The sequence below is a fragment of the Archocentrus centrarchus genome, chromosome 8 (assembly GCF_007364275.1).
Source record: "Archocentrus centrarchus isolate MPI-CPG fArcCen1 chromosome 8, fArcCen1, whole genome shotgun sequence".
In the NCBI taxonomy this organism is placed as follows: Eukaryota; Metazoa; Chordata; class Actinopteri; order Cichliformes; family Cichlidae; genus Archocentrus; species Archocentrus centrarchus.
Genome location: NC_044353.1, coordinates 20,749,184 through 20,893,362, shown reverse-complemented (window position 1 = coordinate 20,893,362; position 144,179 = coordinate 20,749,184). Strand labels below are relative to the sequence as shown.

Here is a 144,179-nt window from a genome sequence, read left to right as displayed (position 1 = left end):
ACTGAATTGAAAATATCTGATATTATTCAGCTGAACTTTGGCTTCATTATTAGCACGACCTAATGGAAAAAAAAACAATCCACTTTCTACACTCTTCAGACAAGAACACAATATAGCGTCTGATGTTTTCTCACACATGTGGTTGACCCCGCTGTTCACGGGATAAAACGAGACCCTAAAGGACAGGACCGGCTCAAGTCCAAGTTACAGAAATCGTCTTCCCACATCTGAGCCTTCTGCCAATGAATAAGGCTTTGTCTGCAGACGAATGAGATCCATATCTCCCATTTGGCATTACTCATGTCATCACTAATCAGAAGCAGATGAGTAGACAAGCTGTTCTTTGCACTATGTGCGTGTGTGCATGCATGAATGTGTGGTTGGCTGTGTAGAGCTTAAATGGATTTTATTGAGGAGGTTAAAAACATAGTTTATGGAGATATCTGAACATGCTGATGTAAACCATGCACTCTGGTCAGTATTGTGTTTTATGACCACAGTCAGCAAATTATTCACACTGCGTGGCTTCTGCATGTCATCATTTCTATTCAGAATGACACAGGCTAAAATTTAAATTCATGTTTTGAGAAATACAGACTTACAGTTAGTTTATTTAAGATATTTCCTGTGTGCATACATTAAGTGGCACACCAGCCCCATATATGAGTAAGTGAGTCAGAATAAAATGTAAGGAGGTGATAAAGAGAGAGGTTGGGAACCCTAGGCAGGTCATACCTGATGCACTTGGAAAGAAGTGATGGTTTCTGATCCCATCCAATGCAAATAGCTGGAGCTAAACAGCAACACCGAGAACCTGGAAGAAAGATAATCATCTGCCACCCAAAGGTCAAATAAAGAACCTCAAAGCATTTTATCATGGGAAACTAATAGGAATGGATTGAGAGCACATGCTGCACAGAAATGAGTTTTCAGTCTGCTCTATAAATGATTTAATAGTTAAACTGTAACATGATACAAAAGTTACCCTTTGCATAATGTTATTATTAGCAACACCCAATATGTCAGTGATTTATTCTTTAAAAATGAAAACTCAAGACATGAGGAAGTAAAATGGGACAGTTTCAACAGTCAAGGTTTTATGTTTCATCAAGTCCAATAATAACATAGAAAATACAATAGATTAGACCCCAGAGAAGTGTTCAAGGGAAAAATCCAGCAAAAATAAATTTATTAGAGGAATTCATTTATTAGGTCCAAAGGGATATATTAACAAATTTGGGAGAGGCTGCAAAACACACTGCCTCAAAAGCAACCTGATTTGAGCTCCAGTGTTCAAGTTAAAAATTAGTCAAACACCTGACAGCGTACAGTGAATTGGTCAGAAGTCACTGTGTTGCTTCAGGGCAAGTAGTGAGACAGATGCTGGGAGAGACATGAAGTTTAAATAAGGACTGAACCATTGAAGGGCATGTTACCTAATCACTGCCACTGCTAAACAATTTGCTGAGCCGTCAGGTGACATATATTATAAAGTGCATTTCTGATTAAGTTCTGACACTAAGTATATATGTGTTCTGTAGAGTGAGTGACAAAATGTTTTGAGCATGTGGCCAACCTTGAGCTCCAAAGCTAAACGTAGATGGTTTCCTAACAGCGGAGCTTTTTAAAAGCAACTTTTTGATGTTTCTCGAACCATGCTGTTCCCAAACTTCTAATGGCCACATTCATTCTGTACAAAGGATCTCTGTTCGCTCTGGCCTCTCTCAGTATCCCTTTGTGAACTAAGTCGGCAAGTCCTCCTGACTGGAATGCCTATTCTTGGAGGTAAAATGCACAAAGATATATGCACAAAGACACATGCATATTTTCCCACATATTTGTCAGACATCCTCACTTAAACATAACTGAAAGCCAAAGACAGGTAGCTGTAATTCTGAAAATGGGAGAATATGTCTTATTAATTTGCAGGCTGTAGCTCCCATTGCCATTCACAGCTCCTAACTTTCAATGGTTATGTAAGTTGCATGAACGCAAACTGAAGAACATTCAGCTCAATGAAGAGATGGAGACAGAGAGAGCTTGAGGAGGAGGCAATATCTGAGAGAATGACAGTAGATACAGAAGTAGGGAGAGGAGGTGAAAAAAGAGTGAGAGCTTGGGAGCTTCAGACACCCTCTTCACCAGTAGAGACTGTATGAGGGGGATGAATGTAATCCTTTGTACTGGGCAGACTGTGGGCTCCAATGTATGTGTGTGTGAAAAAGAAAGAGAGACCTAGGCGGCCCAAACTCAGGGCCTACAGATGTCTGGAGCTGCGCCGCTCACCCCCGGCCTCCACAGGCAGCAAGCAGCTGTTGTCAGAGAGAGACAGGCCGCCCCGGAGAGACTGGGAGGGGGCCAATGGGCAGAAAACAAGAAAGAGCCTCTTTCACTGCCTGGTATGTCCTTCTGGATCCCTACACAATGTATCCTTTGAGGACCCAGAAGAATAACATTTAGATTTAAAGTTTTCTCATCCTGGGAAGTTTGGGTCAGCTCGCTCAGTCCTCTCGCTCTATAAACTGTCGAAGGGTTGATGCTGATGTTAGGCTTGGTGCTGTCAGTCGACCTAGGAACTCAAGCAGATAAAGTTAGCCTGTCCTCGGAAACATTTCAAGCACCCCTGACTAATACGGTCAAGGAAATGTCAAACGTGGCCTGAAGAATTATGGAGAATTATAAAGGAGCACAGAGAACCGCTCTACTTGTCATGGCAAATGTTATTAAATTAACTTCTTTGCCTCAAAGTGACCTCAGTGGCTTACAGACAGCACAGTGTCGCTAGTGCTAAACCAGTCAAACACATTCAAGTGCTGACCAGTCACAGAGTTTCACACACTAACTCCCAGCAGGTGTTTATGAAATGTACTCGGAGCACCTGCAGAGTCAAGGGAACTGAGTGACTCTGTGTTTCCAAAACTTAAGCAAGCACAACAACTCACTCACTGTAGTACAGAATGTGCCTTCGCAGTTCTGAAGGTTTGCACTAGAAATGCTTATTAAAATAATTAAGAAAGTAATATCTTAAGAGAATCCAGTTCTGATAAATATTTTTATGCCAACCGCATGCAAATAAAACAAAATTTGGTTCTTCATCAAAAGCCAATAAGTCAACAATTTGAGTTGTACAGAGGGTGCCTTCACCCCCATTGATCTCAAATCAAACATGGTCATATGTTCTATGGTATTGGAAGGGCTTGCAGTCACTTGACTCTTAGAAAGGAATAATATTAAACAGGTGCTTGAAGCTTTCTTCATCCATATTGATGTGATAGTATCACACAGTTGATGCAGATGTCAGCTGCTCACCCATGATGCAAATCTCCTGTTCCACCACATCCCAAAGGTGCTCTAATGGATTGAGATCTGATGACTGTGGAGGCCATTTGAGTTCAATGTACATGTTCAAAACAACAGTTTAAGATGATTTGTGCTTTGGGACATGGTGCATTGTCCTGCTGGAAGCATCCATCAGTGGTCATAAAGGGATGACATGGTCAGCAAAAACACTCAGACTGTGCTATTCAAATGGTGCTAAATTGATACAAAGGGGTCCAAAGGATGCCAGTAAATATCCCCCAGAGCACTACACGGTTTCCACCAGCCTGAACAGACTCGATGGATCCATACTTTCACATTGTTTACATCAAATTCTGACCCCACTATCCAAATGTCGCAGCAGAAATCGAGACTCATCAGACTAGGCAATGTTTTTCCAATCTTCTGTTGTCCAATTTTGGTGAACCATGCAAATTGTAGCCTTATTTTCCTTTTTTTAGCTGACAGGAGTGGCACAACATGTTGTGCATTCAGAGATGCTTTTCTGCATATCTTGGTTGTAATGAGTGGTTATCTGAGCTATTGTTGTCTTCCCATCAGCTGGAAGCAGTCTGGCCATTTCCCTGTGAACTCTAGCATTGACAACAGCTTGTTAGCTAGAGTGTATCTGTGATACACTATATTGCCAAAAGTATTTGCTTGTCTGCCTTCATGCACATATGAATGTGAGTGACATCCCATTCTTGATCCATAGGGTTTAATATGATGTTGGCCCACCCTTTGCGGCTATAACAGCTTCAACTCTTCTGGGAGACCTTCCACAAAGTTTAGGAGTGTGTTTATGGAATTTTTTGACCATTCTTCCAGAAGCACATTTCTGAGGTCAGACACTGATTTTGGAAGAGAAGGCCTGGCTCACAGTCTCAACTCTAATTCATCCCAAAGTTGTTCTGTTGGGTTGAGGTCAGGACTCTGTGCAGGCCAGTCAAGTTCTTCCACACTAAATTCACTCACCCATGTCTTAATGGTCCTTGCTTTGTGCACAGTCATGTTGGAACAGGAAGGGGCCATCCCTAAACTGCTCCCACAAAGTTGGGACCACGAAATTCTCCAAAATGTCTTGTATGCTGAAGCATTAAGAGTTCCTTTCACTGGAAGTAAAGAGTTGAGCCCGAGTCCTGATATGATTGACTCTCCAGAGAGGTGGCGACCTTTGCACATTATGCACCTCAGCATCCACTGACATCCTCTGTCATTTTACATGGTCTGCCACTTTGTGGCTGAATTGCTGTTGTTCCCAATTGCTTCCACTTTGTTATACCACTAACAGCTGACTGTGGAATATTTAGTAGAAAGGATATTTTACAACTGGACTTGTTGCACACGTGGCATCCTATCAGAGTACCACACCAGAATTCAAAGAGCTCCCGAGAGGGACCCATTTTTAACAAATGTTTGTGGAAACAGTCTGTATGCCTAGGTGCTTGGTTTTATACACATGTGGCCATTGAATTGATTGGAACACCTGAATTCAATGGTTTGGATGGGTAAGTGAATAGTTTTGGCAATATGGGGTATATCTGTAATGCATGGCTGGTCAAAGCGGACAAGCTGTAATAAGAAAACACAGGGTGGTATAATAGATCATACAAAGAGGAATACAGTACCAAGACAAATATGGAGGGAGAGCTGAGAGTCAGAAAATTTCTTGCCATATATGTCCAGGCCTGACCAAACAATTGGCATGCTGAGGCAGGAGTTGGGCTCCAAGGATTGAGTGAATCCCGATGACTAGGTTTGGCTGTAAAGGAGATAAAACTAATAAAGACTATCTGACAGAAATTCAGAAAGTGGGATATGAATCTTAAACTCAGGATTAACTGATCCAAATCTTTGGCCAAATCTGGCCATTATAAACCCTGAATATTATGAGTATGAACGATTAAAGCTGGGTGAAAAAACAACCAAAAAACAATGTTCCTATTGTCTAAGGTTGTGAAAGCTTGATGCTTTGCAAGAAAATTGTGTCCCTGCCACTATCCTACCTTGTCTGAGAGTAGAATGAGATCATCCTCACTTCAGAGGGATTAGGTCCTTTCAAACCTGCTCTAAACCAGAGAGCAGTTCTTTTGTAATTTGTCCGGAGGTTATTCTGTATTCTAAAGTGCAGAATTTGTTGTGTTTGTAAATCTGGGATGCAGTTTATTCAATTTAAAATCTGAATTCATCTCATTAGTCCTTGCACACTGGATGCATTTGTTACCACTTCTGTGTATGTATACACTTCTTTGTATGTATGGTAACAAATGAGTCTCAAACAACAAAAATACCAAATGTCCAATAGTTGCTTTGTGGTGTACTACACTACTGATTATATGAAGATTTATGTCTCTATGGTGTAACCTTAAGAAAATGCAATTTCCACGGTGTGTGTGTGTGTGTGTGTGTGTGTGTGTGTGTGTGTGTGTGTGTGTGTGTGTGTGTGTGTGTGTGTGTGTGTGTGTGTGTGTGTACAAAGAAGTTTTATGACTCAGACTATAACTGAGTCACTTTTTGGTCAAATTTCAGGAAACAGGGCAGGCTGAATAATACAGACCACAAGTCAAATAATGCAATAATAAATATATATATGATTTTACTACAATGTTAACTTGAAGTTTAGTTGTAAATAGTCATCAAAATAATATAAAGTTTAATTGTTGAGCTACTTCACATTCTTACTCCATATTTGATCTCCAAAAATCTAGCATGCAATCATTTCAATTTCTATTTTGACAGTATTTGTCAAAGTAATATGCAATATTTATGGTATCAGATACAGTAAGTGTAATAATAGAGTAATTACAGGATAAAATCATGTAAATATCATAATTAATAGGAATATTGGTAAATTCCACCTCTCAGGTGGTGATCAAATATTCCACACGCAACCCCATCACTGTACATATATTACTTGCTTGCAATCATCAATACAGAAGAATAGAATTTGTTTATAAAAACAATAACATAATAAAATTCACTTTCATTCATTTTTCACTTCACTTAAAATTTAAAGCTAAATAACATGTGTTTAATAAATTTAATTTGTTACAATTTTTACAAGTCCAAAAACTGCAGACAGCAGTAATTAAAAGATAAATTCGGCTTTGACTAAAAAAAAAATCTTATATCATAGAGAATAACACACATAAGACAGACATGATGGAGGGAAGAGGAGGAAGAGACTAGGAGCAAGAAACTCTGGAAAATGTTTGAAAGAGACAGCAGGAGACAGTGAAACATGGAATACTGGAATAACGCAACCACAAATAGGCTCACAAATAGAAGGAATGTATAAACATACAGTCTAGTTTCTTGGGAAAGTCTGGCTGTCCCATGAATGAATTGTTTGTTTGTCTGCCATTAAAACAATGTGGGGAGCAACACACAAATGTAATAATTAGAGCTTCCCATTAGCTTAAGTTCTGATCACATCTGTATTGAATGAGTCACTTGATGCATTTCTTCTACTGACCTTAAAAGTAAAGAGAAGAAGAGAAATCAGCAAAGACCGATGGTTGATCTAATTTGAGAAAATAAAACATAAGTTCTTTGTCACCTTCTGCCTCCAAAGCCCTCTGACCAGGGCTGGCAGCAGAGTCTGGGGTTCAGGACAACTGCCGAAACCTGCTGGCCATGTGCAACTATGTGTTCACTTCTAAAATTGGTTAGTTTAAGGGTGAAAGCAAGTATGCGTGTTAAACTAATGTTCCCATTAGGACTCAAATAAGATGGAATGAAGAATGTAGACGAAAGGAGGTGCAGGGAGGGAGGTGGAGACAAGGGAAAGGGACCCCTATGGGCTTACCAAACAGCCCAGGAATGCAGTGGTAAAAAATGAGTTGGGCTCTCTGGCACAAGATGGTCCGTGTGACTGGGTTTAGATGATGGCTGTGACAAAGACTCCTTTCTTACTGACTTTAATAAGTACAATGCACCGTGGAGCCACAAACAAGCAACCGCTTGTTGTAGAAAATATGGATACACCCCAACATGGCAATACACCCACGCACATACATGAGAAACTTTAATAGAGTTTAATCTCTTCTATAAGGACAGCTGACACTGCCTTTACAATGCAAAGGGTTGGGTGTGCCTATGCGTGTGTGTGCGTGAGTCACCACCTCTTAAAAACCTCTGAGAAGTGGCTGAATAGGCCCAACATATTTATAATTAAAGCAAACTTCCACATGAAAAAACAGCAAACAGAAACCCATCAATAAAGCTCACCACAATATCATGTCATGTGAGAGTCTATAGCCCATTTCAAATCTTTCCACCACTCTCAGCAACTTTTTCACATCAATCATTTTAAAAGAGAAATATCTGCTTTCCCTGTGAGTGGACTTATATGCTGGCTGTAGAGGCTGACACAGTCAAGGAAATGCATATTGTTCATTCGCATTTATGAATGCTGTCCCATGTTTATCAGCGAAATCATCTGACTGAAAACAAGCATGTAAACAAGTTCAGAGCACTATTTTTTAACAAAATAAGCACCAGAAGTCCTTTGGCTCATTATTGCAAGTGCTGCACAGAAAAGCCCTGCAAAGAATGCAAAATAAAGTAAAATAGAAGCAGAGCAGAACTAGTGCGTTCTTAATCAGCTACCCCATCTTTAAAAAAAAAAAAAAAAAAAAAAATCAAATTGGCCATATCATGTATGGATGGTATGAGGATGTATGACATTTGACAGTAAAGTCACTTTCCCGAGCAAGTACGAGAGCATTCTTTAATAGAACTTCCTCAGTTTTGTGCTCACCATTCATCACCATTACAGCAAATGTGTTTGTGTAAATGTTTTTGCAGGCATGTGTTGTTCCGTCTAGAATCCCTGACTTTAAAAAAAAGGCATTTTAGAACGGCATCCATGCATTTTTGGTCTCTGTACTGACTTTTGTAGTTAGTGTGACACAGTGGAAAAGACAGGTTTTCTCATCACTTAATACCTGAGAATAAGATTCAATTTGTTGTTTGTCAAATGACAGAAGGAACACAAAACGCTCATAATGCTAAAAGTAAATGAACTTGATTTGGCACTGAGCAAAAATGAGGGCTACACACTCAAATACACAAAATGTGCTTTTCTGTTAAAAGTTTGGCTGGTATGTGCACACAAATTAATGCAACCATAAACTTTGTCCTAGCGCAGGCACCACCACTACATCACCATCACCATACAGTATATAACCCCATTCCCTGGCTTCTCTTCTCACATGTGGACAGCTGTTTCACCCTCTCAGTTGTTCTATACACTTCCACTCACCACCCTGCATTACACACTCCTTACATATGTGTGAAAAAAAATTCCCAGCCAACCAAATGTTATTCCACATTGTTTTTAAAACGAAAGATTTGAAACCCAGCTGCTGGGCACCTAATGCATTTGGGAACAAACCTGCTATAGGGGGGGCTAAAGTTTTGTATTTTTAACCAGGCCTACTCCCTAATACATCCCATCTGGACTGGGAATAAAATAATACAATTCACGACTTTTAAAGTTCCCACCTGGATCCATTACAGCTGATTCTAGTGGGATATGGCTTTGAGAAGTTTTGAGGTTTCTTATTTGGGAACTATGAACGTGCTGTTATCTTTGCACCAGCGCTCAGCAGAGGACTCGCGCTTTTGAACATGTTGAAACCTCGGCCACTCCAATGAGATCCTTATTCTACTGACAGTTTGTGAAGATTTACTCCCACAGTGTTTCTAAAAGTGCTGCTCTGTGTGTCTTCATGAAAAGGCCAAGACTGGTGTTTTTGAGTTCTGTATTACAAAAGCAAAAAATGCAATGAAATTAAGATGGAGGATGGATATAGAGAAACTGGTTTTATCATCAACATTATAAGTCATACTACTCCTATCTTTATCTTTCTTGCTATTAACACTGCAAAAGTAAAAAAAATGGTATGTGCATGTAAGACTTTGCTACAGTGGAAAAATACCTTTGTAATGCATTTTTTTAGTGCTGACGCACTTGAGAAAAAAAAACACATTTTTCTTTTTACTTTCCACTTAATAAAGAAAGATCAAATGTTTGCTTGAGTTGTTCCTTGGCCAGAGATGAGCCATTTTCCATCTCCTCCTGATCAGTTTTCACTCCTACTACCAGTTCAGGTGTTACTCTCAACAATAGTCATCTTGTCCAAGCTGTCACCCTTCACATTCCTAAACCGGTGTAATCCCAGCTCCACTACATCATAGTGTTACCACATGTGACAAATATCTCCAGCAGACACAGTGCAGCCTTTGTTTCTCTGATGTTTAGATATTCTTCTTAAAAACACAGGATAGCCAAGACTGGACACAGATGCTGGTGAACTACAGAGGCTGGGATTCATTAGGTATTTGAATCCAAGGCAGGTGTAGGGCTTTGACACTGACACCCAACATCTGCTGGGCACAGCAGACTATAACTTCATCATGTTCAGTCAAAACATTTCAAGTCGATGAATGAATTTCATCCTTTATCCAGTGACTGAATCACATATAGGGTGTGTTTTATCTGAAATCTGCCCACGGACACAGCTGCTAAAGGGAAAGTGCTGAAAATCACTCTGACAAAGAAAGATTTAAATCACGTGGATAGGAGGCACCGCATTTCAAGTAAATACACAGTCAAGTTAGGAAGTTAGGTTAGGTGTATTCTCTGCTCAGAAAATGTGCATCCTCAGGCCATCCAGTAGGTGGCATTGCCACACAGCAGAGAGGGAGTAACTGGTGTCTACTCTTCATCCACAATACAGTCATCTCTCTTTAGAGTCTCCATCTCTCTCTCAGACAGTGCTCCAATCATTTTTTCAGATGTGTCATCAGAGACACCGTGTACTTGTACTGTGCTAAATTACTCCCAAATGTGTGATCTGTGGATCCTCCTATCAGCATCCTGTAACATCTTAAACACAGAACACAAAAATGTGAAGAGTTCATTAATTTTTACATGTTTGTTATTAAGATACTACCTCTTAAGCTCTTCTTAAATTACAGATACTAACCTTATAGTCATTGTTAGTTATTAGTTCCATTTCTAATCTCATCATCTTCTGCAGTAACATGCTCCACCTCTGCACTGAATCCAAAGATGTCTGGTAAAACAGCACCACCACCGCCAGAGGCCATCTGTGCCTTTTTGTAACATACTCGCTTGCCAGGCATTAAATCACCAAATTGCGCTACAAGTTTGTCACTGCATATTTGTTCAGTTCCTCCTTGAAGACAAAATGTAACCAAAAAAAAAAGTGGGAAGAATGTCTAAATACTAGAACCTTGAGTCTCATTTCAGTGCATAAAAAGAAGTTAAGACAAAAATCCACTGCAGGCTCAGGTAGTGTGAGTGATCATCTCGCATTCAGAGGGTTTCACCAGATCAGAAGGAGAACACAAGCATCCAGCTAGCCCTGCAAAGACATCCTACACTTCTTTGATTTGATAACAGACTTAAAAAAAAAGAGACAGGGACCAATTTGCTCATAGTCTTCTAAATCTTTTTAGAATAGGCTGTGAGTTCTGCGAGAGTCCCCAGATGGAACAAATCTCCTGGAGAGATCTATAGTGCTCTAAAAGCTGTCTGCCAGAAAAAAAAAAAAACCCTGCTGAAATGGAACTGAAAAGTGTTACTTGTAAATCTTTTACTCTAAGAATCAATACTACTATATATCTAGCTGTATCTGGTGCTTATCATGAGTTACTCCAGCTGAAAGTGGCAGTATTTAGGAGACATTTGTTCTATCTGTCTCTTGCTGTAACTATTTATTTGCTGGCTTATCAATAGCCCGATGGCACCAGATGGTCATAAATAGGTGCAGATAGTGTTGTTGATGTGTTGTCCTCCTAATCACACACCTCTGCATGCGCAGCCAAGACACACCGACGGCCCATCGTTTCTGTCATCACCAAAGTGCACTCCACAGCACAAGTGTGAAATGTCTGGAAGGCAACACTGAAGAACACCTCGTAGATGTGGAGAAGTCTGCAGGGAGTCCTTGTGCTTTCACTTAGTCTGATTGCATATGGTAATCTATGTGGGGGGGCTGTGTATACTAAGACATTGTTGATTCACGTTTTACACTGAACAGTCCCAACTGAAAGGAATACTGCATTTTTAACAAGCTGTAACTGATGTAGGTTTGAGCCTTTGCATTCCTCTGACAATTGATCCAAGTACCCACCAGCCAAAACCACCATCTGTGTTTCCCCATTTAATTCCTTTTTTTTCTCTCCCCATTTGTTTCATTGATTTCAACAATAAAGCCAGGAACACAAGGGAGCTATGTTGGTTTGTGAGGTCAGTTCTGTCAAAGTACCTCACAATTCTTCCCCCACAATCCATTTTGTCAACTTCATTTTTCCAACTCTTCGGTTGGTTCATTGAATCACACGGTTCACACATGTATCAGTAATTTTAAAGCAGGCACATGTTGTGCTTCTGTGTGGAGTCTGCATCTTTCTATTTTCAAGCATGTTTTGGAAAAGACTGCATGGATATTATTTTTTGCAAATGTGATTGATTGGATTTGTTTATAGACATGCGTTAGCAAAATGTAACCTTGGCTATCTATCTATTTAAAATGCATTTTTAATCTAGTGCAACCCAAAAGTTGACATCCAGTTTTGGTGAAATATCTACAAAGTGATTGCAGACTGCAATGAAATTTGGCCTCCTCAGGGTTAATTAAGTACTTTGCAAATCCACTAACTTTTTTTTTCTAGAACACTCTTTAGTTGCTTAAAATAAAATGCTTAAAATGCATTGAAAGACACATAAAATGTTTCTAAATAATTTAAATGTGGGGAGTCGTGATGGTTAAAGATACAGAAACAATTGCTGGGAAATCATGCAAAGATTTAAAACTGCAGAGACACGTCAGCCATCCTCTGTAAAAAGATGGTGAGGAGAAAAGATTTAGGTTTTTTTCAGTGACCTGAGGGGGACTTTAAACTGTTTTGCACCATGAGGGACAGACATGAGTGACACTGGGATATTGTGATTGGTATTTCATTTTTAATAACCTGCCTTTGTACAGCCTCAGTGCTACCTGTCATTTGAGTTCATATGTAATTGCTAAGCTGTCATATACCAACAAACAGCATAGATTGTCATGGGCATAGCTGGAAGTCATAGTCTTTCATTTTGTCTCCTATAATTGAATACTCTGAGTTCATTAAAACCCATCTGGATGAGCATAAAGTCCCACTGGAATGCTCCTGAAGGAAATTCATTTGTTTTTATCAAGACTGAAAGACTTACAGCAAAACTAAATGTGACAAGGATGAGCCTGAGTTCATCCAATTTATACAAAATGTGTTACAAGCTGGCTGCAGAGAAAGTGTGAAAAAGTGCTTAAAGGTTTCACTAATGTAGCAATAGACAGTAAAAGAATGTGAGTGGAGAACAAATAGAAACTTTAAAAAATAGAAAATAAAATAATGACCAGTAATGTGTTTCTTACTAATGTTGTAATTTTAGTTTGTGTAGGTTCTCAGTAATCCAGTCTTATGGGCTTGAAAAAAAGAAGGCAATTGGACTTCTTTAAGTTTGTGAAGACATTTCACCTCTCATCCAAGAGGCTTCTTTAGTTCACCAAGTAGGAAGAAACAGAATGATAAATGGAACAACACTGTCACCCCTTGTGTAGCAGGTTTGCCGGAGAAATTCAGGAGAATTTTCTCCAAGCATGACTTCTCAGTGCACTTCAGACCTAGCAATGCCCTTAGACAAAAACTGGTTCATCCCAAGGACAAAAATCCACAAAACAAGCTAAACAACATACTGAATGCTGTGCAGTGCAGTGAGGAGGGCTCGTACCTCTACACTGGAGAAACCAAAGAACCACTCCACAAATGCATGACGCAACAAAGAACAGCCCTCTTGACAATTCAAGACTCAGCTGTACACCTGCATTTAAAAGACGAAGGACACTTTTTTTGAGGATGCCAGTGTTCATATTTTGTGTTCAGAAGACAGGTGGTTTAGAAGAGGAGTTAAGGAGGCCATCTATGTCTGTCCACTGTGAGCAACCATCATTGTACTGAGGTGGTGGCTCATATACTGTACAATGCAGTCTTGAGATCCTTTCCAAAGTGCTTCAACCGCCACTCACACCTTGCCTCAGGTGGCCTCAATGGGTTGCATGATACGGTGGGGCAAGGTCTCACAGTGGATTAATCGCTTGTCTCTGGTTTCACCCTTAACCCCCGGTGATGGTAATGACCCATGACTTTTTTCACACCTTGGGTCATGTGATGACTCATGATCAATAGTGGGTCACCGACCCACAGGACCATCTCCAAAGTGGACAACCCTGACTGGGGGTTAAATACCTGGGACTCTCCACTATTTGTTTTTAGAACTGAAGAACTTAAAGAAGTCCAGATGCCTTCTTTTTTCAGGCACCACCTAAGGACCAACTTTATTCAATTTATCACTGTATACTAATAAAATTTGCAGGTATTAAGACAATGAATTAAAACATAGCATAAAGTTTGCGGTGGAATTTCCCTGTGAAAAAGTTTATAGTTTGGTGGATTACTTCTCCACAGGAAACCTAATCTCTGCCACAAGTCCCATCAACAAACACAAATCAAGCACAGAAAATAAACTCAGCTCCCTTTCACATCTCCTGCCCACATGCTTCAACACCAAGTAATTATCAGTAAAGGTGGCAAACAAACAGTATAACACGAGTAGGTGAAGATCACTGACTGGATGCTCTGGAGAGCAATGGACCAGATGACGATGTGATGAGGTTTCTTAAGGGGTAACATCCCCTTCAGTGAATTTGTAAAATATTTTGAGGTAGTTTACTGTTTAATTTCAAACACAGGGTTGGATCAGAAATGGCCTATAAGACTATTCCAACAGTAAAAGGAAAGAGTTTCAAATGTAGGGAATTGGAAAACAATATTTATAATATCTACAGCTGTGCCTCGAGTGGCATTTGGTCCATTGTGGTTGTCGGATATGATGAATTCCCTGTATTGATTAGATTTTCCTCAAGTAGCCTGTTGCTTTACCTGGTGTTTGCCAATAAAGTGTCAGCTCTGTGAAGATCATTTTGACTCTGCTTCAGGCAATAAAATTCAGCCAAGAATTATTAGACTGTGGAACTAAATCCAGTCATGCGAGAGGGAAGCACCCAAACAAATCAACAACCACTGTGACAAGGTGTGTGTCTGGGTGCTTCTCTGGTGATTGTGATTATCTCAGACTGCCATTCGCCAGTGGCTCATTTCACTCTTTGCACCTATAGTACAGTACAAATGTCCTGAGCCACCTTTCATTTCTTTATATTTTGCCAGGAAAATGGAAAATAGGTGCAGGAATTTATTGAAATATGCGCAAACATACAATATCCATCACTCCATAAGGCCTGCAGCCACTGAGTACAGTTTTGGTGTAATTTGGCATACCTCAACTTTTTCTCCCTGTTTCCCTTCTTTAAGAATGACTTCTTAACAGCCACCCTTCCACTGAGACCATTTTTGAAGGTGGACAGCAATGTGTAGTTACATTTCCAGGGAGGAGCAAGTCACACATGATAGGATACAGCATCAGGTTTTGGAAGAGTCTGTGGGTACAATGTAGGCCGCTATGGTGTGGCATTAACACAGAAGTATGAATTCCTTGTAAGTGCCTTACAATGCTGCTGGCATCAGTTTTGCAGCTAGCATAAACTTTTTCAATATAAGAAAATTTCAAAATGCCATCTTCATATTTTTTCACTGAAATATGAGCTGTAAACATTGTTTAATATTTTACACAGTGGCCAAAACCTATGTTGGAGATAGGGGTGTCAAAAACATTACAGTGGGAATCAAAGTGGTGGGCAGGCCAGCTGGCCAATATTTCCATTCATATACCAACACTACTAGAAGCTAGCTGATGAATTCAAATGAAGAGTGAGGATGTGAAAAATCAGCATTAAAATTAATAGGTGGAGTAATGAGGGCTGTTCAGACTAACTAAAGGCCTCAGGTCACAGGAGGACTTTAACCATTCCTGTTACTTACTGATGTATTAACTGTGTGTGAGTAATGTGTCAAGACAAAGCAACACAAAGAAGTCAGCACAGGGCAAAATATGATTGTTCACCAGTAGCAAGATAAGCATTTTTGACCTTGACCTTAAAATATTTTTATTATTTCCATTAAGTCAGCAATCAGTCAGTTCTGCTTGGACTAAAGACCTGGATGGCTGCAAGGGCTTAGTAAACAAAAACTTAATTACTCCAATGCTAGAAGGGAACGCCTAATGAGAAAATAAAGATCACTGTTTGTTGTAGCATATAAACTCAATGTGCTTCATATAAATAAATTTAGAGCCAGCAGTTAACCCAACATGCATGTTAATTATTATGAAACAATTTTTTAAAATAAATTATCGGTGTAAAGTAAATTCTTAAAAGACTAATTTAGTGTAAACACATTTATGCTGGTTTATACACTGGTTTATAGTTCCTTTCACTGGAACTAAGGGGCAGAGTCCAGCTCCTGAAAAACAACCCCGCACCATAATACCCCCTCCACCAAACTTTATACTCGGCACAATGCAGTCACACAAGTACCGTTCTCTTGGGAACCGCCAAACCCAGACTCGCCCATTAGATTGCCAGACTTACAAATGGGACTCATCACTCCAGAGAACACGTCTCCACTGCTCTAGAGTCCAGTGGTGGCATGCTTTACACCAGTGCATCTGTTGCTTTGGAATGCACTTGGTGATGCAAGGCTTGGCTGCAGCTGCTTGCACATAGAAACTCATTCCATGAAGCTTTCTACACGCTGTTCTTGAGCTAATCTGAAGGCCACGTGAAGCTTGGAGGTCTGTCGCGATTGACTCTCAAGAGAGTTGGTGACCTCTGCACACTATGCCCCTCAGCATCTGCTGACCCCATTCTGTCATTTTATGTGGCATACTACTTTGTGGCTGAGTTGCTGTCGTTCCCAATTGCTTCCAGTTTGTTATGATACCACTAACAGTTGACCATGGAATATTTAGTAGCAATTTTCCAACTGGACTTGTTGCACAGGTGGCATCCTATCACAGTACTATGGTGGAATTCACTGAGCTCCTGAGAGTGACCCATTCCTTCACAAATGTTTGTAGAAGCACTCTGCATACCAAGGTGCTTGGTTTTATACAACTGTGGCCACAGAAATAATTGGAACACCTGAATTCGATGTCTTTGATGGGTGAGTGCCTTTGGCAATATAGTGTACATTGAATGAAATATAAGAAAATTTGAATGTTTGGCACAGCACAAGGTGAACAGCTTTGCCTCAAAGCAGATCATCATCCGTTGTTTGGAAATTATTCAGATTTAGTGCAAGTGATGTTAACCAAGACAAAATCATATGCAAAGAGTGAGAAAAACAATGTAATGGCTGCTAACGTGAATCATCCAACACTAGCTCAGACATCCATAAAAAAGAGCCTGTGCAGCTAGCTCTGCAACACATCCATGCAGCTCAAAAATCACCAACATAATCACATTCCATCTGGCTAAAAGATGTGCATGCATTAAACACGGAGAGTAACAAATGTTTCAGGAAAATGCTCAGCGTGCTTATATTTGTCCAGAGCTTCCGCTGTATGCAAAATATTGCTGAGGAAAAAGAGAGGGATCGTGCAGTTGTAGATGACTCTGCTATAAATTTTAACATCCATCATGCAGGTACAATAAATGGACTGAAAAATCACATATTATCTGTCTGCTAAGATTAATTTATAAAGATTAATTAGCACAATGCATGAATGTAGCACAATGAATAAGTGAAAGCAGTCCCCTGTTGATTTCACTCTGTGTTTGGTGCATCTTTTTTCTTCTTCTACGTCTTCTTCAAATTCAGGTGAATAATAAGGACCAATTTTATTTTGATGCAAAGATTTGTATAGATGTGATGGTGTGAAAACAGTGGTCTGTTTAAATGACAGTGTAATAAAAGCATTTTTATCACTAAAATCAATGAATGATCATGACAAATAACCATCATTTCAGTCATACTCATGTAACCCTACAATACAATATGTACCATAGCCCATTTACTGTATCACAAATTCAGGTTCACTGGAGGTATTTTAAAGAGTTCTTCTGCAGTTCATCTAAAAAAAAATGTAGGTATCAATACAATATCATAATTTTACTTTTCCCTTGTAAGAATTAAGCTGTTATTCTTCATCAAGTATATTAAATTTCACAAACCAGAAATTGCTAAATTATTGAACGTATGGACTCCAAATGTGAGTCACTCTTGAAAAATATTGATTCTTCTCTACTCTCTGATGATGGCTCAGCTTGCTGTCAAGCTGTCTTTCAGTTTGGGTGACTGTGAAGGAATACAGTGTGAGAACTGCGGCTGAGGATTTATTGGCCATAAAGGAAGACTGACAGATGGATCACTGAGACTGGTTATGAAACCAGGGGCTGCACTACAATTAACTCTGAAGGACCTACCAAGCATTTTCATTTTCCCCTCTGCAGAGTTCTGTCCTTAAGCTTTAGGTATGTACAGTGCTGCCATCTACAGAGCATACTGATTACAATTATTAAATGAGTAACATTATAGATCAGGGGTGGCCAACTCCAGGCCTCGAGAGCCGGTGTCCTGCAAGTTTTAGATGTGTCCCTGATCCAACACACCTGAATCAAGTTTGTTGGATCAGGGACACATCTAAAACCTGCAGGACACTGGCTCTCGAGGCCTGGAGTTGAAGAGCCCTGTTATAGATATACATCATTTTGGGGGCAGTAATCCATGTGTAAGGACACACACTGACAGATATCTGTGCTGCGAGGACAATAAAGGTAGATTAGGTAGATCTGTCTGTAGGATATCATTCAACAATTTAATGACAATCCTCCTGAGGGCAAAGTAGATATCAAAGGATATTACCAGGAAATTGCAGACCAATATCAAGCCTATTTCATTTTTAATCTTTCATCAACTGATGCTGACACCTCTTCCCCCTGCTGACACCTGTTGAAAACACAACTGAGGTGGATTCTCTGTGCAACCTTTGTATAATTAAGGGGTAACAGATATTACAAATTAAATAATACCACAAAGAGCTAAAACTGATTTGTAAGACATGTTCTAAAGTGGCAAATGTATTCCAACTGGCAAGTTTTACATTAGCAATATTTTCAGCCCAGATTAGAATATGCCAGTGTGAACATCTGTCACATGGAAAATCAAGTTTTCACTGGGTGAAATCCTGTGAAAAAGTAAGTATACTGCATGATTCGGTAGCCTGTTGAACCACCTTTAGCAGCAATAAGTCAAAGTAATCATTTTCTGTATCATAAGTCATGGTGAAGGAATTTTGGCCCAGTCTTCTTTATGACATTGCATCAGGTTATTGAGGTTTGTAGGTATTTGTTTATACAGCTCTCTTAAGGTCCTGAGCGTTTCAATCGGGCTGAGCTCTGGACTTTGACTGGGCCATTGCAACACTCTGATTCTTTTTTTTTCAGCTATTCTGTTAGAGATTTGCTGCTGTGTTTGGGATCATTGTCCTCCCGCATGACCCAATTTCAGTCCAGCTTTAGCTATCAGACAGAGGGCTTCACACTTGACTTTAGAATATTTTGGTAAACAGAGGAGTTCATGTTCAACTCAGTGACTGCAAGGTGTCCTGAACCTTTGGCAGCAAAACAAGTACAATCATTACTCATCCACCAACATGCATGATAGCTGTATGAGGTGTTTGAGCTGATATGCTGTGTTTGGTTTTTGCCAAACATGGTGTCGTGCATTATGCCCAAACATCTCCACATCTGCAAAGCTAACGCATGCTGTCATGATCCTTTTTACTTGCAACCCTTCCAAACAAGTCATACTTGTTCAGCTTTTTTTCCACATCCATTCTTGGAAAGACTGCAGTATTGTGTTTGCATGCATCTGAATGCTCCAGAGCAGCAAACTGCCAAAAGTGTTGTTTTTATAGAGGTTCTGTTTATAGTTTCTTGTATCCTTAATTTCCCAGTGGCTTTAGAGTTTAGTTCTCCTTGTGTTTTCCCTTAGCATGCCTCCCTGTTGTCTAGGGAGGAATTACAGAGTCTGATCCCCAAAGGTAGAAATGACTTTCTGTGGAGCATCTGGGTTGTAACAGCCTCTACCTGAAGGTGCTCCTGCGTATGTTCAGAACATCATGGATTGGGTGGGAGGCATTGTCCAAGATGGCCTGCAATTTAGATATTTTCCTCTCCAATACCAAAGTCAGAGTCCATTTCAATCCCCACAACATCACTGGCCTTACAGATCGGTTTGTTTATCATGTTGCATCCGCTACCTTCAACCTGCTGTCCCAGCACACGAAAAAGATAGCACTGGCCACCACAGACTCGTAGAACATTCCTCAGTATCATCCTGCAGATGTTGTATGACTTCAGCCTCCTCAGAAAGTAGAGGCAGTTTTGGCCCTTCCTGTACAGCTTCAGAGTTCTTAGTTCAGTCTAGTTTGTTTGTTTTAAGAACCCCCAGGTAGTTATAGTCCTCTATACTCCACCGGGACCCCCTGGATAGAAACAGAGGTTACGCGTGTCTTAGTCCTCCTCAGATTCACCACTAGCTCCTTTGTCTCTGTCACATTAGGCTCTAGATGGTGCTGTTCACACCATGTGACAAATTTGTCCACTTAACCTGTACTCTCCTCCTCAGAGTCATCAGAAAAAAAAAATTACACATTTCTGTGTTTTTGTATTCAAAGTCCGTAATCAGTAATGCCAAATCATGTCAGATCTGCACGTTTTGTTGCACTTCACTGGCATCTAGACAACATTTTGTAATCAATGTGATCACAGCCTGATTCATCACATATTACTGGGCAACAAACATGATCATTTGAGTCAAGAGAGAAAAGAAGAGCTCATCATGATTCTGCATAATGGCGATCACCTTTCTTTTTTCTTTTTTTTTTAAATGTCTCATAAAGTCTTTCTACCACCAGAGAAAAATATACTTGTTGAGAAACTACAGCTGTGAGAGGAGATAAAATGGATATATTTTGAAGTGCTTTTCATATTTGCAGCAGTAAAACTTTATAGCATCACATAGCCCATAAAAATGATCTAACAGGAGGAGCTTTAATACAATGGAAATGGAGAAACGGATGTATAAAATACCATTTTAATCATCTAAATAAGTACAGTAAATCCTTGACATTACTGAGAGATCATTAATCTTGCACACCATTCATGCAGATATTAGGGAACAGTATGTGAAGCAGAAGCTCTACTGTAGCTATTGACAGTGATTTAAGTTGTACTTGCCAGCTGATATATCAGTTGAGCCTGGATCCTTGCATATGCCTGCATCATTTGTTTGAGATAGGAATTGTGAACCATGAGTCAGCTGAACTGGTAACCCTTGAAACTGCAACAGGGGAAAAAGAAAAAAAAAAAAAAAAAAACTTGTTGCTATATACCTGTCAAATTGATCTACAAAATGAATAAGCAACTAAATCAATAAAAATAAAAGAGAGTTTTATTACAGTAACAAAAGAAATCCAAGAGGTACAATGCTATCAGTGCAACGTTTACAATGCCTTATCAACTTGAACATCACAGCCTGTTCTTACAACCTTAGCCAAGATCATGTCTGTGTTCTCAGATTGGTTTCTCATATATTGATTGTGCTGGACACAGCTGACTGGAAGCTCTAATGAAAGCCAAATCTCCCCAAGCCTGCCATCTACCCTGACAAGAAACACACTGTTAACTACCAACCTTTCAGACACAGAAAATAAGAAAATGTCCCCACTTCCCTTGCAAACAAACTTTTCAGTCTATTGCTCGCTCACCACAAAGTTAGACTGAGCTAATGACAACTGCTCTGATTTGGGGAAATGTCCTTATGTTCTTTGATCTTAGATGTGTGCACATTGGTGCTGCAGTCCAGTGCTGTAGCCAAACAGACAGTAATTACTGGCAAGTATAAAGCCAACAGGAGACCTTACAGAGGTGAAGATTTTTCTGCTAATATCAGTGCACAATAATGCGTGCTGCCTACATGTATTAGTGTTGTAATAAACTAGACTAATGAGCAAGTTCCCACAATGTGGCATATTTTGGAACTTCCATAATAGCACAAGATAATTTACTCCATAAGTTTACTATATATTTTTGTTTGATGACCAGAATGTGATGTGTGATTATGAGATGTAAACATTATCACTGAACTCAAGAAAAAAAAGGCAAACATTCTGAGGACTATACACCCACCTGCTATGAAGCTTCAGTATGCTGTTTACATTTCAGTTCAGTGTGAATGTAATATTGATGATCCACTAGAGTCTCTTTTAACTGTCCAAACCTTATCAGAATGACATTTTGAGCAGCATCTGTTGACAGTAATAGCTCCCAAAGTGTGATGAGAAATGCTTTCACTGACATTTTTTTTAAGTTTCTCTCTCTGAAGTTTTCCTTTTAATCAAATTCAGCCATGCCTGGTGTCTCTCTGCAAATGGATATATATCACAATGGTAAATAAAAACAGTGTATTAATATAAATAAGTTCTGAGGGAAAGTTTAAGTAAATTTTTTTAAATTAGGATTTGTATATGAATAAGACAGGAACACCAAATGTAAAATTTGCCTGTTTGATAAGTGTCTATTGATTGCAAAGACCTCTACATTATACCTGAAGGAGCACCAGCAAAATAAGAAGCCCCACATCACTGTTGGCAAAGTAAATGAGACCAATGGGTTGAGTCAGGTAATGCTGCCACGCTCAGAAAAGTTAGCAAGCCAGAGATGGATGCAGCCTCAGGTAGTGAAAGTTAAAGCCATGTGTAAGTGCTTCAAACCTGCATTTTTCTAAAGCTGCATCCACACATTGTCTTGCATCACATGCCGACCTCCAGTTGCCTAGGTAACCCTCTAACGTAATTAACTACCTTGCCATGTGTCATTCACCAGTATCCCATGCTCTCATTAGTTGCCGCTTCAATCGCTCATCTTGAAGTTGAGAAAAATTTATCTTGGAAACCACCCGTTTTACATCACCAGCATTTATTTTTCTTTTATTTCCCCCCTGTAGTCATTTGAAGTTGCTAAATGTCTTTGAGTTTCTATGGTCTCTGGTCACCAGGTTGCTGCGAGTCACTCCCTGTGTGGATGCAGCTAAATGGCCGACACAAGGTGTCTTCTCTTGTTGCAAAAAAGAAGTCCGGCTGCATAGAAGTGCATGTAAAAAAAAAAACAAAAAAAACCTGCAGTAATCTTGTAATGTCACAAGTTACTTTTAAACATGAAATTGCATATTCACTTAAGTGCTCCACAGATGTTTAGCAGCCCAGAGTGCAGCAATAAATGCCAGAACAAGCCCAAACCATTTACAGACGACCCATTTGAGATCTAATGCTTTAAATCTTTCTCAACAGGTATGGTCTTTATAACCCCTCTGGCTACCATTTTCAATTAAATTAGGCCCAAGGCATTCAGGGATATTGTATTTGCTCATGCAGAGCACTGCATGAAAAATATGTTCATAAAATATATCATTTATCAGGTCATTAAAATGATGGTAATGAGGATTGAAATGATCTCTATTGACTACCCATTTGTGTCTGGAAGTTCACTTCACTTATGAGAAAAGCAGTAAATTTCACATAAAAAGCTAAAAATGAAATCAACATTTAAAAAAAAGAAAAGAAAAACTAATTCATGTTAGGCTGAAGACTCATCTGTGAATCGTTATGGCTGTGCAGGAAGCCTAATGTCATTTTCATCTGCTTTCCTTCTGAATGTTCAAAAACAGGTTTATCATTGGTTGCTGTGTGCAAAACATCACTCAACAAATAACAACAAATCCAGAGTCCTGAAAAAGTAAAACGATCAAAATATACGCAACTATGTATATGTTCTGCATATTCTTGCCCCGTGTCAGCTGAGCTCCCGACCCCACCACACCCTGAACTGGATAAGAAAATGGACCAAAACTGAAAGTCTTAGACCACATAAGCAAAATAGTTGTTGTCTGCACTTCTGCTACCTGCAGTGGGATGTCATATATGAGGCAGAATGCAATATCTCAATTGAACGTGGACTGTAAAATGTGCAGTTTTGCATGATCAACTTGTACTTATTTTATTTAAACTGTTAACTTTTGAAACTGTTAATTTCCAATTAATTCAAATTAAAATATCATGTTTTTCCCCCAGGCTTCTTCTGAAATTAATAAATATGAATTCCCCTCTCTTGAGCACTTGTTATGAAGAGCTAAATGAATACCAGTTGAGAATTCACTCAGCATGCAATATTAATATTCAAAGAAACAAATTTAACCCTATTAGCAGATTTCCTGTCATTTATGTCTCTACAGCTGCACTCTTAATTAATCTCACTGTCACTAGATTGTGTTTGCACTTCAATAGCTGCTGCCATTAGTCTTCCAGGTTGTTTGAAGAACTCATCAAACTAAAAAAAAAAAAGCAAATCTGTCTGTAATAACTTTCCTCAAGCCCTAGTGTGAAGCTTCACCTTGTTGGGACAGCCATAATGCGGTATGAGGTAAAAATATTTGTGTGTGTGTGTGTGTGTGTGTGTGTGTGTGTGTGTGTGTGTGTGTGTGTGTGTGTGTGTGCGTATGTTTATAATACCTTGTGGGGACAATTTTCCTGACATATACTACGTTGTGGGGACCAATTGCTCCTTGTGGGGACTGGAACCTTGTCCCCACAAGGGGAAACCCTGTTTTTGGGTCAGGGGTCAGAGTTAGGGCTAAGGTATGAATTGAGTTTAGGTTAGGGTTAGGTATGTGATGGTTAGGGTTAGGAAAAGGGTAAAGGTAAGGTTTAGGCTGTAGAAATGAATGGAAGTCAATGGAAATTCCCCACAAAGATAGCAAAACACACTTGTGTGTGTGTGTGTGTGTGTGTGTGTGTGTGTGTGTGTGTGTGTGTGTGTGTGTGGTGTGTGTGTGTGTGTGTGTGTGTGTGTGTGTGTGTGTGTGTGTGTTGTAAAACAAAAACTCCACAGGATGGTTTTAACATTGCACAAATTTCTGGACAAAATCTGGACTTCTGGCTGGATTAATGATCCTATAAACTAAACCTATTTCTTTTACTTATCAAAATTCACACAAACACAAATGTAACACACACACACACACACAAATATAAATAGGACAGGGCAGTGAGACTTTTCTCCCATCAGGGGCAACCTAATTGATGATAACTAAGCTGTCATGCCACCAAAGAGGTCACTCACAGAATTCTTTATTCTACAAATAAAAGGGAAAGTAGAATCTGCCTGCAGTCTCGTTCCAGGCTGTGGGTGAGTCTAAAATTACCAAGGATTTTATCATGTTTCATTTTAAAACTAATACTTGAAAACAGTTATACTTAGCGTGGATGTGCTATCCTGCTCCAGGTAATTTTGTAAAATGTCACTTGCCTATTGATATTCATAAACTTGCCAAGTATCTTGTCTCTGCACACAAATTCAAGTCAATTTAAGACATATGCTGTTTTTTTTTTTTCTTCCACTGAGAGGTGGAAGCGTGCCTCTTTTCTTTTCAGCCCCATCTCAGCAGGTCATTGGGTTAATACAAAACCTCAAGTGTTTTTGGATGCTTGATTAATGCTACAATTCAGGGTCAGCATGGTTGCTCATGGAGAATAAATGTATAGATTTACTGCTGTTGCTTTTAAGAGGAAGTTGGGGTCAGTTATGATGGAAGGTCATATAGTAAGAGCTATCATAAATGTAATGAGAAATCAAGTCAAATTAGTTTCAAAGTCAGAAAAATCATGTGGGATGGCTTCATGGTGAGATACAATCCTGCAAATGTGCTTCTTGTATGGGCGTCATCTTCCTACAACATCTATAACTCAATGCGTTATACACTGGCGAGTTGTAATGGTGTTGCAGTGCATGTATTTTTCATTTACACTAAATATTGTACTTTGAAATATAGCTGTTTGTAAGTTGACTTTTTTTCCTTTATGGAGTTTGCATGTTCTCCCCGTCTCTGCGTGGGTTCTCTTCAGGTACTTCAGCTGCCTCCTACAGTCCAAAGACAGGCAGTCAGTGGGGTTAGGTTAATTGGTGATTCTAAAATTATCCATAGGTGTGAACCCTGTCCAGGCTGTACCTTGAGTCGTGCCCTGTGTTAGCTGGGGTAGGCACCTTCATAGTGTTTCTCTGTTCCCTGTGTGGTACTCCTGTGTCTGTGCTCCTCTGTGTGTTTGTCTCCCCGTGTTCTTGAGTGCTGGTGTTTGTTATCCCTTCTGTGTCAAGTCTTCGTTGTTTGTTTCAGGTGTCTGTGTCTTCCCGGTACAGTTGTTTCCCCATCTTGTGTCAGCCTAGGTGTTGTATTTGGGTTCTGTTTAGTCATGTTGGGATTCCCTCTGCGTGCCAGTCTCCTTATGTGTCAAGTCTGCATGTACCACGTTTGTTACTTCCTGTTTTATTTGACAGTCCTGAGTCTCGTTAGTGTCATTCTGTTCACCTGTTTGTCCCAGCTCTTTCTACTCACCCCTCGTTCCCTGTGTATTTATTGTCTCAGTTTTCCCCTGGTCAGATGTCAGAGTCTTGTTGTCTTTTGTGGCTGTGTTTTGGTTTCCATGTTCTCCAGTGTTTTTGTATTCCTTCAGTTTCCTCCCAGTTTAGGTTTCCTTTTAGTTTGTGTTCTTCTTTTGGTTCATGTATTTATTTTTTTCAGCCAAAATAAAGGCTCACTTGTTTCTTACCTCCGCCTGCTCCTGCATCCTGCTTTTGGGTCCTCCCTTCCTCAACAAGCCCCATGGCCTGCTTCCACGCACCGTGACGGTAGAGTCTGACCAGCATGGACCCAAGGATGTACCAGTCTGCACCGTGGAGAATGAGGTTGAGTGCTCCCAGCTTCTGGCCCTCTCTAACAGGCTGGTGGAAACCATTCACGAGAAGGCTTGGGGTGTGGCTATCTCAGCATTTGATAACATCTTATCCCAGAAGCCTCATCTCCTTCAATCACTGATCATATCTACAACACACACTTTCAAATTTCACGCATTTAAAGGACTGCTTGAGTCACGGAATCAGCATCTAATTCTCTCTCCTGGATCAGACTCAGCTTCTCCGAATCAGCAGCCATGGCATAAGGACATTAATTCCTCCACTGAACAGACTTCTCCATTGTTGGACTTATATCCCCTGGTCTCACTTCCTGCCTCATCACAGCTTCGGCCGCCTGAGGGCCAGCTGCCTGATCCTTCATCCTACACATCACCAGCCTCCCTGCTGGCAGAGATGTGGGCTCAGGACGAGAAACCTGCATTCCCCGCTTTCGTCACCCCCTCTTCCAGGAGGAAGTGGGGCTCACGTCGCCAACACTCCCCACTTCAGCCAGTATCAGCTTCCTACCCCTTGTCTGTCAACTCTGGGCTACCTAAGACTTTCTCTACTCATGCTGCCCCAGAGACTGCTAACGCCTCACAGCCTGCAGACTGCTAACGCCTCTCCCTCATCACTCGTCAGAGCCTGCCGCAGCCCCTCACCTTCGTCACTCGTCAGAGCCCACCGCAGCCCCTCACCAGTCTTTAAAGTCCCTAGTGTCATCATTATGGCAGCCCTCAGGGCTTCCACCAGAGCAACCTGCATCTTTACCTAAACTACCACCAGAATCACCTGCACCTGCTTCATCCTCACCTGCAGCCCCAGAGGCTTTCAAGACGGCTGTGAATCCTGCTCAGCAGCCTCAGTCGTCAGAGGTGACGGCTGTGCGCCCTGCTCAGTACCCCCAGCCTGCACGTCCCGAGCCAGAGTGTCCCACTCAGCCAAGTATCCTGAGCCTTCCAAGCGTCCCGCTCAGCCCGAGAATCCCAAGTCTTCCACCAGCCAAGGCTCTGGACAGTCTCCACCACATGCCACGCGGCCGCCTGCCCGAGGTCATCCGTCTCCACCACATACCACGCAGCCGCCTGCCCAAGGTCATCCATCGCCGCCGCTGCTGGTCCCGCGGTCTGCCTCCAGTGTTCCTATGTCATCACCGCTGGGGTGGCAGGCAGCTCCCAGACCATCTCTGCCTTCGTTGCCGGTCCCCTGGTCATCCCCTTGGACTCCCTTATCTCTATCACTGGCCATCTGTTCGGCCCTCTGAGTTACCTTCTCTATCTTCTGTCTTCTTTTCCGTCTCTGTTCTCTCTCTCCCAACGTCTCGCCCCGTGGCCTGGATGACCACCTGAACTGTGCCGCCTCCCATGTGGCTTTCCTCCAACTGTTTTGGCTCCTGTTCTGCCTCATCCTGTTTTCGTTTGCTTTGGACTGTTTTTTCCAGCCTTGTGCTGCCGCCTTTTGTTTCGTTTTTGATTTGTTTTTTTGGACTGTGTCGCCTTTTTGGGTTTTTTTTTTTTTCCACCACTGAGTACAACCAGTCTACAAAGGTGGAGATACTAGCAGCTGGTGATGTGCGACCCAAATGTAAAAAAAAAAAAAAAAACACACCACCGAGTGTCACTGTAGGACTCGCTAGTTGTGCTCCATATAACACGAGGAGCAAACTTTACTTTAAATTCCCAGGGAAAACTCTACCAAGGCTACTGTTGTGTTTCCATTTGACTTTTGCTGTGGCACTGGATACATTGCTGTGTGGAAAAGGCCGTTCATTTAATTACATTTATAAATGCTGCTGCCTGCAAGCTGTGAGAATCGTATTTTTTTTTTTCAATATCATCAGAAATATCATTATTGCAAATTTTCTTCAAATATCGTGACACAATTTTGAGGCTATATCACTCACCACCGATGTCCACGAGGCCAACTGCTTTGAAAAAAGGGTCTGTAACTGGAACCAAATAGACAACACTTTTAAAGTATCACTTGAAGATATTAGAACCAGTATTACTTCTATATTTGATTAGGCTCCGCATGTTTGTAAATACTGCCTTCAGTAACTGCAGTCTTAACAGTGCCTTGCAAAGACGCACATAATTGGACTGATATGGTTTACCGCCATACCGACTGCTTTTACCCAAAACTGTCTCTTAATCAATTTAAACAAAGACACCTGCCAATGCCAGTTGCACGTGTATCAAAAGCCAATTCGATTTTACAAAATAAAATGGGGAAAATGAAATTGCACTGAGTATAAAGTATAAAATATCTACAAATTGAAAACAGATTTACCAGACACAAGAAGAAACAACACTAATAGTATACTGCAGCTCCTGTTGTTTCATATCACAGCTCTCTGTCTCACGAGCCACTCATCTCAACATGCTAGCCCTCGTCCCTGTAAGCCTTTAACAAAGTCCTTGAAAACTCCCTACTCTGGCAACAATTGCTCACCGAACACTGAAAACCTTCACCACAACAACTCCCTAGGCAATAAAGCCTTTTCAATTCCACCTTCCAATTCCAACAGTGGGGGATGAACCTATGCCTGCTGTGACATCTGCAACCCCTCAGAATTCCAACATAAATTCTCCTTGTATCTGTCTTGCTGTGAACACTATATCCTACGCACAGTGTGCACTCTGGGGTTCCTCTGATAAGATACATATCCTGGTGATTTTGTCAGTTTTATTTTTGTTTGTCGAGCCAGATGGCTTTGTAGTGGCAGAAGTCATCTTAATGTCACAGATGCAAGCATCTGAATTCAATCAGATTCAAACTTCAGGATGGGTGGTTTCTGAACTGCTTGGATCCTTTAATCTTTATGTTCATCATTTCTACACTTTAAGTTGGGGAAAATGAGAAGGCTGGGTCGAGATGCGCATTTTAGCTTGGTACACTAAGTCCTAAATTGCACCCACTATGATTAAGTGGTTCACAGCAGGATGGGGTTTCCGATGAATATTCCAGTTCGACACATGAGCCCTTTTTTAAAAGCAGACAACAGACGAGGAGTGTGCACACTGGTGTTCCAACACAATGTGATTTATAAATGCATTTTTGATGATGAAAACCTAAGAGCATTACATCCCCGTGGCTACTGTCATACAGCATTTCGGATACTCAAATGAGGATTAGCTTGAAAATGAGTTGGGAGCAGTAACTTTGAAATAGATTAAAGAAGCAAGAATATAAATGGTTGCATGCAATAGCATTGCACAAATTATCCAGGCTTTGATATGAATCTGCTGCCTATTCATCATGGCAGAAATCAGGAACAATCCGTCTGAGCTGATTTTGCTGCTCAGGTTTAATATAATCCATATATAGTTAGAGTGGAGCAATCATAAAAGAGATTAAATCGAAGATATGGAACACACAGAAACAAGTTAAAGTGACCTCTATTGTAATCCAGAAAAACATATTAGCATGAAACACGGGACTTCAGTGAGCTTCTATTGCAGACTGACAACATTAATTTCAAGCCTGGAATGCAGCATGAGTATTTATCATGCTGTCCCATTCTTTGACACAATAAAAAAAAAGAACAATGACCAAGCATGCCATATCCTGCTCCTTAAGCTGAATAAGTGTGCTTAAGAATGTGCATTAGCGTGTGATAGACACTCCTGACAGACATCAGTACACAATGTACCAACATCTTCAGCGCCGTGGAAGGCCTAATAAATGCAACAGTCATGTCTGTTGTTTTCTTCTCTCAATTTATGCTAGTTAAGACGTATCCATTCCCATTCAGCTCCCCTCAACAGAGGCGGGTCAGACCACAAACCTGACACCTACAGCTGTGTGAACATAAACACTGAGCGCTCGATTTTTCCTCTTACTTGGGTAATGTGACTTGAAGCGATTTTTACTGTGTAGCATTTGGTGTGAAAAGAGTGGGCAGACTATTCTCTTGAGGACTCCTTTCAAAAGTGCGAGCAGGAATGCTCTCACTGTTGTGATATACATCCCCCGTTTCCCGTGTTTATTTGTCACTATTCACTGCTCACATTCATAAAGCCGTTAGTCACATACAACATGAAGCAATTCATATTTATCCGTTCTGTGGCTCTGTAGTGTAGTGATTTACACATTCACCTAACAAGCAAAAAGATCCCTGGTTAGATTCCTGGGGGAGACACCAATCCCTGTGGGGTTGGGTAAGGAAGAGCATCCAGCATAAAAACCTGCCAAATCAATCACACGGATCCCTCGTGAATAAGGGAGCAGCGGAAAGTAGCTATCTATCATACTTATAATTTTATATGAAAATAAACAGCACTATAAATATTAAATCCTATTAGTGACAATGCCAAACAGTGTACTGTTTGTAATCTGTTTTGTTTTAATATAATTTTTGGTTGTTATTATTTCATTACTAAATCATTTATAAATCTCCTCCTCAGTTACACAGCCTGAAACCCATGGCAGGTTCCAATAACAACAATGCTCACGGTTTGTTCAATATTAACATTCATTAAGAGGCAGGCAATGAAACAGGGTTTGTTTCTGCAGCCGGAGGCAACTAAGCTTTCCATCTCTGTCACTGCATCGCTGGTTGTGTATAGCAACACACTGCTGCTGCCACAGGAAAGCAGCGTTCTCACTTTCTACTGCTCCCTGTCTCGGTTTGCCACTTGTAGTGTTTTTCCTTACACAGCCATCTGTCCCTGGTCTGTATGTTTTGTGTTCTGGGTTTCTGAACAAACACTGTGCAGGGCTGACTGATACAGAATTCAAACATCAATCCATAAAAAAAACCCACAGGGCCCTATGTACATAAACAAATATTACCTCTCCTACTGGTAGAACACTTACAAATAAATGTGTGAGTAAATAAATAAATGCATTCAGTCTGTTTGGGGGCTGTTTACTGATAGAGGCTTTTTACTAGGCTACATCATTGTGCCAATAAAAAACAGTATTGTGGCAACAGTCGTACTTCAATTCTCAGTCTTTTAAAAAAATTAATGATGTTAGAAAAAGTTTTTAAAAACACACAAAAAGGGGAAAACACCAAAAAGATTTTTCAAGAGAATCTAATTTCCTTTTCTTTCTGCTTTTGTGGAGCAAGAACAGTTCTGCCAAGTTTGAGTAAAGCAAAATAAAACAAACATAAAATTATCATCTAGTAATACAAGGGCCTGAAAGCGTCGGACAGTTTTTGATATAACTAATTCCTTAACCGCTCTCACACAGTCAGCATACAGCTGTGCCATGTCCCTCCGGCAAAATCAGTATCAAAGAGTCTGATAGAGTATCCATGTGCGAAACCATCTCTTCAAAGGCATATTAAAAAAAAGGTAACCGCTATTATATAATGATGACTTATGACTTGAAAAACAAAGTTGCACACACTCACACAACCAGGAATTGATGCAGAAAATGTACATTTTCATATCATAATCTGAGGATTTGCCTATGTGTTTGAAAAACTCAAAGCAGTTTCATTTAAGCAGGACTGACATGCACATTCATGGCACTCGGTGTAATCCCTGCAGGGCAACAGGCTGCAGACTGTAAGCCAAGAATGACTCATCTCACACAGACAGAGATGGAAAAAAGAACCTCATGAAGCAGGTTAATTTTCACCTACCTTATTAAACTGGATGTCCAAACAAGCCTTGTGTTGTGGTGACCACCACCTTCTGCACTACCCTCCTCCTACCGCGATCTGTTGAGCAATTATACATGTTTCTCGCACATTTAATGCATTGGAAATGGATGTGCACTATGCTCCCAAAAGGATGACACTAACAAATCATTATGACCTTCTGGAATTGCTGCCATGTTCAACAGCTAAAGAACCACCTAATAGTTATGCAGTGGGATAAAGCACTGATAAAACATGACCCTGGAACAACTGTTAAATAAATTGAATGAATAAATGAAAGGGAAATGCGCAATATCAAATGAAATGCTGGGGATTCAGCAAAGAAGAAAATCTAGTTTAGCTGCAGCAGCAGAAGCCTTGGTTTTATTATGTCTCCTCCAGCTGTTATCATGACTGCACCATGGGGCCACAGTGGCTGAAGAACTGCAGCAAGGCTTAGATTCAGTAGGTTTTATAATTGAGCACACTGTGGAACTCAAACTCAAGTTTCTTAGATTTTTTTTTCATACTGTGCGACTTGGAATAAACTCATAAGACTACTGAAAGCTCTCTTCAATGCTCAAAAAAAATGAACAGTTTGAAAACACATCAGATCTCAATAGAAAAATAATCATGCTTGATATCTGTACTGATATGGACTGAGAAATGCGTTAGGAATGAAAGGATGCTACATTGTTTGATGGAAATGAAAATTATCAACCTACAGAGGGCTGAATTCAAAGACACCCAAAAAATCCTAGTGAAAAAATGATGCGGCAGGCTAGTCCGTTTAGCCAAAATTTCATTGCAGCAACTCAAAATGGTACTCAGTAGTTTGTTTGGACCCCACATGCTCGAACCAGAAAACGTCGGGGAGTGCTACAAATGAGACAACGAGGGGTGTCCTGAGGGCTCTCCTCCCAGATCTGGACCAGGGCATCACAACACTTCTGGGCAGTCTGAGGTGCAACCTGGCAGTGTCAAGTGGACCAAAACATGATGTCCCAGAGGTGTTTTATTGGTATTTAAGTCAGGCACGCGTAGGGGCTAGTCATCCTGTCCCTCCTTGCACAAAGGAGCAGATACTAGTCCTGCTGATGGGTTAAGGACCTTCTACGCCCCTCCTGGAGTAACTGCCTGTCTTTTGAAATCTCCTCCATGCTCTTGATACTGTGCTGGGAGACAGAAGTGTGTAACCTCTGTAGGATGTTTGTGCTGTTGTTGGTCCATCAGCCAGCCAAGGAGAAGAACAAAGTTATAGCATACAAAGAGCTGTAGTGAAACCAAGTTGTAAAGACTATGAAAAGTGTGCACTGCACAAAAAAAACAAACAAACAGAAAGCCAAGTTCTTGTTGGAAAAATGGTCAGCTTGGGGCACAAATTGGGTTTTGCAAACCAGTGGATGATGCCACATTGACTACACACGTGTTAAGTCAAGTCTATGGTAACTATCACTCATTGAGAAAAAGGTCTGGAGAATTCACAGCAAACTAGTGGGTATCATATGTTCTCCATCCTGCACATTGCTGCATACAAAATGGAGTACTTCCAGTAGTGTGAAGACGGCTTTTCTGTACAACAAGAAAGCACAACATCCTGACTTTATTATCCTGACACTGTCTGGAATTCATGTATGAAATCTGCATTGGACAGTTGAAGGTTTCCACTAGGTTGTTGCCTTTTTCTTTTCTTTCTTCTTCTTTTTTTTTTTCTACCAGTCTGCAGTGGCCAGTATTGTCTTTTCTGTGCTTTGCCAGGGAGGTGGCCTTGGGCCTTATGATGCCAATAAGCTTATGAGGAAGGCCAGCTCTGTGGAGAAAATGGAACTAGGCAGTATGGAGGCAGTGATAGAGAAAGGGGATGAATGGAAATCTGAAAGCTCTTATGGACAACCCCTCTTATCCTCTGCCAATGTGAGAATGCTCAGGAGCACAGTCACACACACATGCTTGAAGGATCTTTCATGCCATCAGCCATCAGACTCCACAATGTCAGAGCACAGAACATCCAACCCCAACTGACTGAGACTCAAACACATGGTATCTATAGTATTATCCATATAGTAGATGAATAACTGCACATGTATACAAATGAAGTTCTATCACATAAACATACAGAGCTCTATTTTATTATTTTGTTTGTGAATCCTTATGGTCCTATTTTGTTACTGTATACTACAGCATCTCAAAAAGACACTACATCAGTGCATTGTTGCATGGAAGCAATCAGCTTGTGGCCCTGCTGACGTATTATCAAAGCTCAGGTTACTTTGATAGCTGCCTTCAGCTCATCTGTATTCTTGGGGGTATTTTTCATTTTCCTCTTAACACTACACCATAGATTCTCTGTGGGGTTTAGGCCAGGCAAGTTGGCCAGCCCAATCAAGCATAGTATGCAAGCATAACATGGTCAACAAACCATTGTAGCAGTCGTTTTGGCAGCATAGGCAGGTGCTAAGTCCTTCTAGAAAAGGAAATTGATCAATTCATTAAGCTTGTCAGCAGATGGAATCATCAATAAATCTCATGGTAGATGGCCGTGTTGGACTTGATGGAACATAACGTGCCAACTGGCATCAACACCAGCAGATGAGATGGCACCCCAAATCACACCGATTGCAGTAACTTCACTCTGGATTTCAAATGCTTTCTGTGCCGCTCCACTCTTCCTCCAGACTCTTCCAGACCTTGATTTTGAAATGCAAAATTTAAAGGACTTTGGACCACTGAGCAACAATCCTATTGAATCAGTTCTGACATCATCTCTGGTTCAGGAGTGGTTTCTTATTAGGAATGTAGCCCCTTTCCTGAAAACATCTGTGTGTGGTGGTTCTTGATGCTCTGACACCAACCTCAATCCAATTCTTGTGAAGCTTTTATTACTTTTATTACCACGATATTTAGGTGGGTTGAATGTGTCAAAGTAACATCTACATGAATGTAAAGCCCAAAAGAATCCCAGTGTTCTGTTTAAATGCTTGACCTTCCCCAGTCTGAAAGCTAATATACTAAATGCAAGACAGTACCCATTGATGACAGTATTCATCAAAATCAAACCCACACACACACATTTACATGTCCTTAGAAGGAAAATAATTAAATTCCTCTTGGCTTCAACAAAATATTTATAAGCTCTATCAGTCAGTATTTTTAACACTGTCATTCGTTGCTGTTTCTTATTTGGGTCTACAGTTATTCAACTGCTCTTCAACACAAAGGTCTAATCAGCCAATCACATGGCAGCAACTCAGTGCATTCAGACATGTAGACATGATCAAGACAACCTGCTGAAGTTCAAGCCAAGCATCAGAAAAAGGAAGAAAGGTTGCTAGTGCTGGTTGGTCTGAGTATTTCAGAAACTGCTGATCTACTGGGATTTTCCCACACAACCAATTATGGGGTGTGGCCTGTAAAAGAGAAAATATTCCAACTGATAGGAAGGCAACAGTTACTCAAAATAACCCCTTGTTACAGCCAAGGTATGCAGAAAAGCATCTCTGAATGCACAACATGTTGAAATTGGAAGTAGATAGACTACAGCAGCTAAAGAACACACCGGGTGTCACTCCAGTCAGATAACAACAGAAAGCAGAGACTACAGTTTGCACAGTCTCATCTAAATTGGACAACAGAAGATTGGAAAACCATTGCCTGGTCTGATGAGTCATGATTTTTGCTGCACATTTATGACCACAATGTACCAGGCAATTCTGAAGGAAAAAAGGTATCCAACCCAGTCCTAGCAAGTATAACTAATAAAGTGGTCGGGGAGAGTAGATGATACAGTCCCAGCCATTTCATTTTAAAAAGACAACAACACCTCACATGTTTTTTTAACAGCAGTCAAATGGATTCTCTAATAAAATTGGGGAAAACTGCAAATGACAGCATAATAGCTAATTGTCAATTTATATGAACACTATGTGAAATTAAGATTTATTTTTTCCTGAGGTTGGACTGAAATATCATGCATTTTACAACATCAGCAGTCTGGTATTTTCTTATAAATATTTAGCCTCATTAATATTTAGCTCTCATCTCCCATATAGCTGAGAAGAAAGAGCAGAGCTGCTGCAATTGCTTGAAATTGTTTTATTCTCCTAAACTCTCAGGGCAATTAAAAAAACGAAAAAAATGTACTAGGAATTATATGACTTCATTTTGGCCCATCAACAATATGGCACACAATACAAAAATTACTAAAGCAGAACTGGCCAAATAAAGGCAAACCCCTCACACACTGAACTTGGTAAAGAGTTTAAAGGTATCAGTAGCACAGTGATTTTGCTGCGTGTAGTGTACTTTTCTATATTGACTGTACACTGAAAAAGTTGCATTTAATTGTCTATTTTAGATGCAGAAGAATGGGACACATAGAATTGTAATTGCAGTTTTTCATCCCTTAAAGGAAGCTCTGCACACCACATAATGTGCTGTTAGGAATCAATGAAGTTGCAGATATAAAATGACAGCTAAAATAAAAACAAAGCCACAGCTGAAATCCAGAGGCTTTTTTTTTTATCTGCAATAAGTACTGATCCCACGATTATAATTTTAAAGTGGGGAAGCCAGACACTATGCAGTCAAGCCACAGACATGCAACAAAGGCAGTCGCTGCCACTGACAGCTTACTCAGACAGAACCTACCTGAGAAATCTTATCCAACACCTGTCCCCCTCTATGAGCTACTTTATCTCTCATCTCTGGACTCTGAAAAGAAGAGTGAAAACCAATTGGTTTCATAAGATTAGAAAGTAGCACAGGATGACCAAGCACTCCACCTCTCAGCTTTCACCCTCACATGCAACTGTGAAGCAGATAAGTGTCTGTTCCCTTGAGGAAAATAAAATAAAAAAAAAAAAAAAAAAAAAAAAAAAGATTTATTAGAAGACTGCAAGATTGATTCAAAACTGTTAACTGGCTTTTTATAGTTGGAAGTCTCAAAAAAAAACCTGCAAAAGTGCAATGATTTTTTTGTATAGCACTTCTAACAGTATAATTGTTCAATTTTTCTAAAAAAATTAAAAAAAAATAAATAAAAAGACAACATGAGTCAGATAAAGTCACAGCTGTAAAGTGCATAAAATAATCACTGAAGTCTGGTTTGAGAGGTGGAGAGAAACAATTCCAAGGACCCTTGAAAGGAAAACAAAATACTGAGAACATGAAAAGAAAATTTGTCTATAGGCTAGCCTTCAGTACTCTCAGTTTGATGAATCCAACCCTCAAGATGGAATCCTAACCACATACACTCAAGGTCACTCTATTAGGTACACCTATTCAACAGCTTGTTGATGCAACTATCGGTTGATCTCATGGCAGCAATTCAGTGCATTTAGATATGTAGACATGGTCAAAACAACCTGCTGAATTTCAAACCACACACATACACACATGCACACACAAAAATGCTCATGCCCTTCAAAGAAAAATAATTCACAAAATCAAGTGAAGACTCTTCTTGGGTTCAACCAAATCTTTATATTAATAGAAGATTGGAAAAGTGTTGCCTGGTCTGATTAAGGTCAATTTCTGCTGCCACATTCTGATGGTAGGGTCCAAATTGGTTGTAAACAACATGATGAAAGCATGGATCGATCCAACTAAACATCATCAGTGCTGTTGCTGACCATCCTTTTATGACCACAGTGATAATGCACTATGTCACAAAGCTCAAACCATCTGAAACAGGTTTTGTGAACATGACAATAAGTTCACTGTATTCAAATCTAAATTATAAAATTTTAGACATTAGAGAAAATTATTTATAACCATCTCAAAGACTTACCTTCATGCACTGCTGATATTTGTTTAGACTCTCTCGCTCCAATTGGTCTTTCAGAGTTAACCTCAATAGTTACTTCCTCCAAACCATCAACGTGTTCATTAGATCCCATTCCTACTAGACTGTTCAAAGAAGTCCTTCCATGTACCACAGGCCTTCAAGGTGGCAGTAATTAAACCATTACTTAAAAAGCCATCACTTGATCCAGCTGTCTTGTAAAGAAGGATGGTCCAAAATACCTTCAACCAGAATCCAGACTCTCATTGGAAGCTATAGGGAGCGTTTATTTCTGCAAAAGAAGGACCTACTAAATATTGATGTAATTTTTCTGTTGGGGTGCCCAAACTTATGCATCTGCCTAAGTTTGTTTAAATAATTATTGCATACTTTCTGTAAATCCTATAAACTTCTTTTCACTTCTCAAATATCACTGTGTTCATCTGCTATATGATATAATTAACTGAAATTGCTGATCCGAACAAACACTGAATTAAAAAGGAAAACCGTGAAAATTATCAGGGTTGCCCAAACTTTTAAATATCACTGTAATCATAGGCCAATCTCCAACGTTCCTTTTCCTCACAAAAAATCTTGAAAGAGTATTTTTAAAACAGCTAACTGATCATCTGCAGAGGAACGGTTTATTTGAAGAGTTTCAGTCAGGTTCCAGAATTCATCACAGTACAGGAACAGCATTAGTGAAGGTTACAAATGATCTTTTCATGGCCTGTGACAGTGGACTCATCTCTGTGCTTGTCCTGTTGGATCTCAGTGCAGCTTTGACACTGTTGACCATAACATTTTATTACAGAGATTAGAGCATGCCATAGATATTAAAGGTACTGCGCTGCAGTGGTTTGAATCATATTTATCTAATAGACTCCAATTTGTTCATGTAAATGGGGAGTCTTCTTCACACATACTTCACACACCGGTTCTGTGCCAGGACCAATTTTATTTACATTATACATGCTTCCCTTAGGCATGCAGACGATACCCAGCTTTATCTATCCATGAAGCCAGATGACACACATCACTTAGTTAAACTGCAGGAATGGCCTTTATGTCTTTAAGACATTTAAGAATTTCCTACTTCTAAATTCAGATAAAAACTGTAGTTCTTGTGCTTGTCCCCACAAATCTTAGAAACATGGTGTCTAACCGGATATTTACTCTGGATGGCATTACTTTGGCCCTTCAGTCACACTGTGAGAAATTTTGGAGTCATTTTTGACCAAGATTTGTCCTTCAATGCACATATTAAACAAATATGTAGGACTGCTTTTAGCATTTGAGCAACATTTCTAAAATTAGAAACATCCTTTCTCAGACTGATGCTGAAAAGCGAATTCATGCATTTATTACTTCTAGGATGGACTATTGTAATTCATTATTATCAAGCTGTGCTAAAAGCTCCCTGAAAAGCCTTCAGCTGATCCAAAATGCTGCAGCTAGAGTACTGACAGGGACTAGAAAGAGAGAGAGCACATTTTTCCCATATTAGTTTCTCTTCATTGGCTCCCTGTTAAATCTAGAATAGAATTTAAAATTCTTTTTCTCACATACAAGGTCTTGAATAATCAGGCCCCATCTTATCTCAAAGATCTTACAGTACCATATTACCCAAACAGAGCACTTCTCTCTCAGACTGCTGGCTTACTTGTGGTTCCTAGGATACTTAAGAGTAGAACAGGAGGCAGAGCCTTCAGCTTTCTGCCCCTCGTCTGTGGAACCAGCTCCCAGTTTGGATTCAGGAGACAGACACCATCTCTATTTTCAAGATTAGGCTTAATCCTTATTATATTATTAATCTCTGGCTCTCTTCCACAGCATGTCTTTTGTCCTGTCTCCCTCCCCTCGGCCCCAGCTGGTCATGGCAGATGACTGTCCCTCCCTAAGCCTGGTTTTGCTGGAGATTTCTTCCTGTTAAAAGGGAGTTTTTCCTTCCCACTGTCGCCAAATGCTTGCTCATAGGGGGTAGTTTTGACGGTTTTCTGTATAATTAATGTAGGCTCTTTACCTCACAATATAAAGCGCCTTGAAGTGACTGTTTGTTGTGATTTGGCGCTATATAAATAAAATTCATTTCAATTGAACTCAGCTCAGCTCAGCTCAGCTCAGCTCAACTGAACTGAACTGAACTGAACTGAACTGAACTGAACTGAACTGAACTGAACTGAAATGAGCTCCACAGTCACCAGATCTCAATCCTGTAAAGGACCTTTTGGAATGTGGTGGAATAGGAGATTCACATCATGGATAGTTTGCAGCCAACAAACCTACAGCAACTGCATGATGTTAGTATGTCCACACTGACCAAAATCTCTGAGGAATCTTTCCAGGACCTTGTTAATTCGATATCACAAAGAATTAAGGGTAAAACTCTCCATTACTGCTGCCATTCCCTAAAGCAATCGATCTAGTGAAAGCAGTGTATCAACACCCCTTCATCCAAATCAATGATATTCGGTATCGACAGTCTCACAGGGTGTTGACTGAACAATATGACTATGGAGAAGATTACCCTACACAATAACCAATAGTTACAAATAATAGCTCTAGATGTTTTAGTCTCTATTATGTTAATCATAAGGCACACTTCATTTTGTTTGCTCCTCGTGTGCAAATGGATAAGATGAAAGTGGTATGCTACCTGCAGCTCTTAAAAAAGTAATTAAAGAGAATTCTGGATTGAACCTGAGAGCACTAAGAATCCAGTGGCACAATCTGCAGCAAAGATAATCAATCACACTTACCAGCTCTGAAACAAACAGCTCTTTAGTTCCCCTGCAGTAACAGGAAAGGGACCAGTAGCTGGTCTGTGTGCCAGATAACAGGCTTTGACAAGGCTCTAAGTGCACAGTTACAGCCACATCAGGAACTGACCAGATGTCAGCTGTGCTGTATACAAACAGCTGAGATAGGACAATGGCTGTGTGGGCAACACTCAGCTCTCTTTACTGGGCAAATGTGGCAGTAATGTCAAGTGTTTCTGTTATTACATAGTGTGATTAATTACAAAAAAAAAAAGGTGTTCTATTCTGTATTGTAGAAAAAAATAAATAAATAAAGCTTTTGGCATATTTGATTTAAATCCACCTCACATCTGAGGTTTAAACCATACTACGACATACGTATTGTACTTAATACCACTTGGGTGGTGTCATCTTAACTAACTATTTCAATCACAAACAATTATATATGAATTATACATGAGGAATTACTAACTAATTAATTTGGATTTTACATGGTGTTTTGCTAAATGTCATTGGTACATCTATTATGAGAAATGGCTGGCACTTGTAACCATCTGTCAAGCGCAGTCATTTGCACTGCCTTTTAAGTGATTCCTAATCATCCAGTCATTTTGTGGAGGGCATCAACCCAGACTGTTTATTCCCAGCTTGTTTATAACCTGCAGCTTCCTGCTACAAACATGAACAGTCCAGTGGCGCCATGCCTGCAAAATAAAAGAGAACTCTGACAGCAAAGTAGAAAACACAGAAGGATGAATATCAATAAGATGTTTATGCTAGTTTTAAATAACCATCACATGTTATGCAAGCAGAAAATACTGAACATCTGTTATCTGTCTTCAAGGATACTCTTTAACAAATGAATATGCTTCCAAGACTTCCAAGGTCAACAATGGACTTTCATGCTCAGATCAGACTATTGTGTCCTAACGGGTGTGTTTCAAGGGCATTTCTGTATTTCTTAATGTTCACTTTTTAATAGACTAACTGAAAAAAAACTTCAGACAGATCGTTATCTTTCAGAATCACCTGGTGACTACGACTGTGTCTCATAGGAGTTAAGAGTTTGTCACAGCAGCCAGAATCATTTTCTGTAAATAAATGGCAATGTGTTAAGACTGCAGATAGAACAGGCAGTACAAACGTGGCAAGGCATACGGTTTAGAGTGCCCTGGACTTAGAGAATACTTGTTTCTGATTGGTTTGCAAATACACTTAAAAAGTACAACACCTTAAACTCAATCATCTGAATCAACAATCAGTGTGAGGATTTAAGAATGAAAACATTCGTGCTTACATTACTATAGTGACATGAACACTGTCGGTCACTTTTAGTTAATATGAAAAAAATACACTATGTCCATACTTCGCAGAATGGGGCAAGTTAGTCTATATCTTAGTCAATCAAACAGTCATTAGTTTGATAAATAATTCATGCAATTTGCGTTGTTCCATACACCTTTAGGTTTTGGACTGTGGGTCAGGCACGTCACACTCAGTCATTTTTATCTGATGCTTTAAAAATCAATTAAACAAGACTATGATTTATAAATATGATATCTTATGCAACACAATTGATTTCACTATTATCATTGGCAATTTCAGTTTTTAGCAATAGCATGGAAAGTCCACATGTACAGTATTTGTGCAAAAGTCTTAAGCCACCCCGCATTTCTTTATATTTTGCTCCCATGGAGCTAGACTTTCTTGTACTTTTTAAAATGGTCTTAATCATTACTTATCCAGTATTTCTGAAGGTCTTCCAAAGTTTTTCTTTAGATATGGACTTCTTTTTCACTCATTTCCTTGTCCCTGACCATTTTCAGAGAAAATTTTTTTTTTGTTAAGCCACTTAAGAGCTATTAGCCAAAAACCTGGCATATTTCAACACAGTAGTTTGGACACGTGCAGAACAAGCGAAGAAGTAGCAGTCCTAAAAAATGATCCACAGCAGAAGAACAGAAGAATAGTATCTGAAAGTCATCCATCCATCCTCTTCCATTTAGGGTCGCGGGGGGCTGGAGCCTATTCTAGCTGTCATAGTGTGAGAGGCAGGGGACAACTCTGTACAGGTTGCCAGCCTGTCACAGAACTAACACAGAGAGACAGACAGCCATTCACACTTCACCTATGGGCAATTTAGGATCACCAATTAACCTAACCCCGCTAACTGCATGTTTTTGGACTGTGGGAGGAAACTGAAGTACCCAGAGAAAACCCACTCAGACACGGGGAGAACAGAAAGACCCCTGGCCAAGGTGGATTCAAACTCAGGCCTTCTTGCTGTGATGCAACAGTGTTAACCAGCGTGCCACCGTGCTGCCCTTTGAAAGTCATGCTCTTGAGAAATTGAGGGAAAAAACTGACACAGGGCCTGAGAGATGCATTTGGCCCTTCAGTTGATCCATCTAGTGTTCACTGAAGCCTCATCAGAAATGGTCTCAGTGGAAAGGTGTCAAAAAAACACTCTTAAGGAATGAAAACAGGGAAAACATTTTATTTCTATAGTGACAAATCATAACAAACCATCACCTCAAGGCACTTTATATAGTAAGGTAAAGATCCTGCAATAATACAGAGAAAACCCAACAATCAAAACGGCCAACTATGAGCAAGAAGTTGGCAACAATGGGAAGAAAAAGCTCCCTTTTAACAGGACGAAACCTCCGGTTGAACCAGGCTCAGGGAGGGGCAGCCATCTACCATGACAGGGTGAGGGGGTAAGGGAAGGGAGACAGGACAAAAGACATGCTGTGGAAGAGAGCCAGAGATTAATAATAACTAATGATTAAATGCAGAGTGGTGTGTAAACACACAGAGAGTGAAAAGAGGTGAGTGAAAAAAAAATACTCACCCATCACAGATTTAATTGTCTGAATAAATCTGAAAATGGGAAAAAGTTTGTTTGAATCCATTTAAGAGCCTAATTTCTTTTATGTTTGCGAACCTATTACATAAACATGTACCAAAACACCTGTTTCACTTTTGTCACTCGTGGTATTGTCATTACATAATTGCCAAAAGCAGAAGTAGTATTCATTAAATATTTTACCGCTGCCTCGGGCTTCTAATTGCTTGTCAATTCAGCATGGTATGATGTATAATCAATGCTTTCAATTGAGGGCCTGAGCCAGAGAGGTGCTTTATCATGCCTCAGTAATTAGAAAGCAAATAAAGACCTGAGCCACCCAGCAAAGCCAAGTCGTGATTTCATTCTGCTCATGGTTGCACAATGCTATTATGTACTGCCATGCAATTTTCACCTAGAGAATATTTATAATGAGCACTAATACCTAAAGGCTTTTTTTGGTCATCAGAAAGTCTTTTTAGTTTTTTCTTCAGTTGTCATAACATCCCAAGACACTTGTCTGGCACCAAAGTTTAAATGAGAACACAATTCTGCCTAAAATATCAATGTTAAAATAACATGCCAACATTAATAGATCACTTTAATTTAACTATAGTGCATTTTACACAAAACCAAGTTAATGAGTCATTGATTGTTTCTTGTGGCAAGGTACCCACTAATAAATTACAGTTTAAATTCCCCCGTGACCTTTTCCTTTTCCTTCTATGTCTTTATTCTGGACGGTCAAGATGTGCTTGTTTCCTGGCTTTCATTTCAAAAAATAGCCTAATATGCAATCAATAATGGCTTAATGGGTTCATGTGAATTTTAAATGCAGGACTAGCAGACAAGCATTGACAATGCAGTGCACAAAGTGCTACATTTTCCCCCAAACTAGTATTTATGTAAAGCAAAGTATGCTTTTAAGTCATTAATGCACAGCCTAAATTAGAAAAGCGTGATTCAAAGGTTGCACTTCCTTAATTTAGAAAAAAGCAAGGCAGACACAGTGGATTTAGTCCAGTTTGAAACCTGATGTGGTCTGATTTTTTTCCAGATTGGTCGTTGATTCATGTGTCATGAGCAATACAAGTAGTGTTAAGACAGAAAGTGCAGGTCTGTCAACTTACTGATCACGGCTTTTGTGGCAGAAATCCCTCCTTCATCCATTTCCAGAGAAACCTAAGTTGCACCTTGATATTATGCTATCATATTGAATAATTCCCCAACATTTTCCTGCCAGCCTGTTACTTACAGGGTATCATTTGCTTTTCTTTTGACCTCTTGCAGACTAGTTACCAGCTGCTGTGAAGGGTTTAAAAACACAACTGACAAAGAAAATGCTTAACAATTTGTTCTCCCAAGCCACTTATAAGCTTTGATAAAAGTGTTACACTCTCTCTCTCTCTCTCACACACACACACACACACACACACACACACACACACAGACACTCAACATGGTCATTTAGAAAAAAAAAAACTTAGCACATTACAAATTTCTCTTTAACCACTTCACACCAAGTCAAGATTGCATTTACATAAAGACTATAAAGTAATACTACAATACTATTTTCAAATGTGTTCTACCTGTGCTGAAGATTGGACCCCACTCATAGCAGCATAATGTGATGGACGGGTGGCTTGTGTACTGTCATCCACATGTTGAGGAAGAAATGATTGGGACACTGGATTTGGGTTTGTCACCCTTCCATCATCATGCAGAGCAGCTCGAGAAAATCGGAAAATCCAACTGCTGGGTATCAGAGGTGTGGAGTGAAGCATGCTGCAGCCACCACAACTACATCGTGCATCGTTGAGATTTCTGCACATATATTGCGTTTATCATATAGAGAAAACAAGATTAAAGTAGCTCTCTGTTAGATTTCTATTTGATTTCTATTCTATTTGACATCTCCGTGATCACTACTGCCTCTGAAGGCTGAAAGCTGAACTAAGCGTGAAATGCGGCCATTGACTTGAAGTGCACCTTTTTGGTTACAAGTGATATTTTCCTTAGTGGATGAGAAGCCCCTCTCCACTCAAAACTTGCTGCTTTTCTTGACTGTTTGATTTTCACTGTGCAGATTACAGTTTCTGACATATGCGTGTTGCACTGTAAAGTTTAGGTTCATTCAGGTGATTCTTTGTTTGCCAAGGGGTTGTCACATGGATGAATCCGCATGTTTGATCTGGCACAAATCTTATGCCAGATACGGTATCTGGTATCTGAGATGCCCTTTCCTGACGCAACCCTCCCGTTTATCCGGGCTTGAGCCGCAGGTGTCCTGCCATTTGTGTCGCCGCTTGGTTTCGAATCAGAGATCTTTCGCGTGTTAAACTATTGTAAATGTGTGGTGTCAAATGTTTCAATTGAAGGTAAGCTTCTTTGAGTTTGTAGCTTTCCTTTGACAGTAAACCGTGTGGCAGTCAATCCTGAGTTTAAGAAAGTCAGTTTTGACATATTTTACCCAATTCTTAAAAAAAAAAAAAAAACCGCTTTGCACGTCAGTGCGCTAATGTAATTTTGGAAATCTGATAAATAGACTTGTCACGCGACGATATTTTTTTCAAAGTTAACTAATAATTGAACGAGTTTGTTTGAACTGACTACCTCTACCTCTTGGTGTCAACTTTATTGTCACTTCCCGAAGCTCTCCTGCCCACGGCGGTGCAGGGCTTTCGCCACGAGAGTTGCTAAATGAAAACACGCTCCATGCAGATCAGCTCCATCTTATGCGGGATTGGCTATCTGCATCACTGGAGACGGCCTCTCTCTTCGTTCAGAGGTGAGCCTCTTCAGCACCTCCCCGGCGCTGCATCTCTGCGTCCTTAAACATCCCCGCGCCCTCCTGCTGGAGACAGTTACTGCGCGCGTCACACCACGAGCGCATCGGCGCTTTTCTCTTTTTCTCCTGTTGTGTAATACACAATGCATTATGGAATTGTTAAAGAGAAATTTTGCATCACCCAGAGGTTTTCCATCTCGATGCCTATGAGACAAACTTGAGGAATATCTGAAGATGAACCTGCCGCGGACACTGAAACATTTAAATCCACACAGAAGCGGCGCGTTCTGTGAGCACTGAAAATAAGCCCAGGTAAGACAATAACCACCAAGAGCAACTGCCAGGGGATGATGTGAATAAAAATGTACATTAATAAAGGAGGAGTTAAGTTTCCAGATTGATGAATTAAATACGGGAATTTAAAAAATGGCTCGCCAATTTATCGTAGGCTGTGGCAATTTTGTTAACTATTTACACAGGCGAGATTTCACAACACATAACCAAACAAAATCCTCTCCTGTTTGTGTACAGAGTTTCCTAATATTGTTAATGAGTGACTTAACCTCACTCTTGTATGAATATCTTGTCTTCAGCTGAAAATCCACGTTCTAAAGGGCTTTGGCCAATGAAGGAGAAACACACCAGCCACTTTATTATTAAAAATACTATTTTCGCCATTTGTTCTAGGAGCAAACTGCATTTTTCACTTCTCTCTGTCTGTGCTGGCCGCATATTATTAAAGAGAGAGAGCAAGAGAGAATACCTGTTGCTCAGCTTGCACAGTACCTCAAACACAGCATTTTCTTCCTTTATCTTTCACAGTGGTTACAAAATGCACCAAACACCAGCAGTGTTTAGTTAGTTATGTGTGATTTATTTTTCACCTCCATAAGTGTTTCAGGCATTGTGTTAATCGTGTCTGTGTTCAGCCTCTGTGGGAATAATTACACATTATCTTGTTTATTCTTTGCAAGGCAATGGGAACATGCTTTTTTTCTGTTTCCAAGTGGTAGATTATGCAACACCATAAGCCAGCTGAATCAGATAAAGGACGTTTAGTTATCACTGAGTTCAAATATCCGTTTTATTAACATTCGGCCACTGGTTTACCAAATACAAGACTGCAGGCAGAGTCCGGCCTTTCCTGCTGCTATGGAGAAAATGATGCACTGGCATAATAAAACCTCTTGTCTTTTTGGCACCAGACTAAGTTGTCAGACCACGTTTGCCTCCTGTGTATTGGCAGTGAGAAGAGCTTCAGTCTGACTGCAATAAGGCTATTGGCAGTACAGTGATTCCTCCATTCAATTACTTAGGCTGAGATAAATTTACATCCATGCCTTCCCCCTAATAAATTTGGAGGGGGGTGTCAACAAAGAATCCAATGTAGCTTGTCACAGCTGATCATTTTTGCAGCATGTGAAATGAAAGAATTTCCCCCGGGAGAGCTAATGGCTGCAGGGTGTGTGGAGTGATTTCCCTGAGCAGCAGTAATACTGACCAAATAAACACGCAAAGAAGATGTAACCTCAGGGAGAAAGCACTGTCTAAGCTTCTGTGTGAGAACATATTCCTCTGCAGACATGTTGTTAGTCATGTTCGTTCTCAAGTGAGATAATCAAGATGTAAGATTTTGGCCATATTTGTGACAAGGGGGTTAAATAAGAGTTAAAAGGGCTGAAACTGTATTGCTTTATCATGCACACACATGTGAGTGGCTATTATGTGCAAAATGCCATATAATAGCCACTCATGTCATCCATCAGCCAGTGGATCAATGACTGTGTTTTCTGCTAATCAGACCATAATTGCCAGGACTGAAAAAATACAATAAAGCATTTCATACTTTTGCTGACAGCTTCTCTTGTGCCCAGGTGGGATGTCATAATCAGTGAGAGACCCAGAGACTGAGGTGTCATGGACACGGGGATCATCCCATCCTCTCCTCCGAACCTGTCAGAGCACCTCATGTGTGACAGCTTCATGCAGGGCAATGAGTCTATCCCGCAAGGGAACTCTACAGACAGCAGCTTCAACAGAACCAGCACAGTGGTCATCACCTGCATGTACTTTCTGGTTTGTGCTGTGGGACTCTGTGGAAACGCCCTCGTCATCTACGTCATTCTGCGCTACGCCAAGATGAAGACGGTTACCAACATCTACATCCTCAACTTGGCAGTTGCTGATGTACTCTTCATGCTTGGCCTGCCGTTCATTGCCATCCAGTTGGCGCTGGTCCACTGGCCATTCGGGCCTGTGCTTTGCAGGGTCGTGATGACCGTTGACTCTCTGAACCAGTTCACTTCTATCTTCTGCCTAATGGTCATGAGCATTGACCGCTACTTGGCTGTAGTGCATCCCATTAAATCCACAAAGTGGAGGAAGCCACGCATGGCCAAGACTATCAATCTAGCAGTATGGGGGGTGTCGCTGATGGTTAATCTGCCCATTGTTATCTACAGTGGCGTAATTACAAAGCATGATGGCTGCTTCTGCACCATTGTGTGGCCTGAACCTCAAGAGGCTTACTACACCGCATTCATGTTCTACACATTCATCCTGGGCTTCTTCCTGCCCCTCATGGTCATCTGCCTTTGCTACTTGTGCATCATCATCAAGGTGAAGTCCTCGGGCATCCGTGTGGGCTCTTCCAAGAGGAAGCGTTCAGAAAGGAAAGTCACCCGGATGGTGTCCATCGTGGTGGCAGTGTTTGTTTTCTGCTGGCTGCCGTTCTACGTTTTCAATGTCACATCAGTGACGGGCACCATCAGCACCACCCCCATCCTGAGAAGTATCTTTGCGTTTGTGGTGGTTCTAGGATATGCCAATAGCTGCGCTAACCCCATCCTTTATGCCTTCTTATCAGAGAACTTCAAGAAGAGTTTCCAAAATGTTCTGTGTCTTAAAAATGTGGGAGGGCTGGACGAAGTTGACCGAAGTGATAGCCGGCAGGACAAATCTCGCATGATGAATGACCCCACGGAGACACAGAGTACTCTGCTTAATGGGGACCTGCAAACAAGCATCTGAGAGGAAGAAAACTCATGTACACAAAGAAGCCAATAGCTGACTCACGGAAACAGTCATCACTTATCAATCTCTCTAAGGTCGCATCAGGAAGAACATTAGTAAATATTAAACCTATTGAGAACCAACACAAAGTAAAAAAAAACAAAGGCACGCCAAACTGCAGTGTTCCTCCTGATGGGTTATCAGGGTCTAAGCAAATCCATTAAAATATAATTACACAAATTTATAATTGTTTTCTTTAGGCTGTGAATGAAATGGAAATTTTATCTTCTCGGTCACGAGTGTATTAACTCTGAAGTAACTAAACAGACACCAACACCCAATTGCAGATGTACCCAATTTGCCAGTGTAGTAGAGACACGTGGTTATGTACAAAGTTTACAGCAGAGAGCCAAGTGTACACATTTTTGTATTGAGTGAAAACTACAACAGAACGGTGTGTTCAGATATTGTGTAACTGCAGGTTATTTGTTTGTTTCTAGTGAGTTTTTTGACAGCAAATAAAATAGAAACAGTGTTAAAAAAAAGTCTCACACACACACACACACACATATATATATATATATATAAATAATACTCTATTTCAGACATAGAACTTAATATCACTGCTGTTGTGTGTCATGTTCTGTAATATAGTTATTTATTTTTTCTAATTTTTGTGAGTGATTTTACTTGCAAGACAAATGTATGAAATGTGAATGTTGAGTAGTAAATATTTAGTCCTGTGTCTCCTTCTCCTTGCATTACTCTGTGTACATGTATAATTTAGATCCTATTAAAGGGTACTGGCTTGGCAATATATCAAGCAAGCCTCTAACCAAAATGCTGCTAAGATGTATAGACATTTTGTAGAATTGTAGGACCATGGTGTATCATTAGTAATATTACCTGCCTGTCATCACTGCTTATTATATAATGATGCATATCATATAGGAATGTTGGACAGCTGGTTCTAAATTTTTAAGAATGAGTCCAGAATCGTGACTCGTTTTCTGTTTATTCTTCTTTTTTTTGTTTTCTTTTTTTTGTTTGTTTGTTTTCTTAAAGCATGAAACCTGTCCAGATCATTTCTTATTTATGGTTATTTTGCTCCATTTTTTTTTTCTATCCACCCATTTCCCAGGAGCTGCAGTATTTATCAAAAGATATAGATCACTTATAGATCAGTTTTCCTGTGTCTGGAGGCTGAGCTTGTCCCCTACACTTCCACATCACAATTATTAGTTAACACTTTGCATCCTTTGACTCTGAACCATCCTCCTCTGTGGCATCTTGGGGCTACATTTCAAGTGTGGTTTGCAACACTGCCTGCCTGCGTGATGTGAATTTGTGAAGGGCTAGAACACTTATCCTAAAGAGGCTGTGGTGTTCCTTTTTAAATCATCACTGTGCTGCTTCAAGAGTCCACAGTTCATTCTGACAGTCTGTGACTAACTCTTTGTTCCTATAGTCAGATTACTATCTTTGTGGCTTATGAAACATTTATACTAGAAGCGGAGGTTTCCTCAAACACATCAAATCTAATCTAATCTAATCTAGTAACAGATTTTAATTCATAAAGAGTTGTGACTGCCCGTGTGTTGATGTGAACACCTCAGCTAGAAGTCTCTAGCAAACATGAGGTAAAATATGTGTTACTACTGGTGTAAGCATGCTGTGTTGAATTTGTACTTCTTTGTGTGTGTTTACATGATATGCAGAAGTGTGCGCGCACACACACACACACACACACACATACACACTTAGTCACACCAGATCCATAACTAACCAAATTCTATATCCAACCTCTCTCTCTCTCTCTCTCTGCAGTATTGCTAAATATGTTTATCGGAGCGTAACTTCTTATTAGTATTGAAAGACATGGCGCTCCTCTAGTGTCCTATATTTCTATAGCAACAGTGACCAGTTGGAGTTGGTCGCATAGAAACATTTATAGTATGACAATAATAGAGAGATGGATCCAGGAATAAATTATGACCAGATGTCGCTCAGATGACTGAGCTACAAACTCAAACATCTTCATAACATATAAAAGTGTATAATTTGTATGTAGTAGTTCGTGGTACAAAATGTAAGCCAGAGCAAAACAAACACCTTGCATTAAGTATCATGGTAGCAGATATTAACAGAAAACTGTGTTACTGTTGTTAATTAATAATTTTTTTTTTTTTTTTTTGTGGGGGGGGTCTGTATTTTGGATTATGTATGTTCCGTTGTCTAATGAGATAAGATTGTGTATAGTTGTGTTGAAAACTGAATAAAGAATACATGCAGTATTGTGAAGCTGACCTCTTTCACCTGTTTTGACATGAATGAGCAGGTACACACGTTTATGAAGACCGTGCCACGGGTGTACAGAGGTGAGGCTAAAGGGGAAATCTGATTGGACCCCTATGTTGCCCACCCCAAAAAACATGTTGTCATGTCATTACAATCATTGGTGGAAATTAAAGAGGAGGGGGTGCCCCCCAGTGCTGACAAAAACAGCACAGTCATCATCAGCGCATCACATTAAATATATGACTATGCAATGTTAAATATTACATGCAATGAAAGCTATTAGTTTAAATATGGAATGAAACAGTACATTATTCATTTTGAAAGATGGACTCGCTCCCGTGGACCTCACAGCGGCTTAATCCCCTACAGTACTTTGCAAACTGTACAAAGAATGTGTGAGAGGTCTACCACCCAGTAAAATTAAATATATTTGCTATTTTATTAACCTCTTTATCTCACTGTATTGTAATTTAATATTGTTACAAGGCACCTACAGCATGTTTCCTAATGTGCGCTTATGGAGATGGGTGATCTGTGCACATTATAACTCAATGAATTCTCAACCAATTTTACAACTGGTTCTTCCCTGTGCCACCCACTTAAAAAAAAAAAAAAGAAAGAAGAAGAAACAAATCCTGGAAACACCCCTGAGGATGTGAAATATTAAATTAAAAGCCAATTCACTTAAAAGTCTTTTAATTGGTGGGAAGTTATGTTCACATCAAATTATGTTTGGAATCTCCACTTTACATTTTTACCACAAAAAAAATAATTGTGTCATTGCAAATCATAAATATGGAACAAGTTTGAGTCACGTCATAATAAATCAGATGTTAATGAATTCTCGTCTTCTGCTCACCATAAAAATTGCAGCATAATAGTGTGAAAACACATTTTAATATAAAGCTCTTGTCCTGAAAGGATATAACCACAACTTATCTACTGTTTCAGTCTGGAATGTGGTTAAATGCCCATGATCAGACTTTGTGTGTTGTGCTTCTCAATGTAACCACAAGGTGGCGACATAATCATATGCCTAACCACATCTGGCATATTTGCAGTTGTGTTTCACGGTGTTCAGTCTCTAAGTCTTGACAAACTGAGGCTCTTATTTCTTTTCTGGTCATTCCCTGTTCTACCATAAGAGTGCCTTGATGGTAGATCAGAAACTGTACAGCAAATAATTTTAAACAACAGTTACCTAGTCGATGCGGCTCAGATGCACTACAGCGCTTCACTTCTGAAAATATATTTTAATGTGTAAAGAAGAAGAAAAAAAAAAAAAAAAAAAGACAGCATATCCATATTCCAGTTTTGTTCTGAGTTTAATCACTGAAACGAATGAAGCTCTCCTCTTCCTTTTCGTTTCAGCTGTGTCCCTGAATGTCCTTTGGGTGGCCTCAACTGCTCCAAGACAGAACAAAACCACAGTGTGACCATTTCAGAAGTCTTCAATTTCACTCTTCAGAAATTCTTCATCGCCTACGAGCTGAGGTTACGCAGAAGACCCAAAGATATGCATGTTGGTTTTCAACAGAGCAGCTAAACAAACAGGGGGTTGTGTTTTTTTTCCTTTATGTGGCATTACATCGTGATTGGTTAGGGCCCTCATATTATTTTATTTTTTTTTACATGAGTTATTTTCAATCTGGTATTGTTTTATACACACGATCAGTGACCACGAGACCCTGACATGTATGTGCATTATCTAAAGTCTGAGTTGACAAATGATTTAATAGAATACTAGGTTTGCAGAGGCAAGACATACTGTAAGCCAAACTGGTCTACACCATCCACAGTTGCCATGGAGAAGATTAATACTGATGGATGCAGAGCCAGGCTGTGGTCGCACAAGGCCCATATATGTGCAATGTGTTTAATCCACTATAAATCTCAAAATAGCCGTCCCACCCCAAAATACAGAACAAAAATCATGATGGGCAACAAGCCTTGAGCCATTACTAAGGGCAATTTTTCACATATAAGATCATGAGAGCCCAATCGCATGCAGTGCTGTTAACTGGGCTTCCTTTTTTTTCTCTTTTTTTTTTTTTTCTTGCACAGAACATTCAAGGTGTTCAACTAGAGGAGAACACATCAGCCTCACATATTATAGGACCTGATCTGAAGGTATGTGTATTGAGTCTTCTCTTTAGAATGTCATACAGTACAAAATCCAAAGCTCACATTCAACATACACACGCTCTAAACAGCAAAGGTGAGCCAATTAATCATCACCATCATTATACCAACAATTCCACAAGAATGAAAGCATAATACGTCAAAAACATTTCCAGTACCAGGACAGCAAGGAACATATGACTGTACTGAAAATAATAATTAAAAAAAAAAAAAAGACACAGAAAAGAAAACGAGTAAACAAAAACTCAACGAGTTGCTAAAAAAATAGATATTCCCTGCCCTCAACCAGACTTAAAAAAAATAATAATGAAACAATCAACACAGTAAATAATGAAACATGAGAACACTCAGGTCCAAATGTGTTTAGTTTCCATGGCAGCGCTTCCCCAGCTACTGGCAAAGGCAGCGTCTCTAAGCTCTCCCATTATTTCTTTGCCCATAAAAAATAGATGTATACTAGATTCATACAGTATTTCATAACTAAATTCACAAATGATAAGAATCATAACCATAACTTTAAAAATGTTCTTGCAAAGTTCATAATACGCTGATTTATATATATATAATTTTTTTTTAAATTTTTTTTTTTTTGCATTCAGTCCTATATGCATATGACAACATACTGTCCTCCATCATGACTAAGTTAAATGCTTGGTCAGCTGAAATGAGAGCACCATGGGAGAGAAATGAAGGGGGGGTGGGGTTGGGTTGGGGGGGTCAGAATACTGTAAGAAATATCCAGATATGCCCAATCGACGTGACAGTCAGTCACGCTCAGACTCTGCCCCTGCAGCAGGAAGGGGAAGGGAGAGAGAATGAGGGGGTGTGGGGCCTCTTCCCTCTGCCCAAGCCTGGAACTGGCGACTCGTCCTTCTCTCCTCTTTATTCAGTTTTGTCAAGTAGATGCCAAGAAGTAGCTCAGTGCTTATTTTATTTTCTTTTGAAAGGATGTGTGATTTTACACGTCTTTTTTGTTGTTTGTTTTTGTCCTCCAGAGCTGGAGGAGCAGACTGGTAGTCAAAAGATTTCAGGTAGCTTTGTGTGTTTCATCCTGTCTCCAGTCCCTCGACTCTCTCATTAAAAGCAAAGTGGTTCTTCATGGTCATTGGTCACAAAGACTACTCATATTCAAGGAACTGTTTATGGTAGAATAAGAGATACCTAGAGGCAAAAGGAAAAAAAAAAAAAGAATTAATTACGGTATCAAACTTGCATACCTTGGCAGCATTTGTGATTTCTTTTGGCCATTTTTCAGAGAATATGAATGATAAACACAAAAGCTTTTCCTTCACTCAGGGTTTGTGGTTGAGTGAAGCATTTCCTATCAAATAATTGTGTTTGCCTTTTTTTAAAATCACAATGTCAACAGAAACTATCCAAATGACCCTGATCAAAAGTTTACAAACATTAGTTATTAAAACCGTGCATTGCCTCTTTTGCTCAGGTGGTAAAGCTGCCCATTCTTCTTGGCAAAATGCCTCCAAGTTCCTATAAAGTCTTGTATGAACTACAGGTTTGAGATCTCCCCAAAGTGTCTCAATGATATTGAGGTCAGCAGACTTCTTTCTGCTGCAGCCAATGCCAGTGGATGTTTGTCACGCTGGAACGTCCAAATGCTTCAGCTTCCGGGGTGATGAGTGCAAATTTTCCTCCAGTATTTTCTGATAACATGCTGCATTCATCTTGCCATCAATTTTGACCAAGTTCCCTGCGCCTGTGTACTGTAGCTCACACATCCCCAAAACATCAGCAATCCACCTCCGTTTCTCACAGCAGGGGTGGTGTACTTTTCATCATAGGCTTTGTTGACACCTCTCCAAATGTAGCATTTGTGGTTGGGGCCAAAAGCCCACACCAAATAATTTTGTTCCAGACGTTTTGAGACATGTCCCAGTGCAGTTTGGAATATTATAAGCGGGCCCAGTAACGGCTTTCTTCTGGCGACTCAACCAAGCAACCCATTTTTCTTCAAGTGCCTCCTTATTGTGCATTTTGAAACAGACGCAGAGAATCCTGTATGTCAGCTGAAGTTATTTGTGGATTTTTCTTTGGATCACAAACAATTTTCCAGGCAGTTGTGGCTGAATTTTTTTTTTTTGCTGGTCTACTTGACCATTGGCTTGGTTTCAACAGAATCCCTCATTTTCCACATCGTAACAGAGTCTGAATGCTGCTGATTGGCATTCTCAAATCCTTGGATATCTTTTTATATCCTTGTCCTATTTTATCAAGTTCAACTATTTTCTCCTGCAGCCCCTTTGATAATTCTTTGGCTTTCCCCGTGAAACACGCAAGGGTCTCTCAGGAGCCCAGAAACTCGCTGACTTTTTTACACACACACACACACACACACACACAAATTATAAGCAAACAGATCACAAATGAGGATGGTTACCTATAGTAGCCATTTAAACCCCTGTGTGTCAACTTGTGTGTGTGTTATCACGCCAAAACCTCTAAGGGTATGTAAACTTTTGATAAGGGTCATTTGAGTAGTTTGTTTTCATTATGATCTACAAAGATTGAACACACGATTGTTGGATAATAAATGGCTTCACCCAACCTCCAACCATGAGTGAAAAAAGTTTTTGTGTTATTGTTCTTATTCTCTGAAAAATGGCCAAAATAAAGAAAAGAAAAGCTCAAATTCTGCCAGGGTGTGTAAACTTTGGAGCACAACCGTATGTAGCATTAATGTTTTGTTTGGACTTTTACCCTTCACTATCGAGTACATCCTTAATGCTGGCCTTGGTGATTATGGCATCATCACATTTGAACCACTGATCCTTGTGCTGGCGGATGAAGCTGGTGTAGTGGCCACTCTCTAATGTGCCTTGGTGGTTGACCACCGCAAACAAGGAATACCTGAAAATAAGAGAAAATGAAGCGTATGAATGAATTTTTATCCAAGAAAGTCCCATTATCCCCAAATACATGAGCGCTTCTAGTTCCAAACCCTGCACATTACACTTTAAGATAATCTTTCACACTATGGCGATATTAACAAAAAACATTTTCAATGTTTCCTTCTACTTTACCACAAGCTCTAAGTTTTAACAATACAGTATATTCCCAATAAATGTCCTGGAAAATTAATGCTGTTGTAGCTGCAATGGATGAAGAAAACTAAGCAGCTTTTAATAGGCTTCAAATTGATTTAATTAGGGGAAGTCACAGCTGGATGGTTCAGGATTGTTCAGGTCATTAGCATGTGTTATCGTGTTAGAGCTGAAATTTCTTCTGTGATGTCAGTCAGCAATGCTGCACAACTGCTGAGAATTTAGTGTTAATAATCAGTTTGCTGTATATACATATTCCAAGGTACTCACTTATTGTCATTGTTTAATACATCAACCGACTGTTGATACTGCCCGTTCATTCTGCTCTCTTTACTGTAGAAAACAGAGAAAACGTCATGTAAAAAAAATAAAAAAATTGAAGCAAGTGTAAACTAGCACAAAAATCCACTAGGTGGCAGAATAACACAATCAATGAAAGCACGTGGGTTCTCTGCCTGTACCACTAATGATTTTTCAGTCTATGAGAGCAGCAGAGCTGAATGGATGCAACATTCAGGGGTGGGGCAAGACTGCTGCTGCTGCTGCTGCTGCATGCTCTAGTGACATCAATATATATTACTAGGGATTATTTACATAAAGATTTTTGGCAGATGCATCTACATATGTAAGCGTGTCATAAGTACACCGGTAAACTTTTAAATGGAATAAACATTTTTTTTTCCATTTGGATGCTTGCTATACAATATTTACTGTAATATATGGAGTTAAAAAAAATAAGCTTAGGGCTTGATCTGTAGTAAAAATACAACACGTGGAGTTCTGCGATCATCTCACCTGGATGCCATGAAGGGCGTCATGTCCAGCTCTAGAGGGAAGGAAACATAGGTGGTAATCTTCCTCCGCAGTTTAGCAGAGTGCTCAAACCGCTGGAGAGAACCAGAGAGGGTTGATGAGAGGGCAGATGGGAGAGAGATGGGGTGGGGGGCAAGAGAAGCAGGGGGATGGGGAAACAAACATATTTAGAACTAACTGTCATCATCATTACAACAAACAAAAAACAACATGTGTGAAATGTGTGTTTTCCTCCCCGGCTGTCAAATATTTACATATTCATAACAAGAGAGGCTCAGATTTATTTAAGACAATATCCTCGTGGCCTGTTTCTATGAATACCATAAATACCTTATAGGCCTCCAGTATTGCAATAAATAAAAAATGAAGAATGGGGGGCTGTATGAGTCATTAAAATCATACGTGTCCTGGGACACTGATATGAAGGCAACAACAGCTAAATCAAATTATGAGCACACCTACGCACGCACATGTGCCAGCCAGCTAAGGGCGACATAATTTGAACCTTGCTGACATCAGCTGCAAGGCTGCATACACACAGACCAAAATGAAATAACATACTAAAGCTACTGAAATATAGACTAAGTACACATAATTAAGAAAACAGCAGCACAATTCATATGTGTGAAGAATAAAAAGAGGTTCAAGAGCAAATGTATATGTTTTTCTTCTGGCCTGTAGTGCAATATACGCCAACTACAGGAAGCATGGAGCTAGACAACCTCATAGTTTGGCATTAATATTTACATCTTGTCATGAGCAAGGACAGATGCAAGATTCCCTATGTGCAGCCATAAAGCTGCTAAAGCTGTATTCTGATAGAAAGAAAGATGTAACTGCTCACAATGTTTGTGATTTTAAGAGGACGAGACTTCAGCACCACAAGGCAAGTGCTATTTAGTTAGTGCAATTATATTCAGAGCAAGCAGGCATCTAACCAACGCATGCACACATTTGATTTTAGGGTGAACTTTCCTTTTAAGCCACATGACACGGCTCTTTTTACTATTTTGGAGTGGTGACAAAATTAGACGTGCAAATGCTAGATCCTCAGATTAGCTTTAAATAATCAAACTGTCAGACAGTAACGAGTGATAATTGGCAGCACGAGTGACTCACTTTGAGATGGAAACAGGCTACGATGGGAAGCTTCTTCATTGTCAGCTGTTTGGTGGACTCCTGGTAACTATGGCAACCACCACATTTGATTTTGGCACTGCTTCCTAGATGCTCGGGTCGCGTAAACCTGCAGAGTGAAGAATGCAATAAAAAGAGGGGAGAGGTGATGTGTTAAAACAAGAGGCCAGAAAATGGATTTGGAATGGAGGTCTGAAATGTGAGAAAAGAGGGAGAAAGATTTCTGTGTGGAAAGCTTATGTTAGATATCATCTGAATATGCATGACACCACACCTGATCTCAGTCTCACTGGAAGAATATAAAGATCTGTATAATATGCCTGCCTGCAGGGTTTTGCTGCAGACCCTGCGTGTCAGTTTGCCTAACGCAAAAGCCCATGTGGTGTTGCCAACGCCTCTATCACCATGGCAATAGCATCAACCAGCTCTGTACCTTTAAGAGACTTGCTGCAGCAACTAGAGATGTGTGAGGAGCTGCAGTTTAAAAAAAAAAAAAAGTCAGAAGGAGAGGAGGTGAGAAAAAGAGAGGAGGAGGATGAGACAAATGTAAGAGGTAGAGAGTGAGGGCACAAGGGAGAGGAATGAAATAAGATAAGGAGAAGAGGAAAACAAATTGAAAAAATGAGGAGGCAGTAGAGGAGATATGAGAGGTCACACTCTCTCTGTCAACCTGGTGATGGGAGATGATGAAATCCAAGGATAACAGGGTTGTTGTGCGTGAGTAGACACCATATGCAACCTCTCTTACAAATGGGGGAATTCATTTTCTACCAGTGCTGAAAGAACATAGGTGAACTGGCAAGACCACAGATGACTACAGCTACTTGTAGCCCAATAAGCTTGTAGCATCTAACCAGTAGAATTTTTTTTTTTCCTGTTTGGCAAGAAGCTCCGTTTAGCACTACAACATACAAATAATACAATTTTTGGTAGTGTAGAAACATGGAAAACGCAAACAGAGATGAATCGGCAACCTGCCTGCAGTTAAGGCCTTTCTGACACATACACAAGTATTTTTGAAACTGAGTTTTTCTTCCTTGACTCTCAAAAAGAAAAAATTGTCCACACAAGCAGTGCTTTAAAAAAAACGACATCTTCATTTACATGAAAATGCAAAAAACATATTTCAAGTGCTTTTAAAATGCCTGCATAATCAGCAGGCAATGATATAACCCTAATACCAACACCATGCTGCCAGACAAAAGCTCTGCCACTGTGATGTCATAAGCACCTTGAGGCGACTGTTGTGATTTGGCGCTATATAAATAAAACTGAAATGGATTGAATAATTCAAAAGATCAACTTTTCCCTGTTTACACATTAACAGAGTATCTGCACCATAGACAGATTTTTTCCATAGGCCTGTTTTCAGTGAATTTATGCCGTTTTTCAAAAGGTCAAAATGCTGCAGTAAAAAAAAAAAAAAAAAAAAAACTCCCCTGTACACCTCGACCCAGCCTTAAAATAAATGACTATGTACCTGCGCAAGCAGTCTGTGAGTGTGGTGGATCCTGACAGGTGGCTTTCGCCATTAACTGTGCTGCCATCCCCTCCAGGGCTGAGGGGCCAAAATGGCGTGGATGAGCCAGGAAGGTCCAGACTGATGTCCCAGAATGGATCTATCGTTGTGGAAACCCCACTACAGAAGGAAAAAAAAAAGAAGGAAGTCCAGTTATGATGTTTGACTAATAGTGTGGTTTTGTGTAGTTTTATGTCACTTGACAGGATGATGACATAGATGGTAACGCACAAAATGAAATTCACACAGCCCCTTTAGATTCTGATCATGTTTTTGTTTAAGCCTGCTGGAAGACTGAATGTGTGCGTGTGCATAATATCCACATAGCTGTTCCAGGTCCATTTGCAATTCAATGACGTGTTACATCAGAGAAAATTGGCTTTGCATAAGGAATTTGTATTATTACAGCCCAATAAGCGTGATGGACTGCAGCCTGGGCAAAATGGAGGCCTCAGGTGCAAAATGCACAGAGTGTACATAAATATATATGCACAGGGACGGGCTGCCAAAAATTATCACTGTTAATTAGATGAGTCATGGTTTTGTAATACCCAGAGAAACCAGTGGGTGGCTAGCAAGGCAAGTAGACATGCACTTACGGTGATAGGAGTTCAGCTCTGCTATAATATGGCACCATTATGGCACTACTTTACTTTGAAAACCTTTGCTGATGCATTTTGTTGCTTAAGAGTTTTCCCATTATAGTCAAAAAGTTATTTTAGTGGTTATGAAGGGGCTTGATTCACTGTCACAATGATGCACCATCATCAGTAGCTCTGCATCAGCAGTCTCCACTTTCACTGTAGACGCAGGTAATATCACAGCAAACTGGGCTGGGCTTGCCTGCTAGTCTGGGTGAGGTGCTTTCCAGTTCAGTGCAGCGTGCTAGTGTTAATATGACAGGACAGCTCTAGGGGGAAGGCAGGCAATGCTTGGGTTGTGCTGCTGTCTAGACAACTTCCATTAAAGCAACTCTGCAGGGACTGGGCCTTTGAATAAGAGTGCAAAAACCAATGGTTCCTCCACTACTGGAGGATGAATATGTGGAGGATGGATGAATGAGTAAATGTAGGGGGGACAGGAGTGATGTTCCTTCAAGATGAATGCTTTGTGTTTAAGCAAATTTTCCTTTGCATTATTACAGTGTTTTTAACTGACACACACACACACACACACACACACACACACACACTTACTTACTGGCACACTTGACAGGTAACATCTGATTGCAGGCCCCCGGTGAAGATTTGGTCAATGATGCAGTTACAGTGGTTTGGATTGTTGGCCTTCTTGCCGTTGTCATCTGTTAGAGAACAAAAATAAATATATAAAAAGTCTAAAAGTCTCACTTCACAACTCTCTGGATTCTCTGTAGCCAATCAAGGTGACCCAACCTGTCATTGCACTGCAGCAGGGCCTATTGACATTCCTTACACTGCTTGCTTGCTGTCCGTTTGGCACATTGTAAGTCTCCTTCAGTATGTTTCCAGTGAAATAGGGCACTGTGCTCTGTCAGTAAATTTTAGGTATATTTCACTATGCCAGATCAGAGACAGTAGGTGGCTCTGTCTCCTAACACTCCTCTCAGTCTCAGCTGACACTGCTCTTAGCTGTTTACTCATTTCAGTCAAACTGGAAATAAAATATTAACTGAAACATTTTCAAATACAAACAAATAAATAAACAAACCCATTAAACATATTTTGTGCACGCACAACTTAGTATCAAGCTTGACCCTAAAAGCTTTGAGGATAACAAGTAAAGCTTACTGATAGTGTCTCCTTTGCAGTGCCTATGCAGTACGTCCAATGCTGCAATGAGGAACTCGTGGGCATCTTGCTGCTCATAGCCTGCGAGGTGGCGTGCATGAGTCCACACCAGGTGCAGCAGCCGGAATGGAATGTGGGGCGAGCGGTGGCCCGAGTAGAACTGGGAGAAGGGATAAAAGATGGGACAGGTGGTGGGGGGTGAAGAAGAAAGGTGGTTAGCCTATTTTTCCAGGTGTTACCAGGTGTGTTATTTTATCCACTTTATTCCAGTCTCTTCTGGCTGTTTTGTAAGCACTTCAATCTACAGGTCTTGTCAGATATGAATGAATTCTAACACATGTCACAAAACAGAACCAGCTCTGATGACAGCACATCCACAGAGAGGGGAAGTGCAAGGCACAACACAGACAAGTCAAAGTGGATGGGTGGGAAAAAAAAGGGGAGAGTTTGGAGCAAAAACATCCATCTGTTGTGTGTTGCAAAGTCTCTTGGTTGCCACTGGAATTGGAGTGAATGAAAACCCAGGGCAGGGTCAAAAGATATCGATAAGAAAGTGACAACGCAAGCACTGGCAGGGTGCAAACAGTGCAATGAAGTTCCAGCGAGAGCTCATTAATGCCAGAGAAAGATCTTATTTCTCAACACGCAGATAATGCGCACACCTCGCTTTCTTCTCCTCAGTTTTCTCTGAAGTCTGATTGAGTGGTGAAAGGGAAAGACAAAAGAAAAATGCCGCTCTGACATCTCTTTTTGAATCTTACAGACTATTCTGCTTTTTGGCAGTCTGAAGGTGGCTGACAAACGAATTACGCGACAAGAAGAAGACAAGAAGGGGGGGGGAGAGGAAGAGGAGCGAGTCGATGATCAAAGCGGGCCGCACCTCCCCTTTTCGAATCTAAAAAGCTGCCTGAGAGTGTGCAGGTGCCTGCAGAGTCAGAAGACAACTTTTGATGAAGATATGGGGGGGAGTTGGATGTAAGCAATGAAATTAGACCTAGGCACAAAAAAAAAAGAAAAAAGAAAAAAAAGAGGAAAGATAACTGTGCATCTGCAAGGAATTGTTTCAATGTAAGATCCTGAATTTTCTGTCTCAGTAACACTTGAAAACTAAATCAATGCCTGTATGCCTGAGCAGCAGAGGTGAGCGATAAACTCCTTCATGTGCAATGTAGCTGAACAGCTCAGCCAACTGAGACAGGGCAGACATGTCTGTGTGTTGTGGAGGTGGGGGCTGATGATTCAACTCGTTATATATTATAACACCACTTGCCAACTGTGTGCCTATATAGACTGGAAATGAGAGGATGTAAGAAGAAAGTGAGACAGTGTGGGAGCAGAGTAGGCACTCATTATGTAAGACTCTGGGTTGATGAGTTTATTAGACATAAAATGCCAATTTTCTGTAGCAAAAAAAAACAAAACAAAAAAACAAACAAAAAAAAAAAAAGGCTGTGCAATATAAATCTCGCTGGCTGATCAGGTTCAATAAAGGTGTATAATTACTGCATTCTGCTCATCCATTTGTATGTGGCTCTGTACATTTCCTTTCAGGCAGGATTTCGTCCCTCCTCTCTGCCGCCCTCTTTGGACTTGACAAAAGAGCACAAGAGTGACTCAGCCTTTTATGGCAGAGAAAACATTCTGTATTGTAATGTTATTTTTTTTTTTTTTTTTTTTTTTAAACTCTCAAATTATAGCTGTGTAAACCAAAGATTTTCAAACATTCTTATTTTGCCATTTACCAAACCTATGGAACTTATGGAAGTTTACACGTCAACTGTGCATCATACCTCCTGAAAGAGCTGCGACATCTCACACACCAGACAGGAGTTTGATTGCATCTCGCACTTGTGTCTGTCAGAGAGAAAGAAGTCTCGCAGCAGTGGTGTGTGTGTTAGGGCCTGAACAATGCAGTTCATGAAGCACGTGTTGCCCAGGTTTATTAGCCCTCGTAAACCTGTGGAATAAGAGAAGAGTGAGAACAATATGGCGGTGAAGGTTAAACATGGCAGTGACTCATATTCACTCTGTTGGATTTCTCAGTCCTCTGTGACAGTAACAGCCTTGAAATATCTTTGGCATTTTTGATAAAACAAGTATCTGAAACAACCATCTTGGCACAATGAAATTATACTTATATACTATATTATAATTGCATTTTATAGGCCACAATTTGGAAAAATATTTGATAGTCGCAGCACTGGTTGATATACAGTGAATTCAAAAGATATTCAGCCTTTTTTTTTTTTCAGCAAACTCTTGATTACATTTTGTGTCAACAAAACACTGCATCAATTTACATTCAGTAACCCAGGATGAAAAATGTAAAACTTTTATTTCCGTACTTTGTAGAAGCCCGTTCAGCAACAGCTTCTAGACTTCTGGAGTATGTCAGTACTAGCAATGCAGCCTATGTTTGGGCACCTGTCCCATTACTTCTGCCAGATTTTCTCAGACTTATTCAGACTGGATGGGAAGCGTGTAGCAGCTCCTATTTACGGTTCTCTTTGCTGATTTTCTCTGAGTTTTAAGTACGAGTTTTGGCTCAACCTTGCCAGATAATTATCCAAACCCCAATCCAGCACTGTCTTAGCTGTTAGCTTTGGGTCATCGTTATGACCCAAATGGTGACACTGTTCACATTCATCTCTCACTAAATTGCAATAGGTTTCCCTGGCCCTGCGATTGAGAACTAATCCCATAGCATGATCCTACTACCACCATGCTTCGCCACAGGCCAGGAGATGAGCAGTGCTTGGTGTTCACTAGGAGTTCTTCCCAAAAAGTCAAATCTTTGCCTCAGCATCTTTGGAGAATTCAGTGACCTGTCATGTGTCTTTTACTCAACAGCGACATATGTGAGTGATGGTTTTCTCTACAGATGGCTTTTGAAGCTGAGACATATCAAACCACTATGCTACTGGAAACACTCGTAGTCTAGAAATCTTAGAAATGGCTTGATGCCTTTAGCCTGATCTGAGGCTTAACACAATTTCATCACAGAGCTCTAGTGAGTTAATTGGATTTCATGCTTTTTGCAATGGCACTTAATGCGAATTGCAATACCTTCTAGACACATGTCTAAAGGACAACTAAAGCAAACAAATGCACCTTGTCAGAATATGAAGTTAAGTAAAGAGTGTGAACACTTCTATACATTAAATGTACTGAGTTAAATTTGGTTATTAAGTATAGATTGATGGATAACAGGCTGGTTCATTTATTTAAACATAATAAAGCATATAGGACATGAAGGAAAGACACATCCAATTACACATGGGTATTAGGAATGAAAGCCACCAACACTTTGTGATCAATCTTGGTGTGGCTGAAAAGTTAATATGGTGTTGGGTCAGGCCTGCCAGCAACACTATGTGTAACTTGGATGTGTTCCCAAAGCTTTGAATTAATTAATTTAGAGTGTAAAATGATGGCGAGAAGAACAGGTGAGCCACAGCTATGTTTTGGCTCTAATCCAATTGACCAAGGTTTGGTTCTCGATAAGAGCGCTCAGTGAGAGCCTAAATGCTTTAGACTGGTCCTGGCGGGCACACACACATAAAAGCACTGTCCACTGCCCAGTCAGGGTGACCAAACAAGTTGTTTGAAGGTATAAGAGAGGGAAGGCTGGTTGGAGACAAGGCAGAAAGAAGGGTAAATTACTACATGTACAAAATTAGAGAACAGGAGGGGGGAAAGCATGGCACCAGATAACTGGGAAAACAGAACAAAGAGTAGAGATAGACACAGTCTGATGTGGTGTGCATATATCTGAGAGGGAACACTGTGTCCTGGCTCTCCCAGTGCACTGCCTGTGGGGCTGCCCAGTCTGGTTGACCTTGAGTATTACACTGAAATGCATGACTGACTCCAAGTACACTTGCAACATATGCACATGTAAACACATACACACAGAGCCATGGAGAAAACCCCCAGCAATCACAACTGTCAAGAGAAGAAAAGCTAAACAGAGCAGTCCATTGCCCACCTATGGTGCAGTTTGTAGTGATTTTCCTTCGCTTTGGATTGTGTCGTAATAACTCTAGCTCCCTCTTGGTTGGCTCCCATGTTGTGTATTTCTCCCCTATGCCTGTGGACAGAAAGAAACGCAAATGTGACGGCACAGAGATTATCAGGCTGGTTTACTTTAAAAAGGCTGCATTCATTTGTGACAGAAAACAGAATGCTATACCTTGCAATTTCCATGCTTTCCTCTGCTCCTCTTTGGCAATCTGCTCCATGTCTTTGTCGTAAATGTAGTCTTGACATACAAAACAATATATTCCACCGTATAATAAGTCTATTGCTAGAAGCAGAAAGGAGGGGGAAAGAGAGTGAGAAGGAGACTGCAGTATAATTCCAGGTAGATTTTTCTAGTACAGTAATTCACACAGGTTTAGTATTATTATTATTTTTATTTTTTTTTTTTTTTACAGTCTAATACCCCTGGTGAAACCAGCATCCATTGTTACCATCTCATTGCTTCTACTGAAAAATTAGAAATGTGAGGCAGGCAGTGATGAAATAGGTGTATTTGTCTACCACCCCCACTTGTGCTTCCCATTAACACAACCCACCTTCTACCATTTTCAAACTCCACAGCAACAATATTTCAGCTCTGTTGCTGTGACAACCTATTTTTAGCTTAACCGGACATCTTTCTGTTTTTGGCACTACACACAATAAGAAGGTGAGCAAACGCATCGTGTAGAAAATCTAACTGGTGTGTATGTGCTGTTGAGTGTTTTGCAAGGGCATGAAAAATAAGATGGTAAAATAAATTTAGGAATAGGACGCTCCTCTGCGTACAACAGCACCCAGATAATGAAGAAAAATGAGAACAATACAAGAGGCAGAGAGAGGAGGAAGACAAAGACTACAAGTCCTGCACAAGGCATGAGAAGTGTTTTAGCAGTTGTGCTAAAATGAGTAAAGAACAAGAGCAAAATAATGAGAGGATGAATACGCAGAGAAAAGAGGTAGCCAGAAAAAAGTGGACAAAGAAGGCATGAGAATAGTCCTGTGAGTGATCCTGTTAGGAACAGGAAGTGAAAATGATGGGAAAGGTGCCCTGAGAAGGGAGGTTGACATCTAGCAGAAGAGCAGACAGGGGAGTTTGGATTAATTTGATTAGAGGTAGAGAGGAACAGAGTGCCAATGTCAGGGAGGCACCTGTGGAAAGCTCAAAGCTAATTAAGACTGTAGCCCAGCGCACGGGGCGGCGTGTGTGTGTAACCAAACTATTGAAATGGATTAAATCAATTAAAGCTATTAAGATATGAACAAAGCTATTTTATTGTCCCCTTTGTTTCTACATTCAGTTGTCATCATCAGAATGATATCAAAATCTTGCTCATTAATACATTTGTCTTAAATTTATTCCTTTGTCTTATTTAGCATAATTAGCATGTAATGTCGAAGCTAGAGGTTTTTGGTAGCAGAAGATTAGCAAAGTCTACCATTCCTTTGCTGCAACAAGAAGCAGACTCTGGTAGATTACGTATGAATAGCTTAGCTCCCACAAGAACTGTAATGTGATGCGGTGAGAGTGAGGGTTGGTGCCTTGGCTGCTCAGTTGGCTGAGTTCAAAATCTATTTTGCCACTGGTATTGAGAATAACCAAATGGGGTTGACTAAAAATGTTGTGCCTTTAATGTAAAGACTGACATGATATTTTTTTTAAGTAACATACCACAAAATACCATAATATACCCTAAAAATATGCTGTCTAAATCATCATTGGGGTAAATACTTCTTGAATTTATTTCTGAAACAGTAGAAGTGGCTTACCTAGATTGTGTCTCTTGTTTTTTGCGTGTTCGTGGATGTGTTTCTTTGTAAAACAGCCGAAAAAAACACAGTAGAGACAAGAGTGGAGTCGGTTCAGGTGGGCGCCACACATGTGACAGATACACGACTTGGCCTAGAGAAAAAGAACAAAGAGAGGACAGGGGACAAAAGGGGTTGAGATCAAGGCAGGAGAGGACAACTCCATATTATGAGAAACTGCTCTGCAGCAGGACAGATGCAGATGTGATCTCTTTGAGTTCTGCGTCAAAGTCAGTCAGACAAACAATTCTGAGGACACAAAGCTTGAAGGGACCTGACATAAGGACAGACTAAAGACTGCTGGGCCTGTTGACAAATCAAAAACAGTGACAAATTAATTTCATAATGAATCTCTCTCTCTTAAACACATGCAGGCCATTAAGGGCATCAATGCTCGATAGACACACCAGAGGATGCAGAATATATGTGGTTAACACTAACAGCAGTAGGTGCCTGTTGCCAATGATGTCACGCTTTAGAAGGCATAGCATAACTGGCAAACATGCAAAAACCTCTTCTTAAAAGGTATCAATGTAAAATAATCAGTGAGTATAAAGCTAAAAGACTAAAGAGCATGAGTGGCACAAGTATATGGATCAAATGACACAATGAGCACAACACAGTGCTGAACCTGCAGCTTCACTGCATGAATAATGTTATGAACCATGGAGCAGGACAGAACTGCTCTGCAAAGAAGTGGAATTGACATGCAGGTCAAGCATTTAAACGGGTGATAAGTCAACATGTACAGCATGACAATAAATACAGCATTTTAAATGTGACTAAAGTCAGTGTTTTGTCTGAATATTGTTTTGTTTTTTTTAAGAAATGTAAGGGACACAACAGCAGAAAGTTGATCACACGCCTGTTCTGAGAGGGAGGAATTGAATAAGGGAGGGAGGGGAAAGAAAGCAATCTAATCAAAGCCTTTCAGTGTGCAGACCTGATGCAATGAGTCACCCACTTAGAGGGAAGATAGGGCAAAAAAAAAAAAGCTGTGAAGTAGGTGAAGATACAGAAAAAGTACCGACTGGACAGCTTTTGGGCGCGGTGTGTGAAACCAATCTCACCCTTCTTCTTTATAACTAGCTCCATGGACATAAACTCTGCATTGTCTGCCTATTGCTAACTTTAAGTTGGGCTACAACAGTGTAATCTGACACGGTCTGAAAAACATTAATGCTCACTGTGCTGCAGAAATTTAAAAAAAAAAAAACAGGTTGCCAGCCAGTTCTGCTTTCTTCTTCCTGGACAACACAAATGGAACAGCATTACTACACAACTATCAAAGATACTACTTAGGAATAATAACACAATCATTATCCCAAAAATAACTATCTTGCAGGTTATTCAACAAATATGGTCAAAATTTTAAATATGTTCTAGGATGAAATTTTGTAGTTCCCACAACAAAGGCAGCATATTTTCTAATATGGTTAAAGTGGACAGTTCAATTAGGCTTCTACTTGAATATTAGTCTTAGCTATATGTAACAAACTATTACAGCTGCAAGCAACCACACTGTTCAGCAGGGTCAGTCACCATGATCTCATCAAGTATGGTTATAAAAACTCATAAGACAAAATGCATTTTTTGCAGTGCCCCATAGAGGTGAAATGCAATGCTTTTGTGCTTCCTTAAAAATTAGGTTTCAGTCGTTGTGAGGTTTAGATCTCACTTCCTGTTATTAAGTTGCTGTGACAAATACTTAAGAAAATCAAACATTGATATAATCATTTTTGGAGCTCCTCTGTAACAATTTTAGAGAAGAATGGAGAAAGCATACCTGCTTTTTTCACAAAATGCAATATGGTGAAGACACCTCAGGTCTGTTCCCCCAATTACCGCTAACAATAGGCACAGACCTGCAAATTCAGCAACTCATCTTAAAAGAGACTTTAAATATTTATTCCAACAGAATGGCCGTCATAACTCCCAAAACCCTAAAAGTCCCTGTTAGTAGATGATTTTACAATTGATCAAATTTTGCCTTATAGAAACATGGTTGCAGCAGGAAGAATACGTTAGTTTAAATGAATCAATTACACTAACTGCCAGAATCCTCCAAGCACAGGCCGAGGAGGAGGAGCAGCAGCAATCTTTTAATCTAGCTTATCAATGAACCAAAAACCTATACAGAATTATAATTCATTAACCTTGTGCATCCTAACTGGAAAACACAAAAACATGTTTTATTTGTTGTTACAGCCCTTATTCAAATTATCTAACCAACTTTTTATCTGATTTAGTGCTCATTTCATATAAAATATATATAGTGGCTGATTCTGACAGCCTCAACACTGCATTTAATTTATTATTAGATTCAAGTGGCTTTTCTCAAAATTAAATGAGCCCATTCATCATTTTAATCACTCTCTATCTTGCCCTGATACAACAACCGAACATTTAGCAAACCTTTTGTCTGACCATTTCTTCATTTAATTTTACAATAATGGTCTACACAGCACTGGAAAAAAAAAATTCAGAACACTAGATGTCTTTCTGAAAGTGATATACAAAATTTAAAGAAGTGGTTCCTGCTTTGTTAGCTTCTTCAATGTCATGTACCAACACAGTGTAGAGCAACTTCATTATGCTGATATAGGCTCAGACTGCTGTAGGCCTCTTTCCACTCTGCATGTACCACTACAGCACATCATTAAATTTTTGTCTTTTCTCTCCTGTAGTCTGTGTTTTGTCCCGTCTCCCTATACTCTCTTCTTTTATCTTTCCCCTCAAACCCCAATTGGTGGCAGCAGATGGCCGCCCCTCCCTGAACCTGGTTCTTCTAAAGGTTTCTTCGTGTTAAAAGGGAGTTTTTCATTCTCACCGTTACAAAGTGCTTGCTCACAGGGGGTCATTAGATTGGGTTTTCCCCAATACTGTAGAGTCTTTACAGTTTAACACACCTTGAAGTGACTGTTGTTATGATTTAGCATAAATAAACGTGAATTGAATTGATTTGAACTTTGAACTATTAGACAGACCACACTACAGTGCTGAGGAGGAGAATCTGAAGACTCCTAATGCATGTTCAAAGTTTAAGAACATTTGTACCAACAGTTCTAAACTGTGATAGTGAAAAACAAAAAGTGGTGACCATGAAGAGACAGTTGAAACAAAGTTACTCACAATAATAACTATCAAAATATGCTGGCCATGAAAACAAAGGTATCTCAATAAAGAATGTGTGTGATCCTCAAAGCCTTCTCCAGCACATCCTAAAGATTCTCAATGGGGTTGAGGCGTCGACTCTGAGACGCCCATGTGAAAATGATGTTTTGTGCTCCGTGAACCCCCTCTTTCACAATTTGAGCACAATGAATCCTGGTATTGGAATCCTGGAACATGCCCGTGGTATCAAGGATTAAAAAAAAAAAAATTACTGATGGAAACTCCTGGTCATTCAATATATTCAGGTAGGGCATTTCTAGGGCACATAACATTGCTGAATCTAGGCCTCCAATCCAATGGAAGGCTTTTACTTAAAGGGGACATTTCATGCAAAATCCACTTTTTTTCCCTATTACTTTTTTTTTTGTCTATTACGTCACAGTATTTGCTGTGGAACTCTAAACAAGGTCACAGACTTCTGGCTAACCAATTTTGTGAATCTGCCATTTTTTTTTCTCGCAGCGATTTTGTAGTCCAAGTTCAGTTATGCCAAATTTGCAAGAAGACAAGTCAAAATGTTCGGTTGTTGGGTGTATTAACCCACACGATTACTTACACCGCCGCCCCCCCCCCCCCCCCCCCCCCCCCCGGCATCAGCGCCTCTTCAAAGTGCCTGTTTCTCTGCTACTAGATAATCATATCGCTGCTATCAAACTACAAAAATGGCCGATCGGGTTGGAGTGGAATGCTCTGCAACCTGGAGGGGGCGCAGGGCGTGAAATGTCTCATTCACATTTAAAAAGACCACACCAAAAGGAGCTGCTCTAAGACGCACTGCAGTTCTACTTTATATAGATCACAAGTGAATGACTTATATATGAAAAGTAAGGATTTAAAAGCATATGTTCCTTTTAAGCTTCAGTGTATGTAAAACTGATGAGAAAAAAACCCCTGAAGGTGTAACGGTCTATTCACTGTGGCATCAGGGTGTGAGTGCATTATCATTACTTTTCAGTTGTAAAAAGTTCCAGTTCAATTACCTGAAGCATCATCTTCTTTTTCAACACAGGCTAGTTACATTCACTTTAACCTGGCTTAATAAATGCCACCATGAGTACTTCCAATTTGTCAGCTTGATGTTTTAATAAAAAATATTGATATTTGGCAACGGTGTAATGATAATTTTTTCTATACTTTGTCCCTTTAGTGCATATCCAGATTTGATTCTTGGTTCCCAATACAGCTCTATTTGCATCATTTGTCTTGTCAGCTACCTGTAATAGATTAAAAAAAATTAAACATCCCGCTTAGATATGTCAACAATAACACAAATGCTGCTGCTCAGTTGCCTCGTGGGATAGGCCACAACTTTTAGCAGGGAAAAAAAAAAAAAAAAAAGGTTGGATTTAGACCTGAATCTTTGCAGAAATGGTTTATCAGTGGGAGTGGGCAGAAATGGTCACAAATTCTGTAGGAGCTGGTAGGTGCAAGATATAAAAATAGCATGCGTATGCAAAACTCTGCTGTTAGAACAGAAAGTAGTAGTAATTCAATATTCACTCTTTTATTTGATGTGCATCAAGACATGCTAGTGAGAGTGTGATACCCCAGATGTGTACAGTACCATACGGTGACACAGATAGGCCGCACAAGTCCCAGACAGGTCTGTGTTTTGGATAAGCATTAGTAGGCATGGGCTAGATTGTGATGACACTGCAGCGGAGGGGATATTCAGGGTCGCAGAAACTAAGCTCTGTTTTTATTCAAATTGGTCTGTGAGGCAGCCAGCTCTGAATGTGTTGGGGAGAAAGGACAGCACCAAAGAAAAGCCTGTTATAGAAGGATAAATGGGGAGTGATTGATACAAGGAAACAAATTGCTTATGTCACTTAAACCATTAAGACTAACATCTACAGTAAACTCTAAACTTTTAAGGTTAGAGCTTGACATAAAAAGAGGAAACAAGATCCATCACCAATAGGGATATCCTCCCACCATTAATGAAAATATAAAATAAATTTAGAAGCCTGGATAAAGCCACATTTCATAACAGAATAACCTTCAGCAGGCATATTATCACTTTATTCAGAACCATTCTGCCCTAATTTGGAGGTCCTGCTCTAAACTTTTCTCCAAATATTTTTAATCACCCCTGGTTAGTAAAGACATAATACATATGCCAGATGTATTTGCAATATTAACAATACTCATTAAATCAAAACTTAAGTTTGCTGTAAGTATTTTTACAAATACTTTTTGGTAACCACATCCTAGAAGAGACAAAAAAAAAAAAAAGTTCCATGGTAAACAAATTAGAGAAATTACATACTGCACTCTAGTACAAGGATGTATACTATATAATGTCTTTCTATTTATATAATCTATAACAATGATCCAGATATAATGCATACTTACAAGGTATTCACATCATATTATACAGGAATATTACTACATAATGCACCCATACTACATATTCTGTTGAAACAATGCATTATGTATAACATCAGTATAATCATAACGCTACTATGTACAAAACATAATGCAACCATGCTGTTTATATTTGGGCAATATTGCTAAGCAGTAGGTATGGCTTTAAGTAATCTTAAGTCATCCCTGTCCAACATGATAGACAATGCTCAGCCAATGAGAAGTTGGCATCACAGGCTCATCAATAAGGTTGCAGCCTAGAACTGATGTTACTGTAAACAGACTGGCTCTATACCTAGAAATTTGGGATTCCCCAGTTTCTCACTATCAAGCTACTGTCAGCTGTTCAGTGACATAAGTCAGTTGCTAGACATGAGGAATCCCCACTTTCTCTATTTTAGTCAATAATGGTCAAGTAGGTATAGCCAATCCCCACTTGCCTGGATTAGGCTAAGCCAATCCAGGCATGAGAAAAATGCAGCATATCATTAGCATATATTATCACAGCATCAGCAGCCTGAAATCTTCCATGCTCTTTACTCTCCACTTCAGATAAATACAGCCAAAGTGTACAAAGGGTATGAATATAATGTTGCACATCTTTGAAGACTAAAGAACACAAATGCCAGATTTCACGGCTCAACTCCTTTTGGAACCTATAAACTGGAAAGGTAAAACCTCATAGCCCGGATGGACCCTAGGATGATATGACATCAATATCCTTCCACTTTATATTGGGAAGGAGGATTTTAAAAAAAAAAAAAAAAAAAAAAAAAAAAAGGGCACAGAAGTGGTAAAAGGGATAGGGTGATGCAGCACTTATGGTTTTAGAGTCCACATGAAGCCCTAAATGCACCAGTAAGAAAACAGTTACTGTACTTAATTAATATTAAAACCATGTTTTTAATTGTCTCTCCAAACCCATTTCACCAGCAGTGATGTTAATCCTTCACTGCACCACAGAACCAAAAACAAGAAACCCTGCTAATGCCACGCCTTACCCTCCTCCTCACCCTCCCCTACCTCAATACCCCTTTATTGGGCAGAAAATCTATCCCTGCTCTTTCCCTCTCACAATGGTTCACAGACCCTCTACTCCTTACTGTCAGCAGTCCTGCATCTCTGTCTGCGCCTGGGGCTTTTAATGTTCTATTAGATCAGCTATTGATCAGCCGCTGGCTCAGATGACTGGAACAAGTGTCGGGCAGGTAGCAAGCTCATGTTCATGCTGCGCTAGGCTGCATCTCCCACCTGGGACGCGCTCTCTTTGAGGCCAGTGAGGCTACGCTCTGTGCGAAGGGAAATGATGCACCAAGGTACTGATTTATAGAAGAGCAGATTCAGAAAGGCACTGGCTAAATAAATAGATCTCCAATGCATTACTAGCACAGACAAAAGATGGCATAAAGCTTTGTAGAGTCCACTAAGGCTGTGAGTGGCTGCCAGCAAAAAATGACTATGGTACAACAACTATGATTCCTCCAGTGTTCTAGATCTTGCTGCATACGCATGAGTCTAAAAGTGCCATCAATGCTTCACACTTACTCTAAGCATTTAGGTTAATGCATTCAGTTATTCAAACGTAGCCAGTAATGTGATGAGCTGTAACAGGAGGAGAGAGAATGATGACAACAATTATGATGTGGACAAAGGTCTGGCTCAACGGAGAACCCTTCTGCTGCTGTAAAGAGAGGAGCGGGGAGGGGAGGGGCAACTAAGTCAATACAGACTAGAGTGCAAAGCTGTATGAGAACAGTGACTCACCATGCTGCCTAGCACTCATGAGCCTGGGCATGCTTCAACACACGCGCACGCATACATTAACCATGACTGACATTAATAGTGCATACTATAAATATGCCTGAAAACACACGCAACATACACAGACATTGTTAGACATTTGCTGTGAGTCGTCGGACACAAATACGTGCATAAACACAGTCCTCTTTGAGTCTATATTTAACGGGAACAAGTCGGGGGAGACTGTGGAAGGAACCTGATGGTGATACTCCAGAACCGTGCTGCTGCTGACTGACCTCATGGGGCTGCTGCCTGACACTGTCTTGGCAGGATGATTTTTTAACCCCCGCCCACCCCTAATCTTCAGATGACAATGCCTGGGCTGCAACATGCACTTTCAGTAAGCTGCCCTAGAGATACACGGCATGAATCTATATTTTTTCACATCCGCTCATTGCATCGTCTGTTGAAAGTGATATGAATGCTGTCTTGGCGTGAGAATGTATTCCCACCTCATACATATGAATCTGAGTTGTAGGAGACATAAGAGACAACGTGTGTAGCTTAGCCTCATACTGTCACATATAGTGGTATAAGGACATTAAAGCTAAACCCTAAGCCCCAGTGTATGGAATCTACTTTCTCCAGGAATACAAACACACACATACACAAAAAAAACCCTGAATAAATGAAATGTATGAAGGAGAACTCTATACTGAGGATTTGTGCAGATTGTGTAGGCCTGTATAACATGTATAACATCTACATAGTGAATATGTGAAACTAATTAATATCACTCAGTTAGGGAGTGACCAGCTGTATTCTCTATTCTTTTAATCTTTTATTTCAGACATTAAAAGGATGGAGGAGAAAACAGGCAGCAGAATACAAAAGTGAAAGATGAAATATGGCATTTAATTAGTAATCCTATATTCAGAGATTGACTACTGGAATATGCATATACTTGGAAACCAGCCATATTCCTTTTAAAGGTCATTGCGAACCAATGCAAAAAGCTCCATCATACAACAGCAGCAAGCCAACATCAATTCAGTTCACCTATGAAAAATAATAATTGATGAACGAGTATGTTAACCTGCACAGATGTTTTACTGTCCAGGTTAACAAAGGGCTGCATAATTACTGCAGCTATTAGATGTCCACAGCCTGCTCCACCAAAATAAGGCACTTAATCAGAAATGGAAGGGGGGGGGGGGGGGGGGGGGGGGCTGCAATGCTCACAACAGGTTTTGAATGGCTCCCTTGGACTCAACATCAAATCACATGTTTATTTCATCCTTATCCCCTCAGCACCAATCAGCATCTACAGAGCACCACTGAACAGAGCCACAGCTTTTTTGAAAGTGAAATTACATCCAGCAGACCCAAATAACTATCATCCATGGGTCTGAAGCCACTGTCTTTTTCACAAGGACAGAGATTGTTTTCTAGACATTGCATCTATTCCCAAGAAAAGCTGTCACTTGGGTGAAAGGTTTTAACTATAGGGAATAACCAAGTGTCTACACAAAAAGAGATTGATTACCTCTTGGTTATGGGTTTGGTCAGCCGCTGGAGAGTGACTGACAGCTCATTAGCCAGATGGTGGTACTAAGGGAGGGCTGGACAGCAGCCTCATTGGCTGGCTTATGCCACAAGCAGCATGCTTTGTGGCAGTGATGCCTTTCCAAAGCCTGCTGGACAGTCAAATGAGAAGTGAAGCTGAAGGGAGGGCAATGAAAAGAAACAGTCTGTGGGAGGGAATGATGCAAGAGGGAATCAAAGTGAAGCTGTTGGGTAAGGAGGGGCTGAGAACAGAGCTGGATGCAGCTTAAAGGGAGATGAACTCGATCAAATCGCAAAGTCATGCTCTTTTTCACTCACGCAGACTCCCATATTTGAAGGTAAGGGTATAAGAATCAATGAGGCCATTGTAAAAGATAAAACCACTAGAAGCAAGCTTTTTATTTGTAAACCCTGTGTTTTTATTTCATTTTTCCCCACTCGTCTCCGTTGTTTATCTAACAGTAAACTTCCATGCAAGATCTCACCCATATCCTTGACCATCAACTTTACATATGTGGCTACTGTTTGTCAATATTGCATCTGCTTACTTAAAATTGCTTCCAAGTGGAAGACTGTTAAAGTTTCTCCTTTGATACACCAAGAAAGAAACCTACCACAGAGTACAGTACAAAGACGTTCACAGAGTCTGTTACAGCACCCTCAGGATGTGGAGTATATATGAGGCTAGATTCTCTATGACAAACAGCATGTGAAAGGGGCACCACAAGGTGACACACCAGGTACATGATTACTCTGGGAGGAGTTTACAGACCATTTGTTTAATCTGACTCACTGAGCCACAGCCATGGTGACTGACAGACTGAAACCCACATAAGAAGAAACCAAGGAGTGACAGAGAGCATAGAGACATGGAAAAACAGGCCTGGACCAGGGCCAGAAACCAACATCTGACATCACCAAAGCCACAGAGTGTTCCCTGCAAGCCAAATAGTTGAGAAAAAAAAGCTAGGATAGGAACAGGAGAAAAACAGAAGATAGACGCTAGGTTATAAATTTGCCAGGATCCAAGAATTCAGATGTAAACCTCTCTAAATAGGAAGTAATATTTAGAGAAATAATAATTCAACCCTTCTTTTTAATTCTAATAAATACAGTCCATTCCAGATTTTCTTGTAATTTAAGCAGTCTTGAAAATAGGTCTCTGGTTTTTCACGCCTTGTACCTGACCATTTTCAGAGGAATGCTGAACCACTTAGCACTGACCTATGGATCATTCAAGCATTTAAAAAAACAAAACAAAAAAGAAACAGTCAGCCACCAGTGCTCCCCCTCAGCCTCCTGGCAGTAGTCTTTAGGTGGCACAAATCCCTGGAAGTACAAGTTTTAGAATGCATAATTACCACTTCTCCATAGATCTTAATGGGGTGCATACAGGGTTCTAGCCAGCAGTTGATTGCCCAGCACGGCACTGGTCTGAGAATTTGACCAGTTCACTATCACCACAATTAGTTGTCCAAAAGGGGTGTGTGTGTGTGTGTGTGTGTGTGTGTGTGTGTGGCGGGGGGGGGGGGGGGGGGGGGGGGGGATGAACCAGTGCTGTGGGGGGATTCAAAACCTTAGTACAACCTAGGTCACATTGTTCTCAAGTTATCGTGTTCACAAAGTTAACACTTGGCCACACACCCGGGTGATGACAATACCCCATCAGCCTTTTCAGGCTGAGAGGTAAAAAGGCACCTTATTCAAGGGATGAACCAGTGCTGTGTCTACACATAAGACAACTTAGAGACAAAGACCCAGTTTTAAATTGTGTCTTTAGGCACGTAGTTACTAGTGGCCTGTCACAATAGCACATAATTTATTCCCATTTCTTTAGTTGAATCTGACAAATGTCAAATTATAACAGTCTGACAGGCATAAAAAGCATTTCTGTACAAACAAGGTAATTCCAAAAGAGCTATTACCCAAAAACTTGGCATATCTCGGAATGGTGTGCAGTTTGTCCTTAAAAATTTGAAAAAACATAAGTGGAGGACAAATAAAAATTAACAAGCCTAAAAAACTATCTACAGCAGGTATAAGAAAGTCATGTCCATAAGAAATAGGAAAAAAGAAAAAAGAATCAAGTGAAGACCTGACAGAGGACCTGAGCGATCCATCTAGCCCTTCAGTTGATCCATCTTTTAACCAAAGCCTCATCAGACATGATCTCAGTGGAAGGGTAGCAGTCACAAAGTCATTCTTAAGGAAGGGAAACCATGTGAAAAGGCCAAATTACACAAAAGATCTTATGGCGTGCTTAATCCAAATTTAACATTTTTGGTTCAAATTGTCATCAATATGAATGGAGGTGGTCAGGAGCAGTGATGGTATAGTTACCTTGAAAAAGTAATGTGATTACTGATCACTCCTTTAAAAAGTAACTTAGTTACTTTACTGATTACTTAGTTTTAGAAGTAACAGTTAGATTACAAGTTACATAATTAGTTACATTAAACAGTTGTGTCAAAAAGTGATCATCTGTATTACCACTATAAGCAAAAACATTACACATAAAAGCACACAAATATCGGAATCACTTTATGGCAGAGGATCACTTTTTCACACAACACCGGCAACACCCCTGCCGCCTCAACATAAAAATGACAACCGCAAAATGAGGGCGAGTCAACCATGTTTAAGGGCGGCATTTCCTCTGCTACATACTGTCCGACCAACTTCTTCAACTCTGCCCCACTTACTGGTTTTGTACTGAAGTCCAGCTTTTGCTGCATTAGCTGCAGCTCTGCTTTGCACCACCTGGTGGGACTAGCTATAAGTTTGACTGTGCCGTGCTGCAACTCCAAATGTTTCTTCAAATCTGACATAGCATTTTTGAAGCTAGATAGCACTTTGTCGCCAGCACAGAATGCACAACTAACCTTGATACTGTCAACTTTAACTGACACAAACTCAAAATAGTGTCTGTATTTCCAGCTAGAAAATGCGTATCTCTCTCCTGCCTCCATTGTTTACATTTGTGTCGCTGTGTGGTATTATTGTCCTCATGCTGAAAACGTGACTTAATTGTCACATCGACCAGATGTCACTCCCTGAGACACAAGAAGAAAGAAAAAATATATCTTTTTACTAAGGAAAATGACAAAAATAGTAACGCACAGTGACTTGGATTAGAGTAACGCGTTACTGAGAGGTCAGTGAGTGTCAACAGCTACCTGTAAAACATTGCAGAGATTCTTTCATGGTTTGGTCCTGCATTTCAGCCAGTGGTGTTGGGGATCTTGTCAAATATGATAGAATTATGAACGGTAAGATTTTGATCCACCATGCAATACCATCTAGAAAGCATCTGATTGGCAACAGCTTAATCCCAACGATCACCAAACACACTTCCAATACAGTAAAAGCATACCTGGATAGGAAAACACACAGTGGAACACTATCAGTCAAGGATTGGCCTCCCCATAGTCCAGACCTCAACATTAATGAAGCAGTGTAGGATCATCTTGATAGAACAGAACAAAAAGGCAGCCAACATGCAAAGAAGAGTCTTGAATATCCTTTAAAAAGTCTGAAAACTACTTAAAGAAATTACAAGAAAGCTGCCTTAGAGAGTTTAAGCTGTGTGGAAGAATAAGATGGTCATACCAAATATTAACTTTCTCTTTAGAAATGTCTTTGCCGTATATACTGCATTTCCATGTATGGTTGCAGATGTTTCAATAAATCACAGCAACTATTTTCCATTTTCCTAGCAAAATACAAAGCAATGAAGGCTGATTCAAGATTTTTGCACAGTACTCTACACCAATAAAGTTGCTAAAATATGAATAATACATGAAGTATTTATAACAAACTTAATAGAATAGACTTTAAAAGAACCACAGCTGAATAGGGTTTACTAATAAAATAAAAGTAAAAAAAAAAAAAAAAAATCAAGGTAAAGCAGGAAGCAGCAGAGTGGGCGTGGGTGCAGAGGAGGAACAAGCATGATAAAAAGAGACTGTAGGAATAGATCCTGGCGCTACAAACGTATGCTGATGAGTCAAGGAGCAGGCTTGTGATGTGATGGAGGCAGATCTGACAAAGAGATCTGCTCATGGCACAGATTTCAGGCGCTCTCTGGGATGGGCCGTGCCTCGGTGATTTTGTGCATTTGTGCACGCCAAATGAAAGATGAGGAAGGAGAGATGGGCACCATAAATGTGTCATCCTTGAAAATATATCCATTTTCTGACATTTTCAGCAGCATCTAGAAAATGATTTCTCTCTCATCTTCCCTCATCAAAAACAGAAAGGCATTAAGGGGGGTTTGGACTTATGGGAAAGGTAGCGGAAGGCTGGGGGAGTTGGGGGGGGGGGGGGGGGGGGGGGTCTGTTATGGTTTCTCTGATCATATATGATTTATCAAAATAGAAAATACAAGTTGAGTGCAGTCAGTTCTCTAATCATTACCCTTTAATCAAAGTAACAGCACAATCTTCAAAGTAGTTATGGCTGTAAAATTCTGCCAACCCCAACCCACCCTGCTTTCATCTCACCCTGTATCCACTCAACCTAGGGTAATAGCTCATGTTTAACTGTAGTGCACAGTGTGTGGAGTATTTTAGTAGTCCATTGGAAGAAATAAGAGTCTACCTTCCTGGATTAAGCTATGTCAAGATGAATAAGCATGCACTTCATGAATAATCACAGTACCCCTTACAACCATGGCCATTCACAAACTATAAATTATGAATTTGACTAAACCAGTGGCCTCAATCGAATGAGAAAAAAAAAAAAATTCAGCTGTTTAAAGTGAGGACACTTTTCTGCCAGCAGGCTGCTCTGACATCCTTCTGTTCAAGTCCACTTAAATGGAAATCTGACCGAACAACAACTGCAATTAAATGCCAGAAAACTGCAGAGAAAAAAGGCATGTGTTAAGTCCCGCATGGCCTACCCACAGAATCACTCACAGAATTTAAAGCGTACAAGCTTAGCATATCAAAAACAGAAGGGATCTGCAAAACAGAAGGCAAAGCAAATCAAAGCAATGATTTCTCCTTTGCAAACCTCTGGCTACCTGGTATGGCTGATGAAGACCTTTCCACTAACCAGCATCTAGGTTCTTGGCCAGGACTAAATATAATGAAGCACACACTTATTCATCTGGAATTAACACCCTGAAGACAAACAACAACTGCATACGTGTTTATACTTGTCATCTCACTTCGTGAGGCTTCTTCAATACACTCCTTTATTTGTATTTAATTGTTTTCTCAATGGACCATTTGTGTTCCAATTATGAAATGATTTAGAGATCATTTGTGATTGTGCAGAGAAGGCAGTTACTACATTTTTAGAACAAAATGACACCAAGCCTCAGGCCCGATGGAGCCTATGAAAATAAAGTTAAATCTCTAGTTTATGGTTAATATTTGAATTGCGTGTCAGTAGCAAAATGCAGAGCATCACACAGTAGATAAAAGTAATATTTTATGTTCAATCCAGATAAATAGGGAATTTGTTCTAGAAGCAAAATGCAAAATGCAAAAAAAAAAAAAAAAAAAGATCACGCTAAGGTCCACAAAATTACATGCACAAGATCCCAAGTCACACTGGGTCAGTGTGTCTTTCCTGCAACGTCCCATCCCTGGTGTGCTTTCTGCTATGTTTTACCAGTGTCGGTTTATGCATTCAGAACAGGCCACAGAGCAGACGCATTGCCCGGGAATTGATATTGGCTTAGGGTATAGAGGATGACAGCTCACAAGAAGGCTGCTGAGGACAGTCTCATCCAAAAGAAGATGGGAAAATGCAATATAAGATTACAAGATTACAAGGCACTTCTAAAACCAAGGCACTCTCATCTTTCCTGAAGGTGCCTCTTAATTTACAGTGCTTTCCACTGGTGTAAACTGAATATGCAGAAGGTGCTGCGCTGATAAGCTTTTATCTAATGAAGAATTATAACATTCATAGCATACCTCAATGGCAATGTCATCTAATCAAACCATTTTGATGCAATATGTATTCAACATAAAGTCAAAATACTATCATCTCCTGTTAGCAACATCTTAAAAACAAACACAAGTGTCTCACCTCACGAAAATAAATTACTTTTGCACCACTGAAGCAGCACAACACTGCCTCAGCTAGAAGCTAAAGAGGCTCAGTGAGAAATTGTAAGGCACAAATATATCCACGTTATACTAAACAATATAAGTTGACTTCAGTCAATGTCATCTAGCCTTCTTCCCTTTATTAGTCACAGTGGATCATCATTATTACAAACATTAGAATATTAGGCAACTATTGCACATAACACAAAGCTAAAACAATGGCATTTGTGAGCAAATCTGATTTTAATCCTGTCTGTCAAACAATTCCTTCTAGATCCCTGAAATGAAATAGCATGGCCACTTTGTATGTATAAAATCTCAATACAGGTGCATTCTGAAAACACAGAAACTTACGCTTCTCTTTTTACCTACTTTTCAGCATTATGTAAACATACTATTTCAATATAAGATTCAGCCACATAACATAGTCATATGGCATCAATGCAAAACAGTAATCTATTCTTGAGCACTTAAACAGCTAGCGGGTTTTGGGCCTGGAGGACTGTTATTTATGCTCCATACTACCAAGTGTGGATGGTGTGGGATTGGTGGGAAAAATAGTCAAAGAAACTTCACTATGCCTCTGATAAATTGCTGCTGTGTCTCTACATGAAAGACATGAAAAGATTTGTCAGAGGTAAATCTTACATGAAAAGTGGTGGTTGCTGCTGATTCACTGAGTGTGGAAGGCATTATCTGGCAACAAAGACTGTCCTGTGGAGTTGACAAGAATGTTGCTGAGACAGAGAGCTGCAAAACAGATACTGAACGCCTCCTTCCCAAAGTACAAAACAAACCAGAATTGCCACAGCTTAAACACAACAATAGGTGTTTAGGCATAACACTGCATATTACTGAGACGTGAGCAACACCTATGACAAGCCATGCTCTTATGAATGACTGAGCTCCTATTAACTGCATTTTTGTCAGCAGTGTGCCAAAGAAACCAGATGAATAAAATGCTTCTTAAAAAGCATTACACTGTGGTATACATTTTGTTTTTATAATTCTGCTTTCTTGGATGGGTGTAAAAAAAAATAAAATAAGGAAGACAGGGTGAGTGCTGTGTTTAAACTAAAGCATGTCACTCCAAGACTGTATAGGCAAAAGGGGTTATTGACCATTTAGCACTGTTTGCTCTGACATGCCGACAATGTAACTGAACTATGCTTTTGGCTATGTGCTCATGGCACACCCTCCTCACAAGGCAATATTCTGGCTGTAACAGTCCATGACAACAGATACAAGGATGGGGCCGATTCCTCCTGCTACATTGGTTTACATCCAATATTCTGTCCAGTAAATGAAGAGGCACTGAAGCGGGTGGGTGAGCAGGAGGAGAGAAAGCAAGCCAGCTCTTGATCTGAACTACCTGCATTATGTCAGCGAAGAGGGGGGGAGGAGGGGGGTCAACTCACAGCTCTGCCTATCCTACATAACTGTGGATTACCTATTTTATCACAACCACATTAAAAAAAATGTATCACGACATGCAGAAGCACATGTTGTTTATAAGCAAGGAAGCAAGAAAACAATCAAACTGTTGCTAACCCAAAGTAAAAACAAAGCTACGCTCTTCAATGTGGAAATAGTAGCACAAAATCTAACAAAAAAAAAAAACAGCTGAAAAAAGAAAAAAAAAAAGGAAGCGAAAAAGTGGGAAAATGAGAAAAGCTGCAGCACGGTACTGTGATGACATCAGTGTAGAGAGATACTCGGAGCTGTGTAGGCCGAGCAGGTGTGGGATGAGCCCAAAAAGAAACTGGCAATAAAGCAATCAGCGGAAACCCCAAAGAGCGGAATGACCAGGGCAGAGGGAAAAAAACTGACCTAGGAAGCCCAAGAGAAACCCGCAAACAATGTGAGGACCCAGTGTGAAGAGACACAATGGGTCCCATTTGGTGTGGTCACGTTAACCCGTAGCCACAACTCCAAAAACAAAAGAAAGAAAAATCCAAGTTTAGACATCCAGCAAACCGCTCAGCTAACAGCCGACTGGCTCAATTTATCAGTTTCACTTATTAAAGACAGATGAAGTGTTTCGGTTAATTCTGCTAAGGATCCTACAGTATCCGCAGTTCACCAGGCAGAGTCCTGCTAGCTAACTTACCGGTGGCTAACCGTAGTACTGGCAACATTTACTGCTGCAAGGAGTTTCAGTAAGACCCTAATTTTTTCAGTGATTGTGCTTCGTGTGGGACACCATTTGCACTCCAGTTCTTTGTCTGTCTGTGCCACATAAAAAATTATTTCACTTATTTATTAGGCTAGCGTTGCAGTTCCTGTGTTTTTTTGTTTTGTTTTGCTTTTTTGTTTTTTTACCTTGCGTCTCCTGGTCTCAGCAGTACCACTCCAAACAAAGCACTGGTATATGACTCGAAGATTTTGTTTCCAATTATCCACCTTATAACCGTTCACATGGGAGCACCCGGCCGGACTCATGACAGACAAAACATTCAGTATGGGTTTTTAGGTGACAATGAAAAGTCTCCTGGATTATTCACTTAGCTAGGCTAGCTAGCACGAACTGTCTGTCCAGAAATGGTTTCCGTTTGGAAATGGGACAATCGATGTAGTATCCAAAAATGCTCCTCGGGCATCTGACAAACACGGTCTCTGATTAACTAGCTCTAAGTCTTTTCATGTAGTCATCTAACAGAATTATCACTTCACTAAAATTTCTGTTCCCCTTGCTGTTTTGACAGTTGGCTTTTCGTTTAGCTCCACTTCCACTCTCACGATTAGTTAGCTTTCTTTCTCTAGTTAGCCTGCTAACACTCAACTACAGCTTCACAATGCCCGCCCAGCATGCACTATGATTTGCCACAAAAACATCTACGTCACTACGTTCGTTTCGGCGCTCGTTGGGTGTGCTTGATTTTTAACCCAGCGTGTTCTGTGTTCCACTAAATTCGTCGATGACGCTGCCTTGACGCAAACGCCTCCCATCCAGGATAACCTGGAGTATATAACCGTTCTAAATTTTACAAGAACGTTGTTCTGAATGGCGCTAACTACATCCTTGGGTGCAAGGGGTTTGTTGTTGCTGAAATAAGCAATATTAATAATAACAGCCTTGTTGTCGCTCCCCTGTATTATCTCAGCCACTGTTAAAGACTATTCTATTAAATAGATGCCCTCTTTCTTATGTATTCTCTCTGTATTCACGTAAACGTTTCAGTTTATTATTGCATTTTAGTTGAGTGTCTAATAGTGTAAACTAATATTTTTTTCTTTGAACATGAGCAAAAATCCTCAACACATATGTGAAGGTATATTCCTAATTAAACGTGTAACCCTTTTAAATTAATCAATTAAAGCCTACCACCTAGTGGATACATTGTATATAGGTGGTATAAAGCACACAAAAAACTTCAAAATATTTCTGTTGAGATGACTGACATGGAGGTAAGACAGTTAGGGGTAAAATATTTATGGCAGAGGGCTCAAGACTGCAAAGGTAATGTTTAAATATAGCATTTTAACTTAGAATGAAAATGGCACACTTTATCTCAGCATTTAAAGCCCTGACTCAATAAGAAGACCCTATACTTGAACATTTCATAAGGCTTGTATGGAAACCTCACTTGAATGCAGTGTTTAATTATAAGGTAAGTTCAAGCAACCAACAGGACTTGTTGCTAACATCCTGGTCAACAACCACCCCCAGAGGCACCACAAGACCTTCTCATGTGTTAGTCATACAATTAGGCAGGTGGCTTAGTGGATAGTCCTTGTGATTTATGATCTTGTAATACTCGTGCTGGATTTAGGAAAGGTGGTGGAGAAAGTTGTGAATGGGTATATCTGCACCTGAATTGATGGCAACCCAGATCAAGCAGCTGGTCTCAGTACAGCTCTACTCCATCACACTAATTACTACTTTTATATATTATGAACCAAAGACCAAATTCCAGCTGTCTGGGTCTGGGTTGCATGATTTATATTCATGATTTAGTTGTTAAAATTTATGAGAGGGTAGAGAAAAGAACAGAACAGACCGTTTTTGTGTAATAAATAAATAAAATGTTACTTCCTTTAGTTTTTCACTTGGAGGCAGTGTTGGTCAGTTTCTCACAATGAAACTCATAAGTATGGATTTCACCCTTGCATCCATTTTCTTCTGCTTATCCTTTTCAGGGTCACGGGGTGGGGGGCTGGAGCCTATCCCACCTGCCATAGGGCAAGAGGCAGGGTACGCCCTGTACAGGTCGCCAACCTGTCACAGGGCTAACAGAGAGACAGACAACCATTCACACTCACATTCACACCTATGGGCAATTTAGACTCACCAATTAACCTAACCCCACAAACTGCATGTCTCTGGACTGTGGGAGGACATGGGAGTACCTGGAGAAAACCCATGCAGACATGGGGAGAACATGCAAACTCCACACACTAATTTAATTTATCTTCTTTTTAAGACAGTCCATCTCAGAGAAGTCTGTTCAAGCCTCTAGCTTGCCATTGCACACCGTGCTTGCCCCATCACTTACAGTATTCACCTCTTAATTTCTTTTTTCAGTAAGATTAACTAAACCAGAGTTCAAAGTTTGACAATAAGCATGTAATGAAGGAAAACATGACACTATTCATGAGCCAAAGGAAATCTAATATTGAGGTGAACACCCCCGAGACTGTGCATCACTTTTTGGTGAACAGCAAAGAAACTGACACAGCAGACCTGTTTTAAGCTTGTTCAGATTATCCCGTTTATCATGAACTAAATGAAGAAAAATGTGTTACTGTCTAATACTGGGACAGGCGTTGGGCCTATTGGTGATTTTGGTTGATATATAACAAGCTCCTACAAACAAGCAAAGGTATCACATGTTCATACTTCAGTGTTATTTCCTTGAAGTCAAGTTAGTGTTTACTTACACTGTAAGAAATCTTGTCATCGTCTCAAAAATATATATTATGTTGTATTACTAACTATTACTAACTAAGTAGAAAAACATTTACTCTTGATGATGATGATGATGATGATGATGATGATGATGATCATTATTATTATTATTACTATTGGCTCCATAGTGTAGATATAGATCCCTTTGGGGTTGTGTCTGGAAGGACATCCAGTGTAAAAATCTGCCAAATCAAGCATGCAGATTGTGGTGAGCCCTTGAGAATAAGTTTTCCAGGTATGCAGAATTAAGTGAAAATATAAGGTGAATAGTATAAATCATATTAGTGTACTATTCACATTTATGACATTTACCAGTATAAGTCATCACATTCAATAAGTTCAGCTTTGATTTTGAAAACAGTCATAGCCTTTTTCCTGCAGTGCCCAGCTGATTTAATTTAACAGGCAATAACTATACTGTTTGTTCAAACCTTGCATGAGCCCTTAGTAGCAATAATACCATCTGTGATGCAATTATGAAAACCAGAGAGGTCTGTTAAGAACCAAGAGGTCATCAATGCTTCATGGAACTGAGCTTCAGAGTTTTCTTGGAAGTAAGAGACAATGAGTATGAACTTTTTCTGGTTATAATCAAGCCATTACACAACCTGTTCTGAGTAAAATGAATGGAGGAATCAATTAACAGTTGCACTGACTTATTCTATTATTTGCTTTAATTGGCGTATAGAATTTCATCTTTTGGATAAACAAATAGTTACGAGCAGACAGTTGCCACAGGTTTTGAATTGGTTTTCCCTCACACAGACATCCTCAAGTATCCATGACTGTGAAGCAGTGTTTATTAAATTAAATGTAAATTTGGAACGGATTATGACCAGCAGCTGACTGGCCATCTCTTTGGTGCACATAAAGGCACTTTGTCAGAGCATCTTTCCTAGAAGCTTTTATGAAACCGGAGTTCACATGATGGGAACAAGTTTCTTGTCAGATAAAAACTTCATTTTGCACTAAGTCTAAATAAAACAAGAAAAGTTAATTTTTTTGTTGATTTTAATTATGCACAGCTTCAGTGAATGACTGTGTCTTTCATATAGAGATGCATGCTAAGATTAGACCATAGATTAGCAGACAGGACATCTGCATCCTGTCAGAGATGCTGGGAGGTGACACATCTGTTGGAAACTGTCAGCTGCCCATTCACGTCATTACAGAGGCTGGGTGGGGAAAGACAAGCCACTTTGGGACTGCTATGGAGAGATTCAACTGGAAGTGCACTAGAGTCACCCAGGCTTGAAAAGTTATTTAGAACTCCCTTGATGGTCATAAAGCACAAGTTTACTCTGTGCTCCACACGAGAGATATTTTCCTGGGAAAAATGTTGTTTTTCTTCTGGAGCTCATACATGAGAATCCATGTTCAGAGCTAGAAATTGAATAAATCAGAGTTTGTTATGAAGTATGATGAAACAAATACTTCTCAAGAAATTTCAAGAAAGAAATTAAATAGGAGCTTTGTGTAAAAACAAAAAAACAAAAAAACAGAGGAACCACTCAGAAGAGTTATTCATATTAAAAAGTCAGTAATTTTTAGTGGAGGGTAGTAGTGTAAATAGAGGATTGTGTTGAAAGTAATACCTGACAGCATCATCATTTCTACACTACTACCTATAATATTTTCTAAGACTTTAAATACCTTCATTCTTTAATACGTCTGCAAGCATTCAGTCACTTAACCTGAAAGTAGAGACAGTGACATTTTCACTAAATATTACATAAGCATAAATAGCACACACAAGCACTGTTGCCTCACAGCAAGAAGGTCCTGGATTTGAATCCATTAGCCAGCTGGGACTTTTCTGTGTGGAGTTTGCATGTTCTCGCTGTGTCCGCATGGCTTCTCTCTGGATTTCCAGCAAAGCCGAGCATGGGGTTAGGTTAATTGGTGATTCTAAACTGGCCAAACTGGTTACCTGTCTCTATGTTTTAGCACTGCAATGGAGTGGCAACCTGTACCCATCCTTTCACCCTGTGACAGCTGGGATAGGTCCAAGAAATAATTAAAATGTTTGAACTCTGAGTGTGTTTCATATTTTCAACTTTATATTCTCACTGTCATTACTTTTTCTCAATGAACAGTCACTTGTGTACCAAAAACAAAGGTAAAGAGGATATCACTGATGTCCAAGAAGCCTAAAAACAGACCATGTCACAAACAAAAATGTTCAGTTAAATAAAAGTCAATGAACTAAAGCTTGCACTCATTTTTACCAAAACAAATACTGAATTGTAAAACAGCTAACTGATTATCTGCAGAGGAATGGATTATTTGAAGAGGTTCCATCAGAATTCATCACAGTAAATAAACAGCATTAGTGAAGGTTAGAAATGATCTTCTTAGGACCTCTGACAGTGGACTCATCTCTGTGCTTGTCCTGTTAGACCTGAGTGCAGCTTTTGATACTGTTGGCCATAATATTTTATTACAGAGATCAGAGCATACCATAGGTATTAAAGGTACAATGCTGCAGTGGTTTGAATCATATTTATCTAATTGACTCCAATTTGTTCATGTAAATGGGGAGTCTTCTTCACACATTAAGGTTAATTATGAAGTTCCACAGGGTTCTGTGCTAGGACCAATTCTATTTACACTATACATGCTTCCCTTAGGCAGTATTTTTAGAAAGTGTTGCATACATTTTCACTGTTATGCAGATGATACCCAGCTTAATCTAGCCATGAAGCCAGATGACACACATCAATTAGTTAAACTGCAGATGTATGACCTCTAATTTCCTGCTTCTAAATTCAGATAAAGCTTAAGCTATTGTACTCAGACCTACAAACCTTAGAAACATGGTGTCTAACCAGATACTTACTCTGGATGGCATTACCTTGGCCTTCAGTAACACTGTGAGGAATCTTGGAGTCATTTTTAACCAGGATATGTCCTTCAATGCACGTATTAATCTCTAAAATTGGAAACATCCTGTCTCAGCATGATGCTGAAAAGCTAATTTGTGCATTTATTACTTCTAGGCTGGATTATTGTAGTTCATTACTATCAGGCTGTCCTAAAAGCTCCTTGAAAAGCTTGCAGCTTATCCAAAATACTGCAGAAAGAGTACTGGCAGGGACTAGAAAGAGAAAGCATATGTATCCCATAGCCGCTACTCTTCATTGGCTCCCCGTTAAATCCAGAATTTAATTTAAAATCGTTTTTCTTATATAAAAGGCCTTGAATAATCAGGCCCCATCTTATCTCAAAGACCTTGTAGTACCACATTACCCCAATAGAGCACTTCACTGCTGGCATACATGTGGTTCCTAGGATACTTAAGAGTAGAATGGGAGGCAGAGCCTTCAGCTTTCGGGTCTCTCTTCTGTGGAACCAGCTCTCAGTTTGGATTCAGGAGCCAGACACCCTCTTTCTATTTTATTTCTGCCTTTATTAAATAGCATGACAGTGAATAATAGTCAAGAAAGTAGGGAGAGACAACAGGGGAGAACATGCAGCGAAGAGCCACAGACTTAAACCTGGGCCACTGAGTACACCCTGCGTCATATGGCTGCCTGTTCACACCATGAACTAATCTGGCAACCCCCTCTCTATTTTTAAGATTAAGCTTAAAACTTTCATTTTTGATCAAGCTTATAGTTAGTGCTGGATCAGGTGACCCTGACCCATCCCTTAATTGCATTGCAATAGGCCTGAGCTGCTGGGGGGTTCCCATGATGCACTGAGTATTTCTTTTTCATTCACCTCTTTTACTCTGTTTTTACACCACTCTGCATTTAATCATTAGTTATTAGTAATCTCTGGCTCTCCTCCACAATATGTCTTTTGTCCTGTCTCCCTCCCCTCAGCCCCAGTCAGTCATGGCAGAATACTGCCCCTCCCTGAGCCTGGTTCTGCTGGAGGTTTCTTCCTGTTTTTCCTTCCCACTGTTGCCAAGTGTTTGCTCATAGGGGGTCGTTTTGACTGTTGGGTTTTCTCTGTAATCATTGTATGATCTTGACCTTATAATATAAAGGCATCTTGAGGTGATTGTTGTGATTTGGTGATACTTAATAAAACTGAATTCAATTCAATTGAATAAGTTAGCCTTTATCATATTTTAAGATCTTTCTAATTTTGGTGGGTCAAAAATGACCTACTTTTAGAATTTATAAATATGAGGTGTCAGAGCTTTCCCTATGACCCAAATGGTAAAACACTTGAAGAACATAATGCCCTACAAACTCAAATCTAGGTCACCTATACAAACTGCTGTAAGTTTCAGCAGTATGTAACACACTGGAAAATAGTGTGAAGACTGGGCTTCTGGTAGGATCATCGATGCTGCCGCACAGTGTGAGACATGAGAGAAAATGTTTCCTCAGCTGCACATCTAAATGTGAGGTTAAATCTCAATAAAGCTGCTTTTAAATATTCATTGGCTGTGTCACAGAGGTTGTCTCATTGCTGTGGTGGCTAATGAGAACGTTTCCGTATAGTGTTTACTAGGTGTGGGTAATGAGTGTGCCAGACGTGGACGGGGGTGGGGGATAAGCGGCTGAATTTATGCTTTGATGAAAACAAATTGCCATGAAAAAAATATAGGTCAACAAGGTTTAGAAGATCAAAAGATAAAATTATATCTATATAATATAACCAGCTGCAGGAAAGACTGGCAACCTTTCGTCTTTTAAAAGAAAGCATACAGTAGCTCTAATTATTTACAGATTATGATCTCTGATGTTGTTTATCAAGGGTCACTATTAACTCACTCTTATCATTAGTCAAAAACTAGGTGAGCCTCTTGCAAAATCATTCAAGATGTCAGGTTCGTCACTGGTTATTAGCCAATGAGGCTAATGACAAACAAAGAGGACAAAGACCTGTTGGTGACTGATATCCCAGGAATATAGGTCAATGGAAGGGAAGACGCCAAGATCAAGTTTATATTTGTACAGTTATGGTATTGCTGAGATTTGTTGATGAGAAAATCTTTTTAAATGTATTTATTCCATCATGTTTCGCTAGTTTTAGTTAATCCCATACCATTAATGTGCATTAATCTCCATAATTTGAACACATCAGTTATCCATAGAATAAAATAGTCGATTAGATTATATTTGTGCATGTCATTGTTTACACAGGTTACTATGCTTCACTCACCATAGATGACATGTGTCAGACTTGTAGGCATAGTAGATTGCAGTTACTATAGATGTAGATATTTCAGGTTGCTAGGTAGTGGGATGTGAAACTAATTGTCCCACTCATCGCAGGTCAGCTTTGTTTGCTCGGTGTATTAATAGATTGTCTGGAGCCTATTTTAGCATGAATGTGAGCTAGCAGAGGTTTCATTCAAAATAAAAAAGCAGCTATGGAAAACACTTAGCATAAATAGCAGGGAAAATCTAGGTTTCTTAGCTTTCTTTAAAAAAAAAAAAAAATCATATATAGCCTACCCAAATATTTTGTGGCAGACATTTTTAAAAGAGAAACAAGAGAAACAGAGAAACAAGAAGATTAGTATTCTCTTGTTCTCCATTTAAGAACATTTCACATGTATGTTATGAATCCGGTAACATGCTTAGAGCACAGATAATTTTACTTTTTAAATATACATGAAAATAAATAAATAAAATAATTCCCCACTCACCCTGTGGGTGGTCTTTGCCCTCCAAGCTTGGGTCTTCTACCAGAGGCCTGGTAGCTTGAGGGTTCTGTGCAGTATCTTAGCTGTTCCTGGGACTGCGCTCTTCTGGACAGAGATCTCAGATGTTGTTCCTGGAATCTGCTGGAGCCCCCAGTTTGGAGGCAACTGCCCCGAATGTTCTGATTATCACTGCTGCCTTCATCTTCCACATCCTCACTAGCTCTTCTCTCAGCCCTTCATATTTATCAAGCTTCTTGTGTTCCTTCTTCCTGTGAAGAAGGAACACAATAGGCCATAATATAATTTCCTCTGCTTGTGCACCACTACTATGTCTGGTTGGTTAGCCATCACCAGCCATCACTCTGTATCTGGAAGTCCCACAGGAACTTAGTATCTCTGTACTCACTAAGCACGTGATCCTTTTTGGCCATCTTCGTGATGTATTCATGGATCTTCATTGTTTCGTCTAGGATAGTGGTTCTGGAACTCACTAGTCCTCAGCCTCCTTAACTTCCTTAACTACATATATATATATATATATATATATATATATATATATATATATATATAGAGAGAGAGAGAGAGAGAGAGAGAGATAGATAGATAGATAGATAGATAGAGGGGGGGGTGGGGGGGGGCATGCATGTTCATTGTTATTGCTGTTTCCGTTTCTTCAGCTTTATCTTTAGTACTACTCGGGCAGCCTAGACATACCAAAAAAGTCTGTTACATACTTATAACCAATAATGTATCCATAGAAAATAAAACACTACATCGCAAAAAAAAAAAAAAGAGAAAAAAAAATCCAATGAACAGCAAATAAATAGTTATTTAGTTATTTCGATTTGTATGAAGTGATGTCATCAGATTTGTTCATGACGTAAACAACCTGCGTCGGGAAGCTGGGGGAGAGAGATGGCGACGGCTCAGCCAATGCTGGAGAAAGAGAGCGATGATTGCTCTTTGCTTCCTTTAGTTCACGATATTATCAAATGGTACGCGTATTGACTGTTTCGTGTGTTTTAACATCGCGTGTTCCAGACATGGGACAACCTCTGCGTGTGTCTGTGTCAGTCGCTTGGTGATGTGTGTTAGCTGAAGCTAATGTCGATATCTGTAAATGTACCGATAAATGTCAACAATAACAATACACAATAATGACGTATTCTTCTCTGTCCTTGTTTTCATCTGTTTAAAGCATGGACAAAGACAACCAGGATGTACTCCAAGAACTTGCTAAACTGAAGACGAAGATCCAGGAGGCTCGGGAACAGATCTCCAACATGCCGGGGATAGACAGCAGTCCGCTGGAGCAGCAGCAGCAGCTGGCCACGCTACGCGAGCAGGTCCGCACCAAGAACCAGCTGCTGCAGAAATATAAGAGTCTGTGCATGTTTGATGTGCCAAAAGCGTCATGAAACTAAAGACTTGATATCTGAACTACATGGAGAAAGAGAATGGATAAGGGAGGAGGTGTGATTCAGGAACACGGGATGGACGTTTAAATAATGAAGGGCATACTTTTTCTCAATTGTGTCAGACTGCAACATATTTTTGGAACTTGTCTTTGTTTTTGTGTTGCCAGAGTGCAGATTTGGTTATATAGTGTTTGTATTAAATGGGGATTTTCACTTTTTTTATCCTGCGATATTGATACTTTGTAATAAATTGCTTTTTTATTAGCTTCCTCCTTTTCCTCCATCATTAACTTGCTGTAAGAAGGGATTTAGGGTTATTCAGAATAAATAAGAATGAGGCAATAAAAGTGCTTAAACCATGGGGAGCTTTTAGGGGTTTTGTGCGATTTTAACACATCTGCATGTGTATGAAGTGCCAGGGTGATACAACAGGTTCTGAAATTTCACAGAATATTTTCCAGTTGAGGGAAACTACTAACTGAAACGTTTGGAAGAGGGAGCATTTTAAGTTGTGCATCGTTTAATGCAACTTCTTTGAGATTTGCTTGAAATGAAAAAGAAGGGGAAGACAGAGTATAAAAAGTAAGTTTTATTTTTTTTTATGCAAAAGTCAGAGTAAACAATAAATACACATTTAGCATCAAATTTGATCATAATGCAACAAATAAAGTTCCACTATGTTTGATAAAGCACAGTGAAGTGTAAACATGTTTTTTCCTCAGATGCTGCTCTTAGAAAGCTACAGTAAAATAGAGACGGATTTACAGCATTTTCAGAGCATCTACTGCACAACACAGAGCTATGTGAGCTGAGCTATTTCACAAGTCTCAGCCCAGGTTGCACCACTGTGTCACAGTTTATGGGCTTACATATTCCTTGTCGGTAAACTCGCTATCCACCACGGCTCCTAACTCTCACAGAAAAGTCTCTTGCAAACTGGCACATAAACTGTCAGCATATGACGCAGCCTTTCTCTTTGGCCTGACTGCCCCCTACAGCCTTTTCCTTTATGTACATCAAGTCACTGTGCACGCTTGGTCTCCGTGCAAACGGCGCCACTATTCCATATGCGTTCCCGTCTTTGCACTTCTTGTTTCTGAATGATTTTCTGTGGAGAACTTCGCAGTACTGGAGGGAAACTTTGCAGTGACGGTCAGGGCTCATTTCGTTTGGCAGCTTGGCCATAGTAAAGAGAGTCTGAAACATTTGGTCTACGTTGGTGTTTTTCTTTGCTGAGATTTCAAAGTATGCGCAATGTTCGTCTCCACCAACCAGCTGCTCAACCTCATCCTCTTGCACCTCACGGTAAAAGTCTCTGTCACACTTGTTGCCGCAGATGACAAGCGGGACGTCCACGTTCTCCTTGGTTTTGTTTCGCAGGCAGGACTTAGTCTCATATATCTGGCGCTTCAGGCGCTGCACCTCTTGGAAGGAGTCTCGGTTGTCAAGACTGAAAACCAAGATGAACACATCACCTGGAAAACACAAGAGAAGACGCTTTTAATACCAAATAAATAAATAAAAAAAAAATATATATATATATATATATATTTTCTGTGAGCAATTAGTTGCATGATAAAGGCTTCAAGTGTTTGCAAAACTCAACTCACCAGTAAGAATTGAAAGCCTCCTCATCGCAGGGAAGGGATGGTTCCCAGACGTGTCCAGGATGTCCAGCTGGTAAACGTCTCCCCTGATGCTGTAGAATTTCCTGTGAAAGTCCTCGATAGTGGGTGTGTACTGGTCATCAAACCTCTCGTTGAGAAATCGAGAAATGATGGCCGTCTTCCCAACTTTAGTGGAGCCCAGAATCACCATCCTGTGGCAATTCTTGGCCGGTATGTCGAACTCGTTTTCGGATGGTGACATTTTCTTAATCATGATTGCAGCAGATGCACCCGGTGGCGGATGGTGCTCTGTCACCGGGATAGTTCAAAATCCTGTCAGTGATGTGAGGGGTCTAACCTCGCTCTGTCTGAAGCCAGAGGAGAGCAGGCTGAGAATTTATGGAGAATGTTTGCCGCGCCTCCAATGCGTCATGCGTCACCCTAAAGCTCTCGGAGCTGGGGCAAGACTTGGAATTAGTGCTGTTTTTGTGCGTCAGCCCTTTCTACTTCTCATCGAAATAAAACTGGAAAGGCACGAGTTTGTTTTCAGATATAATGCTCAACTGTTGTAAGAGCTGGCCACCAAATGTTCGTAAACAATTGCTTCAAAGTAAATGTCGTTCACTTTATTTCTTCTCATTGTTTAAACTGGAAATGACAATCTAATTATTTACCAAAACATTTTTTACACTGTGTGCATTATGATGAGAAAAAGGACTGCAATGACAATTTGACGTTAAAAGTATAATTTCTTATGAGTATCCAATCACAAAGTACAGACTCAGAAATTTCTTGCAAACAGAAGCTTTCTTTGTTCTCCCTCAACAGTGATGAATAAACAGACCGTCTGTCAGGAGAAAACAGTCGGAATAAAGGTTAGGGAAACGGATGGGGGCGCAGTGGTACACACTTAGTGGGCTTTCTGGATTTTGATTTTAATCATTATATTCCTCCATATGAACCAAGTTATGTGTTCGTCTATTTAGAAGCTATATTGAATTACGTGTTTATTTGTGTTGTTGCATATCTTTAGGTTGGATAAAATATCAGATCCTCATAAATGCAAGCAATCCAGGCTACACAAAACCTTTTAGACACAGCTGAAGTAGGCTACAGTCAGGTGTAACTGGTGCACCATGAACATTAGCTTGTGTGAGCCCTCCAGTTTCTATTGATTTTCTACTATATATTAATCGAAGTAGCCCAAGATAGAGCCCTCAGTTTGTGACTCAGACTCTGCTCATCCACTTTGCAAGTTTAACCACTCATCACCTTTCACTTGTCTTCTCACCCAGGAATCAGGGGGGAGAGGGTTCAAGATAGTGTTTAATGTTACTTGGCATTACTTGTACTACCAAATGTGTCACTAGAACAGGATATTTATTTTGTAAACAATTTTTTTGATTTTACTCTGTAATTTTTCTTATTTGTGACAATGAGTTGCTATAATTTCTAAATTTTGCTGTTGCTTAAAAACAAATACACTGTTTTATGTATTTTTTTCAAATAATAGCTTGAAAAGTTAGAATTGAAGAGAGATTTAAAATTTGCAAATTGCAAGCAAATGGTAATCTGATATGGCAAATGATGTACAAATCCAACTAATTCTGGATAACATTTAGAAAAGAGAATCATAATCAAACTAATAACTTCTTCAGAATAATTTTAAAGCTCATTTAATTTTAATTTTTTTTATTACACATGTTGAGAGTAGCTTCATTAAGCTTATGCAAGTCAGCTGTCAGTAGAGATATTAACAGTGATTCTTCAGCTTCTTTGCCCAGTGCTCTAAATGTGCTCAAAATAATAAATAATATTTTACCTGTATGCACAAGTCTGGATATTTACCTTCATTTCATGTGAATCCTAAAACTTACAAATACTGATGACCTTTGTTAGTGCTCTGTGGGGTAGGAGGAATGAAATCAGATAGGTGTACCTAAGCCTGATTGTTCATTGCTGGTTTGTGTAACCAGGCTGCAGTGAACACTGCTACACCCTTGACTACTGGTCAGTAATTAAGCCAGTGTGTTCCCAGGGATGTGTATAACATCACAGGTGACAAATAGATCATTCAGGATTAGACTGCAATAAAAAGGCCTGCATTAAAAAAGTAAATATTCTTCTTCACAGGGGATTATTCTTACTTCTCTTAGTTTGTTTTCAAGCTTTCTGATAAAGTAATTACAGTTGCAGGAAAATACTTTTAGATCATTTATAATTCTCAAGAATTCTTCCTAAAAAGGTCATCACTACAGTACATTTCTACATAATCCTAAAATTAGATGGTATGAGGTGTGTGGGTGGGGTGGGGTCAGGCCTGCTCATCTGGCTCAGAATACATTTCACTCAAAGATGCTGGTGGGTTTCTTCACATGAACTGTTTGCTTCAGGCCCTTCCACTGGATTTCTGTAGGATTGATGTCAGGACTTTGGCTCAGTCAAAACATTATTTTTCTATTTGTCTGTGACTATCTTTTTGGGAACATTTCCTTTTGTTGTTGTTGCTGAGGGTTGTCATCTTGCTTTAAGACCCACTTTCTTGAGATCTGCTGATGGGTAGCTTGGTTGTTAGTAGAGAGCAGCATCTTTTTCCTTGTAGCCCTGCCATGCACACCATTGATTAACAATGGAAAACATGAACACTAACCTGTGTGTCTCACACAGGTTAGATGTTACCTTGGGTCCCTGTGACCTCATAGACCATGCCCTCTCAGTCACGCCCGGAGCACTATGTTCTTGATTTTCTTTTTCCGTTGTATAGAGTTTGTTCACTGTCTGACTGTGAACTGATGTAGGTCAAATTTTTCAGAGGTCAGCAGATGTTTCTCCTGTTCATGCTGTGATATACTTGCTCAAGCATTTGTTGATTATCAAACTTTGAAAGATCCATTTTTTTATTATTGTGCTTTGTTTTTGTTTTTTTAAACAGAGTGCCCATTAACACCTGGCTGTCTTCTTATTGATTGAAACACCTAATTTCACCTTCAAATTGGCTGCTAATCCAAGTTGTTTCCATACCTTTTACACTCAGAGGGATTATTTTCTTAAATACTTAAATTTTAGTATAAGTATAATGTTTTGTTTTATTTGATTTTCTTTAATTTCATCAAGAAATTTTGCCAAAATGTATTTGTTTCAGATCCCCATTAATGTATAAATATGTCCAACTTTTCCTGCAACTGTACTCTAAAGTACATTTTAAATTATTCTTATGAGACAGACCTGTTTCCCAAAAAGCCCCATTCATCCATTTAGTCTCTTAACTGATTATCCAGCATCAGGTGAAGCCTTTCCCAGCTGGCAAGGTGGGTTTCCACCTTAAATAACGAAGCAATGCATTGTCTTTATGCATTGACTCAGGACAGTGTGAAGCAACTCAGAAAGTTCATAATGAATTGTGTGTTTCAAAAAAGATGTTTAACCTCAGTTTCATGGTAAGAGATGGCACTGAACAGGCTCAGCTGTCAGAGTTTATTTGTTTAGCAAGAGGGAAAGGAACATCAACATTTTCACAGTGAATTTTCTTGAAGCTCAATGACAGATACACAGACCCTGGCTGCTCACCTAAGAGCTAGCTCAGGGTCAGGCCTAGAAAACACTAACATAACCAGAACAGTAAAATGTGTCTTCAGGCACCATATCTTTGTATATTTATTTTTACTTTTGTCATAAAACTTGAGCCACATGCACTGACCTGGCAACATGGCCCTCAGTAGGGTATACACAGCAGGTGCAGCCCACTCAGAGCATGGCCAGTCATACACATTAGGCTAATTTCCTTCTCTGTTTGCCTTCATCAATTAGTAAAGAGAACATAAATGTCTGGGGAACAAAAAGGAAAAAAAAGATGGTGTGTTTCTCTATGAGGACAGAATGCTTCAAAGAAAATGATAATGAAACTGAAACAGTTTTTTTTTTTTGGGGGGGGGGGGGGGGGGGGGGGGGGGTCTGGTGAAGTAATTGAACTCTTCACAACAGACCTACATTTGGTGTTATTTTTGGTATTTGAGGAGGTATGCTAAGTGCATGGTTTATTGTGAAGAAACCAGCCCAGTAAAAAAAAAAATAGAATTTTGGTGTCCTTATTTTAGTCAGTGAAAACACCATAAAAACTGATGACACAACTGTTGCAGGCTGTGGTGACATTGTCTGACTGTGTTTGCTGCAGAGATGTTTCACTGCGATTTGTGTGTTGACCTCATTCATGATTTTATGTATAAAATATTACATGAAAAAGGAAACAGAAGTACTACCACTGATTTCAGAAACAGCAGCTACTTATTTAGATTCAAAGTCCCTATGCCAGAAATCACATAGCACACTGAACACTAACAGTTTTTGCACCATGACATCATCCCATTCTTTTCTTATGGCAGCTTGCACATGAACAGCAATGCACACATAACATTTTTGACACATGATTACTTAGTGACTAATTAACACTTGACAAGAGCATGTGCATGTGTGTGCATAATTGTGTGAATGAGTGTGTTGGTGGAGAGACATAGAGCTGGTCCAGATTGACTTGTATGATTAATGTGCCCCGAAGGCTAAGAAACTCAGGAATAACTCTGGAATAAGTTCTGACAAGTTATATTCTATATAGTTTTTACAACACACCAACATAATATGATGACTTTAAAAACTGTGCATGCCATCAAACTATGTCTCTGAGGTATAGTTTTAATTTGCTTCTCATAATAAAGGTATTTGTCACTGACATCCAGTTTCTTAGTTGCTTGTTCAATTTAGGGTCACAGTGGGCTGGAGCCTCTCCCAGTTGTCATGTGGTGAATGCTAACCAATGTAACTCTACACTTCCCAAATATAAAACAATTTTAAAAACACGTCTTTTACACATCAAAATATTAATGTTTATAATGAATTGTATCTTGGTTGCAGAAAAATTCCTTTTGTTGCTTCTACACTTCTTGCAGGCAGGACATAATTGGCATAAACCCATATTATCCTTGCAGCCAAACATAGCCAAAAAAGTTCCGACACACGTTTTGCATTTCATGGAAAGTTGTACAGTTCATCGTTTCAAATAATTCTCCCAAATCCCAAGAAAACATTTTTTGAAATTTTCTTGCATTGATATTTTCACAATCTCATCTATATCTGCATGGAATGAGATAGCATCAAGGCACAGATTTAGAAAAAAAAATTTCTATTTTAATTCTACATAGCCACAAAGCAGTCCATCCACACTCCATTATACTCAGAATTATTGAAAAAAGAAGAAAACGTGAAGACTGCAGCTGATTGACAGTTGGGCCTGCAGGTGTATTTTCTGATACATGAACAGCAGAAGCTTGTGAAACTCTTATGGACGGTTTGTGCTCCTTGGAGAGCCATCAGATATATTTGATCTTTCTTCCCCCTCCTTGCTGTGGATCAGGCAGTAGAGCAGGTCATCTACTAATCGGAGGGTCAGCGGTTTGATTCCTGGCTCCTCCAGTCTGCATGGCCTAGTATCCTTGGGTAGATACTGAACCCTGAGTTGCTCCTAATGGATACATTTAGAGCATCAATTGTAGTATAAATATTAGATAGAAAGCATTTAGACTTTGAAAAAGTACTTATATGAATGTGTGCATGAATGGGTGAATGAGACATGTTGTATAAAGCACTTTGAGTGCCCAGATATGGTAGAAAAGTGCTATACCAGTACCAGTCCATTTACCATTCAAAACCTTCCACCTGTGCTGTATTCTGTGCATGCTTACACGTGATTTGTGTACTGGGTCCAGTTTGCTTGCCAAAAAATACAAAAGCAATGAAGCCAACTTTACCACCTTGGCCCAAAGCAAAGATAAACATGTAACATGTTGGAATGATGATTATAAGAAGGTCACTGTGTTATTTTTCACAAGTAATTTTTTTTTTTATACTAGTGATTGTTTAATTCACTGGAATAAGGCAGAGGAGAAGCCACCTCATCTCTTCATGTTTAAGATAAGGAGGGATCAAGCTGTGTTTACATGGCGTGAGGCTTGAAGCTGTTGCGTGTCAGGCCAGGCCATCTTTCAGAAAAACTGTTGAATGAACCATGGGCCTCTGATTTCCAATACAAAGGCTTCAAATTTCAGAGCCAATCAGAGTACCGGCCTCAGTGCAAGGTTAGTTTACCGGGCACCTGCGTGTTTGAACAATCTGTCAGTCACATTATTATCGGCGATATGTAGGCTGATGTCGGGCCCCTGGCATGACGTAAAACATGAGGTTGCAAATGTGAAACAACAAAACATCTCCCCATGTGATAATATGGCTAGCATGCACAAGTAGGATAACACCTGTGCTTCTAGTACTTTGTGACCTGTTTTAGTGAGTTTGCTGGGTTATAGTTTCATCTCATTAAGAGGGAAATAAAACAAGAAAATGATATCCTTTAGAGAGAAGTTGACAAGGGAGCTTCATGGAGACAGAACAAGTTGTTCAATCAGCAGTGCATTTTCAGCTCCTCTCTGTGAGTATTCTGGCATTGATAAACTCACATACACTGAACAGAAAGTGCTTCAGAACGTTTTCATTTTTTGACCCGTCTGACCTGGAAATCATCTTGTCTGGTGGTTATGTTTCTAATAGACCTCAGAGCAGCAAATGTACAGACAAACACATCTCATTATGTGCACCTAGAGACCTGAACACACTGTAAAACAGTGGAATCTGTCTCAGGTCACCGTGCTTGAAAAACAGTGGGCACTCATCAGCAGGCAAGAAGCACAGAAAATGGTGAGAATTGAGAGTCAACCTTAAACTAAGTTCAAATCAATACTTTTATGCACTCCAACTCTTAATCAGTGTCATTTATCCTCAGATAAACCCTCTACACCAGACCTGGGAATTGTACAGACTGCAAACCACGGTACGAATCACTATAAGACTAAACATGCAAACAAAAATACAAGAATGTGACTGATGCAGACATCTGAGTGAAGCAGTCAAAATGAGCTTTGTGATTTCCCACAGCATTGTTGTGGTGTTTGGTGGGCTCTGCAGCACTAACGGGGGGGGGCATCTGAGAATGTGCCCCTCTCCAGGGAAACTGTAACAAAACATCCAGTCCAGTTACTCATCTTTGTAGGTGGGATAATGAAAGAGTTTGAAAGTACAAAGGAGCTGGCAGTGATGCACTTAATGAAACAGACTGCGACAGGGAGGGCTTCATTCACAGAGATAGCTGTGTGCAGGTGTGACAACTGATGCTGAAAGATGACAAATGTTGGACTTTTGAAGCAGATGCAAGATAAAGCTAATGAAATGAACCCAGAACTGAAATTGGTATTTTCCCATCATATTAAACATCAGATAGTATTGTGTAAGTCGGTGCAAAATAAATAACCATATTGTTGATGTTCTAACTCAAATGGTTAAATTCTTCAGAGCACTGAATCACAGAAAATCACAGCTGTTTTTTATTCTTCTCTCAAAGAAAAGAATGTTTCACACATAAGGAGGCATGCTCAGAAGATGTTGGTTCTCTCTGGATCTACCTTCTTATGTGAACAAACATTCTCAGTGATGAAGTTTAACAAATATAGATACAGTTCATCTCTGTGGTCCTTCCCATTTCCACCTTAGACACTGAACAGTGTTGTTACACTTGTTAAAGCACAAAACAGATAAAATTTCTCTAACTGAACAAGAAAAAAATAACGGGAAAAACTGCTCATGAAATCATTAAACTGCAAGCAAAAGCTGTTTCTGGGAAGTCTGATGAATTAGTGACGCCTAATCCACATTTTCATTGCCTCATCTACTCTTACCAGTAGTTTATAAAGAGATAAAATTAATATTGAGTAGAATTGAGTCAAGCTTAATGGTGCCGCCCTCCACAATACTCCCAGTTTCTCATATGACCCTTTGGAAAAATTAATTGCTCATCCCTGCTCTACACTCTATCTACCATCAAGTACTATGTAAATTTAGTAACTAGCAAGAGTGAAGTTTGGAGATACTAGCTAGCTGCTCCCAAGTGACCAATAATCATCCATCATCCAAGCCATCATCCAAGCCACCTGTTGCAACAACCTTCCCAAATTAGTTGCTACTGAAGGAAAATTCAGAAATTGGGGGTACCAGGGAAGAAGAGTACTTCATCATGACAATGAAGAGGATATCTGAAAGTTTTATTACCTCACCCACTGATAGGTTGAGGGAGGTTCTGTTTTCACCCGTTTGTCTGACTGTTAGCAATTTCAGATAATTTCAATAATTTCAGAAATTTAAAAAAATCCCTATCTCTCATCACTGGAGAAATTTTAAAATTTATATCTCACTGATTTTTTTCATCAATTGCGATAAAATTTGGTACTCAGATATAAACAATTACTGTTATTAATTTATTGTCTTTTTCTATTTTAAATTAAAGGACAATAATGCAAAGTGAACTACAAACCCTACACACACTCATATACAATTTATATCCCAGCAAATGTTTATTTTTCTGCTTTTCTTTTAGTTATTTTTAGAGGATGCTATTAGGGTACATAAACTGAATAAAATGTATCCAGACTATATATATATGCTATTATCTGTTCATGAAGCTCTCATTTAAAAAAATAGACATATATAATCATGTTTTACAGTTTTTAAAAGCCAATAAAATAAATATCTAGTCTAATGTTTTATTTGTTAGGTAAAGAGTAGTATCCAGCTGTCCTACTCCACTTCCTTGCTGAGTTTGATGTTTGTAACATAAGTTAATTTTTTTCCAGTGAGTCTTGTCTGCGGACAAAGGAGCTCAGTGTAAAGCACTTTTGGAAATTTGGCTTTAGGTCCTCAAGTTTTTCCATGATGCATTCTACAGACTTATATCAGAGGCAACTGTCAATTCCAGATTTGTGTTACTTAAATGAGCAGTGCATTCAGTGTGCGTGTCTACACAGAGTGATCTTATAAATGCTTAACCTTAGGCGTCACTGAGCTGCTGCCCTTTGCAGCACTGTTTACGTAACTGTAATAGTTCTCTGTAAAGAGCAGGAGGGGAGAAGAAAGGAACAAGAGAAAGGTAGCAAGTATTTAGCAATGATTAATATATTTAATTTCACCTCACATGGTCACGTAGGCTCACTCGTAATACCAAATTTTAATAAAATCAGTTGAGCCACACTCCAGGTTGTTATGTCAACATTTCACCCCCCCCTGTGTGCTCCCAACCCCACAGACACACACACACACACACACACACATGTACACACAGCAAATATTACATAAACTCCCACCAGGTACCTTAGCTGCTGCTGTGTACAGCCTGGGTTGTGTGTAAAATTATATTACACTATGTCTACTTGGGAAATTGTTGTTTTCTTTGCCAACAGATACAGATGGTTCGCTAAACCAGCAACATGTCATTGACCTTATTCAGCACAGAGATATCATCAGATGTTTTACTTTTGTCTTTAAGTACAACCATGACCTCAGCAGTTGGTATAGAACCATTTAGCAAAAATTACTTATTCTATGTGTTTGCTGCGTCACTGTGAGATGTTCGGGAGTTTTCTTGCATGTACTGCCTGTCTGAAAACCTCTCCTAACATTTCAATAAGATTTGATATTTTTCATGAGTAGACCATAGTCATCATTTCTTCTTTCCTAACTAATCCTTGCTAGTGTACTTTGTATTGTTGAAAGGCTAACATCTGCTTCATCTGGATCACATGATCTTCAAGCCCACTTTGTTCTTTGACTTCTCCAGTGCTTTCAACACCATCCACCCTGCACTGTTGAGAGGGAAGATGGAGGGAGCCAGAGTGGACAGGCAGCTGACGGCATGGATCATCAACTACCTCACCAACAGACCACAGTATGTGAGGTGCCATGACTGTGTGTCTGATGTAGTAGTCTGCAGCACGGGGGCGCCACAGGGCACTGTCCTCTCACCCTTCCTGTTCAGTCTGTACACCTCAGATTTCAGGTACAATTCAGACCATTGCCACCTACAGAAGTTCTCAGATGATACGGCCATCATCGGATGCGTATCAGATGGGAACGACCAGGAATACAGGGGGGTCATCAGTGACTTTGTCGGCTGGTGTGAGAACAACGCACTCCAAATCAATGCCAGCAAGACGAAGGAGATGATCATAGACTTCAGGAGGAAGCCACCCCCTACAGCACTGGTGAACATCCAGGGAAAGGACATTGAGACAGTGGTCTCCTACAAGTACCTGGGTGTTCATCTCAATAACAAGCTGGACTGGAGTACAAACACAGACGTCCTGTATAAGAAGGGCCAGAGTCGACTACACCTGCTGAGAAGACTGAGGTCCTTTGGTGTCTGCAGGTTTCTGTTAAAGACTTTTTATGACTCAGTGGTAGCATCTGCCCTTTTCTACGCAGTGGCCTGCTGGGGGGGTGGATGCACCGAAAGGGACAGGAGCAGGATCGACAAACTGGTGCGGAGGTCTAGCTCTGTGTTGGGATTTCCTCTGGAGTCTGTGGTGGTGTTGGGTGAGAGGAGGATGTTAGCAAAGCTGACATCCATCATGGACAACCCCCATCACCCTCTTCATGAGACCGTGGGTGAACTGAGCAGCTCCTTCAGTCAGAGACTGAAACATCCTCGCTGCAGGAAGGAGCGCTTTCGCAGGTCATTCATCCCAACAGTAGTTAGACTGTATAACACATCATAATGTCTTGAGTCACTTGGACACTTTACCTCCACTGCCATCACTTTATCCATACAGTCCAGATACATTTTATTTATTACACTCACCCATATAATGCATACCGTGTATGCTGTGTACCTTACCGGCTACAAATGTATATAATATTTTGATATCTTTATATAGTGTTTTGACGTGTGTGTATATGTGTGTATATGTAAATGTGGGTATTGACACTGATATATATATTTATGTATATAGTGCTTATGTATATGTGTATAGTTTTTTGCTATTTTATTTTATTCTATTGAATTTTAGTTTTTAGTTTAGTTATTTGTTCTTACTCATCCTTTTCATTTTTTCTCTGTATTGAGCTGCTGTAATGCACAAATTTCCCCGTCGTGGGATTATTAAAGTTTTATCTTATCTTATCTTATATGGTGCAGAATTCAAATCACTGCTAGCTGCCTTGTCCATGAGCAACACAACCCCAAATTATAACATTTCCACCAGCATGCTTCATACTTATAATGAGATTCCTAAAGCCATGTTTTACCTGCACCAAACATCTCCATAACGATTGTTGAATTTGTTATAGCTGCCAGTTTGGGACAAAGTGACACTTAAATAAAATCTACAGCACACGCTGATTTTTCTTGCACTGGAATGAGTTATTCTTAACAATTTCTTCTTAAATCCTTTGCATGATTCATTACTGATCAAACATGTTTTATGAATGCCTTACAGCTCAAAAATTGGTGCGATAACACCACACAATAGAGAACAGCACACTCTAAACACCAGAGGTTTAAAAAGGATGTGCTCCAGCTGTTGCTGTGAACCTAAGGAGATTCTAATTGCTAAAACCTAATTTGATTTGAACATGTGACATGTGCATTTCTCCAGCTTTCAATTCTGTTTATTTTTTTAAAGCTAAAAAATGGATTTTATATGTCAGTAGTTTCAGTACATTTTTATTAATAGTTATTTTTTTAAAGGAAGACTGACTATCTGTGATTGATTGATTGTAATCTGTGTACCACATAGGCACAAAGCCAATCTGTGGGAGGCAGGGGGGATCAAATATGACACCTAAAGGATTTAGAGTTTCTGTAAAGAGGAGTGGGCCAAAATCCCTTCTGAGATGTGCACACCTGGTGACCAACTACAACTACTGCTGTGCTTTCAACAAGGGTTTCACCACACTGTAAACCCAGATTTTGATTTGACTTAAAAATACTGAGTTCATATTACTTAAAATTGCCTAGAAAAGTGAACATTACTTGTTAATGCTGAGTAGACTGTACTTTTTGATGGTCTATCTTATTGTAATTATGTGTTTTAGTTCAAACAACTTAATATCATCAGGTTTTGCACCTGCTAAAAATCTAGTTTATACCAGTTTTACCAGACCACATTAAGGAGTGGTAGCACAGTGGCATGATGGTTAGCACTGCTACCTCACACCTAGAATAACATCTAGAAGGTCTGGGTTCAATTCAACCTTGATCCAGGTATCTCACTGTGTGAATTTTAAAATAGTAGATATTTGGTTTTTGTTCATCCTCTGGTTCTCTACTTGTACAGTTTTTTTTTTTTTTTTATTGTTCCATGGACAAATGTTATTTGTAAATGTTAATGTACCGGTGTTCAGCAGGGCTGAATTTTATCATGTTTGTTTAGTTACCAAATTTAAACAGACACAGTTCAACATTGTAAAAAATACGTTTGTTACTGGGCAGCATGGTGGTTAGCACTGCTGCCTCACAGCTAGAATAGCTATCTAATAATCCGGGTTCAATTCCACCTTGGCCCAGGCCTCTTGCTGTGTGGAGTTTGTATGTTCTCCCCATGTTTCCATGGGTTTCTTCCCACAATCCGAATCCCACAGGTGTGCATGGTTATCTGTCTCTCTCTGTGTTAGTCCTGTAACAGGCTGGTGACCTGTATGGAGTGCATCCTGCATCTTACTGCCTTGTCAGCCGGGATAGGCTCCAGCCCCCCAACCCACACCCACAACCATGAAAAGGATAGGGGGAATGATTAATAGATATTTCATGAACCATAAAAGATAAGTTTGGTCAATTAGAACATACAATTTAGTTCAATTGGGTGGTGAATGATTGCTTAAACTAAGTGTCTTCAGTTACTGAAACTCTGTTATTAGTACATTCAACTTAGATCTTCCACTCCATTCCAAAAGGGTCTCAAGTACATTGAATATAGTCCACTGCACTTATTCAACTGTTTCATTACTTATAAAATATAAGGCAACAAGTTACCTTGGTTTACAGTGTACCAAGTACTAAGTGACATTTAACTTTGGGATCAAATACTTATTTCATTCAATGACATGCAAATCAATACTCGTGCAATAGACTGATGATGTCATGGTCCGGGGTCCTTTGGACCCCTTGTGTTTTTTGTTTTGCTTCATTTTGTCTGTTCTGTTTTGGGATTTCTTTTGGTTGTGAGGTTTAATTGTTATTTCTAGTCCCTGGTGTTCTCTGTATTCTGTGTCAGGTCTGCGTCTCTGTTCCATCGTCTTACTTCCTGTTTTATTTTGATAGTTGTCCAGTCCCAGTCTCTTGTGTCTAGTTTTGCTTCCCCTGGTCTAGTCAGTGTTATCAGCGTCACCTGTGTTACCACCTGTTTCCACCTCCCTCATTAGCCCTCCTGTGTATGTAAGTCTTGTGTTTCCAGTGCCTGTTGTCGCGTCGTGGTCCCGTTTTCGTCTCCTGCTGTGTGTCTTGCTTCGCCTCGTATTTAGCCTGGTATTTTTGCTCTGTGTTTTGCCACTAGCTCTGCCTAGTCCGGCCTTTTGTTGTGCACCTGAAAATAAAGTTGAATTACCTTTTACCTGTGCCTGGCGTGTCCTGCATTGGGGTCCTCCTTCCTGCCTGCCACACAGACGATACATGACAGATGACCTATCACTAATGTCAGTCTACCCTGCCGTGTGACAGCTGGGATAGGCTTCAGCCCCTCTGCGACCTTGAATTGGATGAGCAGAAGAAAATGGATGGATGAATGGCTGGATGGATGGATAAGACATTAACACATACACACACACACACTATTCTGGCCATCTTTTTTGTTTTTGTTTACACCTGTGCTGTCTAATTACCACCCATTTGGACTCTGTATGATGTCATTTCACCAGCTAGTGAGAGGGTGAACACTAAGTAGCCAGCATGGATATTCCTACTGTTCAGCTAATAAGGCATATATGCATGTTCTTTTCAAATAATTACATAGGCATATGCGCAGGCGTGCATACTGGTCTTCAAGTTGGACACAATTTAACCTTCTAAATGAGCTCTGATGTGTGTGTGTGTGTGTGTGTGTGTGTGTGTGTGTGTGTGTGTGTGTGTGTGTGTGTTTGATTACAAATGTAAACAGGAAGGTATTACAAGCATCATGAAGCACGCATGAATTAAAACACACAGTAATTTGAAAAGTGCCTTGCATTTATTTTCTCAGAAAAACTTAAATATTTGGTACAAGAGCTGCAAAGTTACTTCAAAGTTTGATGTTACTTCACATTATGATGTAAAGGCAGAAACACGGGAACCTTAAGCGAAAGGGCACTGGAGAGGTGAACAGTTAAAACATGCAATGAAAAACAACACCCAGACTTCACAGGAAAAAGCCTGTTGTTACATGCTCTTATGACTGATTTATTTTAGACAAATGACCTAAAATGATCCCACATCATGGAAAAAGAAAAGCCACCTCTGAAGTATAAGTAATCCTAGTTGATTGGACCTATTATATATTAGCTGGATTTCCTAAAACTCTAGGAGGTTTTGAGCTCAACAGGCTCCTGAAAAAAGGATATGGAGTGCTTTCATGTACTGTATGCCCCAGTGCTTATGAGACTAACAACAAATTATTAAAAAAAAAAAAAAAAACCCAACCCCTCTATTTAAGTCACCAAGACAGATTTGACCTATTTATGTAGATGGTAATAATTATAGAAGAAGAAGAAGAAACAGCCTTTATTGTCCCACAGAGGGGAAATTTGGGTGTAACAGCAGCCGCAGTTATTATAAATATAAATAAAAATATAATAATTTACACTATTAAGAAAAGAATATATATATATATAAAATCAACAAACAAGATTAACCTTATATGAGTACTATGATGATTATGATTGTGATTGTGATTCCATTTTAAATATTTGTCTATTGTAGAAAAATGGCAAAAACAACAAAACTATGAAATCACATAAAAAATCACCGTAAACATAGCAAAAGCCAGCCTTTGCTTTGATAGTTTTGTATACTCTTAGCCTTTTGTCTGTCAGCTTCATGAGGAGTTACTTAGGTTGTAAAGGAAGGCCCACATATTGGCACTTTCTAGCTCCCTTTTAATTTATTCTGTACTCCAGCTTATGCCAAGATATCCAAGTTTGGTTTAGTCTGGGTGAATGTCATTGGAAAATGGCCATTAGCCCATAACTAATGGGGAGACAGCCTACAGGAGAGAGGTCTCCCGCCTGGAGAACTGGTGCCAGGAGAACCACCTCCTGCTCAACGTCAGCAAAACAAAGGAACTGATCGTGGACTTCAGCAGGAAGCAGCAGAGGGACTACCATCCACTTGTCATCAGTGGTGCTGAGGTGGAAAGAGTGGACACCTTCAAATACCTGGGAGTGACCATCTCACAGGACCTGTCCTGGACTCATCACATAAACATCACTGTGAAGAAGGTCAGACAGCGTCTCTACCTCCTCAGGCGGCTGAGAGACTTCAAGCTCCCACTCAAGGTGCTCAGGAACTTTTACACCTGCACCATCGAGAGCATCATGCGTGGGAGCATCACCACCTGGATGGGAAACTGCACCAAGCAGGACTTCATGGCCCTAAAAAGGGTGGTTCGTTCAGCTGAACGGACCATCAGAACCACCCTCCCCAACCTGCAGGACATTTACACCAAGCAGTGCAGGCTGAGGGCCATGAAGATCCTAAAACAGCCCAGCCACCCTGGACACTCTCTCTTCTCCCTGCTCCCATCAGGCCGGCGTTACCGCTGCCTGAGGGCTAAGACTGAAAGGTTGAAGAAGAGTTTTTACCCACAAGCCATCCGTCTGCTCAACTCTGAGCCCTAACTGGACCATTATTGCACAGTGTAAATATTATAATTTAAAAAGTGTGTATAGTGTACAGTATATAGAGTATAGTGTATGGTGTGAATTACTTTTTTTTATTTTTATTCTTCTTATTTATATGTGTGTGTATATAAGGTTGCAGGTACAAAATACATTTCACTGTGCATTGTACTGTGTATAACTGTGCATGTGACAAATAAACACTATCTTATCTTATCTTATCTTAACTTAGAGTTGTAGTTTGGACTGAAAAGTGACCCAGTGGACCCAGTAAGGGCAGAGTAGATGGCATGGTGTGTCACCTCAGAATGCTGTGGTAGTGCTTTATATATATATATAGCTTCTTAGCTCAAGCAATTCTTGCCTTTTTTTTTGGTTGCTACTTGAACTCTGGGAAGCCTTGGCATGCCATTGTTTAGCACTTTAAATGGGTATAAATTGAACTAATCTTCTGCAGAACACTTGGCTAAAGAACAAGTGTAAATTCAGTGGATTCTGACGACAGGTCAATGAGAGCACGAGGGTTACAGGAAGGCTTGCCCTCAGTGCTCAGCTGCAAGCTAGCTAATTAGTCCACAGTTTGTCTCCTGCTGTTCACAACCAGACTTCTCACCTTTGTAGTTCCTTTAATCCTGCAGCAATGGCAGGCTTCCAGAGAATGAATATTGAATCCACACCTAATTCAGTTTTTTACCCATACAGCCACTGTTTTCCTGCTAAATGTCGTTCAGAAACTAATTTCATGTTTTAGTTCATACAGTGCTTAAAGTACTTGCATGCTCCATGCAAACTTAATGAAATTTCAGTTTCATACGTACACTCACCAGCTACTTTGTTAGGTATGCATGCCCAACTGCTTGTTAATGCAAATATCTAATGAGCTACATGGCAGCAACTCAATGTATTGAGGCTATGATCATGGTCATGATCATGGTAAGACCATGGTCAAGGCAACCTGCTGAAGTTCAAACCGCTGTGGATACACTGGAATTTTTCTAAACAAGGAGTTACAGATAATGGTCCAAAAAGAGAAAATATCAAGTGTGCAGCAGTTCTCTAAGAGAATATGCCTTGTTGATGCCAGAGGTCAGAGGAGAATGGCCAAAATGTGGTGAGTCTGGTGAGTGTATATGTGTAGAATACAGAATACTCTTCAGTAATTGCCACAGCCAGTATACTATGAAGCAGCAGTGTTCTGTTAGGGCAAGCAAAGCAGGCACTGCTTGTCCAGTGAAATCTAAAAATTGACATCAATTAAAACCAAAGTGAAAGCCATCACTCTACTTTCATCTCAAACAGCATTCTGTGTCATAAGCTTCTCACATTACCTCTTTGCACCATCCTTTGAATTACTGCCATCCTGTGTCTGCAGTTGGCTATTGTCACTGTAAGCAGGCTTAACTCTGCTTGCCTCCAATTCCACTGACATCTGTGACATCTTGTTTTCGTGGGCATGCCTGTGTCCAAATAACAATTGACAACAATGTCAAGTTGAGAGGACAGCAGCCTTTTCTGGTTATTTACACATAAACATTGTGGATAAGAACTGCCATTTGCAATTAAGTGAGTACTCTGATTTATCATCATTACAGATCATTTTTACTTTGTGTCACAAGATGTGTGATATAGGAAACTTTTAACAACTCATTAAACATATTACCAAGGAAAGCCTTGATGATGGAGCAAGGATGTCCGCTCCATGCCTTGTTTAATAAAGCAAGCAAGTTGAACAGGTGCAGACTCAACCAGTACTTTCATATTAGTATCTATGAAAAATAATTTGGTTGAATGAATGTATTGATTCCCCTGTAGAAATTTACAGTTGACCATGTCATGCAGTGCTCAAGCCTTTTAATTCAGCTGTGATTTTCTTTGCTATTAATAAATCAAGGGGCCGAATGGTCCAGTAAGTGTCAGTTCTCTGGAAGCGTTTCTGAGTTCATTAAAAAAAAATTTTTTTTTTTTTTTTTTTTCAGAGATATGTGGTCCTCACAGGACATCTGATGCTAGAGATGAAGCAGAATATAAAGCAGACTGTTTTACATGAAGCTCATCCTTAGTCCTCTGTAGCAATAATAGTGATCCATGTACACAAATGGTGAATGTTTTTCTGCAGAATAAGTACTTTTGCTTTTGTTACTTTATGTACACTTTGCCAGTAGTACATTGTTTATGTACAGTGAGATGGTTTCATAGTGTTTGCTGTTTTATTGCTAATATTACTTGATGAATGGTTCTAGCATTCATCATTGTCAGCTAATGGTAAATCTTTAGATAACTATAGAAGTAATAATATTTTGCAATTATTTAGTCAGGAAGGGGTGCAGAAAAGTAAACATGTCATGCAGAGTGCAGCATATATAAGAGAATAAAAGACAGGCAACACAGTTTGAATCTGGTCCAATTTGTTTTGCAAAATAATAAAGTAAATAATGACAGTGATTGAAATTTGCAGGCGGCAGTGAACACAACCAGCCTACTGCTGTATTCAGTTTGTAAGAGACACTTTTGAAACCACTTTATGAACTACAATACAAGCCCATATTTCTGGCAGGCCTGGTAGCCCCAGTTGATCACATTAGGGTCCCAATTTTGCTGTATCAGCGTGGTAGTGTCATGTTTCATGAACTGTTTTTGGTGTCAAAGGAAGGGGCATACTGTGCTCGAACAGAAAAGAGGTAGGCTTACTTGAGTAACATTAACCTGGAGAACAAGTGGTATAGATTGTATTCTATTTATTGTAATGACTAAAATGAACAGCAGTGTTGAAAAATAAATGATGAATGTAAAGGGTGAGGTCTCAACATTCACCAAATACTATTGATCAGTATAGTATTTTATTTTCTGAAAGCTTTAAAATAAAATTTGACTGACATCTCTTGTGGGTAGCAGATTGCCACTGTTTTTAGTTGATATTTTTGCATATAGTAATTCCAAGCATATCAACAAACTGTCCAAAAAATTTGTCTTCCTGGGAAAGATGAATGCATTTGTTTGATATGTCTCAGTTGTGAATGAAGCACAATAGACACAGCAGACAAACTTCATCATAGTAGGAAAAGCACAATTGCTGCTAAAAATATTAATAGGCTAAGAGTCCTCATGACTGTGTAACTGAGCCAACATGCGCAACACCAGAGCCCTGAAACTGAAATAGTTTATCTGACATCAGCTAAACTAAATTTTTACTCTTCTCACTGGTATATGTTAAAATATCTTAAAATTCTGTAAAACTGTCATGTGCTGCCTGTGACCAGGCAAAGGTGGAGATTTAAAACTATAGTAAACAATACTTTAGGCTCTAAAGTGAATAAAGTGAAACACACATTTGCAAAGAAAATGGAAATAAAAGCACAGTCAGGGAGTCTCAACTCTATACACTATTTTAGAGGCAGACAATTAATTTTCCCAAGGGACCACATGAGAAACTGGCACTTCTCTGGAGGGCCACACCAATAAGCTTATAAAGAGATAAAAATTAGTACTGAACAGAACTGAGCAGAACTATTCTAATTGTGAACTTTGAGACATTTTTTCATGGTCCTGGGCCTCATGCCCATTGTTTTGTGTTTATCCTTTGGGTTCTGTTTTCATTGTTTGGAGCCTTGGTTGTTCTGTCACAGTTTCCTTATGGTTTTGATTCTTAGTTCATTATAGGTGTTAGGTCCTGTTGTCAGTTATAGTTATTTATATTGAGTCCCTGTTCCCTGTGTTGTGTCATGTCTGCGTCTGTCTTTGTAGTCAGTGTTTCCTGTTTTACTTTGGTAGTCTTAGTCTCGTCAATCTTGTATTTGGTTTACTTCCTGGTCTTGCCCTGTTTGATTATTCCCAGCTGTGTCTCCACAGTTTGGTGTCAAGAGTCCTGTATTTTGGGGTCCAACCTTGCTTGCCGCACAGCTTACCGTGACACATTTTTAATGTAGATACTCGTCCATTTATAATAGCTGTGATAAGTTGAGTATTTCACCCTGTTTGTCATATTGGGCTGATATTTAATCTAAACCCACCTTGCCTCTGAATTCAGGGGGAGAGGATAGTGCTGCTGGTCTAAGCAATATAGAGGCAAGGACATTTCTGCTTGTCGGCCCTTCTCCTGTCACCTGATTCACTCAGTCTAATGATCAATGCAAGAACAACTCAATATAGACAGCAACGAGCACTCAGATACACAGCACCAGTTCATATTTAGGTACAACTATAGGGAGGGGCTGCAGTGAATACGAGGATATTCAACCAGATTAATTGGTGTTAGGGGCCAAAATTCTCTCACTGTCTATGTGGAAATGACCAAAACATGTTCTTGTTGCTAAATCTGGCAACTGTCTGGTCTATGTGACACAAAGTCATGTCCCGCAATCTGTGTGTTGGTGCCTAGCTGCAACTCTAAAGCTCCGAAGAGCCATTACCAACAGTCGGAGCACACAGTGTGCTGAGAAAATGACAGACTCTGTCAATACTGGCTGCCTGTTAGCCTTGCCGCTGCACCAAGCTAATTATGTATAATTAACCCTCACTGTTTTGAGTGAATTACAGGCACCATAACTCCAGAGACGGACGTTATTGAGAAACTGATGTTCTGTAATGTAAGACTGGACTCAGAGTTGAACAGGTGCAAACATGCACAGGCGATTTACATAACTCATGTACAGATGCGCATAGATTTCTACATGAACTCAAACACACATGCAAATGCTGACCTTCACCGCACTCGCCTACCTGAGCTGTCACCTGAGCCCAAGACCAATCTCATTTCACTTTGCGTCATAGCAGCTCTTGTGTTCAGTCTATCCTTCATATCTTAAACTGACCAACCATGTTTATGGAGCCTGATAGTGATCAACATCCCAAAAGAGCAATTCCGTGCACCCAGCTTTTCTCTGACCTCAGGGAACCTGACTACTTTAGACTTACCTAGTACAACATGTACAAGTGTGTATCTGGCTGAACTCTGTATTACATAGAAATACTTTCTTGTGACCACAATGGGTAGGATGAGAGTCATTAATGCTTCATCGACTTATTACTGACGACACTGCTGTTGTGGGACTAATCTCTCACAATGAGGAGACAGCCTACAGGAGAGAGGTCTCCCGCCTGGAGAACTGGTGCCAGGAGAACCACCTCCTGCTCAACGTCAGCAAAACGAAGGAACTGATCGTGGACTTCAGCAGGAAGCAGCAGAGGGACTACCATCCACTTGTCATCAGTGGTGCTGAGGTGGAAAGAGTGGACACTTTCAAATACCTGGGAGTGACCATCTCACAGGACCTGTCCTGGACTCATCACATTAACATCACTGTGAAGAAGGCCAGACAGCGTCTCTACCTCCTCAGGCGGCTGAGAGACTTCAAGCTCCCACTCAAGGTGCTCAGGAACTTTTACACCTGCACCATCGAGAGCATCATGCGTGGGAGCATCACCACCTGGATGGGAAACTGCACCAAGCAGGACTTCATGGCCCTAAAAAGGGTGGTTCGTTCAGCTGAACGGACCATCAGAACCACCCTCCCCAACCTGCAGGACATTTACACCAAGCAGTGCAGGCTGAGGGCCATGAAGATCCTAAAACAGCCCAGCCACCCCGGACACTCTCTCTTCTCCCTGCTCCCATCAGGCCGGCGTTACCGCTGCCTGAGGGCTAAGACTGAAAGGTTGAAGAAGAGTTTTTACCCACAAGCCATCCGTCTGCTCAACTCTGAGCCCTAACTGGACCATTATTGCACAATGTAAATATTATAATTTATAAAAGTGTGTATAGTGTATAGTATATAGAGTATAGTGTATAGTGTGAATTACTTTTTTTTTATTTTTATTCTTCTTATTTATATGTGTGTGTATATATGGTTGCAGGTACAAAATACATTTCACTGTGCATTGTACTGTGTATAACTGTGCATGTGACAAATAAACACTATCTTATCTTATCTCTTATCTTATTAGAATATATATACCCATAATACCCATAAACCACATAGAAATCCATGGAGCCTCATGTCTATGGAATTCATGTCCAATTTTCATAATTTGTCACAAAAATACACTAGAAAATCTTTTATACAATTAATTCTTACTTGATTCCATCTTCCTTTAAAGTATACATAATTTTGGGTCATGGAACGCTACTGGAACAAGGATAACAGTCAATGCAAGTTAGGTGCCATAAGTGACTATTTATTAAAATCTTTACTAAAACTGCATCAAAAGGGGGGAAAGAATGAGAAGACAGTCACCCTATGACTACAGGAAGCCAGCCTCCACTGCAGGGGCTCTGGGAGCAAACTACACTACAATACAAACTAAAACACAGTAAAACACCACATTAAATAAATATGCACCAAATTATATCACCAGAACAAAACTTAAGTACAGCCTGGATTTAAACTGGGCCTGAACGATTCAGAACTTCATTTTGGGACTTTTTCAGTTAATGAGCAGTTAAATCTGATTGGCAGGTTAATACACCTTCAACACACCCTTCTTCCTGCTCATCCTTGTGATGCATTCAAGGTGCAGTTGTGGTGGCAGTACTTCAGCATCTAGCTAGCACTACAGAAAAGCACCAAATGGAGTGATGCTTTTTAGGTAAAAAAAAAGAAACAAACAAACATGTCAATGTGCTACACTGACAGATAGATAAAAATGTAGGAAAGGGAGGAACTTTAGATTATTTTCAAAGGTAAGAACTGCTAAGCAAGTGAAATTTTAATAAACTGGGAATTTAAATCTTACTTGTCACATCCTAATCATCATCTTCATCATTTTAGAGTTTTTAAATGGGATATTAGATTCATACATGAAGTGTTGTTGAATCAAGTTTCTGTGAAACATCTTGGAAAACTAACTGAAGTGTAACAATTTGGTGCTCCTCAAAGGTTGAATAAAAACATGTAGCAGGCAGTTTAGTGCAGTGCAGTGCAGGCTAAACTGGTTAGTTTGCAGCACTGTTGTGCAGTTTACAGCGAGGCACAAATGGTCTAGCGCCAGCTGTGGTTCATGTTACAGTAGGTTCATCAAGGGTAGCAGAGATCAATTTAAATTCAAGGTGATGATGCTGATTAGATTCACAAACCAAATTACTGGCTTCATATTGTCTAGGAGGTTGGTAATCAGCTATATAACGCTCTGCCCTCCCTCCTGTTGAATTCAGTTGGCTAAATCCACAAAGAGCAGTAAATATCGAAGTAGCAGCACAGCTCAGGTGATGGACTAGTTCTATCACTTTTCTACTCTACTTAGCACTCAAAGCACTTTATACAACACATTTGCATTCACCCATTCACAAAAGCACTTTTTTTTTCTACATCAAAGTGCTTTTTATATCCAGCATATGCGCACACATTCACACTACAGTGAATATATCAGGAGCAACTCGGGGTTCAATAACTTGTTCAAGGATATTTTGGCACACAGACAGGAGGAGCCAGGGATTGAACCACCAACCTTCCAATTAGTAGATGACCCGTTCTACCTCGTGAGCCCCATTTTGTGGCTTTTGTGATCACAGCTGATCACAAAGAAAAATCCACTGGGGCTCACAAAACAAATTATCATGTGATTTATTTCTAAGTAATTCTTTTGTCCCACCTGTCAAATCCCACTTTAACCCCTGAGTACACCTCGTGATTCAATAGCTTGAAGAACCACCTTTAAAAGTAATAGTGGAGTAATTTTTGGACACATTTGACTTTAGAATACTTTGGGATACAGAGGAGTTCATGGTCGACTCAGTGGCTGCAAGATATCCAGACTGGCTGTAAAACAAGCCCAAATCCTCCCCTTCCACCACCTTGCTTAGCAGTTGGTATGAGGTGTTTGTGCTTTTATGCTGTATTATGCATTTAGGCCAGACATCTTCACTTTGGTCTTCTCTGCCCAACGGACAATGTTCCAGATGTCATGTAGTTTATTCAAATGCAATTTTGCTTGTTAAGTTAAGGTATCGCTTAACTTAACATGTTAAGTGATACCTGTAGCGTCTGAGATGGAGCTCCTGTTTGGTTTGGTTTGGTTTTGCAGTTACTCTGATCTAACTGTCTAACTGTGAAGTGAATTTTCTGAGATCTTCACTCCTGTGACACTTGTGGTATTGCATTAAACTACACCTGAATGCTCCAAACCAACAAACTGCCAAATCATGTTCTTTTATGCAGGTGGTCGCTTGGTGATGATCAATTAATCAAGCTTATTGGATTAGCAGTACCTGGTTGCTACTTAATGTCTCAATTCCTATGGAACCAATAAGGGTGTACTGATTAGAGTCCTCTGAAATCTTTCTTTAGCACATGACTTTATATAATATTAGACTTTTTCCAGTATAACTGAATCAGAATGGACTGTTGCTAATTAGCTCTAAAGGGACTTTCTGTGTAATATACCTGCATAAGACACCTGCGCGAAGACACATCAAGCTCTCAACAATCCTCTTTTCAAAGAAATCTGGAGGTTTTAAAGTTAAAGTGCTTTTGTTTTTAGATCTCTCACAATTTTGCACTGAACTTCAGTTTTCACTTTGGTTTGAACTCAGATGCACCTATATGAAAATGCAATTTCAAAAAATAGTTTCTTCTGTGATATTACGCAGTGTTCAGCCTGTGTTGGAGGAACATCAGATAAAGACACGCATCACCTGACAAGCGATCAGGTGATGTCATGACAGGGGGTGAATTTCCAGTAATGCATTGTTCCTTCAGTGTGCTGCATGATACCACCTTGTTGACCCTTTTACACGCAGTACAGGACATGGCTATTAAAAAATACTGGTTTGATTTACTGATTTACTTAAGGTCAGTCTTGCTATTTAATAGCCACTTTATTTTTATGGATGCGGTCATTTTTATGGTTAAGAGTATTGCGTGTGGGTACCATTTGAAATAACAGACACAAGTCTAATAAAAATACAGTCTGCAGCAAAACATTGGTTTCCTCACTTTCAGTCAGTTGGATACCTGCTGACAAGGTAAATTATTTACTGACACTTGTTAGTCCATGTATATTATGCCAGAGGTCTTACAAGAGAAGAAGAAACAGGCTTGGCTTGCTTAGTGAAACTGGGAAAAGCAAATCTGTGGATTAGATTAAAGGCATACAGAAAGACCAACAGAAAAAAAAAAAGAGTATGCTTGATGTTGATCTTAAATGTGATTAGTCTTGCTATCCTGTAATAGCTAATCGCACCTCCATCCTCTTTCAATTTACTTGGAGCCTTTGAAGATCAAAGAAGAGCAGAGTCTATGACATTTTCTATGTTTGTTTATTAGACACACTGAAAAGAAGATTACATAACTGTCAATATGACTGCAGCCTATAATGCTATAATGCAAAATTAAATATCACCCCCAGCAAGACCACTACGAAAATATAATTATTTTTGAGCGTTTGATGTGAAAATCAATATTCTTTCCTACTCTGTGCTATACTAAAATGGCTCATTGATGCTTGTGTACCAATATTGTATATTCACAGCAAGCCTGCTTTGCAAACATACATAGTACTGTTTATCCCTGCTTGTGATTGTGGTACTGTATCTCAGCTCTAACAAAAATGACATGCAGTGAAAACTGCTTCCAGGGACGTTCTGTTTGCTGCTAAGTAGAAACAAACTTCTGCAAATCTGCAAAAAGCCTTGAACTAGTTTAAAACTCTATTATTGCCAGATCCCGTGAATGAATAACAACTATTAAAAAGTATATTAATAAAATCAGTTAGATTCTGCAGCATATTCTCATCTAAATAAAAGCATAACTCCAGAGTTTGTTTCAACGTCTTTGGCAACAGCTTAAAATGAAGTAACAACATATATTTTGTCTAAACACCTGAAGTTTAAAAAAAGTATGTATAAATATATATATATATATATATATATATATATATATATATATATATATATATATATATATATATAAAGGCTCCAGTATATATTCAGATACATCTGCGTTCTTTTATAAATCCAAGAGTAGACTCAAAATCCAGACTTTGTGACTGTGTTCTTGCTGTGTTCTGAACGTATGTTGAATGTGCATGCAATTCGCCAGTGATTCTAAGCTATGGACTACACAATCTAGAATAGAAACCACAATGAGCAGCCCATTTTTTGTGCTTATCTGTTTATTTCTGTCACAACTTAAATTTGACAGTACATTTGGTATTGATTTTAACACTGACAAGGACTAAAAAGGACAACGCAGCCCCTGGAACATACACAGAGCAGCTGTGAACACTGAGTTTCAGCTATAAATGCAGAAGCAACAGCTGGGAGGGAGGGCAGTTATCCAATACATGTACTCCCTCTGTACAAGGACAAGGACACACCTGTCCTTATATAGACCTCTACTGGTGTATTTATTTTTGCTGGACCCAGTGACCCATTACAACTACATATAGACATGTTCAGTAAAGTGCAAGAGGATTTTTGTTTTGAGTATGCATTTCCATTATTAAAAACAGAAACATTATGTGAATCATGCTTCACCCTCCTGTTTCAAAAGCTTAATAAGTGCTGACAGAAGATTTAATCCACCTGCTAAAAGCTGGTTGGATTTATCTTTATTATTTCACAAGGTGTTTATTCCAGCAACAATGTGACAGAAACAGAAGTTTATAGTGTCCTGATTATTTGTGCTTGCATGTGTAAAGACACAATGTTCATTTTATCTTCTGAGCAGTTTACAGATTAAATTCATTCACCTTTGTATCAGTGAATAAACAAAGATCTGAACAAAAGATCAATCATCTATTTATGAAGATCAGTCAGGAATAAAACATTTTTACTTTTTGTCTCATTATTTAGCAGGTTAGTTACATTGTATATAGCTCACATATGAAAACAAATTTGAAATAGACACACACGGTGAATCTGAAGCGCAAGTGCAATGGAGAGAGAAATACAATGAAGTCATCTTGACCATCACATTCTGTTCTTTCTTTCAGACATGAAAAGCATTGAGTTTCATTAGCTCTGTGGCAGTATCACAAGGCCTTCATGTTAAGGCCACCACAGCCAGACCGTAATTAAAAGAGCAGAACATTATCCCAGGTGTTTAGCACGGCCTGGACCAAAAGTAAAACCTGTAGTGGAAAAGGTTAAGAGGAGAGGACGCCTAGATCTGGTTTGCTAACACACACACACACACAAGCTCACACACAGCGGTACACACATACACACTGGACAAGCTGTTCCCTCTCCTGAATCAGCAAGCTAAACACGGTCTGATCTGTGAAGGTGCACGCGCTCTTGTTATGCACATCTTCTTTACACTGTGCTCAGTTATTTTCCTCGTCCGGTCTCCCAATCAGAACGGCTGACACTCTCTCTCTCTCTCTCTCTCTCTCTCTCTCTCTCACTCTCTCTCTCTCACTCTCTCTCTCTCACACACACACACACACACACACACACACACACACACACACACGCACACACACACACACACGCACACACAAAGGACACATACTGTTCTTGTTTGCATTGAACAGAGACAGAATTGTTTTTTCCATTATTTAGACCAAAGGAAAATTGTCATCTTCCACTCACCATTCTGGACATCCATCTCCTTGGACCGCACACTCAGGACTCTTTTAATCTCCACCAGTGATATGCAACAGCAGGTAACAACTTGACATTCTGACTTGTCATTTCCAACAGGCAGAGCATGAAGCAGATGATAAACCATATGTCTATGTATGAGAACATGTTGCACTGGGTGATCATGTTGAAATGTAGATGAGCTAGTGGTGGGCGGCATTTAACAAGGAACCTGCTTATTTCAGATAAAATTTCAGATAATACACAGTTTTATTTATAGATAGATAGATAGATAGATAGATAGATAGATAGATAGATAGATAGATAGATAGATAGATAGATAGATAGATAGATAGATAGATAGATAGATAGATAGATAGATAGATAGATAGATAGATAGATAGAGATAGATAGATATAGATAGATAGATACAACAGCAATATAGTGACCCAGCAGCTTAGTAGGATGTAATTATGATGCCAGCTTAATGATTTTAAAATTGTAGCACAACTATTTTTTTCACATTTCCCTAGGAGAGCACCCCAAATCCATATGTCAAGATTGGAGTCGACGTAAACCCATTGTTGAGATGTGACCCTCACCTCAGTTACAGTTACAGACAAATGGTTCTGAAAGAAAAGAAAAAGAACTCTTTTTTAGATTTTTTGAGTATTTGTCTAAAGATTGTGATAAGACATGATAGTCTGATAACACGACAACCACATTTACAAGACCAGCTCTGACAGGGAAAACATGTTTTTGTTTTTTGCAATGCTTCTTAGTAACGGACAACCTCAGGAAGCGGGATCAAGCCAATACATCAAATTTGCTGGTATAACAGCTCACTTCCTGTTTGGTGGCTTCACCAGAGAAACATTTTGTGTCTCCTGGTGAGGGGCTGGACTCCGTACTACACTTGAGGTGAGCCTGAATACATCTAGCCAGTATCTCTCAACGTCATACATTAGCTAAGGCTCATTATCCAGAGAGGTGACACTCCATGTTTCTGTAGCCAGTTTAATAACCCACAGCGCTGTCAGTCTAGAGTCTCTAAAAACAATTATGTCAGTCAGTCCACTGTATGGCACTGAACAGTTTTCTGATGCCATAAAACTGTTTGTGACTTTTGCCATTTTGTCTAAATATTATTTTCCTTGAAAAGGCTTCTTAAAAACACATTTGATCAGTTTAGATGGTTCAGAGAAACACCTGTAACCTGAGCTGGCTGCAGGATCCTTTGCTGTGACAGCAGCAATACTTCGATATCAGTGTATTGAAAAACAAAGATTGTCAATAGTCAATTCAATTGGGACATTAAATGGGGAAAAAATTATTACTGTTTATTTATTTATTTATTTTTTGTAAAGAAGAGATAATGCATCACAGTCGTTAAACTCATTGCTGCCCGAGCTTTTTAAAAATCTGTTGTTGTTTTCAACAACAAGAGATTTTTGCTTTGGTTTAGTTTATAATAAGCAAGTATAGGGTTCCAGTTGCAATTTATTGAATTCTGTTTTATTTTATGTCTTAAAAAGGTCTCCATGGAAAAAGACAAGCACTCATTGTTTGTTTTTGTTTGTTTTTTTAAATCCTTGTTTTTTGTTAGCACTGTTGGACACACGTAACACTCTAGAAAATCTGCAGTTCTGAGAAATTCACTGATACATACTTAAGGTCCTCAGGCTCACTGAAAACACAAAATTTGCAAGGCATATAAGTGAATGTATCCTCTGTTGACACCTACATGCGCGCATGCCCAACCCTGCAGCATTTACAGAAATTATTAGGCAGTAGTAGCGCCTGTGAATCATCATCCCGGGGTGGAGGAAGACAAAAGCAAAGGACAGACCTTGTTACAGGCTTTGTGCTTCACATTGCTCACACACAGAGTAAAACAAACTGTCGAGCACATGAAAGCAACATTGTTACCAGCCTACTGAGTTGCTGACGTCGAATCTCTTGTCCAGCTCACACACAAAGACACGTGCCTGGATCACAAAGAGACACACTAAGAAATACACTCACACACACAGAGACTCACTCATTGTTTATACACACATATGCAATGGCAATTATTCATGTAGAGTAGCAGCAAAAGAATAGCGGCTTTATACCTTTTGGTTCCATTAATGATTTAAAAAGCATAGTTAAGACTGTCACAAATAAAACCCAGTTCATCAAATAAAGAAATTGTATTCAGCCAGTTATCATTAGTGACCAGAATAAATGTAAAATCATCTAGTCGGATGTTTCAAGATATTTTCAGCGGTGTTATGAATTGACTGTAAGTCAGGATGTGACTGCTTGTTATGAGGAAATAAAATACAATTCTGAGTTAAATATTACAGATATTTTCAGAGTTGTACTAAACGCATGTTTCTAGAAATCGAAAAGCAGACAGAAGTGATGTTTGATGAAGTTTGTTTTTACCAAGTGTTTAAAATGCTTGCAGCATAATGGTAACTCATAGAGGCAGCTTGAGTCATGACACTAATCACTGATTGCATAATTAGGCCTCGTTTGAGCAAAATGCACATAGAGTTAACTTCAATACCAATTTATCTGAGTGAGTTTATGACTGATGTGGTTGAATATTTGGCTCTAAAGCAGAAGTTTAGAGAGAATCACTGCATTATATGTGCAACAAGGTGACAGTGAGTATTGTGCACTGGCAAATCTTCTGTTTGCATGAATCTACATATATTTGTGAAGATGGGTACCAATAGGCCCGATATGCTCTGAGTCCTTCAGACACATCATAAAACTCAATTTTTTTGTGTCATGTTCAGCCTATGTGACATTTTTCTACCTATTCACACACAAACCGAAATAAATTTAAAGTTAATAACCAGAGTTTTGGAAGCTGTTATCTACTGTCTACTTATTAATCTCTGCCTCTGTTTACATCAGCTGTGGGAGGAAAAAAGGTTTATCCTTTTTTTTCTTCAAAGAGTAAGATAATTAGACATAATACTTCGTGCAGAAGCCTTTGAATTATCAGGGGGCATCTGATTGGAAACTAGTATCTCAGGGGTTCATGACTTAATCCTGATCTATGTGAGTAAGTCAAAAACATTAGTGCACAAAGTATCTCTTTAATTGACATCCCCAGGTCAACTTCTACTTGAGAAATGTGATTTTAATTAAATGTATAATTTAATTATGAATGTCTTCAGTCTTCATTTTTAAAAAACAACATTTCAGAGTGAGGCAGTCTTGGTAAGGACAATATTTTTAAGCCTGTTTCTAGATAGATGAATGGCTGCTCACGCTTCAAATCTCTACAGGGCCTTTTAACATAAAAAATATATATATATAAATTTTTAACCTTTCTGCAAAAAACATCAAAATTATTCTCCTTTAAAATTCAATTTAATGTATCCCTAACACTAGAGACACATTCAACTGTATCTCTTTTTTTTTTTTAATAATCAGCGGCCGTGCTCAGCATCTGTATGTGTATCTGTGAGAGTGTAACCTCTCCAGGGAACGGCTAATTACCAGGCCAGGAACAGACGAACAGATTTCGTGTACAAAAAACAGATCGCAAGAGTCCAGCTTGCTGTCATGGAACAAATTACTTCATGCACCTTCGTTTATCATTAACTTTTTATTAACTTTTACTTACTTATAATTTTCAGAAAGATGCTGAAAAAGAGTAAACTTCATTATGTAAATGAAGTTTGTAAGTTTGCACATCTTGCAGCTGTTATCAGTTTATATCTTAAAGAACAAACATGAAGATACAGATTTAGTGTTCAAGGTTTACTTTGGGTGCAAACCTCTTCTCAGCATCAAACTGATGCATGGGATTTACTAGTAAATAAAATCTATACCTAGTGAATAAAATATACCTTGACTGTACTAAACAGTATAAAGGGGAGAGAGCAAGGGCTGCAAATACCATAATGATGTTGGGCTTAATTAATTTATTTTTTCAAAATGCATTTAGAGAAAAATACAAGCTAAAAAAAAAAAATACAACCCTCTTTTTAAAAAAAGAAAATGTCCACAAGGGGACTCCAAATCACTCTAAACAAAAATCAGTGATTCTCTTTTCATCTGATCCCTTCTTCTCTAATTTCATCTAATCACATCTCGTCTCATTCATCTCAGATAAATCCCCAACAAAGAGCAAATACAGCTAACAGTCCCTTAGTTTTTTGTCTTGATGGTGTTAAGAGCTGATACAGAAACAGTTGACTGTGATGTGTCTCCCTGGACGATCGGCCACTTTAATCTTCTTTAATGAGAAAAGGCAGGGTTTAAAAGTTGTTGCAGATGCATCCAAAATATGCTTCTACAGGCTGAGCACTATAGTGGTGGTAAGTTGCAGTTTAAGTCTGTCTTTCTAAGTAATTTGATTTCTAAAGAGCTGCTCTTTGGTGCAGAGCGGTGGTGACTCTAAGGTAAGTGACAGTTGCCATAAAAAGCCAAAAAGGATTTTACTCAAGTCCATGGACCTCTTCTGTTTCTTGTTATTGTGATGAATTTTTTTTTTGAAATTTTTAAATGTATTTTATTTAATTATTATTATTATTATTTTTATTTTATTTTTTTTTTTTGTGAAACAACCTCAGTGTCTTTTTTTTTTTAAAAACTCTTGCAAACCTGGAATACCTGGTCCTGCTTCCACTATAAATAAATGGATGTGCATGCATGTGAAACAGTTATGTGAAATGCATTTTTAGTAATGTAACATATGCAGTTTTGTCTTTTTGTGCAAAAAAAAGCAACTTTACACTCACCAGCTCCTTCATCAGGTACACTTTGCAAGAACTGGGTTGGACCCTCTTTTGACTTCAGAACTGCCTTAATTCTTTCAACAAAGTGCTGGAAATCTTCCTCAGAGTTTTTGGGCCATGTTGACATGATCACACAGTCACTGCAGATTTGTAGGCTGGACATTCGTGATGCAAATCTCCTGTTTCACCACATTCCAAAGGTGCTCTATATTGGACTGAGATGTGGTGACTGTGGAGGCCATTTGAGTTCAGTGACTTCATTGTTATATTTAAAGGAACCAGTCTGAGATGATTTGAGCTTTGTGACATGGTGTATTATCCTTGCTGCAAGCAGCCATCAGAACATGGGCACACTATAGACATGGTCAGCAACAATACTCAGGTAGGCTGTGGTATTTAAAAGATGCTCAGTTGGTATTAAAGGGCCCAAAGTGTGCCAGGAAAATATCGTCGACACATTACACCACCAGCTAATTAAATACTTGTGTTAACACAGAGGTTTACAGGTATACTTAATGAAATGGCCAGTGAGTGTATGTTACATGTTGAAATGTCCTTGGCCCTTATAAACTTTTTGTTCAAACATTGTTAGCAGTTCTAAGTTACCTTTCATTTGCAAGGAACTGTCAGTCTGCTGAGATTGGTGAGCTAAATTCAAAAATCACTTTTGATCAAAGGCAGACTCAGAACTGTACATGCAGAAAACATCAGCAGGTGCATGCATGCACAAATGTCCGTACAGAGTGACACAAACATATAGTCAGACATACAACATGTGGAGAGAAGGAGATTGAGCCGGGGGGGTCACAAGTCACTAGCTCAGCCAGTCACTAAACAACAAGTACAGCTCTGCCACATGAGGAAACAGATAGGGCACGTGCAAAGCTGATAGTCATTTTGGGACAGAGGAACCTTAGGAGGTGTGTGTACATGTGGTAGTTAAACATGCGTGTAAAACCCTGTCACCCTCACATAATATAATTAATCAATTATTGTGTATCCAAACGTCACTAACAACATCTATTAAGTCCCACCTTAGCAGATGTTGCTAAGATGGCTTGTGTACTTCTAGGTTTACCTGCATTTGCTGAACACTGCACATCTGTGTATTACGCTACTAACAATGCGACAATAGACAAAAAAAAGTTAGTGGGCAAACCCTTCCCTTGGATTAACCTAATTAAAGTGCATAGTGAGTTTTAATAAGAATCTTCTTTAATAAAAGGCTTCAGATCAGTCGGATTTTAAAAAAGGAAGTTGCCTTTCTTGTGAATAAAAGCTCTCTGTGTCACCATCTCCTCACTGCAGAAGAGGAAAAAGAGATCAATGATGATGTGGAAGACAAATAATAAAAGTCTTAATCAGACTTGCACGTGCAAGGAAGGTGTTAATACATGTGCATAACATCTGAACAGGCATCACGTGCCAAACAGAGAACACTGAGGTTTACGAAGAAATTTATCACACTGCACATGGAAAAGCATTTAGATGTTCTGTATTTAACTATTCAGCTAATGCAAGGTTTTATTCAACTTTTGCATATATTAGAATATTACCCCTAAATTATGTTTTTTTTCTAAATACTTTAGGTTACACCAGCTCAACTCCTCTTGATTTCATAGGGGCATAAAACTGGAATATATTGTGCTCCTATTACACTGTATATTTGCTTATTCATAAATAAAGTTCTTCTTGGTTTGCTTTGAAAAAAACCAATATATTTTAGACACCCTATACCTCATATGAGAGTTCCTTTGCAGAAGCTCTTTTACAATGCTGTCACTGAACTCTCTAATACAAAATCATTGGGGAAAAAATACAGGGGAAAGAGTTCACCAAGTTGTAGGTGTAGGTGGTGAACAAAGTACCCAATCCAGTTTTATCCAGTCGAGCAGATCCAAAATGTGTGCTGCAGTAGGCTTGTATTTCATTTATTTCCACTTAATGTTAACACATGGGATCCTTACTGGTCAAGGCATAAAGCCACATTGTTTTCTCTGCCCTCCATTACGCACTTGAGACCATTAATATTTTTTTTCCCTACTTCTCTAACATCCTTCACACAGTGGTCCCACTGCCATCCACTGGCACATGTATGTGTCTGGCAGAACCCACTAATTCAAAACACCTCATCATGGTTGTTTTGCTGTGGCATTAAAAGGAAATGAATTTCTCTTCAGCACAGAAAATATGCTTCATTCCCTCAGGGTGTTTTGTGCTGAGGTTCCTTTTTTTCTTTTTGTTCCATTTGAGATCCATTAAGTGCACGACTGTAATACAACTGCTGAATGTGTCTGATTGATAAGAGGGCTGTCTGTGACCTTTTTTAAGACACAGTTGTCTTATAATGCATGTCTAAGAGGAGCACTCTGGTGGCTGAGAGTGCATTTGGACATGGTGAAATTGAAATAAAAAAAAAAATGTTAATAAGCACAGGAGAGCTTAAGGTCACTTTGATTGTGCTTATTCCTCTCTTAGTGACAACTGAACAACCATATTTCTATATTTTTATTTGCTTTTAGCTTGCAGCTACAGGCGCTGGGTCACAGGCTGAGCTCCCACAAGCCCTTCAGCCTGAACAGCCAACAATTTCTGACCCCAGTGCATCAAATACTGCCAGATATTGGTCATGGTTGAAGGGTGTGACCTTCAGTTTGAAATGAGAAGCAATTAATAAAAACTGTCCTGTTTTCTCAAATCATCAATCAGTGCATCACAATCCCTCTTTTTGGTGCCAACCACTGATATATATATATAAATATATATATATATATATATATATATATATAAATATATATATATATATATATATATATATATATATATATATATATATATATATATATATATATATATATATATATATATATATATATATATATATATATATATATCAACCAATACAATTATGCAATAAAAACTGTATTACATGTATCTCTTATTATAGAACACATTTCCACAACAAAATTACATCAGTCCATCCATTTTCTTCTGCTCATACAGCTTGGCATCATGGTTTGCCCTACTTCCAGTTATTTATGGCAGCAAAACATTCATGTTAGCATAATAATATTTTGAAATGTAATACTGGGCTGTGGAGATTGCCCCACATGACTTCCACTGAAGCATGTTAAAATGGCGTCTGATGGCCAGAACTAGTGGGAGGAATAACTGTAAGATAAGCCAAAATTGTTACGGGAGCTCAATGAAGCAACTTAGGTAGAATATGTAAATATGTCTTAAACATATCAAACTAATTTATTTTGTGCTGAGAAAGCATAAATAAAAGTTAGAGTCTGCTGGGTGAATAGTTATGCCTTTGGCACACCTCACATGTTCATTGCGGAGCGATAGTTTTTTTTTTGTTTCACTGATGGGTAATGTTTGAGCGTCAGTTAGTCCCTTAGTCACTGTGACTCATTTTGCTCTACGCTCAAAAAAGAAACCTGCTGAAACATGATCGTTCTTGTTCTTGGAATATCATTTTAAATTGACTCATTTCCCCATAACCTCCGTCTGAAAAGTGTAGAAAGGGAAGGGGTAAAAGGTTAAGATTTTAGTCGAGTTGTGTGAAAGGCAGGATGTTATAATCGTGACAAAAAAATAATATTAATGCTCACTGCTTGGAATTCATTCACCACTCTTTGTTTTTCAAAAGTGGTAAATCCACTTGTTGATTCTCACAGGAAAATCTTCTGCCTATGAACTGGCCATCTGAATAGAATAGAATAGAATGCCTTTCTTTGTCATTATACAGAATGTACAATGAAATTGGAGGGCCACTCCTGTTCAGTGCCATGCAGTAGAAAACTCAACATCAGCCATATACAAAGCAGGTATCACCAAGCAGCTGCTCAACCAATACATCCACTTTATCCTCAAAGCAAACTTTGAAGCTTTCTCTTTCTCTCTTGTTTATCTGTACATTCAAACAGTTTCCCAGAGCCTATGACGTTTGTTTCAACACTATTTGGAAGTGGCTTCTGAGCCTGGACAAAAAATTAAACTAAACTAAACTTGTGGTCGGCATCTACTGATTTTCTAAGGGTAACCTGCAGGTTTAAGGGTTTTTAAAGGTGCTTGAGGATTAACTAACTTGTGCAAGACATATGCAATTCTTAACACAGTTTAGATATAAAGTACAGTTCAAAACTACTGAGCCACCCTTTATTTTTTTTATTTTTTATCTCCAAGGATCCAGACTTTTTTATCATTTTAAGTGGTCTCCAGCAACAGTTCTCCAGGCCTGAAGGTGTTTCAAAGATGTTTGTAGATTAGCTTTTTCACTCATTTTCAGGTTGGTCCTTGACCATTTTAAAAGGAACATTTTACTTGTTTATTTATCTGTTTAAGCCAGTTAATACGGACCTATGAATCTTTCAAGAAAAAAGAAAAGACTCCTTACTCAAGCGATAAACCACTGTTGTGTCTACACACAACAGACAGCTTAGCAGCAAACCTGTTTTAAATGGTATCCTTAGGCACTTTGTTACTAGCAGCTTGTCACAAAAACACATCATTTATTCCTATTGCTGTAATTGAATCTATAAAAAAATGACAACGATAACAAAGTTTGAAAGGTGAAAAAAGTATTTTTGCACCAAAAAAAGTGATTCCCAAAGAGCTATTAGCCAAAAAAACCTGGCTAAGAAGATGTGGCATGCCTAAAAAAAAACATGTACAGCAAATGAAAGCCTTATCCTGAAGAAATGGGAAAAATCCAGCAAAGACCGGACACAGGACCTAAGAGATGCATCTGTTGATCCATCTACAGTTTGCTGAAGCCTCACCAAAAGTGTCTCAGTGGAATAGTGGCTATCAAGAAGCCATTTTTAAGGAAGACATGAGGAACAGGGCTGCATTTCAGCCAGTGGTGTCAGCGATCTTCTCAAAATTGATGGAATATGAATGCAGGAAAGTGCAGTCAGATTTTGATCCACCTCGCAATACCATCTAGAAAGTGTCTGATTGGCAAAGGAGTCATTTTTCAGCATGACAATAATCCTAAACACACTGCAATAAAATGCAGTAAAACCTGGATTGATAAAACACACAATGGAACACTGTCAGTCATGGATTGGCCTCCCCAGAGCCCAGACCTCAACATTATTGAAGCAGTGTGGAATCATCAGAACAAAAGGCAGTCAACATCCAATGAAGAGCTTTGAATGTCCTTTAAGAAGCCTGGAGAACTATTCCTGAAGGCTACTTAAAGAAGCTACAAGGAAGCTGCCTAAGAGAGTTCAGGCTGAGCTGCAGAATAAAGGTGGTCATATCAAAGACTTTCATGCTAATATGGATTGTAAGGCTCTGTTTGAAACTTTAACTTGGCACCACCCATTTTGTCTACAGCTCAATGATTTAAATTTCATTTTCATCCACTGGATAAAAATAGGATCATAGGAATTTCTTGAGCAATCTATGGAGTTTTGTAAATAGTGGACAAAGTTAATATAATATATGAAAGGTGCTGAGATTATCATTGTTTGGCATGAATCATTCTCACGCACAAAGACTAAAAGATTTTGGCCTGTTGCATAAACTCTGTTTGGCTTCATGACTTGAATTGTGTGTATGCACAAACACACAGTTCTTACGAAAATATTTACTTAGTAGTTACAGCAAGGTTTTGAATGGGGAACTGCGCTTTAATATGGGTTTGTAGACAGAATATGATGATGCTGGCTGTTTTGTGTTAGTTCAACATTTTCTCTATGCATGTGTCTGTGTGTCTGTGTGTGCGTACTCAATGGCACTTCTGTCAACTACACAGCAGGAGGCCACAGTCACATGTTGATTAACAGTTTCTTGACATCTTGGATCCTCTTTAGATTCATTTGTAGGTCAGTCATGTTTGTTCCTTCTTCATTCAAGAATCCTCTTACAAAAGCAGAGATGGGCAAATTGGGGATTCTTAGTCCAAGAGGCTATAAAAGTGAAGCAAAGAAAGCCCAAATGGCATTATCAGCCCATGTAACAAGACACCCAGTCACTGGTTAGAGCTGCTGCAGTGGAGAATCATTGTTTTTCTTGCAAATGGAGAATGTGTTGTTTTACACATTGAACTATGACATAACCATTTTTTTAGTGTGTTATTCCCTGCACCAATCACAACTCAAAGTGAAGGTAGGTCACACCTATTATAAGTGATTTGTGACTAACCGATATGCTTTAGTTGAATCTATGAAAAATGCCAACGATAACACAGTTTGACAGGCATAAAATAGTATTTTTACACTGACAAAGTGATTCCCAAAGAGCTATTAGCCAAAAAAAAAGAAATGGCTAAGAACAAGTGGCATGCCTAAAAAAACTATATACAACAAATGAACAGTATCTGAAAGTCATGTTCTTAAGAAATAGGAAAAAAATCCAGCAAAGACCTGACACAGGACCAAAGAGATAAAACTGTTGATCCATCTACTGTTAGCTAACTGTTGCTAGTAACCAAATACTGTGAATTCATCATGTTTCAGGTTTGTTTAAGCTTTCAGCTTCACAGTAGCAAACATTAGCTGCATTTGCCCAGTGTTTGCTACTTCTTGTGTGTGTGTTCCTCAAGCTTGGGTCCTCTACCAGAGGCCTGTGAGTGTGAGAGTTCTGCGCAATGTCTTAGGACTGCACTCTTCTGGACAAAGATCTCTGATGTTGTACCTGGAATCTGCTGGAGCCACTCTACCAGCTTGAAGGTTACAGCTCCTACCGCTCCTATTATCACTGGGACCACTTTGGATTTTGCCTTCCACATCTGCTCCAGTTGTTCCTTCAGCCCCTGGTACTTCTCTGTTTTTTCATGCTCCTTCTTTCTGATGTTGCTGTTCACTGGGATTGCCACATCTATCACAACTGTGGTCTTTTGCTCCTTGTCAACCACTGTATTGTCTGGTTGGTCGGCCAGCAGCTGCTTGCCTGTCTGGAACTTGAAGTCCCACAGGACCTCAGCCCTGTTGTTCTCAACCACCTTTAGCCCCATCGGCAACTGGGGACTTCTAGTCCATATGTGGCACAGATGTTCCTGTACAGTATCCCAGCCACTTCTTTGTGCCTCTCAGTACATTGTTCCAGCTCACATCTTACATCCTGATACTATGCGCTGGATAAACCCCAGGGCACCGTTGCACAGCCTGCAACTTGGGTCCTATTGGCTGTGGTTGACACCTACCTCTGTGTATCTGGTGCTCCCATGAAGGAATGTGGTCTTCCATGACAGTGCCTCCTCTTGTTCCTCATCACCACCTGTTTTTTGCTGCCTGAGGTATTCTGCCTGAGATCATTCAGGGGGGCATCTTCCTGATATACTTATGAATGCTCTGTTTCCTTCTGGACTGTGGCTCATGGCGCCCGTCTGGACCTCAGTTAACTGACTAACATCCTTTCTGATTTTGGCTTCCAGCCTTCTTCTCCATGGGGATCTTTCTCTACACACATGCTTGATATTATACCCCAGTGTTTCTAGGATTATTTTGGCAGTTGCATATATGAGCTCACTGGTTTCACTGATAGTGGTAGTGGGGATAGTGAGTAGAGCTGTGTTCACATCTACAAGCATCTCATCTGATTGATGGGACTTCGTCAGTGAGCCAAGGTAGTCGTGCCCTCAGTTGTATTGCTACCTTGAGTCTGACCACAATCTTCATCTTCAGCTCACCAGATCCATCTGTTATTCCAGGTGATTGGGAATCATTTAGTTCAGTGACGCTGCTCTCTTTTACCAAGGTTAACTCACTATGTCCATGCTACTTACTATTGCACTGTTGCCTCTGGATCACCTCCTTCAACACTAGCTTTCTTCTATCGATGTTACAGCACTGAGCTATCCTCAGCTCAGTAGATGCATGTTATTCCAGGTGGTTGGGCATCATCTAGTTCAGTTGCACTGCTTTCTTTTAGACATCATGTGTTTGTCTCCATGTCAACACAGACAGATGTTGTTGCTAAGCATACTTTGGTATATGGGCTAATTAAAACCTTTTCTGTTTTTCTGTGCGCCATCTTTTTCTCTTGTCACTGAGCTCAGATAAACACAGAAGAGCTGACCTGCAGTTCTTTTAAACAAATAATAAAAAATAAAGTTGGGATATCAGCTTACTTACTTAAACTTACCCATCACCGTAATAGTATGCTATGTGATAAATCCCCCAATTTTTTGCAGTTGTACTTTAATTTTGTTAATCTTTTCCCATCTTGTATGTAAGCACATCAAGTACAAGTTAGAATATATACAGTAGCAGTCAAAAGTACTGTATAATCATTCACATGAATGGGTAAGTGTGTCCAAGCATTTGGCTGGTACTGTATTTTTTTTATTTATTTTTTTTTTATTTTAACATTTTTATGTTTTCTTTGTAATATTTTCAATTAAATATAGGGTTCAACTGATTTTCAAATCACTAGATTCTGTTTTTAGTTACACACTATTCAGAACTGCATGGACACAAGGAGGAACAGAGAGAGCGCAGTATCTTCAAACCCACTGCCCAAAGACTGCCAGAATTATACAAAACACTGCAAAATAAGAAAAATGCTGCATAATAAAAAAAAAAGTAAAATTCTGAACTTAAGTTTCAAAGATCTTCTCTCCAACCAACACAAGAACAGAGTACAGCTCTGCATCAGTCCATTATTATGAACATTTGTGATTGCACTCAACCCACACACAATAAGACTTCCTGTTACCCTCAGTGTTATTTACCAAAAATGAATGAGCCTCTCTTTGCCGCAATGTCATCAATGAAACATGCCCATGAATTTGGAAATTAAATCTCTTTACTGGCTAAAGGGCACATCTGATTGTTTTCTCTGACTTCATGTTGATACTTGAAAAAGTATAACGAAGAGCACAACAGCAGTATATATTTTTTCTCATCTGTTTTCTTTTTTATAAACCTAAATTCAACACATAAAGAAAAGCTTACAATCATTTTGAGATCCTGGATATCCAGTAGTTTTTTCATGGTCACACATCCTCCAGTTATATGTGTTCTTTGTCAGGATACCCAAAGAGATTGTGAGCATATTCTCCTCATTGCTGAATCACAGGCACTTCAATCACTGCCTCCTCCAAGGCCCAAAGCATTAATGCATGTGTTTTATCTATTTGCACGTGTTTTATTATACTGCAGTGCTTTGAGCAACTACAGAGACATTACTACAAATGAGAACTTTCACATAAATGAATGACGCGTGCGCATGCTTCTCTTCCTCGTGTCCTGGCTCCTTCAGTGACCCCTAAAAACACGATATTCAAAAAATCCACTTCAGTTTCTTCAAATTCAGTGTCCTGGAAACTAGAAGGGCTTTTATTGTTTAATTTGTCTTTAGCTATGCCTCTAAATGTATTTCAACATTATTGTCTCCTGGAAAGAAACATCCCATGTGTTGCTGGGGTAAGTGGTGATGTGCAAACATTGCAGGTTGCTAGGTTCCACAGCGGCTCATTATGAATGCAGTTTAGCAAGATAAAAGTTTAATGAGGCATCGTCTGACATCAGTGATGCCATTTACAGAGCCCAGGATATTTTTTTTCACAAGTGTAATAATAGAGTGAAGCACATTAGACTGTGTAAGATTTCTCTATTGAAATGCATTGATAGATTAGCATGATTTACAACTTTACTCATATTCTTTCCTCTATTTTTAAGGCACATCATGACTAATAGCCAGTTTCATTCGCAGGTGATGTATTTCCTTATACATATCAATCTTGGTAAATTGTTCAAATAGCACACAATATCCATGCTCTTCTAATGATCCTGACATACAGTCAATTTAATTTGCATGTTTCTACTAACATATATATATATATATATATATATATATATATATATATATATATTTTTTTTTTTTTTTTTTAATGCATTCCCCAAATAAATTGTTATGTAGCCAGTGTGCACAATTCTGATCATCATCTCTTCAGGTCTGAAACTCTATAGTAAACTTCTTCCAGAGAATTCTTGAGAATGAATTGAGAATTGATAAAGGAAGGCCCGTTCTTACTCATTTAGCTGGTAAGCACCACAAAGAGTCTTCACCTTTTTTTTCTCCTTTTTTTTTTTTTTTTTTTTGGGGGGGGGGGGGGTGCCTGCGATCCATATCTGTCCTGTAAGTAGAATCCAAAGCATCATTAACAAGTACAAGGTATTCCACACAGTCAAGAACCTGAAGGGATGCAGTAGAAACCCCAAGATAATAACCCATGCAGTGCAACCAAGGCTCTTCTACAAAATCTGAGCAACTCCAGAAGACAGATTTCAAGACAGACACTGCAGCGGCCATAACACAAAGGGGGGTCTTCATGGCCAAGGACTGTTGTTTTTCAGCAAACAGGGAACCTTGTAAAAGTTGGTGGAATCATGACCAGTATATCAAGATTCTTTGCAAAAACTTGAAGCAGTCTGCTGAAAAACTTGATCTCGGGCAGCAATTGAGCTTCCAACAAATAACACTCCAAAACATACCTTCAAACTGGTCAAGAAATGGCTGGTGGACAACAAAGTGAATAATTTGGAGTGGCCAATCTGGAGCCCTGACCTGAATCCTATTTAGAATTTTTGGAGAGAACTACAGACCATAGCAATGAGCCCATCAAACCTTAAAGATCTGGAGAGGTTCACTAAAGAGGTGGTGGGACTCAGTCCTTGTGAAGATATGTAGAAACCTTGTGATCAGCTACAAGAAGCATTTGGGGGCATTGCAAATAAAGTCTTTTCCATTGATCACTAAGAAAGGGTATGGATAATTCTGAATTTTCTGAGTTTTTTTGTAAATCTGTCCAATAAAATAGTAAAAGTTATTAAATATATTGAAAATTGATGTGATTGTACTTCTTCACCTTCTTATGAGATTGTGCAAGAATGCATTTGAGGGCATTTGTGCTCTTGCAATATGTTCTTTTGAACACTTGGTGGAGCAACAGATCCCAGAATCAAAATAATTGATTTAAAGTGCTGCAGTGCCATCTTCTGGTGAACTTATTGCCCCTGTTTCAAAAGTCTGTCTTGGTGCAAGTCGTCTTTATGAAAATACATGTTTTACCTACAGCATACAACATGTTATGTATGTATGTTTTGTCAGTGTTAAGCCAAATATTAGCATGAACTGAAATGAACTGCAGCTTTGTCTTGCATACATAAGAGAGGGTCATATTACTCAGCTGTGACTGGTTTCTGTGGTAACTGGGCGAACAGGTGGAACTTAGTCTCTTCTTTGGGGAGAAATCTTCTCCAAAGCAGATCTGACCACCTGTGTGTCTTAAATTTTTAAGTGAAAGGCGAAGATGTCACAAAATCCCCATTTGCAGGTCTGTAAGTCGATCATTTCCTGCTCAAAGAGAGGTCTGAGGTGGGTCATGTGGTGCATGGGGTACAAGAGATAGAGTGAGTTTTAGCTGTTACACGAGACTCTGCATCTGCTTCCTTTTCAGGCTTGAAATCGGCTCGTGAGAAATACGGGACTGCAGGATGAAGGATAAACTACTTTAGATTGTGGTGGAATGAATATTTACAAATTAAATTTTCAGGTATGAAGCGCAGTCAAATAGAAGCAGCTATGAGGAGGCTCTGTGTGAGATTATGTTGGTTCTCGTGCTAGAAGTAAATAGATTGAGCCTCAGCTGTTGTTATGAACTAAAGACCTGGGTGAATGGACAGCTGCAAGAGCCAAAAAAGCAAAAGTTCTTACTGTGCAGCGCAGTTGTCCTCTGTTGGGCTGCTGAGTCTTATGATAGCACACAAAGAAAGTGAGAGGAGAGAGCTTTTGGTCCCTTGTGATCTCAATCATTTACAGATCTGCACATATCCATAAGAAACAGCCAACAAAGGAATAAGAATGCGGTTTGAGATCAAAATAAATCATGTCTCCTAATAATAAAAAAATGCTTATGAAACCTTGCTCAAATGCCACTTTACTGAAACAAGATTTGTAATAGTAAGATAAATGTATTAACTTTAGATATTTGATTAAAGCAGCATGTGATATGCATGCATCTTCCCCTCCATCAGATGCAGTTTGATGATATTATATGACTGGCTGGTGTGTGTTTTGACAGAGATGGACTGCAGAACACAAATTATGGGGAAATCCCCTCAACGTTCCAGCCAGGATGCGACTTGTTTGCTATCCAAATCAGGTGCTCTGGAGATCTTTCAGACACAAGCTGCGAGCAAGGGAGGGAGATGGGTAAAGCAATAGAAAATTTGGCATGAAAAGCAAGTGATACCTTAGTGATGACAGTGCCAGCGTACCTTGTGATGAAAGGTCATGAGTGATGTTTGGAAAGTCCCTGCAGGGCAAGCAATTTACACAGCAAAGACTATCTCTCTTTACCTTGGATGAAATCAGCATCATATTTTAATGATCATTTATTTATATTCATTTTGTTTTTTTGCTTTTTTTTTAAAGTTTGTGATGTCACTGGACCTGGGTCAGAGAGGGTGACAGGGCCTCAATTATGGGCATCTGAAAGCTTTTCTGGACTGGGTTCAAGAAGTGCTGACGAAGCAAGACTAAACAAGGCAAACCACAGTTGAAAGATCTGCACATGTGCTGGCTCCCCCTCCACTCCTGCCACCCTAGGATTAGTCCTGGAAGAGCAGCTACATTTACATGTGTGCAAACACACTAACTTACTCACTCATGCGCATGCATATGCACCCTGTAATTGGAAAGAAAGAAGCAAAGCTTAGAAAGAGAGGTGTCAAGTGTGATGGAAAAATGAGAAGAAAAAAAAAAAAAAAGCAGAGTCTTTACTGACCAACTAGTGCAGCAGCATATGCAGAGTAAGCAACCCATATGCAGTGGGATCAAGTATATGGGCCTAAGAATAAAGTGTAATAAAACCATAAAACACAATATTTTTATTGAAAAAGATTTGCATTGGTGAGATTAAAATCTCAAATGGGTTTATGAAAGTATTTAACCAAGAAGAAAGAAAACAATTACTCTAATTATTGGTGCTGCTTTGGAGAAAGTTTGATAAACAGATGCATTTACTTAAAGGATATTTAACAAAACTATTGACAGCTTCCACCTGCCTAATATATTTACCTACAGCTGTTGTCATTGTTGACTGTTGTCTTGCCATTGCAACAACAGCAAAAAAAAAAAAAAAAGTACAGCTACATTATACTGAACAGCTGGATATGATGTTTTCTGATTTTCAGATTTAAAACAAAACTGCTTTGTTATTCTGACATGGCATTTTCTGCTTATTCCAGTGATTTCATCTATTATTGTGTGGATTTCTAACCTCCAGTAACCTTCCCTGCAGCAATGAGAGCACCTCTTCTCAGGGATATCACGCAACAAACCAGGGAAAGGTTTGTTTTAATGAAAATAAAAAGTCATCCTCCCAAACTACAGATCGCGTTTCACATTCGAGCAAATAAACACCATCCTACCCCACTTCAACACTCCCAGACTGTGAAATGATCGCTACCTCTGCATTTCCTTTAAGCACAGGTAGTGAGAATCTTAACTTACAGGAAGAGTGATGATAAAATATGCTTAATATAAAGAGACGTGAGTCAAATTAGCAGGAGGATAAACAATATCTGTCCAAAGTCAGAGGAGAGGTGCTTTCTAGCCAGATAACTGAAAACAGTGGAGACATGAGCACTATCAGCTAATTTCACACTGTATGTCTGAAATATAGTTTCAGCAACACATACTCCGTTTTCATTAGAATCCTTTACTCTTCACTCCACCTTCCAAAAACCATAAAAAAATTTTAGGCAGCAACAGGGACAATGTACCACCAAGTCCCCAGTCTATATAAGGGGTCAGAGTTCAAGCTCATTAGCTGCTACAGTTAATAGTTCCTCTTGCTGGCAAAAGTTTCCCAGGTCACCTTTTCCTGCAGCCTGGTAGGACTTGGCTCAGTCTTGTCTTTTGTTCTTCTTTCTCATGTGTTTGTCTCAGACTTCTAAAATTTGACACAGGCATTACTTCATAGCCATGTGACATCAAGGCTCTGTCATTAAGACAAATGGCAAGTTTCTTTCTCTCTCTCTCTCTCTCTCTCTCCGCTCTCTCTCTCTCTCTCTCTCTCTCTCTCTCTCTCTCTCTCTCTCTTAATGAAGAGTGATGTAGATCGCTGGGTTGCGACATGTGACCATGAGTGGGATGTGAGATGGAGTACTGTGGAAAAAAGCAGGACATTTTCTTTTAACTTTTGGCTGAAGAACTGAGAAGACACTGAAGAAGGAGACTTTTATCTTTAGTCACGGGGGAATTTTAGCCTCCAGCTCCATCAGAAGTGAAATTTAAATGATTTTTTTAATCTTTTGGTGAGTCTTTTGCATAAATGCACAGCAAATGCCACTTAATGGCTGTTCAAATAGGCAGACATCTGATCCTTTTAGGTTCATGTTGGTTTTGAAAATCAAGCAGCCTATTATACAGGCTGGTGGTTCTGGCTGTGGATGTCCTAACTGAATGTTAACATAATGCTTATTCCCAGCATTCCTGTAAAGTCAACACGGTGCCGTCAAACGTCATTGTTGCTTCTCTATGAAATACCATGAATATAATTGTTGCTGAGCACTGACTGTTGTCATGCTGATTCTCAACGTGGGAGAAAAAGATGGAGGAGGACCAAGCCAAACATTTAGGAATATAGCAGTAGAGAATGGAGGACTGGAAACCACAGAGTCTAGTCTTATCCCTGTCTTCTATTACTGGCTGTTTGTGGTCAAGGTTGGCCTTCCCAGAACCAAATTCCACCTTTTACCATTTACATACAGTGAGTCATTCCTTCCTCCTTGTACAACTCACACTGCAAAGCACCAAGTTTGGAGTGTCACACTAGTAACAAGCTAAAGTGTGTATATCTTCTACCCTATAATATCTTAGCCTCAAACAGCAAACACACTGATCTCATTTTCATTCATTCAAATCACCCTCAGCCTCTGCTGCTCCAAATATAACGCATTTGCATTGAGCAACATGTAGCTGTCGCAGTTAAATCAAACCGATGGTCTCCACCACAGGGATGACAATAGATGTGATGCAATTAGAGCACCTTGAAGTCACAGTTCAGGGTCTTTGCATCCCTTCTTGTCTGTGAGAGCAACCGTCGGTCAGGGACCCAGTGTCGGGTTGGAGGCGCCAGAGCATTGCGCAGCGGGTGACCTCTGCAACCACGGAGGTTTGCTGCTTTCACCATAGCTCAACCATAATGAACTCTGCAGACCGCTAAAAGGTTAAGGCACTCGCTCACTATACACGCTCAGTCTCACCCTTGCTGAAGCTACAGTAACAGGAAAAGGGTATCAAACCACAGAAAGTGTTGCTTTAACTCTGTGTTTGTTGCAGTCTTGCTGTGTTTGCCTATTGACCAAATGTAACTGATCAAGTTCTTTGGTTTGGTTTTGAATCTAAACTTTGACAATTTTCCATAACAAGAAGCCCCACAGCGAGGAGATAAGTAGGTTCACATATATTAGAAAGATTCTTTTTGATGCTACCCATTTGTAGCTCTTGCAAGTGGATAATAATCTCCATAATTTATATCAGGCTTTGTACTTATTCTTTGCAGGTGTGTTAAAGGGGAAAAATAGCAAACAGGGGAAAAAAAAAAGGTTGAATGAATCCTGGAAAGATTTGTCGCTAAATACTTAACATATTTCACTATATATTAATGTGAGAAACCTGTCTGGACACAATTGCTGTTAATACAGTTTGCAGTTCACTTCAAAGCCAAGCCAGGGAGTGCTGCTCACAGTGTGAGGACTGTGATAAGGTGAGAAAAAGCGGCGTATATACCCTTTTCAGCCGCTTGCTTTTTTAGGTCCTCACACAACACACCTCTGGTCTCATATTGTTTTATTCTTTGACAATAGATTCAGTTACATAATGAACACCATCCATAACAAAGGCTGAACCAAGGGTAGACTGGCGTGGCTCCAAGCCCACTCAGAACAGGCCCAAACCACATGGGAGAACAAACTCTTCCCTATCCCCCCACCCCCTGGTCTTTGTCATACCACAAATGCTATCAAGTGTGAGAGGACAGACATGTGTTGCTGATCATATGCATATTAAATAAATATCGCAATGGTCACCTAATATGTTGCGGTGTACTTCCTATTTTACTGTAGGCCCATAAAGCAGAAAAAGTGTGGCAACCCAGACCTGATTTCAAAATGCATTCCTCATGGCACTGCATTATAGCCATGCGAACACTGCAGGCTTATGGGGAATATATGCGCTACCCGGGTAAATGGGCTTTGATGGGCGCTGCTGGTTGTGTG

General features: G+C 39.6%; 4 protein-coding genes across 8 annotated transcripts; 2 read left to right on the top strand and 2 right to left on the bottom strand.

The window, feature by feature from the left end:
* Nucleotides 1-45,382: 45,382 nt before the first annotated feature.
* Nucleotides 45,383-63,140, top strand: LOC115784194 (somatostatin receptor type 2-like). 5 transcript variants are annotated; one of them, XR_004020277.1, is made up of 4 exons: nucleotides 45,383-45,495; nucleotides 52,587-52,709; nucleotides 53,280-53,345; nucleotides 62,418-63,140. XR_004020277.1 is itself a non-coding variant. In XM_030735323.1 (3 exons), the coding sequence occupies exon 3, from the start codon at nucleotides 47,823-47,825 to the stop codon at nucleotides 48,933-48,935; it is 1,113 nt and encodes a 370-aa protein (XP_030591183.1). In that variant the 5' UTR covers nucleotides 45,426-45,495; nucleotides 46,091-46,217; nucleotides 47,780-47,822; the 3' UTR covers nucleotides 48,936-51,106. The 5 variants fall into 5 exon arrangements, 3 of the variants coding, with proteins under 3 accessions (XP_030591184.1, XP_030591183.1, XP_030591182.1); XR_004020278.1 differs by having other exon boundaries at nucleotides 52,587-52,737; XM_030735323.1 differs by lacking the exons at nucleotides 52,587-52,709; nucleotides 53,280-53,345; nucleotides 62,418-63,140 and adding exons at nucleotides 46,091-46,217; nucleotides 47,780-51,106 and having other exon boundaries at nucleotides 45,426-45,495.
* LOC115784193 (ubiquitin carboxyl-terminal hydrolase 22-like) lies at nucleotides 53,326-85,173 on the bottom strand. The gene is made up of 13 exons (XM_030735321.1): nucleotides 84,718-85,173; nucleotides 67,445-67,577; nucleotides 65,847-65,960; nucleotides 65,643-65,744; nucleotides 63,445-63,611; nucleotides 61,655-61,814; nucleotides 61,086-61,188; nucleotides 59,847-60,005; nucleotides 58,349-58,475; nucleotides 57,212-57,303; nucleotides 56,687-56,749; nucleotides 56,073-56,222; nucleotides 53,326-54,518 (listed from the first exon to the last, which is right to left on the bottom strand). Exons 1-13 carry the CDS (start codon nucleotides 84,835-84,837, stop codon nucleotides 54,476-54,478), a joined length of 1,533 nt encoding a protein of 510 aa, XP_030591181.1. The 5' UTR covers nucleotides 84,838-85,173; the 3' UTR covers nucleotides 53,326-54,475.
* Nucleotides 85,174-93,795: 8,622 nt separating this feature from the next.
* On the top strand, nucleotides 93,796-94,594 carry med9 (mediator complex subunit 9). Its single transcript, XM_030736074.1, has 2 exons — nucleotides 93,796-93,907; nucleotides 94,111-94,594. Exons 1-2 carry the CDS (start codon nucleotides 93,828-93,830, stop codon nucleotides 94,328-94,330), a joined length of 300 nt encoding a protein of 99 aa, XP_030591934.1. The 5' UTR covers nucleotides 93,796-93,827; the 3' UTR covers nucleotides 94,331-94,594.
* A 400-nt stretch (nucleotides 94,595-94,994) lies between these two features.
* Nucleotides 94,995-96,290, bottom strand: LOC115784744 (dexamethasone-induced Ras-related protein 1-like). Its single transcript, XM_030736073.1, has 2 exons — nucleotides 95,941-96,290; nucleotides 94,995-95,805 (listed from the first exon to the last, which is right to left on the bottom strand). The coding sequence occupies exons 1-2, from the start codon at nucleotides 96,209-96,211 to the stop codon at nucleotides 95,282-95,284; spliced, it is 795 nt and encodes a 264-aa protein (XP_030591933.1). The 5' UTR covers nucleotides 96,212-96,290; the 3' UTR covers nucleotides 94,995-95,281.
* Between the last annotated feature and the right edge of the window lie 47,889 nt (nucleotides 96,291-144,179).

Coding starts and splice junctions, on each gene's coding strand:
- LOC115784193 (XM_030735321.1), bottom strand. CDS start 84,837: ATGAGTCCGGCCGGGTGCTCCCATGTGAACGGTTATAAGGTGGATAAT. Junction 57,304..58,348: donor TAGCCTGTTTCCATCTCAAA/GTGAGTCACTCG, acceptor GGTTCTCTCCAG/CGGTTTGAGCACTCTGCTAA. Junction 54,519..56,072: donor GATGTACTCGATAGTGAAGG/GTAAAAGTCCAA, acceptor TTTTGCCTCTAG/GTATCTCTTATTCTACCATA.
- LOC115784194 (XM_030735324.1), top strand. CDS start 47,823: ATGGACACGGGGATCATCCCATCCTCTCCTCCGAACCTGTCAGAGCAC.
- med9 (XM_030736074.1), top strand. CDS start 93,828: ATGGCGACGGCTCAGCCAATGCTGGAGAAAGAGAGCGATGATTGCTCT. Junction 93,908..94,110: donor GTTCACGATATTATCAAATG/GTACGCGTATTG, acceptor ATCTGTTTAAAG/CATGGACAAAGACAACCAGG.
- LOC115784744 (XM_030736073.1), bottom strand. CDS start 96,211: ATGATTAAGAAAATGTCACCATCCGAAAACGAGTTCGACATACCGGCC. Junction 95,806..95,940: donor GAGGCTTTCAATTCTTACTG/GTGAGTTGAGTT, acceptor TGTGTTTTCCAG/GTGATGTGTTCATCTTGGTT.